This window comes from Prunus mume, linkage group LG1 (genome assembly GCF_029339155.1).
Source record: "Prunus mume cultivar Tortuosa linkage group LG1, ASM2933915v1, whole genome shotgun sequence".
Lineage (NCBI taxonomy): Eukaryota > Viridiplantae > Streptophyta > Magnoliopsida > Rosales > Rosaceae > Prunus > Prunus mume.
Window position 1 is genome coordinate 11,187,064 of NC_142698.1, and position 142,129 is coordinate 11,329,192.

The 142,129-nt window shown below is 36.9% G+C and overlaps 15 protein-coding genes, 1 long non-coding RNA gene, 1 other non-coding gene and 2 pseudogenes across 22 annotated transcripts; 6 read left to right on the forward strand and 13 right to left on the reverse strand.

Annotated features, from left to right (window-relative positions):
• The first annotated feature begins 17,113 nt into the window (after nt 1–17,113).
• Nucleotides 17,114–18,631, forward strand: LOC103336362 (putative pectinesterase 29). The gene is made up of 5 exons (XM_008239402.3): nt 17,114–17,323; nt 17,415–17,574; nt 17,665–17,883; nt 18,026–18,264; nt 18,383–18,631. Exons 1-5 carry the CDS (start codon nt 17,172–17,174, stop codon nt 18,543–18,545), a joined length of 933 nt encoding a protein of 310 aa, XP_008237624.3. The 5' UTR covers nt 17,114–17,171; the 3' UTR covers nt 18,546–18,631.
• A 3,412-nt stretch (nt 18,632–22,043) lies between these two features.
• On the reverse strand, nt 22,044–23,716 carry LOC103336370 (putative pectinesterase 29). The gene is made up of 5 exons (XM_008239408.2): nt 23,411–23,716; nt 23,147–23,306; nt 22,842–23,060; nt 22,461–22,699; nt 22,044–22,339 (listed from the first exon to the last, which is right to left on the reverse strand). The coding sequence occupies exons 1-5, from the start codon at nt 23,635–23,637 to the stop codon at nt 22,177–22,179; spliced, it is 1,008 nt and encodes a 335-aa protein (XP_008237630.2). The 5' UTR covers nt 23,638–23,716; the 3' UTR covers nt 22,044–22,176.
• A 3,084-nt stretch (nt 23,717–26,800) lies between these two features.
• On the reverse strand, nt 26,801–29,191 carry LOC103336155 (Tetratricopeptide repeat (TPR)-like superfamily protein). Its single transcript, XM_008239187.3, has one exon. The coding sequence runs from the start codon at nt 29,071–29,073 to the stop codon at nt 27,154–27,156; it is 1,920 nt and encodes a 639-aa protein (XP_008237409.2). The 5' UTR covers nt 29,074–29,191; the 3' UTR covers nt 26,801–27,153.
• A 1,494-nt stretch (nt 29,192–30,685) lies between these two features.
• On the forward strand, nt 30,686–33,290 carry LOC103336164 (Tetratricopeptide repeat (TPR)-like superfamily protein). Of its 2 annotated transcripts, XM_089055053.1 has the most exons (2): nt 30,686–31,461; nt 31,549–33,290. In XM_089055053.1, the coding sequence occupies exons 1-2, from the start codon at nt 30,836–30,838 to the stop codon at nt 33,038–33,040; spliced, it is 2,118 nt and encodes a 705-aa protein (XP_088911179.1). In that variant the 5' UTR covers nt 30,686–30,835; the 3' UTR covers nt 33,041–33,290. The 2 variants fall into 2 exon arrangements, with proteins under 2 accessions (XP_088911179.1, XP_008237416.2); XM_008239194.3 differs by having other exon boundaries at nt 30,686–33,290.
• LOC103336172 (squalene epoxidase 3-like) lies at nt 33,237–37,006 on the reverse strand. The gene is made up of 8 exons (XM_008239204.3): nt 36,380–37,006; nt 35,766–35,877; nt 35,435–35,609; nt 35,093–35,261; nt 34,641–34,859; nt 34,154–34,429; nt 33,794–34,072; nt 33,237–33,596 (listed from the first exon to the last, which is right to left on the reverse strand). The coding sequence occupies exons 1-8, from the start codon at nt 36,941–36,943 to the stop codon at nt 33,492–33,494; spliced, it is 1,899 nt and encodes a 632-aa protein (XP_008237426.2). The 5' UTR covers nt 36,944–37,006; the 3' UTR covers nt 33,237–33,491.
• Nucleotides 37,007–39,629: 2,623 nt separating this feature from the next.
• On the reverse strand, nt 39,630–45,786 carry LOC103336184 (P-loop containing nucleoside triphosphate hydrolases superfamily protein). Its single transcript, XM_008239215.2, has 15 exons — nt 45,420–45,786; nt 45,128–45,283; nt 44,935–45,024; nt 44,691–44,819; nt 44,236–44,336; nt 43,926–44,040; nt 43,010–43,141; nt 42,434–42,499; nt 42,114–42,290; nt 41,762–41,857; nt 41,187–41,324; nt 40,831–40,913; nt 40,502–40,539; nt 40,188–40,402; nt 39,630–40,031 (listed from the first exon to the last, which is right to left on the reverse strand). Exons 1-15 carry the CDS (start codon nt 45,582–45,584, stop codon nt 39,945–39,947), a joined length of 1,788 nt encoding a protein of 595 aa, XP_008237437.1. The 5' UTR covers nt 45,585–45,786; the 3' UTR covers nt 39,630–39,944.
• A 2,620-nt stretch (nt 45,787–48,406) lies between these two features.
• On the reverse strand, nt 48,407–50,122 carry LOC103336192 (receptor-like protein 44). The gene has a single exon (XM_008239222.3). It carries the CDS (start codon nt 49,650–49,652, stop codon nt 48,825–48,827), a length of 828 nt encoding a protein of 275 aa, XP_008237444.2. The 5' UTR covers nt 49,653–50,122; the 3' UTR covers nt 48,407–48,824.
• Nucleotides 50,123–59,096: 8,974 nt separating this feature from the next.
• ANT (Integrase-type DNA-binding superfamily protein) lies at nt 59,097–62,908 on the reverse strand. Of its 2 annotated transcripts, none has more exons than XM_008239232.2 (9): nt 62,277–62,908; nt 61,435–62,164; nt 61,129–61,211; nt 60,939–60,947; nt 60,761–60,849; nt 60,594–60,667; nt 60,464–60,514; nt 60,281–60,357; nt 59,097–59,925 (listed from the first exon to the last, which is right to left on the reverse strand). In XM_008239232.2, the coding sequence occupies exons 1-9, from the start codon at nt 62,635–62,637 to the stop codon at nt 59,333–59,335; spliced, it is 2,067 nt and encodes a 688-aa protein (XP_008237454.2). In that variant the 5' UTR covers nt 62,638–62,908; the 3' UTR covers nt 59,097–59,332. The 2 variants fall into 2 exon arrangements, with proteins under 2 accessions (XP_008237454.2, XP_088902366.1); XM_089046240.1 differs by having other exon boundaries at nt 60,281–60,360.
• A 3,236-nt stretch (nt 62,909–66,144) lies between these two features.
• Nucleotides 66,145–66,990, reverse strand: LOC103328841 (short-chain dehydrogenase ptmH-like). The gene has a single exon (XM_008231244.2). It carries the CDS (start codon nt 66,988–66,990, stop codon nt 66,145–66,147), a length of 846 nt encoding a protein of 281 aa, XP_008229466.2.
• Nucleotides 66,991–69,309: 2,319 nt separating this feature from the next.
• Nucleotides 69,310–71,647, reverse strand: LOC103336390 (heterogeneous nuclear ribonucleoprotein 1-like). The gene is made up of 2 exons (XM_008239431.2): nt 70,854–71,647; nt 69,310–70,052 (listed from the first exon to the last, which is right to left on the reverse strand). The coding sequence occupies exons 1-2, from the start codon at nt 71,076–71,078 to the stop codon at nt 69,459–69,461; spliced, it is 819 nt and encodes a 272-aa protein (XP_008237653.1). The 5' UTR covers nt 71,079–71,647; the 3' UTR covers nt 69,310–69,458.
• A 121-nt stretch (nt 71,648–71,768) lies between these two features.
• Nucleotides 71,769–76,021, reverse strand: LOC103336212 (Thioredoxin superfamily protein). Of its 2 annotated transcripts, XR_016124211.1 has the most exons (8): nt 75,576–76,021; nt 75,128–75,174; nt 74,920–75,034; nt 72,987–73,031; nt 72,797–72,856; nt 72,610–72,705; nt 72,310–72,484; nt 71,769–72,035 (listed from the first exon to the last, which is right to left on the reverse strand). XR_016124211.1 is itself a non-coding variant. In XM_008239244.2 (7 exons), exons 1-7 carry the CDS (start codon nt 75,888–75,890, stop codon nt 72,365–72,367), a joined length of 798 nt encoding a protein of 265 aa, XP_008237466.2. In that variant the 5' UTR covers nt 75,891–76,021; the 3' UTR covers nt 72,118–72,364. The 2 variants fall into 2 exon arrangements, 1 of the variants encoding a protein (XP_008237466.2); XM_008239244.2 differs by lacking the exon at nt 71,769–72,035 and having other exon boundaries at nt 72,118–72,484.
• A 1,002-nt stretch (nt 76,022–77,023) lies between these two features.
• Nucleotides 77,024–80,284, reverse strand: LOC107880441 (cytochrome P450 81E8 pseudogene; annotated as a pseudogene).
• A 5,940-nt stretch (nt 80,285–86,224) lies between these two features.
• GRF1 (growth-regulating factor 1) lies at nt 86,225–89,694 on the forward strand. 2 transcript variants are annotated; one of them, XM_089054835.1, is made up of 4 exons: nt 86,225–86,938; nt 87,401–87,622; nt 87,956–88,313; nt 88,633–89,694. In XM_089054835.1, the coding sequence occupies exons 1-4, from the start codon at nt 86,491–86,493 to the stop codon at nt 89,441–89,443; spliced, it is 1,839 nt and encodes a 612-aa protein (XP_088910961.1). In that variant the 5' UTR covers nt 86,225–86,490; the 3' UTR covers nt 89,444–89,694. The 2 variants fall into 2 exon arrangements, with proteins under 2 accessions (XP_088910961.1, XP_088910969.1); XM_089054843.1 differs by having other exon boundaries at nt 86,332–86,938; nt 87,959–88,313.
• Nucleotides 89,695–91,261: 1,567 nt separating this feature from the next.
• On the reverse strand, nt 91,262–91,364 carry LOC148921017 (small nucleolar RNA snoR8a). Its single transcript, XR_016123458.1, has one exon. It is a non-coding gene; the product is annotated as a small nucleolar RNA snoR8a (small nucleolar RNA).
• A 2,930-nt stretch (nt 91,365–94,294) lies between these two features.
• Nucleotides 94,295–95,406, forward strand: LOC148921018 (uncharacterized). The gene has a single exon (XM_089048028.1). It carries the CDS (start codon nt 94,642–94,644, stop codon nt 95,149–95,151), a length of 510 nt encoding a protein of 169 aa, XP_088904154.1. The 5' UTR covers nt 94,295–94,641; the 3' UTR covers nt 95,152–95,406.
• Nucleotides 95,407–108,747: 13,341 nt separating this feature from the next.
• LOC103336224 (uncharacterized) lies at nt 108,748–109,804 on the reverse strand. Its single transcript, XM_008239270.2, has one exon. It carries the CDS (start codon nt 109,732–109,734, stop codon nt 109,090–109,092), a length of 645 nt encoding a protein of 214 aa, XP_008237492.1. The 5' UTR covers nt 109,735–109,804; the 3' UTR covers nt 108,748–109,089.
• Nucleotides 109,805–118,437: 8,633 nt separating this feature from the next.
• LOC103336236 (phytosulfokines 3-like) lies at nt 118,438–119,164 on the forward strand. The gene is made up of 2 exons (XM_008239280.3): nt 118,438–118,674; nt 118,782–119,164. The coding sequence occupies exons 1-2, from the start codon at nt 118,558–118,560 to the stop codon at nt 118,896–118,898; spliced, it is 234 nt and encodes a 77-aa protein (XP_008237502.1). The 5' UTR covers nt 118,438–118,557; the 3' UTR covers nt 118,899–119,164.
• Nucleotides 119,165–134,776: 15,612 nt separating this feature from the next.
• LOC148921019 (uncharacterized) lies at nt 134,777–137,794 on the forward strand. The gene is made up of 2 exons (XR_016127421.1): nt 134,777–135,067; nt 137,388–137,794. It is a non-coding gene; the product is annotated as an uncharacterized LOC148921019 (long non-coding RNA).
• Nucleotides 137,795–138,307: 513 nt separating this feature from the next.
• On the reverse strand, nt 138,308–140,846 carry LOC103336246 (protein PHLOEM PROTEIN 2-LIKE A10 pseudogene; annotated as a pseudogene). The gene is made up of 2 exons (XR_016127417.1): nt 140,691–140,846; nt 138,308–140,544 (listed from the first exon to the last, which is right to left on the reverse strand). The product of XR_016127417.1 is annotated as a protein PHLOEM PROTEIN 2-LIKE A10 pseudogene (transcript).
• Nucleotides 140,847–142,129: the final 1,283 nt, after the last annotated feature.

Below are 142,129 nucleotides of genomic sequence, written 5' to 3' on the forward strand. Positions count from 1 at the left end.
ATACTAACAAGAGGCGGCAATTGATGGTTTTTGATTGGCGGAAAGTAGGTTTGGTGATATACTTCACTTCCTAAGTTATCCAACTTTCTCTTAATGCCAACAGCTCATGCTTTATACAAAAGCTTAGTCATCTAGGTAGAAAGCTTAGTCATCTAGGTATACACTTGTGAAGAAACTAAAGTAGTGGTAAATATGTTTGTACGTGGCATCAACTTATATCAAACAATAGGTATTTTTATAATAGTATTATCATAAAGGTAACAACTATGTGGTCAAACAATTATATATAATTAACTATAACCCATATAAATATATAATCAATTCAAACATATAACTAAATAGCCAACAATATATATATATATATATATATATAAAAAACGGGATTTCACAATCTACCCTCCTTAAAAGAAATTTCGTCCTCAAAATTTAAAACTTACTAGAATTAGAGAACAATTTTGGGCACTTCTTACGTATTTCAGTTTCTAATTCCCACGTAGCTTCTTCCGTATTTCCATGTAACCAAAGAACTTTGACCAATGGTATTGTTTTTGTACGTAAAATTTGTTCCTTGTGATCCAAAATTTGTATTGGTCTTTCTTCAAATGACAGTTCTTCATCTAAATTGAGCTCTCCCCAATCTAGAACATGGGTTGGATCAGGCTCATACTTCCGAAGCATAGAAACATGGAAAACATTATGTATATTCGAAAGTTGAGGTGGTAATGCTAGCTTATAAGCTACTTCACCAATCCTTTCTAAGATTTCAAAGGGTCCAATAAACCTTGGTGCTAATTTTCCAGTCTTTCCAAACCTTTTTACTCCTCTTCGCAGTGAGACTTTAAGAAATACATAATCCCCCACATTAAAACTCAATGGTTTCCTTCTTCGGTCAGCATAGTTCTTTTGTCGACTTTGAGCAGTTAAAAGATGTTCCTTGATAAGTATAACTTTTTCAGTTGTCTCCTGTACCAAATCAGGTCCTAGTAACACAGGTTCTCCTACTTCAGTCCAACATACAGGTGACCGACAAGGTCTTCCATATAAAGCTTCATAAGGTGCCATTTGAATACTAGATTGATAACTGTTGTTGTAGGCGAATTCTGCCAACATCAAATGATCTTCCCAACTTCCCCCAAAATCTAGAATACAGGCTCTCAACATGTCCTCTAAAATTTGAATGGTTCTCTCTAACTGTCCATCGGTTTGGGGATGAAAAGCAGTACTAAAATTTAGTTGCGTACCCAATGCTTTCTGTAAACTTCCCCAAAATTTGGAAGTAAACTTGGAATCTCTATCTGAAACAATCGAAACAGGAATCCCATGTAATCTTACTATCTCTCGAACGTAAAGCTTTCCAAGGTTTTCAGTGGACTCTGTTGTTTTGATTGGTAAAAAATGTGCCAATTTGGTCAAACGATCCACTATAACCCATATTGCATCTCGTCCCTTTGGAGACCTAGGTAAACCTGTAACAAAATCCATGGTTATATGATCCCATTTCCACTCTGCTACTGGTAATGGCTGTAATGAACTTGACAGTTTCTGATGTTCAGCTTTCACCTGCTGACATGTGAGACACTTTGCTACAAATTTTTCTATATCTCTTTTCATACCATTCCACCAAAAGTTACGTTTCAGGTCAAGATACATCTTTGTTCCTCTAGGATGAATTGTATAGAATGAATGATGTCCTTCTTTCAAAACTTCTTTTCTCATATCAGAAATTTTTGGTACATACAATCTATCCAAATATCTTAATCCACCGTCTGCGTGGACATTCCATCCATCTGGTGTCTCTCCAGTTGTAATCTTAGTTCGAATGTCTTGAGACATAGAATCAGATTCTTGTGCCTCAATTATTTTTCCAATCAAAGTGGAATGACTTACTAAATTACATAGATATGCGTGATTCTGGTGCATACCTACATACAAGTCAAAATCATAGAGAGATTCTACCATCTTCCATCTTTGATCATATAAACTGGCTATGACTTTTTGGGGATTTCGACTTAAAGCATCTGCGACCACATTAGCTTTTCCTGGATAATAATGTAAATCAAAGTCATAGTCTTCTAGATATTCCATCCAACGCCTTTGTCTTAAATTCAACTCCTTCTGAGTGCATAAGTACTTCAAACTCTTATGATCTGAGTAGAGTTCAAAACGTTCTCCATATAGATAATGTCTCCACACTTTCAATGCATGAACAATAGCTGCCAGTTCTAGATAGTGTGTCGGGTAATTTTTAACATGTGATTTCAATTGACGAGAAGCATAAGCAACAACTCTGTCAGATTGCATCAAAACACATCCTAAACCATGCAATGATGCATCAGTATACACTATATAACTTACACCTCTTTCTGGTATAATTAACACAGGAGCTGATGTTAATCGAGTTTTTAACTCTTGAAATGCTTCCTCACATTTATCATCCCAAATAAACTTAACTCCTTTTTGTGTCAATTTGGTCATTGGATTAGCTATCTGAGAAAAATCCTTGATAAATTTCCTATAATAGCCAGCTAAACCAAGAAAACTTCGAATCTCGTGAACATTTTTCGGCTGTCTCCAATTTAACACTACTTCTACTTTTGTAGGATCCACAGCAATGCCTTCTTTTGAAATAACATGTCCTAAAAATTTCACTTCTGTCAACCAAAATTCACACTTACTTAGCTTGGTAAATAACTTGTGTTCTCTCAATGTCTGTAGAACAATTGACAAGTGTTGTTCATGCTCTTCTTGAGATGATGAATAAATGAGAATATCATCAATGAACACAATCACAAATTGATCCAGAATAAGGTCGAAAAACTCGATTCATTAAATCCATGAAAACTGCTAGAGCATTTGTCAACCCAAAAGGCATTACTAGGAATTCATAATGTCCATATCGCGTTCGAAATGCAGTTTTCGATACATCTTCTGCTTTTACTCGTAATTGGTGATAACCAGAGCGAAGATCAATCTTTGAGAAGTATCGGGAACCTTGCAGTTGATCAAACAGGTCATCAATCCTAGGTAAAGGGTACGTATTCTTTATGGTGATTCTATTCAGTTGACGATAGTCAATACACATTCTCAGACTTTGATCACTTTTCTTCACAAAAAGTGCAGGAAAACCCCATGGTGATGTACTAGGACAAATGAAACCTTTTCTTTCAAGTTCTTGAAGTTGTATTTTGAGTTCTTTCAACTCTGCTGGTGCCATTCGATGTGGAGGTATAGAGATAGGTGATGTGTCCAGGATAGATATCTATAGAAAACTCCACTTCACGTTCTGGGGGTAATTCAGATAAATCTTCTGGGAAAATATCACTGAAATTCTTCACTATAGGAATAAGCTCAAGTTTCGGATCACCCAGATCCTTATTGGCCATGTGAGCAATCAATCTCAAATAATTGCAATTTCTATTATCCAAGATTGATTCAGGCTTGCAACTATTCCTATTTCCATAAAAACTGAATGTTTCCCCTTCACTGACAGTCATAGTCACCATCTTTCTACCGCAATCAAGAATAGCTTTAAATTGGGTAAGTAAGTCAATTCCCAATGTTACATCATACACCATGAATTCCAATATCATCAGGTCAACAACAAGTTTATGATATGATATCTCTATTGGGCAGGATTTACACAACTTATTAACTTCAACACATTTACCCAATGGAGATCCTCAACGAAGATGTCATAAATTCATATTCTATTCCAATAATAGATGCAAATGATATGGATATGAACGAATTTGTAGCACCGGGGTCAAACAATATTCTAGCCCACGAGTTAAAAACTAGAAATGTACCTTCCACCACAGCAGGTTCATTCGGCTCTATCACTTGTTCAACAACATATACTCGTCTTTGAGTGAGTTGTTCTAACCTCCTTGCTGTTCCTAGTGCCCTAGGCCTTTGTTGTGTAGGTTGTCCCCCTGGACGTTGTGTCTGTTGATTAACAGGACCTCTAAACTGATTCAGTGAATCTTGAAATGGGGCTTGACGGAGCACGGTACTTGTGTTTGTGGAGCTTGAAATTGTTGTTGTGGTGCACGAAACTGTGGTTGTGGTTGTGGAGCAACAGGTATCTGATATGATTGTAGCTGGGGACAATCCCTCCGGTAATGTCCTATCTGTCGACAATGATAACAAAATCCTGAGTTTTGAGTTGCCTCAAATGATCTTGGATTTTGATATCGAGAACGAGAGGGAAAAAATCTTTGGCGTTTGTTACTTTGTCCCCCATTAGGATTCTTAGTTTCAAAAACTCTTTTAGAACTAGGTATCCTTTGTTCGGCCATTAAGGCACGATCAACAACTTCAGTATACTTTTTCAATTTAAAAAGTTCCACTTTCTCATTGACCTCTAGTCTCAATCCTTCTTCAAATTTCTTTGCTTTTGCAGACTCATCAGGAATTATGTAAGGAGCAACATGCATGAGTTCTTCAAACTTAGCTTAATATTGTCCCACAGTCATATCACCTTGATACAGATTAGTGAACTCACGTACCTTCATGGTTTTCATAGTTTCAGGAAAATATTTCTCCAGAAACATTGTCTCAAAGGCAACCCAAGTTGCAACCTCAACATCAGGCATAGCCAAGACAGATTCCCACCAATGATAAGCTTGTCCTTCCAAATAGGTAGAAGCAATGGTCACTTTCAAGTTTCCAGGAACTCTTTGTTCATTCATCTTTCTCTTTATTTGTCTTAACCATTCTTCTGCTGCCATAGGGTTTGGATCACCCTTGAACACAGGTGGTCGTGTCTTACGAAATTCTCTTTGAATCCTCATTATTTGATCATCTTGAGTTTCCTGATGGGGTTCGTGGTTCTGTTGATTTGTCTCACGAATAGCAGATGCCATATCTTGAATGGCTAACATTATTCTCATACTATCACTCACATCATTCTCATTTTGTCCTTCTACTCCAGCCATCTTAATAATTAAACCTTGATACCAAATAATTCCACAAGATTAAAAAATATATATATATATATTATGAAAAATGAAATTGACAATTAATTAATTCATAGCAACTTTTTATGCAATTAATCATGTCAATAGAAATCAGAAAGAAAAACATACCTATATATATAACATTGATAAATTATATGAAAAAAAAAATGAAAAAAAAAAGAAACATTACAGAAAATCCAACATGCTTATAAAACATTTATAAGTTATTACAAACCTATTTTAACAAAATAGTCACAAACCTATATTACAAGGAACTTTCTATTTAAAAACCTTCATAAGGCTGCTTACCAAAAACTATACATACCAAAATCAGCTTGTTAGACTTACACTATCTTATTAGTCAAACTTCTGAGAGAATCTATTCATCATCAGAACTAAATATCTATAACTTCAACATTAGGGATAATGGGCTCGGGATATTCATTTTCATCATCAGAACTTATATTGATGATAGTTGGACTAGGATTTTGTTGTTCAATGATAACTACTGAAGCAGATGACGCAACAGATTCAGCAGATAAAGCATCAAGGTCCAGAAGTTCCAAATAGGCTTCATCTCCTGGGTTTGGCACAGGGGGTAAGTTTAAGTCATGTGCTATTCCTGGTGGTGGCCACATATCAGCAGCAATAATTGCAGCATCTTCTAATACCTGGTTGTAAGAGTGTGCTTCAATATTCAACTGATATTGACTCCTTATGTTATTGGCCTGCAATCGATGTCTAACAACAAGTCTTTGCATTTCTGGTGTATAAAACATCCTTCTATACCCTGTCTCTACAACTTCATTAACAACGTCCACATAGGCTTGGTTACGTAGGCGACTATGGTATACTTCTTCGTCTATTGGGATAAGGCCTTCGGGTCCCATTTGGAACCCTCCCCATGTATCATTACTCTGATCAGGTTGCATCCTAAACAATATTTTAACAGGTCAATGAGTAACAAAACAATTTAATGAAATCGTAAAACAAAGCTCTGATACCAACTTGTCACACCCCAACCCTCGGATTTACAAAACCTTGGGTTACGACGTGATTCACACCTTAATCATAGAATTTAATAAAAACTATAACTAAAATGTGAAGAAGACATTTAAATAAATAAAATAGATATTTCACATAAAATATTCAGCAGAAACGCGGAAACGATAACGTTTGAAATCATAAAAATTTTACATTATTTTACAAGTTAGAACTACTCGAGAGTTCACTTAAAGAGTAGCTCATTATTCAACCACAAGCTATGTTACATTCTATAGACATGCCAAAAATCATCACAAGCTCTAGATTTCAGGTTCGGTACCTGCAAAATCTATTAGGGGGTGAGCGAAACCACAGCTCAGTAGGGACATAAATCTTTTTAATATAAATTGATATAATTAAATTAAGTGACAAATAATCAAGCAGCCAAATTTCACATTATTAGTAACAATGCATGAATGCTCTTCATCTAATCCCGTTAATTCGTATAACTGGACAAGCAGACCTGCACGTCCCATACCATGCTTATACCACTTGGTCCCGAATGCCCATTTATATGAACTAACACCCATTTTAATCATCCATAATTCCCTCTTTTGTTAGTCATCTTGTCTAACTCCCTTTCGCCAGTTCCGAATCACCCAATAAAAACCATGTGCACTGTGGGATCCCTGAGACCAGTACCTGCCAAGAGTTAGACTCAACTACACAAAAACCATTCCCATTACCCTCTTTTTCCACCATTATTTTCTCAACCCAAGAACTCCAAATAATTTTCATGACATTATATAATTCACATATCTCATAAAAATAATGTAATCATTTAAATATCACCAATGTACATATAATCATGCCCACATTGTTCAAACAGTTAAGAGTACGTAAATCAAACAGTACTATGTATAATATAATGCTCACAAAATTTAATTAAATCAATCTCTGAAAAAGGCCCCCCAAGAAACCCCTACCTCGTTTCCAAAGCTAACTCCAAGTTAAGAAAACACAAGCTCCAACCTCTAACTCCTCCAAGAATATTATCACCTCTCTCTCTCTCTCTCTCTCTCTCTCTCTCTCTCTCTCTCTCTCTCTCTCTCTCACGTTGCATGCACTACTATGCAAGTTGTTTAAACAAGTTAAAGGAATGGTTTCTATAAGAGAATGGTTTCTATTTATACTAACAAGAGGCGGCAATTGATGGTTTTTGATTGGCGGAAAGTAGGTTTGAACACACGAATCTGGCTGGATACCATCACCACCACGATGCCACAACCGTCAGACCATTACCATCAAACCCATAACCAGCCCCAATCGAACCATTATTAAAAATAAATAAATTTAATTTAATTTAAAAAAAAAACAGGGAAGGAAGAAGGAAAGAGGAAGGAAAAAAAGGGGGGGAGGGCTAGGGAAGAAAAGGAAGAAGAAAACTCGAAGCAGAGAATAGGAAGGAAGAAATAAAAATAAAAAAAGAAAGAGATAAGTTAGTTTTAGTCTTTAAAAAATATTAGAATTTAATTTATTTTTAGGTCAAAATCCTTAATTAAAATTAACTATTAAAATAATTATTTTTTAGTTTGACACCACCAAAAATAGGTCTTCGCTATTTTTACAATCCAACTTCTTAGTCTGATGCAACACCAAACGTAGGTCAATACTTAATTCAGCTTAGTCCAATCCAAGCTAATCCGAGACAGTCTCAAAATTTAGTCTAGTCCATGACAGTCCGTTGTATCAAATGACCCCTTATTATGATTGTCATCGCCATCTTCCAATCAAAGGCATCGACACCTAAATTTGTTTTCTATACAGCCGATCAATATTTTTATCGCATGATGAGCCGTGTAACTGAAAAAGACAAATATATATATATATGAGTGTTGTTAAACGAACCCTAAAATTAACTGAGTGCACCATATGATCTAAGTGCATCCTAATATTTAATTCAACATATAAAATTAACAACCCTATTTAACTACCAAAAATACCCTTGATACACCCTAATATCACACAACACCAAACCCATTCATTAATTTAAATATTATGTTGTTGATGACACCAATGAATACTAATGAACACTCGGCAAGGTTGGTGAACAATCGATAATTTTTTGAAATTTTATACTGCGAACTTATGAACTATATATATATATATATATATATATAGAAAAGTGAAAAATACAAATTGCCCAATAGCTTAAAAGGTTCTCTGAGCAGTAGGGGCGAATACCATTGTGCGATTTTCTCCTTCTGATTGTAAGATTTGAAATTTTTGAGAGCTTATCTACTTGCATGATTTTCTTTTACTACTCTGTGGGAATTGCCTACATTTGTTGATGAACTATGTATGTGCTGGCCATATATGACGATAGAAGAATCAGGATGCCTGTTGTATTGTGTTTTTGCTTCTTCTTTTTTTCATTACGAAATTGCCTGAAATAACTTTCATTTGGGATAGATTTTTGAATAAGGTAGGGTATACTTATTAACATTACATTTCAGGGCATGTTTACATATCAGTAATGAAAAAAGTAAGGAATTAGAGAATTTAGGAATCAGAAAACTACTAAATCGGTATGAGAAGAATCATTCACATTAAGTTGTTTACTAAACATATGGAATTAGCAAAGGAATGGGATTGATTCTCATTATTACTGTTTACTAATTTGCATGAATCAGAATCCAAATTAATTTTAGAATTATGGTAAAGTGGTAAGGGTATTTTTGGAAGTTATTAAGAGAAAACATGAATGGGAATCGTATCAACTACTCCCCCCTAGTTGATCTAATACCTAGTTTTGAGGGAATGTGATTACGGATTTTGAAGTGGGGCCCACTTATTTTTTCATTCCTGATTGCAAGTAAATGTAGGGGAAGTCAGGAATGGAAATCATTCACTTTCCTCCCGTACCCAGTACTGATACGTAAACATGCTTCATTCACAATTCAATATATCTTTTTTGTCATTTTATAATAGGATAAATTAGTAATTCAATAAATAGTTTGATAGTATGGTATACTCAGTTAATTTTAGGGTTCGTTTAGCAGCACTCATACATATTACTCAATCTTCTCTTCCCATCATTATTAAAATTAAAAAAGAACCGGAAAATTCATGTTTTCTCAAATGTATTCATTGGACAATGTCAATGACCCATGTTATAAATACAAGGTTAATTTCTTTTCTTCTTTTTTTCTTTTTCTTTTTTTTGGTCGAAGTTAATTTCTTTATAGACACCAAGATTAACTCTTTTGTCATTCACTAGGGAGGGGAGGGGGAATAATATATTGGGTTGTCTCAAGATTGTCTCATACATGAATCAAACTCGGGTGCACTTTTAGGGGTGAGGGGTGAGAGGAGAGTTTGGCCCCCCAAAATTAACTCCAAACCTGTGTTTTGGGGAGAGAAAAAATCTCATGGTGACGTGGATGTTCAAGATTCTCTCTTAAATAGGGGTAAATGCACATATGATATTTGAATGAGTACATACATTGAATCATTTAAAATATGCATATGGAAGGCTTTCTTTCCAAACAAGGACAAACTTGGATGCATTTGGGAGAGTTTGGCCCACCAAGATTAACTCCAAACCTGTGTTTTGGGGAGAGAAAAAATCTCATGAGAATGTGGATGTCCAAGATTCTCTAATAAATGTGGATAAATGCAAAGACTCGAGATCCGTAACATATGAGGTTTGAATGAATACATACATTGAATCATTTAAAATATGCATATAGCCTTCTTTCCAAACAAGGAGAAACTTGGATACCTTTTTAGGTTAATACCCAAGAATTGAACCATAAAAATGAATTACATTTCTAGGTTTGAAATCTCACGTTCCAAAAGATTTCCCTTTTTTTGGACATTCCTTATCCTACATTATTATTTTATTCCTTCAGAATTCTTGATGAAAAAAAGCCCTTAGCAATATCAACCCATATAAAAAATAAAATAAAAACCAACCGCTATATATACCTTACCTAGCAACATCAATCGACCCTCAAACTAAAAAAATTCAACCAAATCAATAACTCAGTCACGTACGATGCGTCTTCAATGGGTTATTGCAGTCCTTGTTCTGGTCGTTCCACTTGTGACTGCTGCTGCCCCAGATGTAGTTCTTGAGACTTGGGATCCCGTACAGAACACCAGCGAACCATATTGGATAAATACCGCAGAGTTCGCTGTCTCTTCGTATAACAAGCACGAGAAGAAGAATTTGGTGTTTGAAAGCGTGGTCAAGGGCAAGACACGCTACGAGGTAACAGGCCTCTATATTGTCCTTGTCATTAAGGTCAAAGATGGGTCATTGCCCAGCGCAAATTATGATGTTGCAGTACGTGATAAGTATGCTGGTCCTAATCCTTTGGATTTGATATACTTCCGCAGAAGACCTAAATTTTGGTGATCTCAAATTTTATTTGGATAATGTTCAATGATATGTTGCTGTAATTGTGACATCTTCGTTTACAACTAAAGAATAAAAAGTTGATAAGTTGGTCTCCAAACTAAGTATTCTAAATCCTTTTTAATTGTATACGTTTGAATTTTTGTCCTTCTTTTTTGTTGGGATTTTATTTTGTTTTTTGAGGGAGGAGAGGAAAGAGAGTCATTGACAATAATTTCGTGACTGCGAGATCTAGACAGAAGGAAGAAAGATGAAGAGAGGCTGCGGGCAGAATGAGAAGAAAGAGAAGAGGGAGGTGGGCGAGTAGACAGAAGAAAGAGAAGAATGAGGCAGAGGTCACTACTATATTTTACAATTTGCACGACGAAGAGAATTTCGTCACGACAGGTACATTTTAGTCGCACAAATTTTAGCGCGACAGAAACTTCGTCGCACAAAGATCGTGAAGAAAGACTTTGCGCGACGAAAAAATATTGGTCGCTCAAAGTTTTGTGCGACAAAAAACATTGGTTGTGCAAAACTTTGTGCGACAAAAAAAATTGGTCGCGCAAAGGTTTGTGCGACGAAAAATATTGGTAGCGCAAAAGTTTGCGCAACGAAAAATATTTGAGCGACTAAAAACATTAGTCACACAAAGTCTTAAAAAATAAAAATAAAAATTTCCGCGTCTCATTTTTGGTACCCACCCAAATTTTTAGAATTTTGCGCAATGAATGTTAATTTTTTTCTTATTATTTCTTTAATATTAATTTAATATATATATTTTTTATTATAAATTTAATTTAATTGTATGATTTTTTTAATTACTTTAATTTAAATTGATATTAATTTAATTATATTAACTTTTTCAAATTTTTTACTTTTTAAATTTAATTTAATTGCATTATTTTTTTTAATTACTTTAATTTAAATTGACATATTCAAAATATAATTACATATGAAAAATAGTGATCAAATTATCCAATAAATATATATATAATATTCAAAATGTACACATAAATTAACAAAGTACAATAATAAAATCCTAATACAAGCCTATTGTGGTGGTAGTGCCGGATGATATGTTTTGATAGCTTCCTAATCCTCAACTTTAGCCGTCAAAGTCTCGATGATTCCCTACCCAAAAAAAAATATATATGGTCAAATAACAAAAAAATTTAAATAAATAAAAAAATTGGCATAATCTCCCCTAAAATTGTTATACCATAAATCCAACCCAAACTCCAATCCTTACCGTATACTCAACCCCAAACCCCACACAAACTCAAAACTAATTCCAAAAACACATATTAATGAAAAAAAATTAAAATTTGGAGGGCATATACATTTTGGCAAGATTGAGAGAGTGAGAATGAGAGGGAGAAGTGAGTGTGAGAGAATTAGAGAAGATAGTGAGAGAGAGATGAGAGAATGAGTGAGAGTGAGAGATAGAGAAAGGGTGAGATTTGGGGAGAGGGAAAGAGAGAGGAGAGGTAAGAGTAGAGAAAGACATTGAGAAAACGGTGGAGGAGTTATTTTGGTTTTAAAAACCATATCACTTTGAGCGACAAAAAATATTGTTGGTCGCTCAAAATTTTGTGTGAGGAAAAATATTGGAATATTGGTCGCGCAAAGTTTTGAGCGACGAAAAATATTGGTCGCAGAGTCTAAAAATTATTTTTAAAAAAAATTTCGCGTCTCATTTTGGTACCTAATATTTTAAATTTTGCGCGACGAAAAATACATATTGGTCGCGCAAAGTCTAAACAAATTCTCGCGTCCCATTTTTGGTACCCGTCCAAATTTTTGCTCGACGAAAAATATATATTAGTCGCACAAAGTCTAAAATATTTTTCTTTTTTTTTTTAAATCTCGCATCCCATTTTTGGTACCCGCCCAAATTTTTAGAGTTTTGCGCAATGAAAATAATTTTATTTACGATTTAAAATATAAATAAGGTTAAAGCTACTTAATAAATATATATACTATTCAATTTCTTAAGTGTTATACTTACAAAATAAATAAATTTAAAGCTAATCAGTAAATAAATATATATATATATATATACACACGCACCATTCAACGATCCAACCGTCTGACTTGTTTGTATATACTTCAAGATTGTATAACCCCAAAATCGCAAAAAACAAACATTCAGAGATCTAGTAACGGGACAAAACTTTTCGATGGTTATAAATGAAAAATCACGATTTAACAGTTATTTTAACTCCGATTTTGATGATTTTTTACAGCTGCACTCCTTGACCCTATATGAATACAATGACTGAATTTGATCCCAATTAAAATATTTACACTAAATCTTATGTTATATTTAACGAAAGTACAAATAAATTTTTAATTGTTATTGAATATATTGTTTTGATGGCATACGCATTCTACAAAACTAGTTTCAACTATCCAACCGTCAAACTTGTTTGTTCATACTTCGAGATCATATACACCAAAAATCGAAAAAAATAAACATTCAGATTTCAAGTAATTGACAAAACTTTTCGACGGTTATAAATGAAAAATCACGATTAAACGGTTATGTTAACTTCAATTTTGATGATTTTTTACAACTACACTCCTTGACCCTATATGAATACAATGAACTAATTCGATCATCAATTTAAAATATATATTTTCTAACAAAAGCCTAATATGAACTACAATAATATATTTTTCTAACAAAAATCCTATGCAAACTAAAATAATAAATTTAAAACTACTTAATGCATACAAAATAAAAAACAAAAACAAAAATAAATTGGTTAGGCGATGAAACATTTGGATTATGTCACACAAAGATTTTAAAAAATATTTTTTTATTTTTTTTATTTTTGTAAAAACTTTGCTCGACTCAACATTTCGTCGCTAAAGACTTTGTGCAACGAAATTTATTGTTTCGTCACGCAAAGTCACTTTGAGCGACGATGTATTGTCGTCGCGCAAAGTCACTTTGTGTGACATTGTTTTTCATCGCTCAAAGTTTGGTCGCCCAAGACTTTGAGCGACGGAGTATTGTCGTCACGCAAAAGTTTGTCGCACAAAGTGACTTTGAGTGACAAATTGTTCTTCGTCACGCAGTACTTTGAGCGATGAAGTATTGTCATCGCGCAAAAGTTTGTCGCGCAAAGTTTGGTCGCGCAAGACCTTGAGCTACAAATTTTTTAGTTTCGTCGCGCAAAGTGACATTGAGCGACAAATAGTTTTTGGTCGCTCAAGGGTTTTTTTTTAGTAGTGGGCAGAAAGAGGAAGGATGAGGTTAGGGTTAAGGCAAAACTGAAAATTGAAAATTGAAAGGGATAAGGAAAATGAAAAATGAAACTTAAAAATTGAAAACTAGAAACTAAAAACTGAAATGGTTATCAAACGTGCCCTTAGTTAGAAATATAAGTAAGTTTGTTTTGGTTTGGTTAAATTGCAAGCCTGAAAATCCTTAAATGTTTGGATTACACCATTCCCTAAGGATCCGTTTGATAACCATTTCGATACCAATGTTGCTGGTTGCAAACAACAACAAATTAACCCTAAACCCCTGACAAATTAACAAAAATCAGAAGAACTTACCATTGACATATTTGGGGCTTCGTCGATTTGGGGCTGATTGAGAGAGAGATATATATATATCTTCTTTTTTTCTTTAACCATGCGTTGATTTGGGGTTGAGATGAGAAGGGTTTTGTTTGGGGATTGAATTGATTGAATGATCGATTGGGGTTTGGGTTTTGGAATTATCGAATGGAGTGAGAGAGTGAGATAGAGAGAGATCGAGAAATAGAGAGATTTTTTTTTTCTTTAACTAAGGGCTCAGTCGATATCAAATATCTAGTGCCGCTTTCGTGCCATACAAGGTTGATACATTCGGTATCATACCAGATGCAACCAAAAACCAAATGAAACGGCACAAGTTCGATGCGGTACGGTTCTAAACATGTTCGATTTCGGTTCTTCGGCTTCAGATGCCCAGCCCTAAATTACACATAATAGGATCTCTTGATCAGTACTAAATTTCGACCAAAAAATAAAGATCAACACTAAATCAATCCACATATGTTTATTTATTTATTTGAGTAAATTTTAATTAACAATTTGATGAACCATGGGTTTTTTTATTTTATGTTCCTTGTTGAGTTATTTGTTTGATAATTTTTTATATTATTAAGAAAAATAGATATTGATGATTAGTTTTAAATTTACTATTAATATATATGGTCCAATTATTCTATAATATATATATATTAAAAATAATTTGCCAACATATATGTATGGACACTCCTTATCCTAATTATTATTTTATTCATTGACCACAAAAAAAAAAATTATTATTTTATTCCTTAATCAGAATTCTTGATGAAAAAAAAGCCCTTAGCAATAGCAACCCATATGACATTAATATGCAAGCTTTTTATTTTTAACATGAATCGTCTTTCGGGAGAAACTGCTCCCCAACTTCCGTTTTCTCCTTCTCTTCGTCGCATCACATCCTCTTTTCTGACCCGATCTTCCCCTCCCCGTCGCTTTCCCTATCCAACCCTCTCTCTCTCTCTCTCTCTCTCTCTCTCATTGTCCACTAACTTCCTCTCTGTATGTTTTGCGTTTTTCAAGATTTCATCTATTTTAACCACCACCATTTCTATTGAAAACCAGAAGAGGAGAGGGCCTAAGATCATTGAAAACCGCCTTACATCGAGCCTTCCAAATTTCCTAGGAGCAAAACATGAAAAGGGAGATTCCCCAATCCCTTTGATCACCATCAACAAAGGTGCTACTCAGAAAACCAGGGAACCAAGAGTCCCGGGTGGAAATGGAGGCCAAGTCCGGAGAGTACCCAAAAGGACAGCCGAACCAAACCGCCCTCGTCCAAGGACAAAGCAGTAGCATGTGCTCCACCGTCTCAGGAAACAAACCACATAAGCTACAAATAGGAGGATAGTTTCCTCTTAAAGAGATTTGCACTCGTGGGAATGGAGTTCGATAATGCACGCCACATAAAGTTCCTGATTTTAGGAGTGGTGCAAGCCCTCCATATAACTTTCCAAACATCAATATTCACTGCATGGGAAGCAGAAGTTCTATCTCTAGAGACGGGAGGGAAGTCATTGATGACATGATAATAACCAGTTTTAACAGAGTAGTCTCCAGTTTTTACCGCAGGCCACACCAAACGGTCACAAGTAGAAGGGGTGCCAATGGGAGTAGTACGGATTTTAGTAGCCTCGCATGGAGGAATGAAAGGCTCAATGTGAGAGATATTCCAGGTCTTGTTGTCCACATCGATGAGATCAGAAACCAGTAGGGGGTGAAGCGGTTATTGGAGGGGAGGGGGGAGATTTTTCCTGAGCCACAGCCCATTAACCAGCGATCCTTCCACACATCCACCGAACGACCGTTACCGATTTGTCAGCGAGCACCATTCTCAATAATTTCACGACCAACTAAGAGGCTACTCCGGGCCCAAGACGCACGCAATACTCTCAAATAACTCTTTGTGGACTCGTATCCTTTTAACCATGGTCTCTACATGTAAGTAGCACAAACTTCTTCAAGTTTATTTTTATAAAAATCGAAACTCTAAATATATATATATATATATGACATTTTCATATGTAGGGAAAAAGTTGTGATTCCTCAAGACAAACCATATATTATTCTTGAAGGCGACCCTAGACATGTTACTGCAATTGAATATGGAGATTTTGGCAATGTTAGTGACAGTCCTACATTTAAGTTGTTTGCAGATAATTTTGTGGCACAAAATAGAATATTCAAGGTTAAAATTCACGTAGATCGTATTTGTTTGTTTGTTTTGAACTAGATAATTAATTACTGTATCAATTACCTATGCACGCCTGTAGATTGGGGTCAGTGACAATTTAGTTCATTTCTTTTAAAAATTAACAAAAACATCCTTAAACTTATGAATTCTTACATTGGTTCCTTCCCATGTTTAACTGTTAATTTAATTTTTTTTTGAAATTTTTTTGACAAATAGACAACAAATAAAAAAATTACACACGTGGAATTGATCTCGCGTACCCATTATGTAAGCAAAAAATATGTCAACTTAAGTGTTCCGTAAAAAAATGTTGGTTAACATGATAGTTTGGGTGAGGAAGGGGCCCCAATTGTAAGTTTAAAGTTGTTTTTTTCCAATTTTTGAAAGATAGAGACTAATACTTACCGCAAACCCGTCCAAGTAAGAATATAAATTTATGTGGCAAGAAATGGCATGGTTAGAAGCTACTCATTTTTATTTTTTTTATTTATTTTTATTTAAGCAATGGTCTAAATAAACTACAAGGAGGAGGGACTTTCTCACGCTACTGGTGTCATACCTGAGACCACTAATCTACAAGTCAAGGCCCTTTTCTCTTAGGCTAGACCTGTTGGCAAAAGCTACTTATTTATTATCATGTAAGATGCCACATTAATGTATATCCACATAAAAATAAGAGATATCTCAAAAGGTAATTATTATTGGCTAATTTGAAGTGCTAATAATAACTCCCTATTAAGTGGTTGCCTATTTTTCGTGTGAACATATATATTTTTTCTAGAGTCGGCGACTTAGAGTAGATTCATTGTGCTTAATTAATCTGAGTTGTCAGTCAAAAGGATTTTGTGCACAGCATTCAGACACTTTTTATCTCTCTATATATGAGATGAAGAATTTCCATCTTCCTAAGCCAAATTAGGTTCTCATTGTTCTAAATTTGCTAAACTAGCTTCTCTTGCAGTATTGGGATATGGATTCTCTTATACCAACCATATTTTTCCTCTTCTTTTTCTTGGGTACAATTTCGGGTGCACCCTATAATGAAATGAAATATGATTTTCAAAACTATGTTTCAAACACCATCATGGTCGACAAGAGTGGTCGAGGAAATTTTACCACAGTGCAAGAAGCCATCGATTCTATACCGTCAAATAACTCTTTGTGGACTCGTATCCTTATTAACCATGGTCTCTACATGTAAGTAGCACAAACTTCTTCAAGTTTAAATTATTTTTTTCTAATCTATATAATAAAAATCGAAACTCTAAATATATGACATTTTCATTAGGGAAAAAGTTGTGATTCCTCAAAACAAACCATATATTATTCTTGAAGGCGACCCTAGACATGATACCGCAATCGAATATGGAGATTTTGGCAGTGTTATTGACAGTCCTACATTCAAGTTGTTTGCAGATAATTTTGTGGCACGGAATATAATATTCAAGGTTAAAATTCATGTAGATAGTGTTTGTTTGTTTGTTTTGAAGCTACTATCATTTATTTATCGTTTAAAGTCTTAATTATGGTGGTTACAGAATTCATACGACCGTCTTATCACACCGGGTCCAAATGGAAGGAAAACTACTTGGGCACCTGCAGCTTCAATTTCTGGAGATAAAGCAAGTTTTTATCATTGTGCTTTCATTAGTTTGCAAGACACATTGAGTGATGACGTTGGTCGTCACTATTATTATGACTGCTTTGTTGAAGGGGCTATAGACTTCATTTGGGGCAATGGCCAATCAATTTATGAGGTAAATTTCTTTATTTTCTCTCGTACCCTATTTGGTGGCCGTGACGGGACATAATTGGGACTAAATTCATTTGAATCTTATTAAATTTCACTATTTTAGATAGGACTTATAAAACATAATATGTTGAAATATTTTCTTGCAGAAATGCCAGTTAAGATCAGTAACAGACAAAATAGGTGTACCTGGTTTTATCACAGCGCAGGGTCGTAAGGACCTAAAGGAAACTAGTGGTTATGTATTCAAAGATTGCTATGTAAATGGAACAGGCCCTATATTTTTAGGAAGACCATACAGAAATTATTCAAGAGTATTGTTTGCCTCCACATATATGGAAAATATTATAACCCCAGAGGGTTGGTCCACATGGGAAAAGAGATCACTGTAAGTTTTCTTTTTTCTTTTTTAGTTTATATATCTTTGTCTGTGTGAAGAGAATATTAAAATTATGCCAGATATTAAACTTTAATTCTCTTGTTTTTTCCTTGACATTATCAAACAGGAATTTAATCACATTCTCAGAGGTGAATTGCAAAGGTCCTGGAGCAGATATGTCCCATCGTGTCCCATGGGAGAAGAAGTTATCAGATCAGGAAGTGGCATATTTAACAAATCCAGCTTCTTTCATAGACCAAGAAGGATGGTTGGGAAAACAACCCAATTAAGCCCTTGATATCAATAATAATTAGTCCCTTTTTTGGGTCTTCCATCAATAACCCGTTGTTAAGGCAACAAAGAAGGATGGTGCAAAATGTCTTCGTCAATGGACTAAGTATACATCTTTGTAATGTTAAGAGGTCTTGATTGAAAAATTGAATCAGCTTCGATAACATATGAGGTTTTTGTGTACTGGGATGTGTTGTTTGTTTGCTTGGTGTTGGTTTGTGGTTTGTGTGAAAGAGGTTGAAGTGGATGTTTGGTTGGAGGGAAAGTGAGAGATTGTTAATACCCCGCACTTCTCTTTGTTCACTCTCACTACTTAAATCATTAAGCTATAAGTTTTATTATTGTGTAAAAAGACAAAAAAGGTCATCTAACTTAATAATTAACCCTAGTACATCTATACACACACTCCACCACTCTTCATATTAAGGTTTAGAAGCCTCCTTCCAACTTCCTGTTAACAAACTCTCTCTCTCTCTCTCTCTCTCTCTCTCTCTCAACAATACCAAAGTGTTAGTATTCCAGTTACAATTCTTGGAGAGAGATAAAGTTGTTCCCTTTCTCTAGAAAGTATTAAATTTCGGATTTGAGGTTTTATTTGTTTGTGTTTTTTTTTTTTTTTTGGCTGGGAACAAAGAAAATTGTGGGGTTTATATAGAAAATCTCTTTTAATTCCAATTTTTTCAGTTTGGGGAGTATTTAAGGGTTGTTTGGAAAGATAGTGGGGTTTTCTTACAAATTGTGAAAATTTAAATTAAAGTTGGAGTGAACTTTAGAACATGGGGTGAACTAAGAGACACTAGTAAAAAAAAAACCCTTGCACTACGAAAAACTAATGGTGGCTCAATGTCACTTTGCGCGACGAAACTAAAAAATTTGTCGCTCAAAGTCTTGCGCGACGAAAAAAATTAGTCGCGTCGCGCAAAGTGACTTTGCGCGACAAACTTTTGCACGACGACAATACTTCGTCGCCCAAAGTCTTGGGCAACCAAACTTTGCGCGACGAAAAACAATTCGTCGCACAAAGTGACTTTGAGCGACAACAATACATCGTCGCTCAAAGTAATTTTGCATGAAACAATAAACTTCGTTGCACAAAGTCTTTAGCGACAAAGTGTGTTTCGACGCGCAAAGTTTTTACAAAAATAAAAAAATTATTTTTTTAAATCTTTGCATGACATAATCCAAATATTTCATCACCTAATCCATTTTTATTTTATTTTTTATTTTGTATGCATTAAGTGGCTTTAAATTTATTATTTTAGTTCGCATGGGATTTTTGTTAGAAAAATATATTATTGTAGTTCATATTGGGCTTTTGTTAGAAAATATATATTTTAAATTGATGACCGAATTAATTCATTATATTCATATAGGGTCATGGAGTGTAACTGTAAAAAAATCATCAAAATCTGAGTTAACATAACCATTAAATCGTGATTTTTCATATATAACCGTCGAAACGTTTTGTCCAATTACTTGATTTCTGAATGTTTATTTTTTCGATTTTTGGCATATATGATCTCGAAGTATAAAAAAAACAAGTTTGACGGTTGGATAGTTTAAACTAGTTTCGTAGAATGTGTATGCCATCAAAACAATATACTCACTAACAATTAAGAGTTTATTTATACTTTCGTTAAATATAACATAAGAGTTTGTGGTATCCACTAGTGTAAATATTTTAAATTAAAGATCAAATTCAGCCATTGTATTCATATAGGGTCAAGGAGTGTAGCTGTAAAAATAATCAAAATCGGAGTTAAAATAACCGTTAAATCGTGATTTTTCATTTGTAACCGTCGAAAAGTTTTGTTTCATTACTTGATCTCTGAATTTTATTTTTTTTGGCGTATATGATCTCGAAGTATAAACAAACAAGTTTGACAGTTGGATAGTTGAAACTAGTTTAGTAGAATGCGTATGCCATCAACACAATATATTTACTAACAATTAAGAGTTTATCTATATTTTCGTTAAATATAACATAAGATTTTGCGGTATCCACTAGTGTAAATATTTTAAATTGAAGATCAAATTCATTCATTGTATTCATATAGGGTCAAGGAGTGTAGCTATAAAAAAATCATCAAAATTCGGAGTTAAAATCACCGTTAAATCGTGATTTTTCATTTATAACCATCGAAAAGTTTTGTCCCGTTACTAGATCTCTGAATGTTTGTTAAAGTAATTTAAAAAAATCACGCAATTAAATTAAATTTAAAAAGTAAAAATTTGAATAAATTAATATAATTAAATTAATATCAATTTAAATTAAAGTAATTTAAAAAATCATACAATTAAATTAATTTTAAAAAATAAAAATTTTAAAAAATTAATATTCATCTCGTAAAACTCTAAAAATTTGGGCGGGTACCAAAAAAGGGAGAGGGAATTTTTTATTTTTTTATTTTTTTTAAGACTTTGCCCGACCAATGTTTTTCGTGGTGCAAAACTTTGCGCGACCAATATTTTTTCATCACGCAAAGTCTTTCTTTACGATCTTTGCGCGACGGATTTTGCGCGACAAAGTTTCTGTCGCGCTAAAATTTTTGCGACTAAACCTTGCGCGATGCAATTCTCTTCGTTGCGCAAATTGTAAAATGTAGTAGTGAGAAGTGTAGGGTTTAAATAGAAAATCTCTTTTTAAATATCAGACATTCATTCTTGTCTCTCATACTTGGGTTTTGGATAGTATTAGTTGTTTCAGTGCTATCTTTGTACACTCTTATGGTGCATATTATTTTTTAATAAAGCATCTATTCCAACCAAAAATAATAATAGCAACCCATATAAAATATAAAAATTAAAAGATTAAAAGATTTTTTAAAAAAAAAAACCAATCGCTATATGTACCTTACCTAGCAACATCAATATCTACCTAGCAACATCAATAATTTACCTACATATCTGTAGTTTTAATTAAAAATAATTTACCTACATATCTAATACAAGATAGGTAAATAGATAGATACATACTTATATAATAATAATAAAAAAATAGGTACATTATCTATAAGCAAAATATAGGCACATTATTCTTAAGAAAAATTAGGTACATTATTACGTTATCCTATTATTTCATGATAGGTTGCATAGAAAGAAAAAAAAAAAAAAAGACGGTAGTTAGATGATAAATAAATAACTGGGTTAACGACAAAACACCATTTGGATGTTTGGGGTCATTCTCAATATGGGCTACTGAGTTTTAATTTCATCAATTTATACCCTATGATTTTCAAATTTGACCAATTTAAGTCTTCTATTAAGTTGACCATTTGGTTTGATTGAGAACATTAGCAATGTTAGATATGGTGGTACGAGAATGTTGAGTTGAAGAGGCAAATAACACCATCTCTCACTTTCCCTCCAACCAAACATCCTCTTCAACCTCTTTCACACAAACCACAAACTCACACCAAGCAAACAAACAGCACATCCTATCCTAGTACACAAAAACCTCATATGTTATCGAAGAAGCTTATTCAATTTTTCAATCAAGACCACATAACATTACAAAGATGTGTACTTAGTCCATTCACAAAGACATTTTGCATCCTTCTTTGTTGCCTTAACGACCGGTTATTGATGGAAGACCCAAAAAAGGAACTAATTATTATTGATATCAAGGGCTTAATTGGGTTGTTTTCCCAACCATCCTTCTTGGTCTATGAAAGAAGCTGGATTTGTTAAATATGCCACTTCCTGATCTGATAACTTCTTCTCCCATGGGACACGATGGGACATATCTGCTCCAGGACCTTTGCAATTCACCTCTGAGAATGTGATTAAATTCCTGTTCGATATAATGTCAAGAAAAAAAACAAGAGAATTAGAGTTTAATATCTGGCATAATTTTAATATTCTCTTCACATAGACAATGATATATAAAATATAAAATAAAAAAGAAAACTTACAGTGATCTCTTTTCCCATGTGGACCAACCCTCTGGGGTTATAATATTTTCCATATATGTGGAGGCAAACAATACTCTTGAATAATTTCTGTATGGTCTGCCTAAAAATATAGGGCCTGTTCCATTTACATAGCAATCTTTGAATACATAACCGCTAGTTTCCTTTAGGCCCTTACGACCCTGCGCTGTGATAAAACCAGGTACACCTATTTTGTCTGTTACTGATCTTAACTGGCATTTCTGCAAGGAAATATTTCAATATATTATGTCTTATAAGTCCTATCTAAAATAGTGAAATTTAATAAGACTCGAATTAATTTAGTCCCAATTATGTCCCGTCACGGCCACCAAATAGGGTACGAGAGAAAATAAAGAAATTTACCTCATAAATTGATTGGCCATTGCCCCAAATGAAGTCTATAGCCCCTTCAACAAAGCAGTCATAATAATAGTGACGACCAACGTCATCACTCAATGTGTCTTGCAAACTAATGAAAGCACAATTATAAAAACTTGCTTTATCTCCAGAAATTGAAGCTGCAGGTGCCCAAGTAGTTTTCCTTCCATTTGGATCCGATGTGATAAGACAGTCGTATGAATTCTGTAACCACCATAATTAAGACTTTAAACGATGAATAAATGATAGTAACTTCAAAACAAACAAACACTATCTACATGAATTTTAACCTTGAATATTATATTTCGTGCCACAAAATTATCTGCAAACAACTTGAACGTAGGACTGTCAATAACACTGCCAAAATCTCCATATTCAATTGCGGTAACATGTCTAGGGTCGCCTTCAAGAATAATATATGGTTTGTCTCGAGGAATCACAACTTTTTCCCTACATATGCAAATGTCATATATATTTTGAGTTTTGATTTTTATTTTATAATTAGAAATTTGAAAAGAAAAAAAATTACACTTGAAGAAGTTTGTGCTACTTACATGTAGAGACCATGGTTAATAAGGATACGAGTCCACAAAGAGTTATTTGACGGTATAGAATCGATGGCTTCTTGCACTGTGGGAAAATTTCCTCGACCACTCTTATCGACCATGATGGTGTTTGAAACATAGTCTTGAAAATCATATTTCATCTCATTATAGGGCACACCCGAAATTGTACCCAAGAAAAAGAAGAGGAAAAATAGTGTTGATATAAGAGACCCCATATAGAAAAACTGCAAGATAAGCTTAGCTATAGCTTAGCAAATCTAAAACAATGAGAACCTAACACACTTTTCGTGAGATAAGAAGATGGAATTCTTTATCTCATATAGAAAGATAAAGGAGTGTGAATGCTGTGTACAAAAGCATTTTGACTGACAGCTCAGATTATAATTGAGCACATTTAATCTACTCTAAGTCGATGGTGCTTGGACGCAAGCGCACATGAGGGGTGGAGCAGGATGGGTGGCTTGAGACAGTAATGGCTGGATGGAAATGGGAGGGGGTGTGAGGGGTTTTTCGTGCCAGTCGGCTCTGGCCGCTGAAGCAGAAGCAGTGCGAGAGGAGGTGGCACCGGGTTTGGAGGCGCGGGTTACTAGGATAATGGTGGAGACAGACTGTAAACAGCTTGTTGCGATGCTAACTGGTAACATGAATACGGATACGGATACTGCTATTGACGGCATTATTCATGATATTAAGTTACTGGCCTCTCAAGTGGGTTAGGTATCTTTTACTTTTGTGAATTGTAGGTGCAATGCAGCTGCTCATCTGGTAGCAGCGCATGTATCTCGTGTGGGTGGGAAGTTTAAATGGGATAAATAAAAAAATTCTTCCATCGTTTGACAAAAGAAAAAAAAAATGGATAAATACAGCAGAGTTCGCTGTCTCTTCGTATAACAAGCATGAGAAGAATTTGGTGATTGAAAGCGTGGTCAAGGGCAAGACACGCTACGAGGTAACAGGCCTCCAGATTGTCCTTGTCATTAAGGTCAAAGATGGGTCATTGCCCGGCGCAAATTATGATGTTGCAGTACGTGATAAGTATGCTGGTCCTAATCCTTTGGATTTGATATACTTCCGGGGAAGACCTAAATTTTGGTGATCTCAAATTTTATTTGGATAATGTTCAATATGTTGCTGTAATTGTGACATCTTCGTGTTGGCGTGACTTGTGGATATTGAATTACTTTCCTTACACACTAAGAATTCTTATTATAATTGTAATTGATTTACTTTAATTCTTGATGTCCTGCTGTAAATAGATTTAGAAATTTATTATTTACTTACCTATTCAGATTTCGTTGTATTATAAATATGACCTCCTACAATGAGAAAAATACACAGAAAATTCCTACAAACAAATATTCTCTCATAGTTTTCATATTTTAGCATGGTATCAGAGCCGACCTCCTCTCTAACTCAACAGTACCAACAGATCAATCTCCTGAGAATACCCTTAAGGTAACTACTCCTACTAGACTTGTGCATTTAGAGGATAAAACTACTGGATATCAATTACCTTTCAAGCAAAATCGTGGGAAGCCACCAAACCGTTATTCACATGATATTGGCAAGACATCCAAGTATCCAATCACAAATCATGTATCCACTGAGAAGCTGTCTGAATCACTCAAGGCTTTTGTGCATCAGTTGTCTGCTATCCATATTCCAACCAAGGTCTCTGAAGCATTGAAAAATCCTAAGTGGGTCCAAGTTATAAAAGAAGAGATGAAAGCTCTTGAGAAAAATCAGACTTGGACATTGGAGACTATACCACGAGGAAAAAAGACTATCGGATGTAGATGGGTGTTTACTATAAAACACAATGCAAATGGATCTATCGAGCAATACAAGGCAAGACTTATGGTAAAATGGTACACACAGACATATGGTATAGACTATGAAGAAATTTTTGCTCCAGTTGCAAAGTTAAACACCGTCAAAGTCTTATTGTCTCTTGCAGCTAATTTGGATTGGTCACTACACCAGTTTGATGTAAAGAATACTTTTCTACATGACGAACTCACGGAGGAGGTGTACATGGACATTCCTCCTAGATATAATACTACTCAGACTGGAACAGTTTGCAGGTTACGAAAAGCATTGTATGGATTGAAACAGTTACCACGTGCATGGTTTGGATGGTTCACCATGGCAATGAAGAACAATGGTTTCAAACAGTGCAACTCAGATCATACTCTGTTCTTGAAACATCGGAAAGGGAAGGTAACAGCATTAATAATCTATGTTGATGATATGATTATTACTGGGAATGATAAACAAGAAATATCACAGCTACAAGACTATCTGGCTACAGAGTTTGAGATAAAGGATCCAGGTGGACTCAAGTATTTCTTGGGAATTGAGGTGGCTCGATCACAGCAAGGCATATTTTTCTCTCAAATGAAATATGTCTTGGACTTGTTGACAGACACAGGAATGCTAGATTGCAAACCTGCGAACACTCTTATTGTTCAGAATCATCATCTTAGAGAATATCCGGATCAAGTTCCAACTAACAAAGAAAGATACCAAAGGTTAGTAGGAAGATTGATCTATTTGTCACATACTCGACCAGACATTACTTATGCGGTGAGCGTTGTCAATCAATTTATGCACTCTCCAAGTGAAGACCACATGAATGCAGTTCTTCGGATACTTAGATATTTGAAGTCTGCACCTGGAAAAGGACTTATGTTCTCAAAGCATGGTCATCTAAATATTGATGGTTATTCAGATGCAGATTGGCAGGTAATATAACATATAGAAAATCCACATCGGGTTACTTCACATTCGTGGGAGGTAATTTAGTGACATGAAGGAGCAAGAAACAGAATGTAGTAGCTTTATCCAGCAGAAGCCGAGTTCAGATGTATGACTAAAGGGATTTGTGAACTTCTTTGGTTAAGAAAGTTGCTTACTGAACTTGGGTATGAACCTACATCCACAATGAATCTCTTTTGTGACAACAAGGCTGCTATAGCCATTGCACAGAATCCGGTTCAGCATGATCGTACTAAACATGTTGAGGTGGATCGACACTTCATCAAACAAAAGCTTGAGGCTAAAGTGTTTCAATTTCTTTTTGTGAAATTGGCGGATATTTTGACAAAGGCGATTTCCAGTAAAGCATTCCACAATTCACTAGATCAATTGGGCATTGGCGACATCTATGCACCAACGTGAGAGGGAGTGTTGGCATGACTTGTGGATATTGACTTACTTTCCTTACACACCAAGAATTCCTATTATAATTGTAATTGATTTACTTTAATTCTTGATTTCCTGCTATAAATAGATTTATGAATTTATTATTTACTTGTCCATTCAGGTTTCGTTGTATTATAAATATGACCTCCTACAAGAAGAAGAATACACAGAAAATTTCCACAAACAAATATTCTCTCATAGTTTTCATATTTTAGCACTTCGTTTACAACTAAAGAATAAAAATTAATAAAGTATTCTAAATCCTTTTTAATCTTATATGTTTGAATTTTTGTTCTTCTTTTTTGTCGGGATTTTATTTTGTTTGTTGACGGAGGAGAGGAAAGAGAGAGTCATTGGCAATAATTTCGTGGCTGCGAGATCTAGACAGAAGGAAGAAAGAGATGAAGAGAGGCTGCGATAATGCTTAGGATAAAACAGGTCAAATGATGCCCCTATTGCGAGAAGTGCATACCAGATTCATCTCTCTCTGTGACTTGGATACACAACCTTCAGTTTTCTCATTCAAACTATAAAGCTTTAGCTTTACTAGGCCAACGCCTTCTGCGAGCCCTCCGTTTCCTCCCATCTTTTTTCTCCTTGTCTTTTTCCTTCAAGTCCCTCTCACCTCGTCGTTTATACATCTTGAAAGTGATCTGCCTATCTGCAGCCATCTTCCTCACCTTCTCGGTGATCTCAGCTGCAATCTGTCTGTTATAAAGTTTCCTTAAACCACGCATGAGCTTCGCAAAGGTATCCGGCTGTGGCATCACATCTGCCTCCATCATGTCCAAGCAGTATGAACAAGCCTCCTTCACATGCCCCTTTGAAAACAGTGCATGAATCCAAATTGTCCATGCAGAGACATTGAGCTCACATCCTTTAGTCACAATGCAACTCCAAACATCCTTTGCTATTTCTAGCTTCTCATCTCTCAACAAAGCATTCATCAACTCCTTCAAGGTACCATATTGTGGGCCAGATAGAAGACCTCTCCCAACCATTTCTTTAAAATAATCACAAGCATCAATCAAAAAACCTTGCCCAAGAAACCCATGAATCATAATGACAAAGGTATCAAGCCCTGGAGAAAACCCAGCAACTTCCATTTCGTTCCAAAGTCGAACACCTTCCTTCACCTCCCCCAATTTGCATGCCAATCGAATCAAGGTGTTGTAAATACCAAGATCAGGAATGCAACCAATCTTTCTCATCTCCTCCATTAATTCCACACATTCCTCCAGCTCTTCCTTCTTCTCATGAGCCAGCATAATGTGCATGTAAGTCATCTGATTCGGCATAAAACCTTTCTGTATCATACCATCCAAAATCTCATAACTCCTCTCAATCTTCCCCCACTTACAAAACCCACTAATCAAAGTAGTGTAAGTCACAACATCAGCCTCACAACCACTCCTCTGCATCTCAACAAACACCCTCATTGCCTCCTCCATCTTTTCTCGACCACAAAGTGCCTGAATCACAGTCGTATATGAAGCAGCATTGGGCTCACAACCCTTCCTTCTCATCTCCTTTAAAAGCTCATACGCATCAACCATCTTCCCAGCTTGAGCATACCCACTTAACAAATTGTTAAAAACCACAATGTCAGGCTCTAACCCAGCTTCCTTCATTTGCACCAACACGAATTTGGCCTCCATAAGCTTTCCTTCTCTACACCAACCATACAACAAAGACGTAAAATGCTTAACACTCGGTGTAAACCTCACACGCATATCCTCAAACAGCGAAGCTGCTTCTTTAACACTACCATTTTTACACAAAGCATCCAACAAACAACCAAACACATACTCATCGGGTTCACACCCGTACTTAGGCATTTCGTCGAGCACCTCAACTGCTTTCTTCACCATTCTCGCGGACGCAAACCGTCTCATCAAAACGACAAAAACTTCTTGGGTAATCAGATGCGGGTTCTCTTTCCTCATTTCTTCAAGCAGAGCCCAAACGGCAGCGAATTGACGCATTTTGCTCAAGCTTTTGATCATGGCTTTGTACACTTCGTAACTGGGTCTGTAATTAGGCTGCTGCGAAGCCCACACGAAGAACCTGTACCCTAAATTCCCAGCATCCCCGCACCGGTTAAGCACTCGCTCGGCCAAGCCCAACCTCAAAACGACGCCGGATTGTTCCAGAGCCAGCTCGAGTTTAGGGACCCTCGAGTGGAATTTCCTTAATATTCTGTAAATCTTCTCCACGTCGGCGGCGAATTCGCAGTGGTTTGGGTCGTCCGGTGATGGTTCTGGGTCGGTTTCGAGGCGGACCAACCCGAACCCGGATCTTCTTTCGCTGAAGACATGGGGGTTGTTTGTTTGCTTGGTGGGTTTGTGGTTTGTGTGAAAGAAGTTGAAGGGGCTGTTTGGTTTGGAGGAAAGTGAGAGATGGTCTTTGGTGCAGAGAGACGTGGTTTGTTGACATAACCTCCGCATGTTGTCTACCTCTGCAACTCAACTCAGCTCAACATTCTCGTACCGCCATGTCTAATTTGCTGAAGCATTTCTTGACACAAACTAAACGGTGCGTTTTGGTATTAGGTCATCTACGCAAAGTTAGAGCATCCACAATGAAAGGGTGTATATAGGAGTGTATGTTAAATATACACCCCCGAGTCACCGGAATGGTCTCCAATTGAGAGATGTAAATGGATGTAAATATACATCACCACCATGGGGATGTAAAATAAAATGTATATTTACATCTATTTTTACATCTTTTGCAGGCAGGACCCACCAGAGAAAAGAGAAGAAAAATGAAGAAAGGTTAGCATAAAAGGTTAGGACCCACAGCTACACTCCCGAATTTACACCCTTCACTGGAGCAAAACATATTTACATCCCGAGGTGTAAAGGGATGTAAAAGTGGCTTTACACCCAATTTACACCCCCAAAGTGGAACAAACTGTGTAGACGAAAATTGAAGGGAAGAAGAAAGTAGTCACATAGTTGTGTTGTGTTTTGGATTGAGCTTTTATTTTGTTTGGTTGAATCTTGCTTTTATTTTTCTGATTTTTGTGTTGGGTATGTAACTCTTCTTTTTTATGGTAATGACATGTTCATTTCTTTGGGAAATAAAAAATAAAAAATTTGTGTTGTGTGCTTGTTGGTTATGTATAAAGTTTACAACTTATAATTATGATTAATGTCACAAAGTCATATGTTTTTGTGTGAAAATATTCTTAGTAGAGTGTTACATCATTTCCTAATTAGAAGAGATCTTAAGTTTGAATTTGTCCATCCATTGATCAAATAAGAAAAATATATCTCTTGGTCATATATATTCATTGTAATCAAGTATCTGTTTAGCATTGAAAGCGTGGCGAGATGAAAATTAATAAAACTTGTTATTACATGTTACCAATGTTATTGTGAAAAGTAATACACTAATGCATATAAAGTCCAAGTATAGCCTTAAATAAAACACAATTTTGCTAAGTAACACAAATAAAAATGAAGTTCTCGCCACGCCTTGTGTCTTCTTCTTTTTTCTTAACACAAGCGATATTGGGAGAGGGGGGATTCAAATGCAGAACCTCGAGTACTCGAGTTACAACTTTCAAGCCTCTTACAAAAAAGAACACGTACATAGATCGGACCAAGGAAATTACAAATTACAATCAATAGTCATAGTAAAACATCCCCTACTCTTAGAATGATTTGGTATACAACTAACAAAGGAACAACTATACCAAAATATTTTGTCAATAGAATTTAGGGACATTTTGGAAAAAGCAAAAGGAGAGAGAAAAATTTTAAAAGAAGCAAAAATGGACAAAAATGCCCTTATTTATTTTTAGATTTCCTAAGGAATCCAATACATTTGCATGCCTTTGATTTGAAGGTTGAGTGGTTTTTTTGTCTTTTTTGAAAAGCTTTGGCTTTTTCCAAAAGTGAAAAAAAATTTATGTCTAAAACCTAAAAAACCTAGTAGGGGGTAGTGACTTGGAGGGTTAGAGATTGGACAGGAGTGGAATTTCACCATTCACTGCTAAAATCCAGAAAAAGGAAAGAACTAATAACTCCGTCGTTTATGCGTACGCCCAATGGCGGGAGCCAACGGTTTAAGGTTTAAAGTTTAAAGTCGAGTCTCAGAGACTCGGAGCTTCTTCTTCAACCAAGGCCTGCACAAACCATAACATTATACCAAACGCCATGACTGGAAAGTTCAGAAAATAAAAAGAAAATCAAATGAGCTATGAAGTTTCACTTCTACAAAGAAACCACAAAGACCATAGCTGAAGTCGCCGGTGAGCAGATCCTCAAACTGAACCAAAGTCTCGCAAAGCTCACTCGCTCCCATTGTTACTCAGAGGCCCTCCAACTTTTCACCCAAATCCTGTCCTCGCAATCCGTAAGACCAGACCACTACACGCTCTCTGCAGCCGTCACGGCCTGTGCTAACTCCCGCGACGTCGTTTTCGGAACCCAACTCCACGCCCACGCCATCCGAACTGGCCTTAAAGCCTACCCTCACGTCGCCAACACGCTGCTCTCACTCTATGCGAAAGCCGAAATTTTGAATTCTGTGAAATGGGTTTTCGATGAGATTGAAAACCCCGATGTTTATTCCTGGACGACGCTGTTGTCGGCATGTACTAAACTGGGGCATGTGGATTATGCATCTAAGCTGTTTGATACAATGCCTGAAAAGCGTAATGTGGCGATTTGGAATGCGATGATTACCGGGTGCGCAGAGAATGGCTGTGAGGAGGTGGCTATTGGGTTGTTTGGAGAAATGCGTAGGATGGGTGTTATGCATGACAATTATAGTTTTGCTAGTGTTTTGAGTTCTTGTGCTTTGGAGGGTTTAGGTTTTGGGAGGCAGGTGCATACGTTAGTGATTAAAACTGGGTTTTTGGGTAGATCTTCTGTTGTTAATGCTCTGCTAACTATGTATTTTAACTGCAGAAGTGTTTTGGAGGCATTTGAGGTTTTTGAAGAAGCAGAAGATGCGGTATATGATCAGATTACATTTAATGTGATGATAGATGGTTTGGTGAATGTGGGAAGAGATGAAGAGGCTTTGAAGATGTTCAAATTGATGCAAGAGGTATGTCTTAGACCAACTGAACTGACTTTTGTAAGTGTTATGAGCTCATGTTCAGCTGTAAGAGTTGCCAACCACATACATGCCCAAGCTATAAAGTTGGGTTTCGAAGCTTTTACTTCTGTGAGCAATGCAGCAATAACCATGTATTCTGGTTGTGGGGATTTGCATGCAGCTTACCTGGTTTTTCAGGTATTGGAAGAGAAGGATCTTATATCATGGAACACCATGATCTCGACTTATTCTCAGGGAAATAGCAGTAACTTGGCCATCTTGATCTACCTACAAATGCAGAGGGCAGCGGTAAAACCAGATGAGTTTACTTTTGGAAGTTTGTTAGCAAGCTCTGAGTTCACTGAGACTGTGCAAGCGGTTCAAGCCCTTGCACAGAAAGATGGGCTTATCCTTAACATTCAAGTTTCAAATGCCTTAGTTTCTGCATATGCTAAGCAGGGTCACATGAATCTGGCCTACCAAGTATTTAAAGATATCAATCACATAAATTTGATCTCATGGAATGCTATTATTTCTGGGTTTCTGTTAAATGGATTGGTAAAAGAAGGGTTAGTGCAATTTTCGAAACTGCTAATGTCAGAACACAGGCCAGATGTGTGTACATTAACTAGTATTTTGAGCATTTGTGCAAGCATATCAGCCTTGAGAGATGGAAAACAAGTTCATGGCTACATTCTCAAATTTGGGTTTTTCCCCCAGATGTGCTTACATAACGCCCTCATTACGATGTATGCTAAATGCGGGGTTATAGATTGGTCAGTAAGAGTGTTCAATGCGATGCCTCAAAAGGATACAGTCTCCTGGAATTCCCTGATATCAGCTTATGCACAGCATGGGCAAGGAAATGAAGCTGTGCGCTGCTTTGAGGCAATGCAAGACTCTGCTGCAATCAAACCAGATCAGGCCACCTTCACGGCAGTCCTTTCTGCTTGCAGCCACGCTGGTTTAGTCGTTGATGGTACCCGAATTTTCAATTCCATGATTAATGATTATGGCTTTATGCCTCAAGTAGATCACTTTTCTTGTATAGTTGACCTTCTAGGTCGTGCTGGGTATATTGATGAGGCGGAAACGGTAATAAACAGCAAGCATATTAAAGCACATCCAAATATTTGGTGGCCACTAATCAGTTCTTGTGCAGCGCATGGTAATTTAAGGCTAGGAAGAACAGTTGCTGGATTTCTCCTTGAAACTGAACAAAATAATCCAACTGTTTATGTGCTTTTGGCAAGTATTTATGCAGCTGCTGGGCAATGGGAAGAAGCAGCTAATGTGAGAGAATTGATGAACAGAACGGGGGTGGCGAAGACACGGGGATGCAGTTGGATTGAGTCATGAAAACATGTAGGAGTGAATATTTTACATAGGCTGGACATGGAAGTTGAGAAAGAGGGATCACAATCTTCTTTTTTCTTTTTCTTCTTTTTCTTTCTGTTCTCTATGGGTCAAAGATTTTGATTAAAATCTGCATAGATATCCACTCTTGATCCAGTGTAATATCTTATCAATAGGCCAATAAAAAATGCAACGAATGTAATACAAATATCTAACATATAGTCGACATAAGATACACATATTTTGAGTTTCACATCACTTCTTGTTCATACATTGAGAGTGGTCCTAAACCAATAAATAATGATACAATTGGTTAAAAAAAATACAAATGGAATTTCCTCTTAATCTATCATTAACAAGAAAGAAGTTGCAGGTATATGCTGGTTTGTCTTGACTTTTGAAAGGCAACAAATCTGAAGCACACCTTGCTCTCTCTCATATCATTTTCTGTAGCTCACTCAACAGGAGGAGCTCCATGATAAGCTGGAATAGTAGCCGGAAAGAACATCTGTCTCACTCCTTCTGCCTTGATGATGGGAAATATTATACCCGATGCACTCTGGCAAAAAGAAGAAGCTCTTCATTAAGAATTATAAAAATTAATTTAATTCATGTATACCGTATATACAATGGAGGCAAAAGGCCCTGCTCAGTTGGAAAACAAGGTATCTAACTCTTTTTGAAAGGCGTAGACGCTAACCATGATTCAACATTCTATAACCATCAAGGAAAATTAAGGTGAAAAGAGAAACCCACCAAAATTAATCTGACTCCAATCCAAATGCGTTTTGGTGAAGGAAATGGTAGTAGCAAACGGCCAACACCGTATACCGCCACACCAAAAAAATGAAGAACCAAACTCAATGGATGGGGATTTAGACCAGAGAGCAAAGCCACTGGTCCAGTTGAACAGGTACCTCCGAGGCTTAGATAGTCAAAACATGCTTGGCGCATCACCTTCCTTGCTTCATCAGGGGAGGCAGAGAACACCTTGTATAGGGCACCTGCCAAGGTATTTATTGTAGATGCAACCGGCTGCAAAGACAACACCAAATATCAGTTGAATATGTAATGTGATAATAGCATCTCTAGTACAAGCATCGCAACACAGCTTACCTTGCGCAAGGTATAAAAGGATTCTAGGTATTTACACAATGAAGCTGGATCGTGTAGGTTACGCAGTGGCTTAAGAAGATCCCTGAGTACCACAATATCAGACAGTGCCACAGTCATTCCTCCACCAGTTAAAGGATGTCGCATATTGAAAGCATCACCCATCAAAAGAGCTCCTGGAGTTGGCTGTGGGTTGGCTGGCATGCTTCTATTTGGCATTGTTCTGATATTTCCTTTATCAACTGCAGAAATGAATGCATCATGAAGTTCAGGTGGAACCTGAAACAGACAATTTCTTCATTAATTTAAACGAGAAGAAAGAAGCAGGTTCAGGCCAAAAAGGAACAAAGAATTAACTGCAAGGCAGGTCATAGATGTTCTTTCTGAAACCAAAGTTTCAAAACAAGACAAGTACTGTCAATAAATTAGGACCCAGCAAAATGTTTCAATATCTGAAATGAAGAACTGTAAATTCAAAAATGACAGGTACCTGTGGAGCCACCACGGTCTTCAAATAGTTGGCCATTTCACCATTGGCAATGGGAGGTAATTTTTGGCCAGGTACATCAACCAGACAGCGGACTTCTGTACTACTGATTGGATAGAACAGGATTGGAGAGGGATCTCCAAGAATTACATGCCCATGATTTGCAAATGGGAGTTCGCAATTTTCCAAGATTAATCCCACAAAACAGGATGGCACTTCTACCTGTTAAAAAGTAGATTGATACCATATTTGTCAATCTAAATGGTATGGAATAAAAAATTGGAGACAATTCAAGACAATGGATGTAGTTCAAATAGAAATCTCTGAAGCTAGGAGATGAAAAACCAAACGAGCCAACTGTTTTACCAGAAGCTTTCTTCAAGTGTATCGCTCTATCCCTCTCCTAATCAGACTAAGTAATAGTGCTATTACAGATTTAAAGAAGGCAACTTTACCTGAGGCTTGCAAAGAGAGCGGCGCAGATTTGAGAAACAACCATCACAAACAATTGTAAGAGGAGCATATGCTTTAAGTTCTTGACCATCCTTGGTTTTGTATTGAACCCCCTTAATTGTCCCATTTTCTTCAAGCAGGGAAGTTACCGTACCTTGCTCCAGCTGTACACTGAAAAGAAACAATGAACACAAGATAATGTGCGGGAATCAGTAATCTTTTAGCATAAACAACACTTAGAAAAGCAGAACCTTCATCGAAAAAGTAAAGATAACATAAAACCACACATCATGGAAGGAAGCAAGACAGAATAAGCATCCAAATGAGGAGGCAAGAAACATTACTTCGTTAGTTTAGAAGCTTTTTCTCTCATCCTCTGTATGAATCGCCCATTGTGGAAACTTCTTCCTGCCACATCCGAGTGAAACTGTTCCAGAGGATAGGTCAGCCTAGTATTCTTCCCATCCTTAAAAAGAGCATATCCATGCACTCGCTGAGCATCAATTTCCTCCACACAATCTGAAACCAATGGTCATATATGTTATTGTTGGATTTCGCAACCGAAACCAATACTAAGAGAAGCAGGATATTCAGCACTCAAAGCCACCATCATTGGCATTTCTAGTTCAAATAACATCTAGAGCACAAAACTCAAAAAATAGTAACTTTCATTACCTTCAAGACCCAACTCAATCAATTTCAAGTATCCCCCTGGCTGGAGAAGTTCACCAACAATTCGATCTGGCTCTGTCAAGTCTCTTTCAATCACATGAACATGTCTTCCCTCCTGCAATTAGCAGCAGATAAAGTAAGACTCTACATTTCTACACAAATACCGTTACAGGAGCTGAATGGTTGTTGATGGGTAAAAAAGCATGTAAATCATTTTCAAAACTTCGTGGAAAACAGAACCATCCCTCCCAATTTTTAGCAAGCCAGTGATTTCATTGCAAGTTATCAACCATACTTAACTAGACCCCTTATCAATCTCCCGTACAAACATTGAACTTTTAAATTCCATTTAATTAATCAATAAAATAACAACTTTATTAACTAAACAATTGCGTCATCAACTTTCTATCTAGAATATAATAAAACCTGGCATGCCTAATTCAATCAGCTATGCACAACACAAAAAGAAAACATAATAAGCAACCATTTCTTGTAAAACGAAAACAAGTTTTCTGAAGGCAACGCGCTACGCATGAAGAAGTTTTCTTCAAACAAACATAAACCATAAAAAGCTATAAAATTTGACCCCAAAAAAGGGATTTTTTTTTTTCTCTTACCTTGGCAAGGGTATGGGCGAGAGCAGCGCCAGCAACACCGGCGCCGACAATGATGACGTCGGTGCCGGAGAGGTACACCGGCCGGAATTCTCCTTCGTCGGAGCTCTTGACACATTGTTCTGAAACAAGGCTCTTATTCGTGTTGTTCTTGTTCTTCTGTACCTTGCCCCTGTCTTTGGCCATGCCATTACCGTAATTACGGCGACGGAGAACAGAGAGAGTAACGAAACCCAAGAGGGAGGCAAAGAAGGTCCAGAGAACGTAGGGATCTACCGCCACCATTGCCACCATCTTGGTCCGAATCAAAGAAAAAGACCCAGATGATGAAGAAGAAATGCAGGAGTTACTGGTACTAGAGCTTTTGCTTAATTTTTCTGTTGCTGTTGTTGTAGTGGGTTTGTGATTATGGAAGCTTGTAGAAAGGTGAGGTTGGTTATTGTTATGGTTATGGAGGAGAAAGGTGACAATGTTGCTGCTTTTGAATCTGAATGTTGTGGGTGAGGATGGTATGGATGTGGGCATGGGGCCTTTTGTAGGAGCATTTTTGGGGAAGTGAAGGCTCATTGTATTGTTATTGATTTTTGTATCTGGTGCTGTCCCTTGGCTTAATTGTCATAGTTAATGTCCAAATATGCGTGTACCTTCACAAGAGTAAATAGGGGTGCAATCTAGACTTCTTTCTTTACCTTCTGGCTAAAAAATTTAAAAAAAAACCGTGAGGAGCTTGTAGTTCAAGGAATTAATTAGAGTGTTTTATTCGTACACTCGAGATCCTAAAATTCAATTCCTTCTTTTCCCGACATCGCTAATATCCACACACACACAAAAAAGTCTTGTTTAATTATTATTTTTTCTAAGAAAAAGAATTAAGGCTAAAGTTAATAGAATAGTCCAGAAATTTCCTCAATGGGAAAAGAATAGAGAAAAACAATTGTTCCTTTGAAGTGGGACAAAAGAAACTGCCCCACTTGATTATGTAATGGACCACATAGTAGCATTGAAAGCATGCACCAAAGTTAGTTAGGCAATCCAAGGGAAAGGATTACCATTCATTCAGGACTCAAACCAAGAAAGTAGGTCGCTTTTATTATCAAATTGTTCCCATCAGTGGTAAACAAATTAGGGATTTCAGTAATTTACAATTTGTCTATTCAAGTGAAATAAAAGATAACTATATTCAATTATTGAGTATGCATGTCAGTATGCATGCGACATGACATTGCGTCGACAATATTACATGACATGACACGCAATTGCCATCTATATCATAAACCTAGAGAGGTAAGTTTGCCATCAAATGGTCCTGCCGTCCCGGTAAGAGAAAGAACCACCACCCAAGTACAAAAATAATCACAAGCATTGTCTATTTTGCTGAAGCATTTCTTGACATAAACTAACGGTGCGTTTTGGTATTAGGTCATTTACGCAAAAGTAATCACATAATATGAAGGCATGGGTATGATACTCTCATTACAGAATTGTTGTGTTTTGAATTGGGCTTTCATTTTGTTTGGTTGAACATTTGACGGCAAGTTCAAAACATTTGTACAACATTCAAAATGCCAGAAAATGTTATTGATTAATACAAGTATTAAGAATTGAATTATAATAAAAATAATATGATAAATTCACACTTTATATATATATATAATTAAAATTAAAAATAAAATCAGATAATAAATTATATTTTTCATGGCACACAATTACATATACATTTTTTTTTAATTTTAAAACAAATTAAAAACCAATTAGCACACGCGAATGGGAGAGATCATAAGTGGGAGATTCAATTTTATTTGGAGGGGAACAAGCAAATCATAAAGAACAATCACAATCTACAACTGCCATGCCCCAGGACACGTGGCTCTCTAATCAACACTTGTATTGCAAGTGAGGGTTGTAAATGCATACAAGGTATAACTACCACAAAGAAAAAGCTAGTCCCTCTATCCACATCATTGTCGACACAGATAGGGGGGTAACCACTCCATGGCCCATGCCTTTTTCTTCGTTTTGTTTCCAAGCATGCCCCTTGCATGTTGACGTTTCTTTTTTGGCGCAATCGGATATTGGACGAGGGGATTCCAGCACAAGGTCTTCGATTACAGCGATAACTGTGGGAGCAGATATTTTCGTCTCCAATCACAGCACGCCACGTAAAAAAGAAGATTATTTCTTTTAATTAATTAATTGAACCAGTTTATCTGGCCAATTAATTAATTAGGATAAATATCTTAATTAAATGATATTATCTTTATTTAATAAGATAATATCATTAATTAAGATATTATCCTAATAAAGAGAAGATAATGTCATTATCTCATATATTATCTTCATAAAAAGAGATAATATCATTTAATTCAGATATTATCTCCATAAAAAGAGATAATATCATTAAATCAGATATTATCTCAGTCCGACTCGATCCCTACGAATTTGGGTAGAGAATAAACTCAGATATTCTCTACGAAACTCTAGAGGCTCCTATAAATAGATGACTTCATTCATCATTCAAGGTACATCTAAACCTACTCCTTATACCCGAGAAAAATACCCGAAGCCCTTTCTCCCTCTCCACTCTCCATATTTTCTCCACACGGCTCCAGCCACCACACACGGCTCCGGCCGCTTCACACCCTACATAAACACTACTCCGTACCCTTTGCTTAGCTATTGTTTTTCTACAAACACTCAAACTAACTTAGGCATCGGAGGGCCTTTGGCCAACACCCCCCGGGTGTGGTCTATTTACTCCAATCTGTTTTACAGGAATCGAGGAAGAGAGAGAAGGAAGATCGAAGGTTGAAGGATCTAGAAGCGAATATTCTCCCGTGAGATTATTTGCACAAACAATAACTGCTCTCAAGCTTTTGGACTTTTCAATCTCAGGTGCTTTACCTGCAGATACTTTAAGGCTTAAGGCTTTGTGATTAAATTCATTACAAAGTTCATAAAGAAAGTCACCAAATTTCAAACCAAAATATTATGACAATGTCGAGCTTCACCGGGAGAAAAATTATGACAACGAAATCAAATTTCTTTTCATTTTTTCGTCACTGAAAGGAGATTTGAACTGAGGAGAATACTCCTAAATACTACTAATACTATTAGATCACCAGCTAGTCGATGACAATAAAATCAAACTTCAAAACATATGACAGTTAATTGGCCCATCATTCAAGTGTGGATGTAAACAGCTAGCAAAGGACGAACAAAGCATCTCAAATGACATGCATGAAAAATAGAGAACTTAAAAAAGCTGAAAATAAGTATCGTGCAACTTCCAAATTTGCGAGTCTTGTCCACGCAGAGATCAGCCTGATATGAACACTTCTGCGTCCCTCGTCTTTGTACCAAACAATTTTGCCTTAAATATCAAAATTACATTTACACAACAAAAGTTGAACCAGATGTTCTCCCAAGAGTAGAAAGTTGAACCGCATGTCAAATTGACGAATAGATGTATGAAAGAAAGAGGTATTATCACTATAACTTGATACAAAATTGTGGGAGTTGCTTGCTAGCCGCTGTATATGCGTATACAGTAATTAACTTAAATGGTATATCAGGTCTTTCTCTTTTTTTGCCTATGGTTGCCATTGCCATCTTTTCCTTCTTGCTTCATCCCGCCTCTACGAGCTTTCTTATGTCCCTGTTATCAGATTATTACAAGATTCATCAGCAACTAATTCCAGTCTCTCTGCGCATTGGCACTCGGAGCAACAAGAGATTAGTTGCATGTGTATCAAGCGAAATTGACATAACTTGAAATAATGAAGAGGTTAGGTACAAGAAAAATGCAAAGTACCTCAGCAGTGAAAGTCTTGAGGGGGTCCTTATTCTTTTTGGATTTTCTCTTAAATCCATGGCGGCGAGCAGGGTTGGTGTTTCCCATTGCAGCTCTAGCAAGCTTAACAGTCTTGCTGGCTTCTTTAGTTGTTGCATCCAATAGATAATCAGGCACATCGCGTAGGTGAGGAGCAGGAGGCTTCTTGCTTAGAGCCTTGTCATGTTTCAACAGATCTGCTCAAAATTATAAATTAGTAATGTCTAAATCTTGTAACTTCAAAGGTACAGTAAGCAAGTATAACAGAAGACCCAGTACATTCAACTAAACAATACCTAGGTCTCTTGGATTAACTTCAAAATGAGCCTTCAACCTACACGGATAAAAACAGATTGTTATTAGAAACCAAAAGCTGCAAGTTGTAGGAGAGGTTAGTGCAGAGAAAACATAGGTTGAGAAGCAAAAAACTAAAAAGAACACAAGTAGCTGCGCTCAATCAAATTAACTTTGACTACTGTGTATCTGTGATCCAATCAGCATAGTAGGCGCTAAAAAAGATTTAGCGATATTGATTATTTTCCACAAGCCATGTACCTAATTTTGCAAGAGTGTTGGTGCAAAGGACCTCATGCAGATAAAGAAAGCGACAATAGTATATACTCACTTTTCAGAATTGAGAATTTCATTTCTCAAATCTTGAGCTCGCGATTCTCTGACAGCAATTTTTGTCACACTCTTTGCAACATCCTGTAGAAGTCAGTGCTTATGATCAGGTGATCTGGGGGGCCTTTAACCGTACAATAAACTTCCACCCAATGGCATATCAGGAATCAGAATGATGCAATTCAACAAGGTGATCAAAAAAAGCAAAACAAATCACCAAACAGGAGACCCAAATTCATGGTTAGCTTGACCATAATGGGTCCACTCAGGCGAAAAATAGTGAAGTGATCCATGAAGCCTTTGAAATGAAAAGACAGAGAACCAAATCATGAACGATAAAAGAGTCAGAAGAATCACCTCAGCTCTATATCTTAAAGACTCCACTGCGTTCTTGGTCAGCAAAGGAAATGGAGGAATTAAGTTTGAGTCGTCTTTTTCATCGTCCCCCAAAAAGGATTTTATTTCTTCAAAAATTGCCATCTCATCTGGAGAAACCTGTTAGAAGAAATTTAAAAAAAAAATTAGAACGTTAAAATGTTTCACAAGATAAGATCATCATCATAAACATACAGAGGTCTTATGCAAGACAAAACATTCAGGGATGAACACAAACTTAAAAGCAAAGAATCAAATTTAGAAAATCTACAAACGAACATTTGCAGTTCATATATTATTGCATCACAAATGCACTACCAATAAAGTAACAGCAGAAGCATTTTGGGTTCACTGGAACAGCCTGGTTGTGGTTATATGTTATGGCATCCCAAAGAGCTTGAATACTTCAGAGGGGATGCATGGGGTTATACGTTATAACAGGGTAGATATTAAATTCAGATTATGGGTCTTCTATTTGAAATTATGCTGAAAAGGGAGATCGTGGGCCGGGCCACGGGCGTGTTAATGCTGTAATGATCATTGATTAACAAACTCACAAGGGAGATAGAAGCACCAGTACTATATGCTCTTCCAGTACGTCCAATCCGATGAACATATCCTTCAGCACTTTGAGGCATATCCAAATTTACAACCTGCAAAAAATAATCAAAAGCAGACATGGTTAAATGGTATGCTAGCTGAACATGGTATCTCACAAAGTAATATCAGGAAACAGAGAAATTACAATAAGTGAATTTAGTTCTACCTACGCAAAGCGTCATTTAAATGCATTGAGTTCCAACAAAGCATCTCGGATACATACATGATATCCAAGAACTACCCAGTCAAAATTGAATGTAAAGAATGATAGCTTGAAAAAACATACCACCGAGTATAGTAATGACATACCGTGTGCACATTTTTGAAGTCAATTCCCCGCACCACTCCAAATTCAGAGTCGGCTTTATGCTTAGCATGCTTTCTAGACTTTTTTGGTTCAATACTACTCTCCCCATTGTCTTCATTCTCTTTTGATTTGCTGGTGTCAGTTGCAATCAAATAATCAAAAAGCCCAGCATTGAATTCCTGTTGGCAAACCAAGGGGGTTAGGATTTCGTGAAATATCATTCTCAAAATGGTAGACTGGGAACTAACTCTTAACTCTAATCGATACCAAATTAAGAAATATGACCACATTGCCATAGCATTAGATTAGAATATTGACGAACCTCAAGAATGTGGAGACGAGAATTCTGTGGCAACTCAGAATTTAAAACAGCAGATCTAATTCCAAACTGCAAAAATAGACAATGAAAAAGTAAAAAAGCAGAGAGAGATTAAGTTACGACTATTAAGTATAAATCAATGCCCTCCTTCACACACCAATTAGACCAAAAAATAAAGGGAACAATACACTGTTAAAGGCCCTTAAACACTGTGGGCAATTAAATATAAAGGCATACATCAACTTTCCTTCCCTCCCTTAACAATTAGACCCAGAGAGAGAGAGAGAGAGAGAGAGAGAGAGAGAGAGAGAGAGTTAAAGGCAATTAAATTTTGTAGGCATGTAACTGTAAAGCCAAAAATCAACTTTCCCTCCCTCCCCCTCACCAATTAGGCCAAAAAAAGAAAGAAAAAGAGAACAAGAAACTGCTAAAGGCACTGAGACTTTGTAACATGTAAACTATAAAAGCATAAATCAACTCTCCCTCCATCTAAAGGATTTTGTCTTTGTGGAAAAAAAAAAAAAAAAAAAAAAATTAAGTTCGCCTATGCGGATACATCTGAAAAAAAAATCGATATACCTTTTCCAGAAATAGTTTTAATCTGAATCCCATGTCAATTGTATTAGTAAATATCAGAACTTTTTTCTGAACCAGCTCCAATTTCAAGAGGGAAAGGATGTACAGTAACTTGTCGCGTGCACTGCATGATATCTAAGAAACAATAAAATGAAAAACATAAGTTAATAGACATATGATAGTCTCGTTTCCATGAGAAGTGAATAGGCACATATGAAACCAGATCAATGAAGCACTGAAAAACACACAAAAATACAAAAATATCATTGGTACTTAAAGAGATATAAATAAAAAATACACAGAGGAGGAGAGAATAAAGAACAGAAGATAACAAATAAACATCAAAATGAAGTCAGACATGATTTAACAATATATATTTTTTAGCAAGACATTATTTATACCAGGAAAGCTAAGTTAAAGGAAAAGAAATAATAGGCACAAGTTGCAAAGAAAAACATAAGTTGATAGCCATATGATAATCTCATTTCAATCAGAAGTGAATACACAGAAGTATAACCCGATAACACGAAGCATTAAAGAACACACAAAAACCCATAAAGATCGCTATTACATAAAGAGAGACAAATCATAAATCGAGAGTGGGGGAGAGAATATAGAACAGAAAAGAAAGAATAAGCATTAAAATGAAGTCAGACATGCCTTAGAAAAATATAGGCTTTTAGCAATACATTTGATAGTATTTTATACCAGGAAAAGCTAAATTCCCATAGCATTCTTCAAAGACAAGCAGTAATTTATGCTATTAAAGAAAAGCAACTGATCGGTCATGGCTAACTGACGGGTTCCTTCTAATTCATGTGGACTGTGTTATAAATTGTACAACACTTTCGGAAAAGATGTTGAAACATCTGAATGTTGTGGATAATTGATTTCCTGTTAAAGGCTTCAAAATTCTTACCCAAAACTGCTGAACATTTTTTGGGATGACCTCGTCCTTGATATCTCCCACTTCCGGTAAAGTCAAAATGTAAGAATTATGTAGAATCAGCTTCTTCAGTTTCTCAACATCATCACTGCCAAGTATTATAAAATGCTAGGTGTCAATAGCATATTACAAAGTGAAACCATAGAGTGGAAAAATGAAGGGAAAAAATCAACTCTTGAGCCATAAACAGATACACAATTTCACAAAACACATCAATCATTAACGTCATTACTCCTAATCTGCAGAAAGTAAAAATGGTGCATATATTGTGTAAATAACAAACCTTGAGGTGGCAGACATAAGAAGACATTGACAACGTTTAGGGATGTGAGGTGTTAATGCTTTTATATCTCCCTCATATCCATATGACAACAGAAGATCTGCCTGAAAGAAAATATAGTTCAATGATCTGCCAATGGGATAATTCCAACAATTATTCTTCAAATTTTGACAATGGGAAAAAAGAAAATATCCTAAAAGAATACATTGCTTAACATCTATTTTAGTTTCGTAATAAGGGCTAACAACCATATATTAGTCTTAAATTCAAAGCATCTATGATTTCAAAAACCACGTGAAAAATGTAATGTATGAATAACAATATTAGTTGAGGAGCAAATAGTCTTTTAAGGTGAACAAAATTAATAGGAATGCAAGCGATGAATACACATTCCATCAGACTTGACCAAAACTGACAAATATGTTTGTGCGTCTGTTTGTAACTAAATGTTCTCTCACCTCATCAAGAACAAGAATTTCTAGTGACTCATCAATGGATGTTGGCTGAAGAACACCATCTGACAAACATTTCTTTACGCAAGCTGGAGTGGTAACCAGAATCTCAGGTAGCGCCGCCAAAGCTGTGCGCTGCAAGCAATATTGTGGATAAGAAAGAGTCAGCAAAAATATAAAATCTCCACTTGCATGTGCGTGCTTGTCCACATTTACATTTCATATAATTGGAAAAGGGAGCTGAACAAACCCAATGAGGTGCAGGCATGCTGCTTGTCAACTGCACAACTTTCAATGGAACTCTACACAATTCAATCAATGAAGAGACCTCTGTATAAACCTGCATATGTACCACAACCATTCACATTCAATAACCAAACTTAGCAAGAAATCTAAAACGGCAAAGAGAATTCGAACCGGGAACAGTTACAAAATGTACAAACCTGCTGAGAAAGTTCTCGAGTAGGGACGAGAACAATCGCACTCGGAGCAAGTTTCTTCTTTGGTTCTAAAGTAAACAACTTCTGAAGCAACGGCAGGAGATAAGCAAAGGTCTTTCCAGACCCAGTCTTTGCCCTGGCCACCACATCCTTACCTTGCTGAAACGCATTCCCAAATGCAAGAAAACAATCAATTAACACAGTTTTCAACATTAAATTTTCTTTTAATTTCCTGCATTTTCTGGGAAGCCAAACAGGTAATAAAAGTAGATTAATTTCGGAAAAGAAAACTAACAAGGATGAGAGGTATGGCGACTTGCTGAATGGGGGTGGGCTTGTCAATTTTCTTCTTGTTTAGGGCACGAATAAGACGACCGTCTAATCCGAGGCTTTCGAACGTCTGCTCTTCTTCGTCTTCGCTTTCAATATCCTTGGGTGGCTTCTCCGTAGTTTCAGCCATGGGAGAGTCCGTAGCTTCCGAACTTGGAGCTCAATGCTATAAAGGGTTTAGGGTTTTGATTTTTGGTGCGAACCCAAAAATGGGAACGGTTTTGTTTTCTGCTTTTAAAGTTGAGTTGATATTGAGAGTTGGGCCTGGGAGAATATAGGTCGACTGGACCAATTTCTAAGGACGAAAATTGAGCATTCAGAATCAGAACTTTGAAGTCCTATTGTTTTTGGCCCATTTTATTATTAGGGTTTTAACTTGTACATCACCACAACGAATTGCTCTTCACACCCAGGCCCACATTTTGAAGATTAAACTAACCGGTCAAAGCATGATTCTACAAGGAAAATCTATTCATACCATACGATTTGCTCACTATAATAACATTACAATTTGCTTTAGTGGAGTATGGAGATGTGATGTAACTCATTGATACTAGATGTTATTCATTAATATTAAAACCGATTGATGGGTTATATCACGTAATCGTACTCCAATATCATACAATAATTTCTCTTACAAAATATGTCGAAAGCTCCACGTATTGCTTAGATGTTACATTAAATTAGACAAATTATTATGTTATACTGAAACACGACCACGTACTATAACATTCAAATCATGTTTTATTTATCAATACTATATATATATCCTAAACTATAAAATCCGTTGTTCTCTGTTAAAATCCATACAAACAATAAATGCCTAGTGCACTAGTGCGTTGAAGTATTGAAGTTACACTGCCAAATCATATTTTGTATAATTTGCATGTACTACACATAATTAACATCCCTTTTCAGTTAATTCATATAAATTGTGGTCCAAGGCAAGCCACCAGTCCTGCTTGTTACCAAAGCACAGAGCTTGAAGTTGCAGCAATAATATTTGATTATTGAAGGGAAAAAAGCACAGCTCTTGTGAGTCACTGGACCAACTGCGGAGGACTGAGCCACTCAGCAGTTTTATAAGTAACGACAATTTATCAAGTTGGGTTCAGAAAATTACTCAATTACACAGCATGAATTGGGAGGGAGGTGAGGGGGAAGGGGGCGCATGGGCCCCAATCCCATGATGAAATGCATGCCATTCTCGGAGGGACCCCATTCATGAGAGGAATGAAAGCTCATTTGACCATCTTTGCTTTCGGTGTGAGTTGAAATTGAAAATAAAGGGAAAATTGAAATTTGATATCACAGCCGTTGGATCAGGTATAGTGTTGATTAGACACAGACAAGTCTAGGGCCTAGTGTTGATGAATATGACATACATTTTGCTGATCCTTGGTGACAAAATTCCATCATTTGTGTCTCGGATCTTTGTCTAATTCGGTTGAGCTAATCAAGTTTTATACGTTGTTTTTTTCTATTTCCCGTGTTATTGGAACAGGGTTTAATTTGAAAAATATTTCTCATTTCCTGCCATTCACAATTTCATACGTCTAAATTGGTCAAAAGAAATAGCTCTTTTCAATATTGTATTGCTTTAACTTTATGTACATTTCCCTTTCTTAATTCTTGTAATTGGACCAGAAACATAGTCTTCTTGTAGGTATTGGTTATTGTTTTTGCTTTTTTTGTCAAAGTTAGAAAGAGATGGGGTTTTCTCACACACGCTATCAAAGTGTTATGACTCTATAAGTAAATACTATTTTCCCGTTAACCCTCTTGTAGGAATTTTGATAAATGATAACTGATGCATAATGCAGGCTACAATTGGACGTGGAGTTTGTTTCGCTCTTCTTATTTTTTTTCCTTTCAAATTGTATCATATTTATTGCTTAAGATTAGGTTCACGTTACCACTAACTAACCCATGAAAAAAAATTCATGGTTTGTAAAGAATCTAGGGGCTTTGCACACAGACACATGCAAAGCACCGATTAAAAACAAATCTAAGAGTATCTTAATGTCACTAACTAGAAGTTTAAACCAAGGAAAGCAAAGTTAAATCCTAGAGGGTTTAAAAAACCAAGCTAGGAAGGAGCCTTGGCCCACGTTTACCAAAACAAATAAAAATATACACAGAAAGATAAAAAAATAAAAATTGACAGGGTAGGGACGAAAAGGGCTAGAGCTTACATCATATAACCCATAAACCACAATAATGGGAACCACACATATTACATGTTATCTAATCATCAATACAATACAAGGTGGGAAAAATATTGCTAAAAGCTTGGCATGGCACAGTGAATTATTGTTAAAATTTCTGGCCAAGTCTTTTATTATTATTATTTTATATAAGCGATTTGAGAGAGGGGGGAATCGAATTGAAGCCTTTAAATGCATGAGTAAATACTCTTAACTACTTAAGTTACAAGTTTATTGTTTCGCCAGTTTTTTATTTGTTTAATCCTTAATTAAACTCCCAAATATTTTTTTTTATGCTTTTGTAAACTTGTACAGTAATGGCAGAGTAGCAGAGAAAGCAAACATAAAACTCAAACCCCAAGTAGAATAAGGAGCAAGGGTTGCACAGAATGTTGGGCTAGGCAGAGCAAATCCTCACCATATTTAAAGCCTTGAGAGGCGCAGAGGTCGACAATTTCCATACCATGTGGTTCTGTTGGTCTCCTTCCAGCTCACAATAGCCAAGCACAAGAAGCTCCAAGAGCAAGTGAAAATCCATTAGATTTATTTATAAAAGCTCTCTCACCAGATGATGATTTAGTATATTTTAGCTCACTGCCAGACAAAATTGCACGGTGCAGCTCTTGACCCAACACACAATTCCAATTTCTCAACCTGCCCTACTTACTGCCCCACACACCCAGAGAGAGAGAGAGAGAGAGAGAGAGAGAGAGAGAGAGAGAGATTGGGGATTGCAAGCAACACAGATAAAAGAAAAATGCATTATATATCAGTTACAATTATACATCATTGAGACTTGAAAGGGAAGAAAAATAATAGAGGCTGCTGCTGCACTATTTGATTGACTGAAACTGAAACATGGTGTTTTAGTTGAATTGGGTTTTTATACATTGTTGGATTGATGAGAAAGTTATAGAGAGAATCAAAAGCATAAAAAAGAAAGAAAAGACCCCCAAAATGGTTAAGAGAAAAACCAAATTAAACCCAAAAAAGAAAATAAGAAACAAAAATTCCCTCATCAGTAAAAGACAGCCAAAAATTCCAAAAGCACAATACTGCCCACCCTGGACTGAAATCCCAAGCTCTCAATAATAAAAATTCCAAAAATACCTGAAATTTTAGCTCAAGCTTATAATTGGGGGATTAGATTAGGCTCTTGTCTCTCAATAATCAGGCATGAGGTGGCTGACCTTGCCTTCTTCAAGAGCCATCTTGCGCTCTGTAATTTTCAACCATATGCACACACCAGTGAAACTAAGCACCAAACTCGCAAACCCACTTCCCAATCCGATCCCAACAATGGCCAAAACCGAAAGCCCTTTGCTTTTCAGAGGGGCCAAAGGGTACCCATAAAGCTCCTTGTTGCCATCGAACGACGTGGCATTAAACCTCGGCAAATTCCCACTCCGATTTCCCAAAGAAACCGGTATCGGCCCCGAAAGCTTGTTGTTTGAGACGTCGAAAGCCGAAAGCCGGACAAGAAGGCCCAATTGCTGAGGGATCGTTCCGGTGAGTGAGTTGTCGTGGAGATCGATGACGTTGAGGTAGGCGCACAATGTGAGCTGCGGCGGGATTGGGCCCTCCAACCGATTGGAGGATAGGTTCAGGACGGCGAGGTTGACCAAGTACTGGAGGTCCGATGGGATTGGGCCGGTAAGGAAGTTGGAGGAGAGGTCGAGGGCTTGGAGGTTGGTGCAGTTGGCCAAAAACGGCGAGATTGAGCCGCGCAGAGCGAGGTTCGTGAGGGAGAGCTTGTAGATTCTGCCATTGTTGCAGGTGGCGCCTTGGAGGTAGGAGGTGAAGCCGCTACATGGGTTTGCGAAGGTGGATTTGGTCCAGTTCTGGAGGGACTTTGTTGCGTCTTGTATGGATTGGCTTAGGTGGGTCAGGCAAGCCTCGTCGCTTGGATCTGATGAGGTGGGCCGGAAAACGGAGACGTTTAGCACGGTTATGAATATCAGAGCACAAACAGTCTTAGCAGCAGCACCCATCTAGAGCAGAAAATTAGTAAAAATTACAAGAATAGTTTGTACCCCTTCGTTAATTTTGAAGTTTGGGATTTTGGGTTGTGGAAAAAATGGAAACTTTGTTTGCCCTTTTGTTGATTTTGGATGAAGAAGGTTTGGGATTTTGGGTTTTGGAGACTATGGAGAGGAAAGATGGACACAGAGAGAGGAAGAGAGATTGGTACCAAATGGTACCTTGTGGGTGTGATTATTTTTGGGTTTTATTTTCTTATGTTATAAAAGGGTACAGTTTAGGAACAAAATATAAGAAAGAAAAAGAGGGAGATGTTGGTGTTATTGAATCCTGTTATATTCTGTTATGGAAGCGCAGATTAGAAATGTATACAAAAAAAATGATATAAAAAATAGAGAGAGAAAGCTGAGGAACTGTTTTTCAATTCTGTGTTTGTGTTGGAGGAGAGAAGGAGGGAGGGGGAGAGAGAGTGAGACTGGGAGGCACTAAGTTGGACTGATGGCAATTGGTGAAAATTAATAAGTGTTTGACACGAGGGAGGACTGGGGATGGTGGGCCACTGGCCTGGGGCTGTGGGGGCGGTGAACCCTGCACATATGAGGGCGTTAAGACAGTGACAATACGCAGGGGTTTTTTGGTCATTTCGAGAGTTTGAATTCCAGGGAAGCAGCAGGGGCATTTTGGTGGTGCCGTTGTGTATGGCATTGGCAATTTGGCAACGATTGATGGTTGACACGGTCGATGAAAGAAAATGATTGATGAGATTTTGAACGAGGAAAAAGACAGTTTTTTCTCTTCTTTTTTTTTTTTTTTTGGGGAGGCGGTGGGGGTGGGGGTGGGGATGGTGCAGAAATTCAATGTTCTCATTCATTGTTATAGGTTTTTCTGACCGTAGGATCTTGTATATTATGTTATCAATCATCATCATTGACCCTGCATCATATATGGAGCTAGGACAGTTGCATTATATGAGAGCTAGGACTGTCCCTCAGCCACTTAATATGCCTATATGCTTCATCTGCCACACCATAGGTCTTGCAAAGTCTAGTACAAATCTTACCTATTGATTGAAAAAGACAAAAATAATGGCAAGAATTATTAATTAGCATTACAATAGGAAATAGTTATTTCCACTTCAACGTTAGTTTATCGTACTCTTTAGCGCATTCAAAATTTCTAAGAGTGCGCATTTGTGTCAACAAAATTGAATATCGATCACAATGAATTGATAATGTAATTCGGCATGAAGATGAGAATCTAATCCAACTAGACTCCCTCCTAAATGACGTGACTAAATCCACTGTGAATTTCATTTCTTTTTAACAAGTAACTTATTGATATAAGAGTTTTTCTACTGTATATTGTTGTATGAGATACATCACATATCCAACAGTGACTACTATTTTATAGGAAGGGTGTACCAGTCACATCCAACAGTTGAAAGTTTGGTTGTATGCAATACAATGTATGGTAGAATTTTTCATTTACACAAATACTAACACATCACTTCATGAACGAATTTGGTGAGCAAATGTTGAAATTTGAATTTCAAGAATGTTCTTTAAATTGAAATTTAAGAAGGGTTTAAATGAGAGAGAGAGAGAGAGAGAGAGAGAGAGTTTTTGTCTTTTATTTGGGCTAAGGATAAGGGAATTTTCATTGATAACCATGTTCAATTACATAGAATTGAAATCCATAAAACATCCCCTAAACATGGAGGGATCCAAGTCCAACCAAATCTATGAAACTCAACCATAAACACTAAGGCCATAAACAGTGAGCCGAAAAATACAATTAACATCTCACTATAAGCCATAAAGAGAAAGAAAATTCAACGTGTAAAATTAGTGCGATATCAGAACTCAACAAAAGCCAAACAACGTCACTATTTTGAAAAGAAGAAAGCGCTCCAAAGAGAGAGTTGAGGAGTGAAATTGCTATTTTCTTTTTCTTCCTTAAGAGAAGACCTTTGCTTGTAAGTTGTACCTAAGAAAGGCGCACTAGAAAGTAATCTCAAATCCAAGTTCTCTTGTCATGCTTGGTCTTAATTATTAATCATTATTATTTGTGGTTGTGACTTGTGAGGCACCTACACTACTTATACTCAAAACGTTTCCCTTTTGGGTGTGCCATCAAAATCGCATTTTCTGGGCAATAAGGCTAAAAGTCACTTTTGATCTTTGTAATTTATCTCTTTTTCATTTTTCGTTCATTTAACGACGTGAATAAAATTGACGGAATTCCTTGATTGTCCTTAAATTGCTACAATCAAAAAACTACAATAATAAAAGTGACCAAATTAAAATTACATGGACCAAATGTAAAAAAGAAGAAAACTATAGGAACCATAAGTAACTTTTTACTTTTAAAATAAAATGTGCTTGGATAAGTCTTTGACGGCATCCCCTGATTAATCTGCATGTGAGATTACATGTGTAATTATTTTTTTTTACTTTTGAAATGGAAGTGTTGGAAATTTAAAATTTGAAAAGTAGATAAATAAATTAAAGAAAACACAATGGTAGTGCGGTTTGTCCTAATCAGTACTGATTGCTTTTCCTACTTTTTAAGATATGGTCAAACTTAGAGACTCCATGCTTGACACAAAAGCAACGCAAAATCTTCATGTTTAGGCGATGTTTGAAGAACTGGATGGTATTCACCAAGTAGTTTTTTTGCGTACAATACTGGGACTTCTCATCAATATAAAATATTTATATTATTCGAATGGGTGGAATCTCACATGGGTTTTAAAACTTACAATATTTCCTTTGATGATTCATAATTACATGTTTTTAGGTTTTTATTTGCCACAATTAATTTTGAGCATAACCACAATATCACAGAAAATATAAGTTTTATTTCTTGGTACTAATCTAAAACATACAACATAAAAACTTTGTAGTTCAAATGGTTAAGAGCAGTGTCTTTTGTTTGAATTCCCCTTTCTGATATCGCTTGTAAAAAAAATAAAAATAAAAACTAATCTAACAAATACAAGTGCTCATAACCTAGAATCCAACCAAATTGCTTTTGTACACACTCTCTCTCTCTCTCTCTCTCAAATTTCCATGAAGTATTGCTTCTTTTCAATTCATGCTCTCCCTACTCTCAGTTATAATCTTAATTATTGGTTGATTTTTCTTCACTATTATAATATATCCAGTAACAAATTAAAGGGCCGTCCTTATTATTTAATGTAATAATTAAATCTATTTTGAAGGATGGATATGTCATCAAGAAATATGTGAGCTAACCAACGTAATTATCCACCTCACAGTGAGGATGATAAAGCTTTGGTTTTTCTTCCTTCATGAGGTGGAGACAATGATTCAGTGAACCATTTAATCTTAACACGACTACAGCCTATACCTACCCCACACACGCTAAAAACAAATTAAACTACTATTTTGGCCTTGGAGAGACTACCAATAGCATTTCTTTTTTTGCAATATTTATACACGTGCATTTGTTTGTGGCAAACTGAACACTGGTGTAGATAATTTCGTCTTATTACTCTTCATAAATTACGTCATTATTCTATGTTTGAGAAACTTGTAAATAGTTTTATTTATTTATTTATTTATTTATTTATATTTAGAGTCATTTCTTTCTGTCAAGAATTGTATGATGGTTAGAAATTGGATTTTCTTCCACAAGATCATGGGTTTTCTTCTGAGTCATAATTTTATGTAGAAATTGCTTCCCTTCTTATCTGGAAAGAGGCATTCCTACTTCATGCAAATCAAAGTTTGATATGTATGTAAAAATAATTCATCAATAATAAAAAAATTAGTAGTTCTTACTTTCAAGAAAGGAGGCAAGTATTTTCCATTTTATATTCTATAATTACTATTACTAATGGAGAAAAGAAAACTCAATAATATTTTAGTTAAAGAAGAAGTTTGTAGTAATTCACTTTCTCATCATGTATACTTATTACATTTAGATGAAGGAATTGCAAATTTCTTAAGATGTTGATACCCAAATTTGTTTAAGCAAAACCAAGTTCATTGAAAGCCTAATATAAAAAATGGTCGGAATATAAACACTTTAGCAGTCAAACCATTTTAAGCCATTACGATAGCATATAAGGCATCTTAAGAGCCAACTAAGCAATCTAAGAGCCACATGAGTCTAAACAAAGTGTTCACTAGGACTTACCTATTCCTCGAGGCACTTTGAGCCTAGTTCTACTTACTTATAAAATGTACCGTGACACTTTGAATCATTATACCCAGGACTCTAATAACAAAACACATAACAAATTAATGTGCCAATTCCATTGTTTGGAGATCATTTATATGAAATTTTGAAACTAACCCATACATATTATATTAAAATGAAGTTGTGGAGTAACACAAATGAACTACATACAAGTTCTTCTTCTAAGTAAACAATAACATTGCCTAATAAACATATTTGCACCAAATCAAGTTTTTACATGTATTAAAGAAAAGGCATAATAGCAATTTAAATCACTTTAAAACAATTATTCCAACTTATGGTTATTTTTATTATTTATTATTTATTTAAAAAAAAAAGAGTGCCAAGTGCTATCATAATGGAAAACATGTTCTATATCCACTTGTAATAAAGATCACTAGCATGATATTTTTTTATTACTCAATTCAATTGGGAGTGTCTTCAACATGAGAGTATTTCTGTCATTTTCTGTCAACCAGGCATATGCATTCATCTGTTCCTCTTCACTAAGATCCGTATTGCATGTACGTCAGCATATACCCAAGTAATGTTGGATCAAGGTTCTTTGATACACAAGGTTCAAATGATAAAACCATTAGCAATTGAATCTGCGCAAGATCCTTACACTTTTATTTATTTATAAGTTTTATGAGGAATATCCAAAAGAAATTGTTGGTGCACGACTAGTTTTCTTTTGACCACTTGTTGAGTTAGATGAAATATCGTAAAAAATGTGGATATCATCTAAATCTTGTGTATCATCATCCAAATCAACACCTTCATTAACAAAAATTTTAACTACACCCAATCACTCGCAACTTACATGTATCGGATACAAATGAAATGTTTCCACCGAAGGAGGCTAAACAAAAGGAAATTAGCAATTTTGGGTGATCTTACTATATTAGGGTTAGCTGTTTGTGCAGTTGGGCTTCAACCCAGCGAAAGATCCTATCTCTTAAGTTCCTTGGGTGCTGTTGTTTGAATGAAGTAACAGAAGCGGCAAGATGGGTGCCTACAAACCAACATGCTGCTGGGGTGTGATTGAACCATTAGAGGGGCCATGTAGACCAAGTCTACCCAAAGAAAAAGTGAACGGTTTACCAGCAATGGAGTTGAGGGGCCCAATGAACTTTGTGTGGCTCATGAGCCTTGGACCAAAACCTTCCAGGCCCTTTCTTTGTTCTTATCTTGCTATTTTTCTTCCTCAACTTATGAATCTGAGTTGCTTTCTGGGGCATCTTGGTGTCCAATCCAAACTCATGTCACTTCCATTCCACACGAGGGCTTTGGTGGCATGTTCTAGAAAGTAAGAAACCAGGGTAAGCATCAATCCAGCCGAACCGACTAAACAGGCCGATTCCAAAATCTACAATTTGATTTGAAAGCCATAATCTCTCGATGGCCCTACGGCCAACAATTAGGTACCTTTTTGTACATGCCATATAGCATGGTGGGACGAACTAAGATTGAAAATCTGATCGTGTATAAATGAATTGGACCTTGGTGGGATTATGCTCCGACAAGCCCTTTATCTTGGGTCTGTCTAGATGTTGATTTCCAGATGAAGCTCAGACACAAACAACTACTTTTGTGAATAAAGAAAGAATGAGAGAATGCCAAAAATCTTTGGCAAGGTAAGCAACCAACTAACCAACCAAAAGCTTGTTTACTTTGAAAGAAAAATAAAAATTAGTTGCCTTTTTTTTCAATTCAAAAAAGCAGAAATTGGAAAATTTTATGCTAGCAAAAAAGCAGAAGTTGGGCCTGGAACAGGCGGAAGGAAAAGACCTAAAATAAAATAACCTATTTGGGCGAGCACATAACCTAGGCCTAACACTGATTATAACCAGCTGTGCACATGAAAAGAGTACGTGCACTGAAGAGAAGTTGGGCCTGGTACACGTGGAAGGAAAAGGCCTAAAATAAACTAATCTACATGATGGTCTATTAGGCCTAGCAAATAACCTAACAAAACCCAAGGGAAATATGTCCAAATTGGATCAAGAACATAATAAGAAGAAGATCAAGCAGTGGAGAAAAACGCCAACGCCAATGGGGTCTTAGCTTTCTATAGGGATGTTGGGATGCAGACTAGTGGTATGTAGTTTGATTCATTATGATATCGGATGTGTGTGTGAGAATATCCATTCTTTTAATTATGACGAATAAAAAAAGTAGTGGGAAAAAAAATAGATTTTTTTATTATTAAAAAAAAGATTGTGGTTCTTCTATTTATTAATGTAAATGTAAATAGATTTATCAAAAGCATTTTATTATTATTTAAATTATCTTAAATAATAGGATAAATAAGACTTTCAAATTGAGTCTATAATCAGCTTTAAAATTGTAAAGTCTCACAGCCGTCCAAGAAATCTTTCCACCGACTGTGTCAAGACCAAAACTCTTTTCCCTTTTCATCGACATGCACCGAATTTCTCTTCCAAGTTTTCAAACAAACATCCAAACTTCCAAACTTCATACTCGGTGATTCAACGATCACATCAATAGCATAGTGACACAGTGGATAATCGATTTGCATTTCTTTTTCTTTTTTAAAATTCCCTTTAACATCACACATAACCCCAAATTGTGTTTTATAGTGAATGACTCAAATTAAAATCATTAGATAATTTAAAGACTATATTATCCTATTTTCCAAGATCCTAATATTTTCAGCTATGGTTTCGGGACTACTCGAAAGGTTCGAGTATCACTCGAGGGGGGTTCGAGTTCGAGTGGTTGCATTTCTAAATTATGAGGGTATGCAGTCTTTTTTGAATTTTTCAATGCAAGAAGAAAAAAATTTCAGTTTTCTATACATTTTGAAGAGCAAAAAAGAATAATTCTTTTTGCCTAGTAATTTTCATTTGGACTGATTTCATCGTAAAACACCACAATATTCCAAGAGCCTCCTCTATAGAAACCGTACACCTTTTTGTAAATAAGGACAATAAATTTCACTTCACTTTTTTTATTTGGTCGTAAATTTCTGTCTACTTTAATTTGCCAACTTTTCCACGTCCAGTTGTAATATTCCTTTTGACCTCTCACACCATGCATGCGATACTTTCTTTATGTTCTTTTCTCTTTGTTTTCTTTTGGACTTAACTATCTGCTTATTTTCTTCTCATGCATGCCTCCTCCTACCTTGTTTCTTTGTCTTATATATTGATATCAATTTGGGGCTACTTTATTTGAGCACTGCCTGCCCTTTTACCCTTAGATTTGGACAAGGTGCTCCCCCTTAATCAAAAGCCATAGATCTAATCCAAGATCATCATTAATTTCCAGGGCATTTAGCTTTTCTTCAGGACAAAGCATTTTCAATCTCGCATACATAGTTGGGTAATGTGGATGCGCTCCCCATTTTGCATCCAAGTCCGAATCTCCTTTCCTGTAATTTAGATTAGATCATAATAAAATATCGTTTGTATAAAATAAAAAAGTATTTTCAATCTCAAATAAGCGTACCCGTATATATGGTCTCCTATGAGTTGCTAACAAGTTCGTGTAAAAACTATCTTTTGAGCAATTTCGGCTAGCATTTCTTTTGTTAGGAATTAAGATCTTACCTTTTAAAGTTTAGATCCGACCTGTAGAGCAACTCACCGACTTGAAATTCACATGCACCAACCAATTGCTGTGGCCATGAATGAATATAAAAAAGCAAGTAGTGCTTAAACAGCAGATAATTAATTATCAGCTCTAACTACAATTTCCCTTTCAAGCAAAAGCGTTTAATCTCATATCAGCATAATGCAGATTTTAATGATTACTAACAAGAACAATAATAGTAATCATAATTACAATCTATTATGTCATTCAGGTGCTGACCATCCCTAACTAAGGAAATGGCGGTAATGGATTGAATTTATTCAGTGCAATAATTTGGTGGAGGCACTTTGCCAAATCTCATTTTCCCGCCATGTTTGCTACTCTGATTAACTGGAACATTAAAGAATTTTTTGTGGTCAATTATCAGCTGAGCTGGTGAACACCAAAGAGATTTGCATAGTAAATAATTTTAGAATAAAAAGGTGAGATGAAACATTTACTTAGTTACCTTTTTTTTTTTTCGTAGGTTTCGTAAATACTTTGTACCACTCGAGCTACAAGTTTAGATTTTTATTTGCAAATTGCTAAGATCAATTATTGCACTGCTATCAGGTCTAATTCCCAGGTCTAATTCCACTCCACTGTACAGAGTCCTGTATTATGGAAGGAAGACCACATGGGACGGCTGCCTATGTTTGAAGGCCAGAACCTTTGCCTATCAATGAGGGTACTCAATATAAGCAATAATTTTGTAGCAGTGATCTTCTTATAATGTTTTCATTACTTATGTTTCAATTAGTTTGAAATACATAGCACTAAAATTGGCCAGGCCTATCTTTTAGTTTCAGGTATGTTTCCTAAGTCTAATATCAAAAATAGAAGTTCCTATACTGTGTGAGTTCCCATTTAATGCAAACACGATTCAGTAATATTGATCCATATATTAGTAGAGAAGAGTGAATCGGTCGATCTAACGGCTAAAAATATGTTCACATTTGCATTGTAGAAAAATCCCAAAAATAGAGCACAAGCTGCTAGTTATTTAATCTTCTCTCCAAGCAATAAGATAATTTAATTTAATTTTAAGCATGCAACAACCCAAAAGAATAAGGCTCATAATTAGTATTATGTTTTTCCTATTGCTGCACGTGTGAAGATGAGCACTAATTCAAAGCTTAATTCGATATTGATTGATCGAAGTAGCCCACAATAGGACATGAGATTGCTTTCATGTAGACATCATTAGTTTTACACAGCAAGTGTAAGTGGGCTTAGAAAGAAACAACTTTAAGGTTTTCCAACAAGGAGGTAGCTTTCAATTCAAAATAAGGAGACAAATTCCCAGTACTGATGGGCCACTATAATCATTAACAAAATAAAAAAGTTTTGATCTGGGAATCCATATTTCCACATCTCAAACTCCTTTTTTCTTTGAATTATGGGGAAGGAATATCTGTGTTACCTTTAGAGAAAGGCAGCTTAGGTAAAAAGGAGATTAGTAATGATGTTAGTGTAATGCACATACAGAAACTGAAGAGAAAAAAAAAAAAAAAAAGGTGATGAGATAACAGATCAGATCCTGGTCAAAGCCCAAAAGCAAAAGACTAAATGATATTTGTATGTCTTTGCATCATTGGGACACAAAACTGAGCTGGTCCTGTACTAACTGGAGCAATAAAGCTGTTTGGAAATTATGAAAACCATTAGCATATCATTTCATAAAGCCCCTCAATTTGTTTCAACATTTTGATAGGATAGGCTTAAAACATGAGTGAAGTTTTCTTTTACTTTGTTCACAAAAGGGCCCCACCAAGGCCATCATTAACCACAATTTCCCCTCCAGTAAGATAAAACTACATGAACTATTGTTTGCATGTAATTGAAGCAAAAACTTTCCACAGATGAGCAAAAACACAAAGGCCTAGGGCTATGCATCTGTCCAGGCAGCAAAAATTGGCATGTGAGGCATGAGTCCTGGCCTGGATTGGACTGTTGGGATCCAAGAACTCACTGTGTCACTTGAACTTGTGAAGAACTTGGAAGCAGCTGGAGGCATTCCAAAGAAACTTGGCAGGCAAGACTTATCAGGGCTGCCCTCTCTTGAGCTGCTTAAGCTTGTCACCAAGGAAGAGGCATTGGACACGTGAGCAGCCCCCATTTTGGCAGAGTCCTCCGCCTCGGCTTGAATCGCATTGTGAGGTTCAGTGCTTGGTTGCTTCTGATCAAGCTGCTGGGATGACTGGTAAAGTGCCATTTTCCAATCTTCACCTTCATTAATGTTCTTCAGTGAGACAATGGCTTCGCCATTGCTGGTTTGGGCAACATGGTTTTGATTAGTAGCAGCCTCATTAACTGGTATGGTCTCCTTGTTTCGCTTAGCTAGTTCTCCAGCAAGAAGGGTATTGCTTGCCATAATTCGATCCACATCATATCTTGTTATGTCAAAGTTGGTAACAGCATTTAGTCCTCGGAATTTTATGGCTGCTATGTCATAAGCCTCAGCAGCTTCCTCTTGGGTGCCTAGGTTTACAGATAAAAGATAACAAAAATTAGTATTGGAAGGACACTCAGAAAAGCGTGAGCATCAAATTTAAAGCTGGGGCAAGCATGGGTCTCTGAAGGAACAGCCTTAGAAAAAGCATAGTGGGCAAGTCAAGCTGACAATCAGAACCAGAATCAGACAGTGGTATATCTCTATAAGTGGCTGAAAAGACAACAGTTCAAAGAGCTGAGAGTGCTTCAAAGATTGGCTTTTTAAAGTCATAAATCATACCCTTGAATCTCTTGCCTACAATCTAATAATAATGACAATGGTTGAAACATATCTTTAAATATGGATATTTGCCTTGTAAAGTCAAGCTTGGAAATCACTCACTGAATGTCCCAAGATAAAGATCTTTATTTCCAGCAACCCTTCCAATCCGTGCTTGCCATCTTCCATGTTGATGATGTCTGCTATACAGAGAAAAACATAAACACAGATTTCAGAGATTTTTTATTTTTTATTTTTTTCTGAGACACATTTTATCTAAAATATTATATGAGCAGCTAATAAGACCTTGTCACTCCTCTGTACATTGAAGCCCCTCTTGAGAATCCACTGCTTTTCCTGGCAAAGAACAAATTTATTTTATGAGTTAAACAAAAAATATTCTTCATTAGGAGCATGAACAATTGCAAAGATCTACCTTCTTAAGTGGGCAACATATTCTTGTCTGGTCATGTTCTTCATGTCCTCCAGTTCTTTTTGATAGTTTTCCAACTGTTAAATCAGCATCATGGTTTCATTTTTAGTAACCAAAATGAATATGGGTGTAGATTGAAAAAAGAAATGCAAAGAGGACAAAATGATTACTGGGAAATTAATATGAGTGGATGGTCCCCAATACTTGAGTGCTGCTAGATCATAAGCTCTTGCAGCTTTTTCCTCCATATCATACCCTCCTAAAATAAAAAATCTTGGTATGATTAGATAAAGAACATTGGTGGACAGTTTAAAATGCTTTAGCCAGATTATAAATCAAAATGCTTACCCAAATAAACTGAGATTCATGGTTTGATTGTGATTCCCAGCCAAGCAAGGAAAACCAAACAGAAAAAGACAATCAGCATTGTACGGAAAATGGTCAGAACAAGAGCAGAATGTGACTTCAGAAAGGGCACATCCATTTAAATGAAAACATCATTGTGCTTATTAAATTTGCATGTGTTTTCTTCACCAACCTTGCCTTCCCTTCCTGCTCTGACCTTCTTTCTTGCAACTGTTGTCCCATAGATGAGCTTCATATCGACCAGTCCATCTATGCCTGATCAACAGAAGTGCATCAAGAAGTCAGAAAGTTGAAGAAGAAAAAATAAAAGTAAAAACAGAAGTTGAAAGAAGGAAAAAGGAGAATATAAGCAAATTCAATATAAAAGAATAAACAGAAAAAACCCAGTTAGCAATTTAAGAAAATTTTACTTACAAATTGTTTATAAAAAATGAAGAAACCAAAATAATACAGAAAAAAGAGAGAGGAAAGAAATGACCTTGTGACTCCTCTGTACTGAGAGGTTCTCTGGCCAAATGTATCCAAGGACTTCCTATGAACAATTTGCTTTTGATCCACCTTTTCAGGCCCTCTTTTCTTGGTATCCATGGTCACACTATCAGCCACAGTAGGTGAGATTTGCTGTGAACCAGTAACACAGCTTGATTGGGAGCCAGGGCTCATGGACAAGCTCAAAGACTGTAAATCCCCATATGGCATTGCCCCAATAGACCCAGATTCAGCCCCATTATCACCCATGCAGCCAATCATATTATGCTCCATTGCATGGTTAGCTGCATAATTTCTTGAAATCCAGCACTTCATCTCAGAAATGCTCTGATCAAGCCCCATTCTTGGCTGCTGGAGATTGTAATTATCTGCTGCAAGATGGGTTTCCTTGTGCCCCTCCTCCAACATCATCTCGTGGCCTCTGAGGCCAGAGTAGTATGAATATTGTTGTTGTTGGGCCTGAACCTGAACCTGATGCACTGATTGTTCTTGGTGCCTGGGGTTCTGCTGCTGTTGCTGTTGCTGTTGCTGCTGCTGCTGAAGATGGTTGATCAAGTTTTGGTTGTTGGGCTCATGATGGTTGTTTTGTTGGTAAAACATGCTGTCTAAGCTGAGAGCCATAGCTTCTCTGTCATTGTTTTCATAATGGGTCCCCATGGTTGCACCACCAAAGAAGTCCTCTAGTTTTGGAGTTGAAGTAGTAGTTGTTGTTACCATTCCTTCAGATAAATAAAGATAAGTCAAAAGACAGAAGAGTCCACCACAAGTTTTTAAGTACAAAATTTTTTACCAAACCACAAGAAATAATAAGAGCTTAGAGAAGAAATTAACCTTGAGGCTGCTGTGACCTGTTGAGAGCTTCCATTATACAGAGAGAGCCATCAGACTTGAGTGGCATCATGGACAAAGGAGAGTACAAGCCAGCACTGGTATCTCCTTCAACTCCATAGTATATTCCATAGTTGAAGTGAGGTGGGGAGTGGAAGAAACTAGTTGGAACAGAGGAGGCAATAGCAGCAACTGAAGAAGAAGAAGACTCTGAAATTTGGTGATGGTGATGATGATGATGAGGCTCAGATGGGGCTTCCATTTTCATATTAGGAGAGAGAGAAAAATCCAACCAGTTATTATTGTTATTATTACTGTTGTTGTTGTCGTTGTTGTTGCTACCATCATTACTCATGGATTTCATGGTCTCTCTCACTCTCAAGGTTTGAGCTTTTCTCTTCTTCCTCCCTATTCTGATCAGAGATTGTTGGTAAGTTTCTCTTGTGGCAAGGCAACTCAATCATTGGGTAGAATATAAACTAATCATACTAACAATTTTTTTTTTCTCTCTGCTTTGCTTGGCCTGGCCTGGCCTTGCCTCTGTTTTTTCAAAACTGGGTCTTTTGTTGGGTAGCTGCAGAGCTGATTGGACCAAATCTAACACTCATCTAAAATAAATCCCAACTCCTGCAACTGAATCTATCGATACTGCTAACCCTCTCTCTCTCTCTCTCTCTCTCTCTCTCTGTGGAAACTGAAAAGATATGTAATATGTAAAAAGAAAACAAAACAAGGTCCTTTAAACTAAACAAAAAGAATGAATTCCAGCGAGCAATGTTGGGTATCCTTCCCTCATTCCATAGGCATCTCTGTATGTGAGAAAGACCTTTTCTTTTGCTTTTCTTTAGTCTCACTCTGCCCTCTTTCTCTCTCCTTGCCTTTCTTTTAAAATTTGCTTTTTTATTTAAGAAGATCCCTTAAAACTCACATTAAAGATCATTCTCCAAAAAAAGATTTAAACAAAGACCCAAAATTTTAAAAAAAAAGTGTACGAACGAGACCTCATAATCTCATGTGGGTAAAACACTGCTAAATTCAACAGTTGCCATTGAAACCCAGCAGTCCAAATGTCACACCCAAAGTCGCTCTCTTTCTCTCTCTCAAAAATGTATTGACTAATTATAGTCGGTTTAGTGGGTGCACCATATTAATGAACTGGTTTTGCTTTAGCTTTAATGGGTTTCTCAGGCTTTGATCAGATTTCACGGGCACAAGACAAACTGTCCCTCCAGTCACTTCAAAACAGCAGGCACAGCTTCTTCTGTAAACTGGACCTACTTTGCTATAGCTGCTTGCTACTGCTACTATCGACCATTTCGACTATGTGTGTGAAGACAAGACAAGTAGCCCCTAACGACGCCGTCTTCAGAAACTGCTTAGCGTGGAGGACAGGCATTGCTTTGACTGGCTTGGCCTGGCCTGTCCTGGCCTTCACGTACTGTGATTTTATCTTTATCTTTGTCCATTTATTTGGATTCTTTTAATGTTTTTACTAGACATTTCATGGAGATGATTGGATTTGGGCTGCTTTTTTGTGTGTTTTGGAACTGGATGGTCCAACTGAATTCTTACCCTAGCCAATTCCCTTATATAAAAAGAAAAACAAGAGAGAGTAAATAACATTGGATTCTGATCATTTCAACCCTTTTTTTTTTTTTTGTCTTTCTAGACTTTTAAACCTACCATTTGAAATGAGATTAAGACATACGACTCAAGTAACCATTCTATTGTTTTTATGGGAAATATGCCTTGTGTAATCCAATCATCCATATGAAAAATTCTTACTTATAATCTATACAAATTTAAGAATCTTAACAAAGACATATAAACATGAATAATCGTTAACAATTAATCATATAAATCTCACAAATAAGGCATGTACAACTTTAAAATGATTATTAGAACCAACTCGCCTAGTTTGGTGTATGAGACAAATGTCTCACACTTGGTATATTAAGTGAGTGTCACATGGACCTAGTGTAAATGGGTGTAATTGAGTTTATTTTTCCACAAGAAGAGGGGCCATATGTATGAAACAATGTTGATCCATTGTGAGAATGGACCAAAATATCTATAATTTCACCGAAATATCGCCGAAATTATCCTTTTTTTAGAGCAACGGTATTTTAGCACATATTCATTCAGTTATCGTCAATTTTTCGAGACCCTTGATATTTGAGACTTTGGTTGTGAGCATATACAAGGTGCTAAAGTGCTGTTTTGACATGGAAATGACTAGATGTACTGTAACTACTGTATGACTTGCCATCAAACCCCGGAGACAAAAGAACAAAATCTAGAATTATTGATGAGCAAGACACAGTGCAAAATATTTTATACTTGCTTTATCTAGAGCCTTGTTCACTTGTTGTGGTCAACACATCTAGATCAAAAGCGAGAGGGGTGGGTCACTGTAATTAATTAACCTCTAGTGGGAGCTAATTAGCGGTCATCTCATCCTAATGCCACACTGAGGAGAGCTAATAACTTATTAACTTTAATTTTGTTGAATAATTAATTTCATGAATCGGATTAAACTCATATTAACGGATCGATACATGTACTTGTAAAAGAACGTACAGTTCCAAGGAGAGCTTTGCTCAAAGTTGATATTCCTAGAATGATGAACCAAGGTCCCTTTGGGAACATTCTTTTTGTGGGAAATGCATTTTATATCCCACTAATCATTATAGGCTTATAAAACTCAGAGTACAAATGCTACGCCAACTTCGGTTATTTTATAACTTTTTATAGTCCAAGGAGGAGCTGTGGGATTGCTTCCCTTGGTTTATTAATATATTTGTGATGTCTTATTTCTGTTTAATTTTTTTAAGAGAAAACTGTTGGAACGGTAAACATCAACCTTATATTTTCATTTTTCCAAAACCAAACTTGAACAAGTAGGCCACGAAAGAGAAAAAATGGCCAATCAATCAAATAGGGGTTGCTCTTTTTATCATTTGATTTTGCATGGAAATTTGCATGGCCGAGTTCATGGAGACAGATTTTCAAGAAGGCATGATTTGGTTTTCAAAAAGAGAGGGGAGTTTGGAGGTGAAATATGACCAAAGGACAGAAGGTGAATGGAGCAGAGAGAGAGAGAGAGAGAGAGAGGAGCCCCTCTTTTTGATTGTAGTAATGATGAGCAAATCCATTATCCCAACACACCATGACACTAGAGGCCAATTGCTGCAAATGGTGCATGGCCAAACAAAAGAGCTTTGTGTTTTAATTTGCTTCTTTTTTTCTTTCTTTTATTGGGAAAGGGTTTGGTAGTGCCTCTTTTTATCTATGCACTGCACGCTTTTGTAGGGCCTGTTGCTAACCCTTAATTAGCAAATGCTGGTTAGCTTTAGCTATGTCTTAAGGCACTCTTAAACCTAAATATGCCCTTGAATTGCAACATCAGGCAACTCTACTCTATGGGTATCATTGCCCAAATTAAAGCTACATCAATGAAAGTGAAACTCTTACGAAATACATAAACAAAATTTGTTATTAGGATGAAGGAGTTATGGATTTCAAATGATTAAGAGTACATTTGCACATGAGGTCTTGTGTTTGAATTTCCAACTCCCAATATCATTTGTATATATGAATTTTTTTTTGGTTCTTCGACTTTAACTTAATAAGTCGACTAGACTCAATTCATTAACCAATCAATCATTGAGGATCGACTCCTAAAAGTTGGGTTAGGGGCTAGCTTGTTTCATTGGGTTCAGCTGGTGAATCTTTCTATGCCGCAATAAAAATATTACTAAATTTGATGTTGAGCCAACTGATTTGGGCCACATTAAGCCTTAAAAGCCATTGTTACATATCTCATGTGACCAAATTTATACCCAAAAACAATAAAGAAAATAAATAAACATCATAGCTTCTTATTTAGTTTGAAACGAGTAGAAAAGAACAAATCTCTCACCCAAAGAGGAGAGCAAGAAAGCACAGCAAACAGGCCAGTCATGTGACCAAAACTAATAAGCTTTGGTGGCTTAGGCCCCAAGACCTTATTTGCCACATGCCTAGCAAACACACGAGCATCCGTTGCTTTACTTCCTTGAGAAGCCCTTGCTCTCTCTGCAATGGCATCCTTGAAGTCCTTATAGAGCTTCCAATCATGACCACCCAATCTCTCCACAGTAGCACTCCCAAAATTTGATCTAACGGCCCCAGGCACAACCAGCACAACATCAATACCAAAAGGCTTCAACTCAACCCTCAATGTGTTTGACATGGCATGCACCGCAGCCTTGCTTGCACAATAAGACCCTGCCCATGGGGTTGGCACTTTGCCCACAACGCTTCCGATATTTACAATACTTCCACTGCGCCGCGATGCCATGTAAGGCACCACTTGTTGTACCACCCTTAGTTGCCCTAGTGTGTTAATTTCCCAAGCCCTTCTAATGGTCTCTAGTGGAAGCTCGGCTAGAGGGCCGGTGCTTCCTATCCCAGCATTGTTAACAAGAACATCAATACGACCATACTTGGACATGACCGTCTTTACAGCAAGCGCTACACTTTCGTCGGAGGACACATCGAGCTCTAGTGCCTCGATGTTGTCCGAGGAATTTAAGTCTATGTCGTGCATGCGTTGGGAGATGTCTGTGGCAAAGACGCGGCAGTTTTGTTCCGCAAAGGCCTTGCAGTACTCATAACCAATGCCACCTTTGGCACAACCTGTAACTAGAACAACCTTAGAGTCACCAGTACTCATGTTGTTTCTTAATATTTCCTTGTCATAAGGCAATGAGTATATAGAGGCATATATATGCATGCACTATGTTGGTTCCGCCAAGGTGTTTCTTGTTCATTGGTTTATTAGATAATCTACGCTATAAGAATATGCTTCAGGGCATATCCTATTTCAATCAAGATCGGCCGGCTATGCTGGGGTTTATTTGAAATGGAATTTGCATATGGTTGCACACATAGCTCCAATTGGATAATGCTATACTCCCAATTCTTTTTTTACTCAACCAGCATGACATTATTTCATTGGATTCAACATTATTATAATACTGTAGTGTGCATATCAGGTGCCACATTGGTCGGAAAACAAAATTGAAAGAAAAAGTTAGACTCTCTAAGTATCTTCCTCTCCAATTTTATAGCCATATTCATCAATTTTTTTGTTTCTCTTTTGGAATGCACAAAACTTCTTTAATCTGAACCAACAATCGTAAACTTTTTTTTGTTCCTTGTTGGTAAGAGCAATGGAAGTGATATGCACTTAACTGAGGAAAGGGTGGTTGTGGTATTTCACTTGGAAATGTGAAACACAAACAAAATCTAAACAAGATTGCAGAAATTGCCAAGAGGCAAGGTTAAAAATAAAAAAAGTATAATATGGATAGCAACCGAAGTGAGAGCGACTAGAGAGCTCTGTTGGCGCTGCACTGTACCAATGCATGGGGACTAAAAGGCCTCTGCGCCTTTTCCTTTTTGAGAGCAAGACAATGCCCTTCTCACCATTAAAAGTGTCCCCTCTTCCATTAACCAATGCCATTTCTCTGCAAACTCCAAACACCATTTACTCTCTTTCAATTGGCTCTCTCTCTCTCTCTCTGAGAGAAAACTTTGTCATGTCGCATTCCAAAATTAAGATTCTCTCTCTACAGCTACTTCTATAACTGCAACATCTATAGCTGCTGCTGCTATGAATTTCTTTCATATTGTCATAAAATATGTTTTCCAATTTTATCTGCCTATAGATTTATTCTTCTGCTAGATGTGGGAGGGAAAAAGGCTGAGACTACTCTACAAGACTATATCTATCGATCTTATAGCCCTGATTAAGACTTTAGGAGGTGACCCGCTGACCCAATTAGATTTTTTTTCATTTACCAATAAGAGAGTAAAAACCCTAGATTTTAGAAGGAAAGTGAGCAATGGGGCAAACCCATCTTTCCATTAACTTATTTAAAAGCCATTTACAATTGAATCACCAGAATTCTCACATTCCTGGGACCCCTATATTGTCTGAAAAAGGGTACAAACAGAGAAAGCTCTGTTGGAAATGTATGAATTTAAATTTATTGGGATGGTTGGTGGGGTTTTTCTCTAAAGAAAAATCCAAAACTAGATCACTTTGGGCACTAGAGACTAGAGGTTCCTTTCATGTCTGCTACAAACAAGGCCCTTTGAAGAATGTGGGTTAATCTTAGTTCCCACATTTGCTTTTTGTTCATGGCAAGACGAGGAATGAATGAAGGACACTAGAGGAGGGTGTTGGTGTTATGGTGTATCGGCAATTTTGTTGGGATGCAAAAAGAGGTATTTGACTTAGATCGAATGTAAATGTATTGAGAAAGAAGGGCAACTATTGAAGACGAGGGAGATTGATGCAACAGCCCTATTGCAACTACCACGTGAGGAGAAAAATAGATGCAAATGGGTATACACCCGGTTTCAACTAAGTCTCGTTTTTCACGTATATATACAAGAAAAGATGTCTTTTTACAAGGAAATATAATACCAAAATGAAAAGAAATATATATTTCAAAAGTATAAAGAACAATTTCAATTGGTGTACATGTTTGCTAGGCATCACCTTATTTTTTGACGTTGGCCTTTTGGTTTGTTGACATGGCTTGAGGTGATCAAATGAGTTAAACATGAGGTTCTAAGTTCAATTTCCCGACCAAAAAAAAGAAAAAAAAGTTTTTCCCGTCAATTGTGTTTAAGTTGGAGATCTATGACACATTTATTTGGGTTGGAGGTCTCTGATCCGTTTAATACTTTGCAAGACCCATTAGCAACCCCCGCGAGGACAACCCAACAACTAAAGTTATAACCTAGGTGGGCCGTTCAATCCGCGATGAGAAAAAGTAAAAGGAAAGGAATTTGGGCCATTTCAATTGGAGCAACCAATTTATGTCTTACGCCACACCGTTTTTGGCCCCAAATGATACTAATGGAGATGGACCCATTAGTCCCAGTCGTGCCGCCCTCCAAGCAGAGAAACTTATCAGGAGGAGGCTACCTCATGAGCAGCCTTGTTGCAGCTCCAAGGAGCATGCTACCAGACCTTCCATCTCAGCTAAACCAGAACTTTTTGAATAAAAAACACAACATCATATATATATATAAAAAACATAATCAGAGTACCATAATATTTCGATGTCACCAATCAATGTGAATTTATTTGAAAATACAACAAGGAATCCATGTGACGTACTAAAATTAGACTGAATTCTCATACGGGCATGCATGAGTCTGCATTGTCTTCTCCATTCCAAAGTTCGTAGGAACTTTCTTTGGCTGCCATGTGATATAACCAGCTGTGCTTTGACCATAATACAAACACCCTTCGTGGTGCCCAAATCCATAAGGAAGTAAGCAACTAAAGCAATGAGCGCCATAAAGCATAAAATTGCTATAATAATCACACTGTGACCCTCCAAAATTAAACCCTACTTCAGTGCAGTCAAACGTGTGGATCATGTTGTCATTCTTGTGCTTAGGCCAAGCCCTCTTCACCTCCACAAATTTATCATTCAGTTCATGATAGGTTTCCTTGGTGACTTCATCCACAGCCTCCTCTGAATCAAAAGTGACAAAGCCGAAGCCCCTGGACTTGCCGCTTTCCTTGACATATATTATGACCCCATTTATGATTGTACCAAACTTCTCAAAGTAGCTCTTGAATTCTTCTTGTGTCAGATTCTGTGGTAATCCTCCCACAAAAATCTTCTTGGTCTTGAAGTATGCTTTAGCTTGCTCGTCCTCTTGGTTCTGGACTTTCTCTCTCTTTGGTAAAGCAGGTTTCACATCTAACTGCATAATCACAATTTAGAATCCCATACCCAAATTAAAACTAAGTAAAATAATTTTAAAATAATAATAAATTAAAAGCAAAACAATCTCTCCCCATACTCTCCTTCCTTTCAGGCCCCCAAGCACGACTGCCCCCTCCCACACGGATCCAACCAACCCAGCCACTCCAGTCACCCAAACCACCACCCAGCCACTCTAGGCACGTGATGGGGTACATTAACGTTTTGCAAAACAACGAGGTGTTCACGTTTGGGAAGAGAATCGCGGCGCCGTACGATCTTATGAAGCAGACGAAGCAGCTTGGGAGGCTTCCGGTGGTGCATTTCGCCGCCGGTGGCGTGGCGACGCCTGCGAACGCGGCGTTGATGATGCAGTTGTCTTTTCGGGTTGGGATTAATCTGAATGGCTAGGCCATGGGGTTGTTAATTAATCTGAATGACTTTTGAAGTTGGGTTCCAAATTTGGGGCAGATAGGGGTGGATTTTCATCTAAAGAGAGACAGAGACAGACAAAGAGAGAGAGGGGGCTGGGTTCAACGGAGGAGGAGTTGAGGGCTGGGGTGAGGATCGGGAATTGAAATTGTTCTTTTTGTTTTGTTTTTCGTTTTCTTTTTTAATGTTATTTTAATTTTAATTAGCAACTCTATGACGAGTCAAAATTAATGAAAATTTTGTAATAAGTTTAGTGTAAATTTTTCTAGTGTTGTTAAAGACTCAAAAAAAAATTCAAAAGAACACCTATCATATACAAATTAAATACCCGAAAAAATAGAGAAAGAAGAGGAAGGAATTTGGAACCAACCTTTCTACCGAAGATGTAGTGCTCTACTTCCAATGCTTTCTTAGCCACGAATGGGTCAATGAAGGTAACAAAGGCAAACCCTTTTGGCCTCCGAGTAACTTTGTCCACAACAATCACACAGTCCTTTACTTCACCATATTTGTTGAAGTGTTCTTTTATGCTGGTTTCATTCATCGTCTTTGGTAGTCTAGCCACGAACAACTTTCCCGGCTCAGGTAAGTCCATGGTGATCAAAACCTACAACCCTCACAAAGTTCTCAAAAGAAAAAGAAAAAACAAAGTGAAGTAGGACTTGATAGAGTTATGTTCGCTCAAACAAAAATAACTCGGCAAAATAATAAGACTGAAGTGATAGTTGTATTTAGAGTGCTCACTTCTCTGTGGAGGAAAGTAGAATTTATAGTGTAATCAAACTAATAGGTAGGAGGAATTCCTACTTTGAGGATGTTTCCCAATAGAAAAGGGAGATTCAGTAACATTAGGATTCTTGCAGTTTAGGTAATTTTAGGACTACAAATTTATAAATAAACCCAATTCTAGACATGTATTTATAAAAAAACCCAAACACTATTTAAACATAGAAACACACTCAAAATCAACCCCAAAGTCAACTTTTTGGGTGTGTTTATAAATGGGTTTTGAGTGTGTAATGATGGGTTTTGGGTGTGTTTATATGTTTAAATAGTGCTTGGGTTTTTTTATAATTTCAGACCCTATTTTGGGTGTTTTAGTGAAACTCCCTTTGGACCCACTTTACTCTGTACATCAGATTTTTTTTTTTTAATTAATTTTTTTTCCGGTTTCAACAAACTGTTAATTATTTATTTTTTTTCGGTTCCTTGTTATTAAAGGGAATTCCTACCTTGAGGATGTTTCGACATACATACGACGCATATGGTTTTGACTCCCTAAACCTAAACCAATATGGTGTTGAACTACTCGAAAAAACGAATTTGTCCAAGGGAGCCGTAATTCTCGTGATTTACACACTCATTTTCCAAGACAAACTGAATACAAACAAATCTGGGCCTGACTGTGAATCAAGCCCACCTCAAAAATTAAACCATCAGCAACAGCCTCCTCACCAGTAAGCAATCCATCAGCCACCGAGTTATTTTCCCTCTAGTTTCATCCATAAAGCCATCTTTGCCTTCTTTCATCAATAATTTAAAAACAATTCACCTAATACCAAAGAAATTTTCCTGTCAAAGTTAAATCTGTGTTCTTTCTATAAATTTCTTCAAATTTGTTCAATCAATCATCGTGTTTAGAAGTATGATGAGCATATGTAGGTAAAGAGTAAACTGGAACGAGGAAAAGGTTCACAAAACATCATGTTACCATTATATACAACAATACATTGATTTTTTTTTTCTTTTCTTTCTGGTGTATGCTAATCTGTTTATACAATGACATATGAAATATGAAACGAGAGCATTTCGTATGCACACTCAACTGGGTAAAATTTGAATACATGCTCCGTAACTGAAAAACCTAAGCGTGACAAAGCTTTAGGAGACAGGAACTTTGCAGCAAACATCCAAGACATCATCTAATGGGGCATGATCACCCGTCCCTTCATCTTTCCGAGCATACAACAATTGCTTACCTTTAAAGACAAGCATCCCTCCCTGGTTTATAATAAAAACAGGAAGAGTAAAAGATTCAGAAAAATAAGTGGGGACTAAATGCACGACCAAGTTGTATACTTTAATACAACTCCTACGATACTGGAGAGAAAGATCAATGTTCAAACCTGTTGTAACACACTACTTCTGTCATCTGGAGTGGCTTCAATGGTATAGTTTTTTACAGCTTTCTGCAGAGCCTCAAATCTTGAAAACACCTTTGCCTGTCGTATCATAGTTTTCCAAAAATACATGCAAATCATAAAAAATATTCTCCTTGAAAGATAATAAGCAGAAAAAGGGAAGGGAACATACACTAGCTGGATTGAAGAAAGTTCGACCAAGTCCAAAGTATAAGCCCAACACATCGTATGCCTATTACAGAAGAGGAAGTCAGAGTTATAATCACCAGAATAAGAGATTCGCCAATTAAAGACATCTAATGTAGAGCATTTATTACCTTGTGATCAGGCCAAAAAAATATATATATATAAAAATTTATTACCTTGCGATCAGGATCAGCATAAAGGCTATCCATTGGAAATGGTAACTGAACATAGGACAGCACAGGGAAAAGCATCAGCTCCAGATACAAATATATAATAAAGAAATTGCAATGACAGATCTGAACATTTAAGGAGAATTACAGGACTTTATGTTGTATAAGCTTATTCAAATGTCATCATGTCTTTAACTCAATTGAAAAAAAGAAGATGATCACACATTCAGCTATAACTTGAGCAGCCAATTTTCTCAGCAAATAATGTCATAGGAACTTCATTACAGCAATACATGACCTATTACTTATGCCAAACTCCAGTATTCTCAACATGGGGATTCTAGTACTTGTTACTTAAATAGCCAAGGACACAAGCAATCTAGTAATGACACAATTTGGTCCAAGTAGCTGGAAATAGCTTTCTCCAATTCGAAAGCATACAAACAAGTATGATCAACCACTATCATGTCACATGGCATGCTTATTTAAAAGTAGGACGTTGTAAGATTGTATGATTGAAAGAGAGACTTCACCAAATGATGTTTATTTCTTTTTGTCCAATGGTTCCATACATTTGGAACCTTCAAACATATAAAGAAAATCAAGTGATCAAATCATTCAATCATGTTAATATATCATCAACTGATCTGTGTCTTAAATAAACAAGTCACATGACATGATAGTAGCTGGCCATATGTGATTGCATGCTTTAGACCAAGAGAGTCAAGAAACCAATGTATGGCTCATTACAATTTTACTGGCATATTAGATTGTGTCATACAAGTCTCAACTCTCCAAGGCTTAATACAGCTTAAGAGTCATTGAAGGCTCATACACTCCCAATTGACTGTTTATTAGATAACGGCATAGCTGCATTTACAAAGATTCAATTTTCTGAACCAGTATTAATTGACATAACTAGAAGGGTTTGGTTCAACGGACACAAATGAAACTACATATTTTGACACACATCTTCAACCTTTAAAATATGAAATTTACTCATCCAAGAGTTGAGAATGCATCCAACACCAAAAAAGAAAGAAAAATAAAAGACAATTATCATTTTATTGGGAACATTAACTGCACATTGCACGAATATTGTTTCCTGTCATCTCTCTCAACATTCACTCTCCCTCTCTAGGCAAAAAAACTTACCTATAACGGGGATATCACTGTTTTGCTATCCCCAACCAATAATACAATGACACGTGGAAAAGTTATCCTACATGTCATTGGGTATTGGCCGGGGATAGCAAAAAGTGGTGTGCTATCCCCATTGCATGAGAGTTTCTCTCCTCTCCAAGAGGAGGTTGAATGGTCAACATTTGATTTGGAGAATATAGTGGGAGGGAGAGGAAGAGAGTTTGAAACAGTTAGAAGTATAAAGAGACAACACAAGAATCTTTTACAGTGCAAACATTGTTCCCAAAAAAATATTATATAAAGGAATTTTTTGTCAGGCACACTTCCAACCTTTAGATAAAAATATGATGGTTGAAAATATGTGTCAAAACGTTTGGCTTTATTTGTGGCCCATAAACGAGACCCTGCATGAGTTGTTACTGTCAAATGGCTTTCGATTTGATGGTGAGAGAACTAACATACTTAACATAACACATATGTTCACCACTTATTTTGAGATGTTCATGTATCAGCCAAAAGGATTGGAACTGTTAGCTAAAAATATTATTATCTCATTCCTTAATCCAACATGTCTACTGGACGTATGCCCACTAGCATGTTCCTGAGACATATCCTATAAAACCGTATTCCATTTAACACATCCCCATTTTCTTGTCATGCGATATCTGATTTTGATACTTGCTATACAAGCATTCAAAGTATAAATATGACCCTAAAAGATGAAAGCATGGAATACAACTCTATGTACTGCAGCTTGAGAAACATTGTGGTGGCAAAAATGGGAAAAATAAGATACCCGTTCTGCAAGTATACGAGCTTTATCAGGACTACCAACACCAACTGCAATTAGTTTCACACCAGCTGAATCAAATCTAGCTTTAGATTCTTTTAGAGCCGAAGCAAGTTCCCAACTGAAAAGAAGAAGCAGAAGAAGTAACACATCATAAGAACATCCAGCAATTCAGATAAAACCCATTCTAGAAACTGGTTTGGAGGCTAGTTACCAGCAAGGGCATCCAAAGTGCCTCAATAGTGCAACAACAGCCACCCCCTGGAACAAATTGTATAAGAAGCAACTTAGAAACTAATACACCACATCAGATCAAGCAAATATACGACTCCATAATAATTATTACACATATGTACATGTACCTCTACAATTGCATTGCTACCTAGTGGTTTGAGAAGTGTCATTACACTACCTGAGGTTTGCTTTGTTCCATTTTAACTTCTAAATGCATCCTTTTTGTATGAAAATTAAAAGCAAAATCCAACCACAGAAATCTCACAGGCGCAATACAACAGTGCATCTTTCCAATCCAAATAAATAAAATTCGCAAAAGGGTCACTCCGAAAGGAATTAAAATCACAAGCAAGAAAAAAAATCATTGCCAAAAAATGGAAATTGATAAAAGTTTACTCAGTGAGAGAGGGCAAAAGTAGAAAAGCTACCTCGTTCAGATCCCAGAGGTCTTTGAACTGGACGGAATCACCAGCAGCGGTGAAAATGCTAACGTCACCGAGGACCTCACAGATGCTGGGGCTGAAATCCAAAGCAGACGTGTTGGTGGAGGCTCGGGAAACGACAAGTCGTCTGGAGCTATACTGTGTTGTTGATTTTGGGGAGCAGAAGAGCGAGGGAGAGTGTGGAGTGTTAAGAGGTGAGAAAGAGGGAGATTGGGAAGGGGCGATGAGAGATGAATGAGAAGGAAGAGAGGGGGTTGAAGGGGATTTAAGGGTTAGGATTTGCGCGGAGATTAGGGCCATGGCTATCTCTGAGGAATCCTAGGGAGCTGAGCTGATTCTCTAATGGTAGTGTGGTATTCGGTGGGTTGAGAGAAACTAGTGGTGGGAGCTGGGAGGGAGGCAATTGACTAGTACCGACTACCAAGACAAACGTGCTTCTCTTTCTTTTCTATTTGTGTGGCGGGAATAGTTCTTGCAAAACCATGTTACGTGCTAATACCGTCACTCCAGCCCATTTAGGTTCGGGCCGGCCGAAGCTCCAGTGTGGGAGTTGTTATTAGCTTTTCAAAACAGTCGTCACAGAAAAAAGCTGCACGTAAATGGGTGCGGAAATATATTTTAAAGTGCCAAAAGAGCTAAATTAAGAAAATGTAAAAACCGAGTATTGGAATATTTCCTACAAAAGAAGAAACGAAATTTTGATTACACAAGAACCATAACAATCAAGGGTTTAGGACCAACATCCAGGCTACAAAGGAGCTATTATCATCAATACAACTTCTCACTCTCACCACTAGGAGAGTCTTGGTGACAAACATGTCGCATTCAACCAAATAACTCAAAAACAAGTAAATAGAAAAATTCTCATAAGAACTTAAAATAAGAAAAACACAAACAACATTATTTACCAAGCAACCTGGGAGACAAAACCATAAGCCTTTCTCGGATGTTCTTGCCATATTATTTGAATTCCTAGATTTTATTTTTCTTGTCTAGCATTTATCCATAGATTAAGAGTATTTCTACCACAGATCCCAATTTAGGCAAAAGGCCCCCTAGGTTGAAGAAACCCACTTCATCGCACAAATTCAGTCCGAGCAGATGGTGGGCTCCAGGAAGACTGGGTTGGCCCAAAGGCAAGAACAGCCTGAGTTGTTGCCTAAGGGCTTTGACATCAGTACTGAAGCATGCGAAGAAATTTTTTAATAAAAAAATTCTGCAAAATTACCAAAAAAATTCAGAATCTTTTCTTATACATACCTAGCAATTATTATTATTATTAATCTCATACATAAAAATAAAATTAATCTCATTTGAATAGTAATTACCATTAAGTTGTCACGACAATGGATGAAAAAGCAAAAAAAATATTGCTAGAGCTGGCACTATTCACGTTCGTGAATAATACATGCCCTTACTTACCTTTTGCCATGTCACGGGTGGAAGCCTTCAATCATATGAACTTCATTTTCATCAACTCTCTTCCACTCTAAGCATTGAATCAGCGACCCCAAAGCCAAACCCATCACACGATGGGCCTGCCCCAGCCCCAGGACAAGCCCTTCTTCCTATCCCGAATGTCATTAAGCTTATACGACATGTTCTGGTTGCTCTCAAGCCTTTCTGGCTTGAAACTTTTTGCATCTTCCCACAGCTTAGGTCCCTATGTATGGCCCATACCTTGACTATAAGATTGTGTCACGTGCTATATCGAATCCACCGATGGTGTAGTCCCCGGATGAAAAATGTGGTGCTAGTGATGGGCCCGGTGGATACAATTGGAGAGTCTCAGAGATGATACTTCGGAGATATGGTAGTTTGGAAATGTCTGATTCATCCATTAAGCGTTGTTCTCGGCCATGGCCAAGTAGATTATTCATTACAAATTTAGCCTTGTTTAAGATGTCTGGATGGTTAAGTACATTAAACTTTGCCCATTCTAGTGTGATTGATGATGTGTCGGTTCAACCCATTAGCAAGATCTGAAAAGTATTCATGAAAATTCCTAAGTTAGTAACATGTTTAAGAATAAAAAAGAAAAGATATGGTCCATGCAAGATAGTACATACCACATATATGTACCATAGACAAACAAAATGAATAATAAAGGGAAGAGTGATAGTTACTCACGATACAAATCTACAATATTTGGTGCATTGCATAAATATAGAATGCCTATATATTAAAAAATTCAGATATTCTCATATTATTATTCTTCTCCAATATGGAGGTATTTATACAAGTATAAAGATGTGTTAATCCTAAATAAAATAGGAAATATATCTAAATTACAATAGAAAATAAATATAAATTATAATAGGAAATAAATCTAAATTATAATATGACTAGATAAATGGTAAGTAACTAAAATCCTAACATAGTAAGGAACCAAAATCCTAACTAAGTAAGGACTCGCAACACTCTCCCTCAAGTTGGGCAAAGATATTTCGCATGCCCAACTTGACAAGCGAGTCACTGAACACCATACTTGAGAAGCACCAATTGTAGATAAGGTCTTTTAGTCAACCACGAGTGAAACAAGTGACAAACTTAAGCAAAGTTTGCAGTAGAAACACAAGAGCAAACCCTAAAATATAGGGCACATAGCAGAATACAGAAACCCTGTGAGTACGGCAATAGGTAAGGCAGAACACAAAAACCACCGTAAGCACAGTAGTAAATAAGGCGAACACGAAACCACCGTGAGCACGGCAGCATATAAGGCGAACACAAAAATCATGTGAGCACGACAGTAGATAAGGCGAACATAGAAGCCTAGTAAGCATGACAGAGATAAGGCAGAACACAAAAGCCCTGTGAGCACGATGAAATTGGCGAACACGAAACCCTATGAGCACGGCAGACGTAAAGCGAACACAAAATTCATGTGAGCATGGTAGTAGATAAGGCATAACACGGAGAGCCCTGTAAGCACGACAGTAGATAAGGCGAACATAGACACGACGGTAGCAAGGTATGCGGCAACACGGTAGCAAGATAGATAGCTGCGGCAGGCTAGGATTATAGGCTAGGTGTATGGTGCAACAGAAATAGGTAGTGTCTAAGGTTAAGGTAGAGACGAATCAGAACACAGCAACATCAACGGTGACAGTAGTGGCAACCGCAACAATAAATTTTCCATATAAACTTGAGTTAATTAACGTAGACACAACTTCTCTTCACTCCTCCTCACCCCCTGAAGAGAAGGGGTCGTCGGAGTCAACAAATAAGTAACATCTTTGAGGGTATACATCAAAGTAATGGGGATACATTAATAAACATATCTCTTTCACTCCCCCTCTGAAGAGGAGGGGAGGAAAGCACTTAAATTTCAAGAAGAACGCAAGCACAGGTCACAAAAGAACCTGACTCTGATACCAAGTCAAACAAAGTAGGGGAAAAAATTCAGATATTCTCATATTATTATTCTTCTCCAATATGGAGTTATTTATACAAGTACAAAGATGTGTTAACCCTAAATAAAATAGGAAATATATCTAAATTACAATAGAAAATAAATATAAATTATAAAAGGAAATAAATCTCAATTATAATATGACTAGATAAATGGTAAGTAACTAAAATCTTAACATAGTAAGGACCCAAAATCCTAACTAAGTAAGGACTCGCCAACATATGATGGGTATTGCTCAATTTCAATAAACTATGGCCAAAATAATGTGAATGTAACATTTGGTATCCGGTAAGAGCCATTAATATATTGATCTTACAAAAGTACATATAAATATTTATAATAATAAAAAAAGAATTAAATACACTAACCAGTGTAAGTCATTTGATGATTTGGTCAGTGTAATACTCAGGTTGTGACTTTCGCAAGCAAAGCATATGATTAAATCAATTATAGTACTATTTCGAATTCCACCCTCCAAATTGCTTCGATGTTCATCAACTAAACCTTGCAAATACCTATCTACCCTCTCAGCAATCCTCACCAACTTCTTCTCATACCCCTCCTTACTAAACCAATTCAAAATAGGCAAGAAGTTTTCAAGGTGTGTTGCTCCATTATGAGCAAATGCAAAACCCTCATTTATGATCTCTATAAACTTCTTGGCCTCTTCGTTGTCCGAAGTTTCGCCTCCATATGGTATATATTTCCTGCCACCATTCTCAGTATGATGCTAAAATTGAGCTCATATAGCACAGACTTGAGCTTTACCTTTACGAGCATGAGTTTTGCGAAAGTTTGAAGAGTAGTCGTTTGACATCATCATTTTGGACATCGAATGAGGCTTTGATTTTGGTGGAGGAGTGGATGTGGGTGGCACCAATATGGCGGAGGTTGAGCCAGTGATCGCCATATGGGGAGGCCAATAGGGTGGTGTAGTTGTAGTGAAGGTTCTTTTCGGGCAGCAAACGAAGGCGGTTAGCTAAGACGGTGTCATTTCTGGTGAAGCACTCTTAGGCTATGGATGAGGAGGAGAATATAAGGACGTGGTGTGACCCAAAATAGAGAGAGAAAACGGCATCGTATTTTTGTGCGAGGTGGTGGAAGGTTCTATGGAATGGAGGAGATGGAGATGGCCAAGGAGTAGAAGAAGAGAAGGTGGGGTTGGTAGGAGGTTTTTGTGATTGGGACGATCTCGTTATGTTCTTCGAAGGAAGAAGTTGAAGGTGAAGAGGATGAAGATGAGGGAGAGGAATGTGTAGAACAAGATGCCTTCCATGGTTTGGTTGAGTAGGGCTAATATGGGATATGCACAAGCTAGGATATGAACTTATATATATAGAGCTTGTTTCTTGAGTACGAGCACGTATTACGTGTGTTAGTTCAATCTTATATATAGGGCTTGTCAGCTGTGATTGAAGAGATGTTGTATTTATAATGAATTGACATAGTAGTTCTAACACAAAGTTTCTTTGTTTGGTTATGTTCCTTGTTTTCGTCGGTTTTTGTCTGCACATTTTTTTCGGCTGTGGCTTTTCGCAGTTCTTTTCAAAGTTTTAAGGTCTTCCATGTGTTGAACCTTATAGGTTTTTATATTTTCCATTTGGGATTTCAAGATTCATTTTTCATTCATTTTGGTGTGACTCTTCTAAAATATTGATAATATTGAGGATATTATCGTTTTTTCGGGTCACGAATATTTCGAAACGTATCCATACATATATCGTATAAATATTGATAATATCGAAAAATATCGACATCAATAATTTCGCTCACACTTCAGCAATATTTTGCAAAATATCGTTATATAATATCGAAAATATCGATGTAATAGAAAAAAGGAAAGAAAAAAAATAAAGCACACACGCAAAGGGAATTTGAACCCCTGCCATTTTACTCCTCCAACGCTTTAACCTCTGCGTTGCTTATGTTTTTGTGATAATATTAATGTGCAAACGGGAAGTCTATGTGGTACTAAGTCACTCATATATCTTACCATGCAATGTATAAAGTGTAAAAAATTATAGTAAATCATTATATATAAATGATTATGGTGTGTTTAATCTTCTTTCATTAATTACTACATATTTTCTACACTCACAGTGTTTGTCAGCTCGCTATATAATCAACTTAAATCAGTTAAACCCATCATGCAATGCATTTCCTTCCAAATTTTTGTGATAAACTAATAGATAATTGACTAAATAAACATCATCCAAAATTTCAATAAAAATTTGCAAGTTTTTCTTACAATTTTCATGGTTTTTATTCAATTTTTATCGATTTAGATAATATCTTGATATTTCCATCGAAATTTTCTTATTTTTGGACTACCGATATTTTCGATATCATCGATATTTTAGATATTAGGTGTGACTCATCACTTTGAGACCTACACACGTCAATGCCAACATCTTCGAGTAATTTTTCAATTTGATCATCACATTGTCACCTTATGTTACAAATTTATTCATGTTAGAACATATGTATTTATTTATTATTATATCTTAAATCCATAGTGACATATCAATTGCGTTGTTCATCCTTGTTATACAACGTGAATTAATAATAATACAACCTAATGTGAATGTTGTTGAAGATTATGAATCCATATCGGAAACTTGACAAAATCAAATACACAATATAATGAATAGTTTCACTACTAATAGCATCAAGGCGTTTTGTATAAAGAGATTTTTATACATATACATTGTACCATAAATATTCTAAAGATACTCAGATTAATCCAATCTGAAAGAAATAAAACCCAAAATCAACCACGTGTCATGCATTTATTAATATTTTATACATGAAATTTCCTTATTGTCCTTGTGTCATGAAATTTAGAGAAAGAAGTCCACATCTCGCTAGCTGAGTTAAATTTAGAGAAAAAAACCTACCAGCTGGGTTAGATTTAGAAGAAAAAGCCCACTAGTTATCTTAATTGGGTTATATTGGGGGGTTAAAAAAATAAAAAATAAAACGTGGGCTGGGCTTTATCGTGGGTTTTTTTGTGAAAAGTTGGTGGTAATGTTGTAATTTTATGGGTATTTGGAGTGTTCTTTTGTTTTTTAGAATGGATTTGGGTTTTTTCAATAGATTTTTTTTAGGGACATTTTGAAAAAAACAAAAGGAGAGAGAAAAATTTTAAAAGAAGCAAAATTGGACAAAAATGCCCTTACTTATTTTTAGATTTCCTAAGGAATCCAATACATTTGCATGTCTTTGATTTGAAAGTTGAGTGGTTTTTTTGTCTTTTTTGAAAAAGCTTTAGCTTTTTCCAAAAGTGAAATTTTTTTTATGTCTAAAACCTAAAAAACCTTTTTATTTATTTATTTATTTATAAGGTTGGGTTTTCTACTCTTTCAGGTCCTTATGTTGGGCATGAATCTAAAGCTCCCTTGTATAAAACCTCATACGCGTATATGCTGATGATTAAGGTGCGAATAATATCGATGTTATTATTAATAGGTTGTGAGTCCGTTCCTCTGAAATTCTAACATTGTATGAGAGTAGACTGATTGATTGTGCTTGAGTTACTGAGTCTTTATCCTTACCCTTTACCCAATATGTGATGTTCACATATAACCCATTATGTTGTGGTTCCACGCTTTTCAAGATAAAAGCCCCATATTTACTTGGCTATCTAAGATGTTAAGTTAATGACAAATTGACAATATCAGTATTGCTAATTAATAGTGTGTCACTAAAAAATTTCTCGAACATCTTTTGTGTCTTCTCTGTGTGTACACCATTGGTCAATGCTTTTAATTAGGAGCTACTGTTTGTTTGAGATATTTATAACATTGTGTCGACGAGTCACTTCCATCGTAAAAAGACATATTAATGCATAGCTAATATAGAGTAGAATATATAGAATTATAGGACCAAAGGTCGGAAAAAACATTACGTAGGCCACATGGTTGAAATTATGATCCCATCAGCACCTAAAGTATCCGTATAACAGCTTTAAGACAAACTAGACAAAAACCATCGACTTGGAAAAGAGATAGCGTATCTCTTTCGTCTTCGCCGTGACTTTTCGGTTTCTCACCCTATTCTATTCTATTCTGCGCTGAGCAGAGCCTCCTAAAATTACCACGCACACATGCTCCTCGTGAGTCATGAGAGTCTTTTAACAAGGAACAGGGCCACAGGTATAAATACTGTTTTGTTATTTTCAAATAATTACGTTTTGTCATGCGTGATAAGAATTTTATATGATAGAACGTTATTGAACGGGGATAACAAAATAATAATATTCTCGTGACATACAAATTTTTCTTCTTGAAAAGGGCATTCATGCCACCGCTTAATACGTTTTTAATTGCTGTCTTCTAGTTAGGGTTTTGGAAATCGATGGACCCACTTTGGTTTGTTTGTATCTAATCTGGGTTGATTTAATTAATTGCATTTAAGACTTGACCAAAAATTAATCGCATTTAAGTTTGCAACGTTTTTGTTGCATGGGCACCAGCTGTCCAACAAAATGCAGGGTTCCTGTTGGTTTTGGGATGCAGTTAAGAAGATTTGTCTTTGGTGATCCCGAGTTAATACATGGCTAATACTTGTCAAAACCAGAGCAGAGACATTCATGGCTAAATACATGTCAAAACTAGGGCATGCATTGGCTCAGTTTTTGTGACTTCTGTGGCTTTGTCTTCAACGAGAATGCACAACACACGTTTGGGTTTCAGAATTGAGGTGGAAGCATCCACCACATTTGCATTTATCCATGTAGCAAAAAAGTTCTCTTTTTGCATTTGCATCCTAACTTGAAAAAGGATAAATATTGGATTTGGATTCTAGTTAGTAAAGGATAAGATCAAATAGATCACATATGTTCATACTCTAGGGCTAGTCCTTTCAGTTTTGTTTTTGGCCGGGTTGAAAGAGTGTGCATCGACTATTATACATAGTGTACGATGATTGTTGGTAATTTAATAAAGGATTCAAAGTTATTCATAATAATTATTAGCAATTTGATCAACGATTTATAGTTGTTTACGAGAGTTTCAAATAAGTGTGATTAGTATTTAACAGACAAAGCAAATTGGGTATAGAGGCCATGCGTGGATAATCTCGGATGCTTATAGAAGAGAAGAGAAGAGAAGGTGGCAAAAAGGAGGTTAGTGAAGAAGGCATCTTGGGGGTCACGTGGCAAACATGTTTTTTTACATGCAACCATACGCCATCGGCCACAGATAGGACGGACCCAAACATAAAACCCGCTAGCGGGCTCTTGGTGCTGTAGCACAAAACGACAAAGCCTTGATAAAATCCAAGGGATAACTCTAACACAACTTTCTCAGCAAAAAAATAAAAATATCTAATACATATATTTTTTAAACATCAATCTTTGAAGTGACATCAATGCCCTCCTAGACTTGCTTTATGCATACTCCCACTTGCATAGGTTTTTCCACACGAGACTTTGACTTACTAGAAATGGTTTTACTTTTTCATTTCACTTTTAACCCACAAGTTAGTTTAATCCCACTTAGTGTGACATGAGTTGGAGAGAGAGAGAGAGAGAGAGAGAGAGAGAGTCCAATTATTTATTTATAAAGATTTTGTAATAAAAGTAATAGATTTGGATAGAGAGAGAGAGAGAGAGAGAGAGTCTTCTTTTGGAAGGAAAAGAAGTTGCTTTAATTACCGAAGGTTAATTTTCTTATCACAGTGCTTTCAGATTTTTATTTTTAAGCATACTTATCTTCTTTACTTTTATTTTAAATTATCTATATAATCATGAAAAACGTTGTCCCATATTTTTCCTCTTAAACTTTCTTTCAAAGCTCTTTTTTCTTGTCTCTTTGGAATACACCCAAAAAAAAAAAAAAAAAACTGAGAGAAGAAAACTTTTTATTTGAAATTTACAAATATGAGACTCACACGTGATGACGTGGAATTTCATTCGAGGCATAGTAGTCTTATCTAATTCTTTAATTGGAGATAGCTCTTTATGGTATACCAAGCTGTTTAACAAGTGTATTTATTTGTCGTAACGTGATATAATGCGTTGACAACCTCAATTTGATAATGAAATTCACATGACGCTAATAAAATAATAATGAAACTACACAATAAAATTTTCGGAGTCAAGACCAAGCCTTTTCTTTTTTTAAGCCCTCATACGATGAAAAAAATAATGGGAAATGATTTGAATGAAACTTGTATATACAACCATACCAATGCTGTCAAACTCCACAACTATAAACATTTTCCATCATATATACAAAGCAGTTTCGATTGCTAACACGCATAGAAGATTTGTCTGGGAAGAGACGTATCAATCAACTTTTATTACAAAAATGAAGTACGAGGGCCGATTCTTGTCTTATATATACACGTTTTCTGCATCTTTTATTTTGCACCCCATCAATCTTCTTCACAACTTTATTTTTAGCTAGTACTAGTATAAATGTTTCAATGCAGTATCAGATCCATTGACGACAAACTTAACACATCCACAAAACCAACAAAGGACTAAACAGTATGTGATGATTTTTCCAGGGAAAAAAAGAAGAAAAAACAATTGAGGATATCATGTCAACAACACGTACCCAAGTTCAAGTTGATTTTGAAATTTAAGAGTTTTAACTAATAATGCACAAATTAAGGAAATTTTAAAATAGGTTTTAAGGCAAAAACAAAACTACGAGGAGAATCGCTTTGGGATTCCCAGAGTGCTAACATAAAAAAGAACTTTAGAAGCTACGGAAAAAGGTAAATTAGAAAACCAAATATGACAAGAGTTGAAATTATGTACGAGCTTAGCAACAACATCCGCAATGAAATTTGCCTCTCAAAAAATACACCGAAAATTAATAACTCGAACTTGAGACTCAGATATTGTATGCATATAAAATTGTATGAGAATCACGGTAATAATTTAGGGAGAGGCATAGTGGTAGGAAGTCAGACAAACCAAATCCTAATTAAATTGTAGTTGGCATGGCACTCAAGTTCATCTGCACGTAGTGCTTTCCAGAATGAGGTTTAGGGAGATTTTAGTAAATTTATTCCCAGTATCCATTTAAGGAAAAGTTTATAATAAATGCAAAATCTACAACTCTAAACAGTGTAAACACAGATACAGCTCCCAACAAGTGTAGTAAAATTAATTTTATTTGCATTTATTTAAAAATAATAATAATAATAAGAAAAAAAAATTACAAATATTTCCACTTTAAATAGTCATGGATAAACTTGTGCTAGCATGTCTCAGAAGTGGAGAGTGTTTGGTACTAGCTACGCTTGGTGTGCTCCCCTGTTTCATCTCTCTCTCTCTCTGTCTCTCTCTCCAATTATTATTATTTTTTACTTCTCAAAGACCACTCCTTTTTAAAAATCAGCTCTCTCTCAGCAGTAGAAAAACCCACCCTCAAGATGCGCCTCTCTTTCTCTCTCATCCAACTCTTTGAAGCTTCGTTTTGGTCTTCCTGCTCATGAACTCAATATCTGGAGATTGGTGGAGTGTCCAGAATGGATTTTGGGGTGATGGGTTTGGAGGGTTTGGTGGGCCCTGAAGGTGGAGCAACAGGAGCAGCTCATTCTATGGCCTCAGACCCTGAGACCAAACCAAAGGGTCATGCTCCAAATGTTCCTCATGGATCTGGCTCTGTCAAGCAGCAGAGATCTTGGCCTGCTGAAGATGACTGGAGGACCTCAAAAATGCCCAAAAATGATAACTTGCCTGCTCCCAAGACAATGCCATTACAATATCAGGGCACTCCTCTGCTGAGATCTAATTCTCTGCTTCCTGCTGATACTCACAGACAGGAGCAGATGCTCAGCTTTTCTAACAACAAATCAGAAGTCACTTTTCTCAGCAAAGATGGAATGTTGGAGAGAAACATCCAAGGCCCAGACTTTGCCTACTACCAGCGCACTCCAGCTCTCACTCCCTCTGCTTATACTAGGAATGCAGCAGGTACTAATTTCATTTATGTGTCCTTTTTAATTTTTAATTTTTTATATTTGGGTGGTGGGTTGGTTGGTCAATGCTGGTCATGGATTTTATGAGATGGGGTTTGGGGAAATGTGAATGTAGAGCAGAAATTTTAGGCACATTTTGGTGCAAAGATGGGTTTTTGCTAATATTGTTGGTCAGTCTTTTCATAGGGCATTTAGTAGAAATTTTCGGTTTTGAGGTCTTGTCAAGAAAGAAAGGTGGAATTTTCTCCCTCATAGAAACTGCCATTTTTGCTTTGGTTTTTGGTAACATCTTCAACAGTTCAAAGATTGATAGAAACAAATGGGGAAAGGTTGTGAAGGAAAAAGGAAAATATTGGGACTAGGAGATAAGACTTGTTTGGTTCAGTTTTTTTTTTTTTTTTTTGGCCTTTAAATGTAACTATGCTTCAGACAAGTCATTGTGTTTCTCATGTTTCAGCTTATGGTTCTGGAACCATAAATCCGAGCATGCATGGGCCTTTTGCTGGGGTTAGAGGACCATTTACTCCGTCTCAGTGGATTGAGCTAGAGCACCAGGCCTTGATCTACAAGTACATGACTTCAAATGTGCCTGTGCCATCTAATTTACTGATACCTCTCAAGAAATCCCTCTATCCTTATGGCTTGTCGGGTTCTACAGGAAATTTAGCTCCCAACTCATGTAAGCTTCTTTTATAAATGCTCAATAATCTCAGTTAGAAATACATCTGTGTTGAAATTTAATTTTTTGTACATTTGATGAGGCAGTTGCTGTTTTTTAATTTCTTAAAATACTATTTGTTTGTACAGTTTACTGTTCAGAGATGGAATTTCCAATTTTATGTTGTTATGCTGAACAGATTATCTTTGTTAGAAAGTTCCGTCCACGATAGTGTTTGCAATTATAAAGTAATGCTGGGTTTGATTCAGAAGTCATGTTCTTCTTGTTTTACCCTTTTGTCTGATTTGTCTTTTCTTCAATGTATATATATGTTGGGATTTTATTTTGATACAGTAGCGTGGGGCTCTTACCATCTGGGATTTTCTGGCAACACTGATCCTGAACCTGGGAGGTGTCGTCGAACGGATGGGAAGAAATGGCGGTGCTCAAGAGATGCTGTTGCAGACCAGAAGTATTGTGAAAGGCACATAAACAGGGGCCGCCATCGTTCAAGAAAGCCTGTGGAAGGCCAGCCTGGCCAGGCCGCCTCTGGGACCGGTAATTCAAAGGGGGTGCCCATGACTTCGTCAACGTCAACGCCGGTGATGCCAAGCAGCGGCACATCCAATAATGTCGCAACCATGCAGAACCAGTTCAAAAGTTTGCAGCCTGCTGGTGCTGCCAATCCTTCAGCAGATGCCTTTGTCAACAGGTGAAAATTAGATGCACTAGAGCTTCCTTATCTGTTTTAGTTCTCATTAGACCTTCCAGGCTTTATAATATGATTTTGATTTCAAACGGTTATGCACACTACCTTTTTCCTTTACTTTATTGTAGACCCCATCATTCCATCTTTACTTTGGTGATGGTGACTAGTCTTACTAGTTTGGATTATTGAATTAAGACCTTTATTGTTGAAACTGTATGTAATTATGTGCATATTTCTTAGTGGGTATGCCTAGTTTATTCATCTACTTTTACTTTATGCACTTTCTTAAACATTTTCTAATCAACGAGAAGGTGTGTTGCAGGATGCAAGATCCTCGGGACCTCTCTGTGATGTCTGCTTCTACCATCAAGCCGAAAGCCAGTGATTCAAGGTTTAACATGCCGAAACAAGAAATCCCACTGGAAGAATCTTCTCAATCAGAGTTTGGACTTGTTTCTACTGATTCACTTCTCAACCCTTCACATAGGAACTCTTACATTTCTAAAGACTTTGGTGGTTCTTTCCTAGATTTCAGTGATCAGGAAGCCCAAGACCAACATCCGCTTCGGCAGTTCATTGATGATTGGCCTAAGGACCAGTCCAGTCACTCGGTCAGTACTTGGCCTGATGAAATAAAATCAGACTGGACTCAGCTCTCAATGTCAATCCCTATGACATCCTCGGAGTTCTCATCGTCCTCTTCCTCACCCACGCAAGAGAAACGTGCACTCTCACCATTGAGGCTATCCAGAGAGTTTGAGCCAGCCCAAATGAATTTGGGAGGGAGCAATGAGCATAGTGAATCAAGCCAGAAGACAAATTGGATACCTATCCCTTGGGGAAATTCAATGGGGGGTCCTTTAGGAGAGGTCCTGACCAACACCACTAGCAGTGGCAAGATGTGCAATAACTCAGTATCGCCGCTTAACCTCTTAAATGAAGGGTGGGATGGCAGCCCTCAGTTGGGATCCTCCCCAACCGGTGTCTTGCAGAAGTCAACTTTCTGTTCGCTTTCAAACAGTAGCTCAGGGAGCAGCCCAAGAGGTGAGAACAAGAAGAATCTTGATGGTGCAAGCATATATGATGATGTGCTAGGTTCAACCTTTGCAAGTTCCTCGGTTCCATCCCTGTAAAATTGGCAAAGCTCCAAACTGGAGGAGAGACTAGACATGAACTTGGCATAACCATTTGTGATCTTTTTTAATTTCTCTCTTCTTGTTTCCTTATCCTTTGGTCATTTTCTTCTTCTTCTTCCTGGGTTTACAAACTAGAGACATGGTGATCCTAATTTGCATAGGTGTTGGCCACTTTGGCTAGTGTGGATTTGTGGGTATCCATAGTTCTTTCTTTATGAAGTTTATAAGTAATCTATGCTTTGTTAATATGACACCTTATCGCCTAACATTTATTTATGGGTTCCATATGTGTAACTGATCATTCAAAACTATAAAAAAAAGTTGCATTATTGGTAGGGTGAGAGGGGAGCATATCTTTTGCAGGATTGTGAGATGTACATTTTCAAGTGAGGAGGATCTGTCTAGCCCCTGAAAACAGTGGGGACAAAGCAGGTCAATGATGGTAGTGAAACTTCTACCATCATAATATAAGAGATACCTTCCAAAACACATATTGATCATTGAAGTGTATTGACCGTCTCTTTATAGGGCCCCCTCCTCTTGACAGAATCACAGAGCCTCTTCCAACCTCCTCTCGAGCTGGTGGATTTTGCACTTACAGCAGCAAATATGCATGATTGTGATCAGAAATAGTAAATTAGGTTTGGAAGCTCCCTGGCCCTGAGACAAGAGGCACTCTTGCGGGCTGTCAACCCAACATCCAACACTCTAGTGTGTTTGGTTTGTGTAGAGTTAAAACCAATTGGCCATGGGCCAGGGTTTAGGGTGGCCCTACCACCTCTGAGCCTGACCCGGATTTGCACATGTTTGGCCCTAGCCTAGTCCGGCTTTCTGGACAGGCTAGTCTTAAAACCATGGATGCATGAAGTCAAGGATTCATAAAAAATAATGTTGTGATGGGATGGGATGGGACCAAGGCAAACAATGGCCCACCCTTTGGGTTTATAGCTAGATACAAGTTGAAATTGATTTATCAAAGTGGGTGTTTCAGATGGCGATTTTGGTCACTTGTCAACCTGACATTGAAGTAGCGTCTTTACTGGTGTTATCCACAGACTAATTACGAATGAAATTTTTTTAACATGACTCAAAATTAACATAAAATTTACCGGATTTGAGTAAGTATAGAAGGATTTTAGTCAAATTTGGATCGACTAACATAACCTAAAAATGACGTTTCAATCCGTTACAACTCAACACGTCAAACTTGTACAGGTAAATTGATTTAAATTTCGATAATATCACAGTTAACTATTTACCATTAAATTAATATCACAGTTAACTTTTTACCATTAAATTATTTTTTGGTTTGCACAAATACACATGTAGTTACAGTGGAGAGCAGTTTTACAATGATTTCTCATAATGTTGTCTGGAAATTCATTCTCATTCACCATGATTGGGAATTACCACCCACTTGGTGCTATTCTACTTCCCAATATCTTCCTTTTAAGAATTTCAGGTTTCAGATACACTTTCGTTTGTTGGACTAGTGCACTTTGCCCAATTGGTATATCATCACAGTGACAACTGCCATTCTTTACTGGCATGAACGCATCCAAAACAGTACGAGACAACAACTTGTGCTTCTGTTTTATACACAATGCCCTTGCTAGTACTGGCGGCCGCCTTCAATCTGGGCCAATCGACAAAACTGCCTGATCGGAATTTAATTTTGACAGAGAAAAAATAATACTTATAGATTTGGGTTAACAAGGTTGAAAAAATACAAAATAAAGCCTTAAACTGGGTTTACGCCCAAAATCCACAAACCAAATCGAGGCAAACAGTAGAATTTAAGCAACTGGAGAATTGGGGGCTCATATTCTATGGGTGTATAGGAGTCTGTCATACTAGCACCCAATTGCAAAATTACAACTAAGCATTCAGACTTACTTTATAATCATAGCCAAACCCAGTTCACCTTTTAATTCCAAAAAAAAAAACCCAAATTAAAAACAAAAGGAGGAAAATAAATAGATTGAAAAAAAAAAAAAGAGAAGGCTCAGACACGCACAAACACTGTCATCAAGTAGCAAAGCATCCGTACATAATACGAATACTATGCCAATGGTTGGTCCATGTATATATAAATATATACTCAGAATCGAGAAACGTTTTCATCTTCATCGCCTTCTTCAATTTGCAAAACCCAAAAAATAAAATAAAATAAATAAAGTCGTGGAAATTTGTAAAAATCAATGGCCGGGGAAAGAGAAAGCCGCAAACCATCGGAACGACACCGTTCTACAGGGCGACGGGAGTAGATATAGAGAGGCGGCGGGGCTGTGGCTCTGGTGGTATGAGCGAAGTGAAGCCCTAGTGTTGGGAACTTGGGAGAGAGAATTGGCTTGTTAATATAGACATTTCAAAATGACGTTACTATCCCTCGCTTTTACCACCAACTGGGCCCAAATTAAAACTGACGCTTGTTCCTTTTGTCTTGGGCTTAAATTTAGATGGGCACAGCACAGCATGCTTTGATTTCTTATTTTGTATTTGTTTTGTAGTATTATATTATTTGTTAATTTCACAGATAAACCCAAAAATTATTGCTGTTTTTTAAAATCAATATATAGACTATTGATGATTTAAAACTCATATACAAAATCGTATAAATATATTGATATGAAAAATACTGCCCTTTCTCATGTAAGTAGGAGCTTCCTACATTCCTATTAATAATGTGATATGTGCATAAGTTTTTCTTTTTGTGTTTTTTATGAATTTTTTTTTCTTCATATGTATCAGACTGTGATTAGCAGGAATGGAAGGAGCCAAGCAATATCCTGCCCTTAAACTCTACATATATGATTTTTTTTTTCCACATTGAATTTACGTAGGATACTGCACAATGAATGAATATTATGGTACCCGATTTAACTATATAATTTCCACAAGAGGACCAAGGGCAGATTACACGATTAGGTTGATCCGTCATACCGATAGGAATTCGGCGAATCACGTCAGCTGTTTCCACATCCATAAAATAAACACATCATCGAGTCTCCAGGTGCGGTTGCTTATATCCATACTATCTTTGAACATATACCGGAGCAAATGGAGCGATAAGAGCAGTAGTGTTGATATACACCCACCCAATGTGGGGATGGGGCAACCAAGCATCCTCCCATATCTTGCTAGATTCACCATTCATGATCTGAATCCGCATTTTACATTCTAATTGGGCCAAAACCACGACTTTAAAATGGTCTGCATGATCTGTGTTCCTGGGCTTACATTGCCAACAGCCCGTGAGTTCTTATTTTCGTATTCCTTTATTGATCTTTTTTTATATTAAAAAAATAGTTATTTGAAGTTTTCTGTATAAAATTTTCCTTCCAGATGATCCGCACGATGATTGGGGTGGAGTTGCTAAGGTTGGTTTGTGTTTAGTTGGTTGAGCGTGTAACTGAAAATAGCAAGAATTCTCTTCCCATCGTGTTTTCTCAAATGTCTTCATTAGACAATGACCATAATGTCACGTAACAGTGATTAAATACCAACATTAATTTCTCATTGGCTGAAGTCTCTTCCAATTCCTTACACTTGACTCCAAAAGAATTAATGTCATTGTCGTAACCATTCCTCTATTAGGTTATTAGTCGTGGTCTTCCCTCCAACCCTGAATTCTGCATGTAAGAAAATTCTACTCAAGTATAATTCGTAAGTAGGGTAGTTCTTGGAAAGTTCATAATGATCGCTTTCATGGTTGATAATGAAGGATTTGATATCAAAGCCAGCATACTTTTCTTGGTCTATCAGCTAGCTAAGCCTACCCACCTTATACAAAGACTAGTAAAACTTATCAAACACGTTCCTATTTTTTTCCTATCAAATGATAGGAATATCATTGATACAAGTTAGAAGACTCAATTACAATAACCACACAGGTAACCAATCACTTGAAACTCATATTTAGACTCAAAAAAGACCTAATACAAATTTTAATGGGAACACAAAAGATAATATACGGCTACGATACACCATTATCAATAATGGTAAAAGATAATCACGATTATGGTACTCCTCCAATGGAATACAAAAGAATATCCAACACGTTCATGCTCTAGTTTCGTACTGATTTTGAAGTGATGATTATTAAAAGGGAATTAGAACTTGCTTACTTATCTATTTACTGTGCATGTGTCTATTTGACTCTGTTTTGGCTTTCGATTTCGACTAGGACTGGGTGGAAACTATAACTTTTTAACCGCCTCTAAATATGCTGGTGCGTTAGCTTTCGGTTAGCAAAGTCTAAGTTAAAAATTGACTGTGTAAAGAAAAGTCACACTGTGCTAGGTGTACCATACATCAGGATTGAGGCAAAATTTGTCCAATGGATCAACAACTTTCCTAATGTTGTGCTAGTTTTAGATTTGGCAACTTCCCAATTCTTTTTTTATCTTTTTCGGACACTTTTACAACAGACTAAAATGTTAACAACAAGTTACATTATTATAATTAAGTTAGTCACAACCAGATATCGAACTGTGAAGATAATTTGAGACATTTTCCAACCAAGTGAAGACAATTATCATTATACCAAAAACTTTTTGCTCCAAATTCTCCTTGATACATCATTGATTGTGTTGTTCTTACCTGATTCTAGCCGCTCACTTCGTTTGCTCGAAATTAACTTTTCTTTCTTTTCCCTGTTCAAGATTCAATGAAAATACAGCGAGTTAAATCTCAGGTTTTCTTAAAATTTAACTGTCCGATATCCAGAGTCTAACTAACCGTATCCTATAAGGATTTGGATCTCCTGTTTGGATTGAGAAATATATGATCTTACAGCCTGCAGCTTTTAATAGTTTTAGGATTGTATCTACATAGCAATCTTTCCGAAAACTGCTACACAAGTTATTAATGAATACCTCATCCCACTCTACCAACCCAATAATTGCCCATTGAATTCGTCAACGCAAACCCCATTATTTTTCGTACCACACGCTCACACTCTTCAACTCCCCACAACAAACTGGTTTTCTTTCCTTTCCATAATAATCATAATCTCATCTTGCATTCGTTTTAAAAATCGAATCATCTTCCTCTTCACGTTATTCTTGCTTGCCTTTTAGGTGTCTCTGCAGTTAAACATCGCCAAATACATGAAAAGATCCCCTTAACCCTCCCCCCAAATCCAAATTCTCAAAACAAAACAAGCCCCCAAAGAAGAAAACAGAGCACCAAAGATGAGCCACAGGAAAGTTCATTCACAAGGGAGCGTACCTTTTTCATGGGAGGCCATGCCCGGCGTCTCCAAGGTCACAAATCAAGACTGCCCTACAGATTTTGGGGTTGGTGCCCTTAACTGCCTCTCTGCAGAAGAAGACTCTGGAGATAGCCCCAAAAAGTTGGTGAACAATCCTGAGATAAAGATTCCTCTGCCTCCATGCCCATTATTGAAGGCTCCGAGTAGAAGTAGTTCGACGAAGGGGTTTAGATGGCATGTAGAAGCAGACCCTTTTCTTATGGCTTACAAAGAGTGCACCAAAAGTACAAGCACTTTGAATAATAATTCAGGTAAGCTGCCTGGCAGTGAGAATAATAAGAAAGGTTCCGATGCAATTGGGTGTAAAGTCAGGAAGAGCAGGTTCAATATGTTTTCTTGCAAGAATTCATGTGATGTGAGAGAGGATAATTTTGTAAAGCTGTCTCAGCTTCCTGCTCTTCCGAGAGACAGAAGTCGCTCAACCAGATGAAAATTGATGATGGGTGTTTCTTTGTTTCCACACAAAATGTAGTTACAATTAAATTAGGAGTTTTTTTTCTGTCGATTTTCCTAGAGATTATCAGCTGCCAATATGTCTTATGTTCTTAACTTTTGTAATATATACGGTTAATTAGCGATGCTAATGTCATGGGTTACAAATTTGATTTCTTCTTTTCTTTAAATGGCCTTAGGTTTGCTACATGATCTGAAGATAATGGATTGAATTGCTTGCTTCTTTGTTCAATCTTTTGTTCTGATTGCTAGGTTACGCTAATTGTAGCGACATGTTAGTGTTCATAGATCAAGTCTTTTATGGATATTGTCAAACATTATGTTTGAGTTTATGTTTTCTTCTTTCAGACCACATGTTCTTTGGTCTTTGCAAAGCCTATCAGCAAAGGCTGATCGTACATTTATTAAAGTTGTTGAGGATTCTTGCATTCTGTCTGGTCATGGAGGTTATTTTCCAACAACCTCTCATACATTTTTCTTCCCTTAGGCCATAAATCGCCTTTGCTAATTATTAACATTACTATAATGTTGATTCGATTTTATCACTATCTTGTGATTATTGGGATTTGATCAATCTCCAAGATTATATCACTTTCTTCATCCTTACTTCTCTTTATTTGGCTATTTGATTCATAATTTAGTTAGATTTGTAATCTCTGAATCTTTATTCAAGGGTCTAAAATCACACACCTATCATAAATATGAAAATCTAACCTAATTTCAGTGGTAGATTTAGGTAGTCATGTGACTAATCACGAAAAGGGGATGATAAGAATATAATTGTATGCGATCGATTTACACTTGAAATTTTCTCGTCAAACACTCGGGCTTTAGTAACAAACTCTACATCAAATCCTATGGCTCAACCCTGGAAAGGCGGCGGAAACTACCAAGCTGGAATGTGGTAGGGGCGAGGGAATCAACACGACCTTTTGGGTGTGGGAGGTACCTCCTTCCTCCCTCTGGTTTGTGGAGATCTTCGCCCGTTTTCTCCCTTCTTGTGGGTGTTTATGCTCTCCCTTTTTGTGGGTGTTATGCTCTCCCTTTATGCGGGTGTGTTGTTCTCCCCTTTGTGGGTGTTTTGCTCAAGCTCTACTTGAACTTTTGAGGCTTTATGCCTTTGGTTTCCTTTATTTACCCGGATCCCCCCTTATTTCTCATCCCTTGTATTTAGTTGTCCTCTCCTCCATCCATTTCCTCTTATCTCCCTCACACACTCCATTCAAATCCCTTATTTATGGTCTTGGTCCTTCCTACCAAAATTTTCTCATCCTTTTTTATCTGGCTTCATCTTGTGGCTGCTTCGGCTAGTTGAAAACGTGGTTTCTTGTGCACAACTCTAAAGATGTGTAGAGTTCGAGCTTTTGCTCTTTCTTGAGTGCTTGCACCACCTCATTCTACTATGTTTATGTTTGTTTGGTTTTTGTGTTTGTTCTGGTGCTTTGTCATGTTTGATTTGGGAGGTGATGATCTTCTTGTGTTTGGCTTCTTTTTTCTTGTCTCTGTCTTTGTAATATGTGGGATTTTAAGGTATTTGGGTGGATCTTGTGGGTCGTGTGATTTTTTCGTTTTGTGCCCCTTGGGTGTGGCAGCTCTTCCCCTCAACTTGTCTCGGTGATGTCATCTCAGGTGGTGGCTGCAACAGCTCTGTTGAATTTTGGTTAAGGTTTGTTAGCTTTCTTGGCCTTAGTTTGGTCTTGTGTGGGCTTAATACATTCTGGGTTTTAAACTTATTATTGGTTCTTTTGAATTTTATTTGGGCTTCTGGCATTTTCGTTTTGTTATTGAGCTCAGTTGGTTGTGTCTCACTTTTTGGTGTATTATTATGCCATTTTGTGGGTTTTTAATGAAATCCAATTCCGACCAAAATAAATAAATAATTCCACAGTTAGCAAGCCAAATATATGCCATAATACTCCTCTCTAATACACGTGTCACGTTGAGCTACGGCCTCGTCCTCTAAATCCGAAGACTAGATTTACTATGGGCTTGTCCTTGATTGAAAAATATGGGCTTACAGAAACAAAATTGAGAGAAGACAGATATATTGGGCTACGGCTATATTGCTAGCAAAAAGCATATTCATGAATTTAATCTACCAACAGAAATTGATTGATCCAAACCTAAAACTATGGCTGTGTTTTGTAGGCCAAATCGCAGAGTGGAATTGGGCATCTCAACTTCACGCGATAATAGTTTACTTTAGTGATATACAATCACTTGAAGCATAATTTAGAGATATCGAATGTCATCAATAAAACTTAATTATTAAGTAACGAGGGAGGGAAACGTATAAGGAGACATTCTGACACTCATGTTAGCAAGTGTTAGAAAATGAATGACTAAACTACCTTCAATTTGGTTGAAATTTTTTTTGTAAAGATGATCTTTAAATGGTGATTTAGAAACGGTTACGATTATGACATGTTTATGATGGATATTCGTTAATCACGACAAGTGGAGAAAGAGGTGCAGCTAAATATTATCCTCACGAAAATACATTATGGTAAGCCTCACAATGGGGCCCCAAGCCCATAACTGAAAAAACTATGGCTATGGGCACATAAACTTTAGACAGATCTGTTAATAGAAGATGTCCAATGGACTGCTGTGAGATGCTTAAGGAGTATGGAAAGGCTATAATAAGGGCTTAAAGTGAGGAGGTTATTTGAGGAGGTCAAATCTCACCATCAACAAATGCAAAGAAATCATGGGACTTAAATATTTTAAATGTTTTGACGGTGGGATAGGTATCCTCAAATAACCTCCTCACTTTAACTCATCATTATAGAAGCTCCCTAAGGAGTAAAGCACAATTTTAGCCAGGCTTGTAAGCCCATTTTTTCTAGTTTTCCATTCTCTATTTTTTGTTATATTTTAAAGCTTTTTTGGTCATAAAGGGTTTAGCTGAAAATTTGTTCCTTTTCCTCACCATGGCTATGCACATAATGGCCATTCCAACCAGGGGCAAGGTGGAGGGAAACGACAGGTGGGAAAAGAGAGGAATGTTTTGTCAAATTCATTAAAAAAGTCGAATTGAGAAGAGTAAAATTGGTGCTATAAATATAAAAGGAGGATTTCATAGATAAACCTATTTTAACATGATATAATATATAAAAGTCCTTATAGAGTCTTATTGGAGTGAAAACCCCAGAATTAGCCACTTGTTATTTTCTAATTGATTCTTATAAAAATTTTAACACATTAAGAACCAATTAAAAAATGACAAGTGGTTGATTTTGGGTTTTTCTCTCCACATAGGCTCTCTATGAGTTTCTGTATAATATGTCATGTTAAAATAGATTTTTAAATAAATATCTCATGTAAAAGATGTCTTTGAAAGCATAACCTCAATTAGAAAACTTTAAACAGAAAAGGGAAATTCATTTTAGAGGCTGCATTGTGCTTTAAAAAAATCATGCCTAATTGCCTATAGGAGTATTAATAATTTTTAATTGTTTTGGTAATCTACTAGTACTAAGACTATTAATATTTTTTAATTAAGAATTAGGACTATTGTCACTCTGCATATGCGTGAATAGATGGTTTAAATTCAGATATTGATTTAAAAATGCGTTGTCTATCCCCTAAATTCTTTCCAACATATTATTTATTTATATATATAGCAATAGGTTAATCAACGATGACTGGAATTGAAGTGATTATAGCAACCACTACATGCAAGTTGCTTATTAAAATTTGATTTAATTTTTGTGTTAAAGTCTACACAATACTCTCATCCAATGTCAAGTCAAAGAAATCAAAGAATATAGGAAGGGTATGATATTCCATTTATACTTTTAAAAGAGTTCGTAGCTATTAAACTAATCTCCAAACGACATTTATATTTATATAACATGGTCGCCAAGTACAAGTATGGAGCCGAGAATGTATTCTTTTTTCCTATGAATGTATTGAGTTTTAAATTTAAATAAGAAAAGAAGGGGACACATATATTCATCCTAAAAAAAAGTCTTAAACCGCTAACATGGTCTAACCTAGTGAAAAAGGGCCTGGACTTGTAAATAAGAGGTCTCATATTCGAACCCCCATGACATCATTTGTGTGTGCATGTGTGAGAAATCATCATCTCCTCTAATTTAGACTATCGCTTGTACTCCAAAAAAAAATGTCTTAGACCATTTCTACTCAAGATGTCAAAGTGTCAGCTGGAATCCAACGGTAGAAAAAAGGCAGCGAAACTTTCTCCAAGCGGACATTCACTTCATGTGTGAATGCCACTGTCATTTTTTGTTTTGTTTTGAGTTTGATGAGTCCAAAATAAATGTTGGAGGAGCTACATAGGTGAGTTCTAAGAATTTGAGTAGCTGTTATAGATTTGAGAAGGTTTTGGGTGAGGCGGTCTAACCATATTATTCGAACGACCACTCTTACAAGAAAGAATGACTCCCTGCATTAGGTCCCATGAACCCCATATTAGTCTCATCCTTATTCAAGGGCGAAACTAGGAATTTTTCAAACGGGTGAGCAAGCTAAAGTCTTTAGGGTAAAATCTAATGAACTTTTTTTTGTACTTACAGTTTTTATAGCGTTTATAGAAATAAAAGTATTTATTAAATCATATAAACTATACTAATTCATAGCTCCATTAACTAATTTTCAATAAATTTTAACATGAAACAAATACATATTAAATGTAACAAGAAAACTAATATTATCAAAATGAAAATGTGTTTAACAACGAAATTGTAAGTATATTTTACTATGTATTTTAATTACTTTCATGCAACTAAATTTTAAGAGAATTAGTTTATTTGTTTGTTTGTTTTTTTGGACTTTAATAGATTAATAAAACAAGTGAAATATACAGGTATGATTTTTCTTTTTTCCACCCAAAAGTATCCCTAGGCTATACCTAGGTATAACAAGTTAGCCTTTACTTTTGTTTTGCCCCTTCCAAAAAGTCAATGCCGGAATTGTAGCCCGGTTAGGTTTCGAAATCGTTCTCCTACACGTGACAACTAATGGGCTAGAGCTCGAGAAATAGGTGAGAAACCAACGAGCAAAAATCCCCTAAAATGCAGGAAAAACAAGCTCCCAAGAGCGTTTTAGAAAATCTAATGAGATTTTAAATAGAACACTCGTGGATCACTTCACTAACACCCAAATAAGCATGAGGATTTCATTAATGGCTTAGCTCTGAGGAGCATGTGGCATGGGTGAGCTAAGCTTTCACAAGTTTAGCAATTTGAGAGAGAGAAAACATGGGTTTCTTACCTGAGGTGGCTTAGGAAATATCAAGCTCTGAGTCTATCCTAAGAAAAGAAAGATGAACAGAAAAGAGGTTTGGGTGGCTTGAGAAAATTCTAGTGTGACAGATTTGCTTGACAAAGCTTGGTCAAGGTCATGGATCGTTGAGTTGTGGATGATTTTTCTCTTTCAGGTCAACCATAAACTCTAGCCAAAAATATTTAAAAGTACTCCTTTTATAGGCAATAGAGCTCCAATTGAATATATAATTCATCCTGGTTTGTCTTCTTCCTTTTCCTTGGCAGCTCCTACCTAGCTCTATTTTGATGAATTTCCAATAATAACCACCCAAATAACATAAAATAAGAGCATGGATGAAAATAAGGAACCCTTTATGGTTCCAACGGTTTGAAAATTCATAAGTAATCATGTGTGTGGATGTAATGCTTTCCCTATAGGCGTAATATCGATCCACACCGATATCCATTATGTTTTCTCAAGGCCGCAGCTTACAGGAGGAAAAAGGGCCGAGAGATGGAGCCCTTTTGTCCGATGGACACATTCCCTCACCCCATGGTTTCCTCTGGGAAAAATCTAACTGTCTCAAGGCTCTTATGGGTTTGAAAACCATTGCTATTTACACAAACTTTCAATAAATTGGGAATTAGCATAAATGACTATGACCAAAATCTGATTAAATTTCTTCCTTTTCAACTCCTGAATAAGTCAATCTTTGGTTTGCTCTCTGGCTTCATTCCAATATTAAATTTATACTCTGAAAACACAATGAATTATATGAACACATATGGTATTAATGAAATACTCATCTTGCTCCTCTTCTCGACTATGTGTGTATATACAATAACGTTAACATGTATAACATGTTTTTATATGAAAACGTCAACAAATTTTTCAAAACTTTGGACTCAAGCAAATTTCCAAGCAATTGTAATTCTCAAAATAAGAATGCACATGTAGTGTTGTGGCTAAAAGTATTTTGTGGGTTCTTTGGTGTCTTCCTAGAGCATGGGTCAATTTTTCTCCTCTCTCTCATGCTAACTATATGCTCCATTTTATGATCCATCAAATACTATACAATCCTGGCTAGAAACATACTTGAGTTAAAGCCCCAACGGTGGCTTTGAAACCTTCGGGGTTCCTTTAAGATCCCTCCTATGGGCCGTGAGGACTAGGAGATCATTGGACTGACTGTCCCCACCTTCATACCACAACCTTCCGGCAGACTCCTATCCTAGGTATTTTGGAGCCACTTTTGCTCGTGGCGTAAAATGGCTAGGTATTAGAATCGCATGAAATTTCTATGCTCGTGGTGAGAAACCATTGGGGTTTTGAAATTATGCCATGATAGGCTTACGAAGTCGGGGCCAAGTAGCACCGAATGAGCATGTGAGCGTGATTTAGTAATATCGGTATGTCCTTGACTATTTTGGCATGATTCCGTTCGAGTCCACTATGTAACTTGTGTTGGCGGACCTAATAAAAAATTCTAGGGGCATTTTAGTCTTTTCCTCCAATAAATTAATCCTTTTATTACAACAACGAAATTGAAAGTATATTTTACTATGTATTTTGCATCCAATTACTTTCATGCAACTAAATTGAGGCTTTAATAGATTAATAAAACAAGTGAAATATATAGGTATGATTTTTCTTTTTTCCACCCAAAAGTATCCCTAGGCTATGGATCTTTAACTAGGGCCTCCAATGCGGTGGGTTTGATTCTTTTGAGAAGGTGAATTCTAAGAATTATGAGTGACTGTTAGATTTGAGAAAGTCTTGAGTGAGGCGGTCTAACCACATTATCCGTACAACCACTCTTACAATAAAGGATTACTTCCTGCATTAGGTCTCATGAGCCCCACATTAGTCTCATCCTCAATCAAGGGTGGAACTATGAATTTTTCAATGGGTGGACTAGCTAAAGTCTTTAGGGTAAAATCTAATGAACTTTTTTTTTTTTTTGGGTACTTACAATTTTTATAGCCTTTCTATAAATAAAAGTAATCATATAAACCACACTAATTCATAGCTACATTGACTAATTTCCAATAAAATTTAACATAGAACAAATACATATTAAATACAACAAGAAAACTGATATTATCAAAATGAAAATGTGTTTAACAACGAAATTGAAAGTATACCTATTTTACAATGTATTTTTATTACTTTCATGCAACTAAATTTTAAGAGAATTGGTCTTTTATGGACTTTAATAAATTAATACCTATTGGGCCATATTTAAAACATGTGAGATATATAGGTATGATTTGTTTTCCACCCAAAAGTATCCCTAGGCTATAGCTCAAGTTAGCCTTTAACTTGGTTCTCCCCTTTCCTCAATGTAGGGGGTCCCCATTTCTTTTGAGAATGTGAGTTCTAAGAATTTGAGCGGCTGTTAGATTTGAGAAAGTCTTGAGTAAGGCGGCCTAACCACATTATCCGTACAACCACTCTTACAAGAAAAGATGATTCCCTGTAATATTAGGTCACATGAGCTCGACATTAGTCCCATTATCAATGCACGCGGGCGGGCGGGGGAGGAGGAGGTCCCCTTTTCTATTCGAGAGTGGTCTCATGGATGACTACAAGGTTTGCAATTTTTCTACCAAGGCCTCTTCTAATTGTTATCCAACCTCTGTGGATACTTGATACAGGCCGTTGATCATATGACTATTAACCTACCTTTCTTTATTTTATGCGTTGTCTGATAAAAATCATAGCCCTAAAGTCACAAATGTCAATGTATAGTTGACTTATTTGATTGTGATTAAGAGTTAATTACTTTTCTCCTAGCCCATTCAATGTATCTTATATATTTGTCTCAATTTTTTTATTTTTTCCCAAATACAATTATTTGTGAGAGTCCACAACTAATAAGTCTAACATCATTTGATGGGGCTGAATTGAACATCATTTGACGTGCAAGAATGAAATGATTGGTTTTTTTGGTCCAGATGAAAATAATGTTTTCCACCGCCCATATCATCATTGATGATATGAATTGATAATTCATAGTAGTAAAATTGTGAACCGCAGAACTTGTCTCCAAAACTTAAGAGAAACTTAGGTGTCTTCCAGGACCACAAAACTAATGTTCTTATCTATATTTTGAACTAAGTTAGCCTCTCCACTTGCTTGCTTTGGCTGAGTGTGTGCTGGCTTAGGTTTTTTTTTTTTTTTTTCTGTTCGTGGCCTTTGCCTCTTAATGAAGTTCCTTTCCGTCAAAAAAAAAAGAAGAAAAAAAAAAGAAGAGAAGATGTTGGCTGTCCTGAAAATGAACGAATGAATATGCCGAGAAAAGTTACCATCTTCTGTTGATTTAAAAAATTAAAGTGAGCAAAGTTATGACTTAGGAGGTAACTAGCTACATCTATCTACGCTACTTAAGAAAAAGTAAAACCTTGAACAAAACAGCAGTCAAAAAACATGATTGTACTTTCAGTTAAAAAAATTAAAATTGAATAGAAACAGTACATTAATTTACTCAAAAAAAACAAAAAACAAAAAACAAAAAAGGGTTTTGACCAGGATGCTAACAAAACCATCGTTCTCATCTTGCAGAAGATGCACATCCTCCTCCTTCAATTTTATATTTCGAGTAGTTTGAGGTGTCATAAAGTAGAGGTGTAATTATTTCCTAAACTCATTCTAATTCCTTAGATTCTTGGTAAGTACATTTGAGTTACGCACATGATTCTGATTGAAAACTAGGTCATTGGCGGTACAAAGACTTTTTATAATCTACAATATTAGGTTGTAATGTAGACTTGTAGGTATCTATCGTATTCATCTTTTAAATACTAGTTTGTCAAGCACATCTATTTTTATTTCTGAGTGGAAATGGTACAAGGAATGCCCAACCATAGCTTGAACAGGGCACTCAAAGTATTATATATATATACATAATTAATATTATTCTAGTGTTTATACGGGTGACGTCGCATTTTAAATGTTCTAAAATATATATCATCTCTTGCAATGTAATAAAATAATGAACATGTCTTAAGTTTGTATTTTTTAAAATTATCACATTAGCTTAAAATTTAACTTCTTTAGAAAAAAAATATATATAAATGTCATCATTGACTTTGAATGTAAGGGGTTATCCATATATTTGGATGTGGATGCATTGTGGTTTGGTCCGGTTTTGGCCTCAAAATGTACACAATTAAACCCCACAGTTCTCTTAGTTCACCCCATGTTCTAAGTTCACCCCAATTTTTAGTTTAAATTTTTACAATTTCTAAGAAAACCCCACTATCTTCCCAAACTACCCTTAAATACACCCCAAACTGAAAAAATAAGAACTAAAAGATATTTTCTATTCAAACCCCACAATTTTCTTTGTTCCCAACAAAAAAAAACACAAACAAATGAAACCCCAAATCTGAAATTTAATACTTTCTAGAGAAAGAGAACAGTTTTACCTCTCTCCAAGAATTGTAACTGGAATTCTAACACTTGGGTATTGTTGAGTTGAGAACTTGAGAGAGAGAGAGAGAGAGAGAGAGAGAGAGAGTTTGTAAATAGGAAGTTGGAAGGAGGTTTCTAAAACTTAATATGAATAGTGGTGGGGTCTGTAGGATGTGTGTATAGATGTACTAGGGTTAATTATTAAGTTGGATGACCTTTTCTGTCTTTTTACATAATAATAAAACTTACAGCTTAATGATTTAAGTATTAGGGTGAACAAAGAGAAGTGCGGGGTTTAAATACAGTTTGGTTTGAACCCCAAATTAATTGCATATGTGAACTAAACCACTCAATTTAGTGACCTGTTTTGATTTGATCGGTTTCCATTCATAAGAAATTAGGTAAATATTCTATATTTTCTAATGTATATAATATTGGACTGCATATTGCAAATTAAACAATAGTTGAACAAAATCTACGTTGAGATTTAGATGTCGATGAATTTGAATGGGTTTAGTACTTTAGTTTTTAGTATTGATAGTGCTAATTAAAATTTGAAGGGTCATTGTTGAAGTCCAAAAATGGATTCAATTTAGAGGTGAACGTGCCTTAGGTTGGGGGTGTCCTACTATGGTAGGTGTGGAATAGATATGAAAAAGGAGAGAGCAAAGGTGAAGACTTAGACACCGGCCGATAGCTTTACGATGCTTAATTTAGCACAAGTATCGTGTCTGAAGGTAAATTGATAGAGTAACAATGCAAGTGCCAATTTACTATTACCTGGTGAATTGGGGCTAGTAACCTATTTATAGAGGAAAATTGGAAGGAACTTTGGGCTATTATTTCGATGTGGGACTGTTGACGTCGCTTGAGAGGCTACTACATGTCCTAACGCTTGAGCGATACGTCAAGCGCCTTTGTTGATCCAGTTCGGCAAGGGAGGCTCGCCGATGACTAGCATATTTCCCAATGCTTGGTTTAGGTCAAAGAGGCCTTCGACTAAGTGCCATTCCCCTGTGATGTCCTTGTCGAAGAGGGTTAATCAGATACAGTATGAACAATAATATTTTTGTTAACTTGATACATATGCATATTTACATGTGATATGAACAATAATGTGTTTGTTAACTTGATATATGTGCATATTTACAAGTGACATGTAAAAGTATTGTGTTAATTTATATACATTGCTGACTCATTTCTTAATTGTTTAAGAAAGTTATATTATTTTTAAAAATAACAAAATTATCTTCAAAATAAAAAATAAAAAAATAAAAAAAATCCCATACCGATCATATTGGGATAGATCTATACTTTCTTTGATATCTAAAATATTTCCCATACCTAATAACGATCATATTGGGATAAACCTAATCTTTCTTGGTATGCAAAGTATTCCAATACCTTCCACCCAAAAAAAAAAAAAAGGAAAAAAGTATTCCAATACCCACAACTTTCTCAGGTATAAAAGTGTCGTTGAGAACTACAAAAGCCAAGTTCCTAGAACAGGGGAGGACCCAAAATGATTTTATACAAATTGTTTAACACTACTCTTTCGGTATATACTTTGCCTAATTGAATCATTAATTGGAGTTGTTAGTTGTTACCTGCCAAACAAAACGTCCATCTTCCAACATTTTCCAAAACCTGAAAAGAGGACATTCTTAGGCCACGTCATAATCAACAGAGAAATCAATTTACGAGTTCTGGTCAAGTGGACTTAATCAATGATTATTGTTAATCCCAAAGACAAAGTGGAATGCCCAACTTTGGAGCTATTTATTTATTTAGTAATTTACCTCAGCAACCAAAATCAAACTTCCACTTGGACTGTCTGTGAGATATAGGTGGAGCAGGCCCCACCATGCATGGGTTATTGGGGCCCACTTAAGCAAATTGCCGTGGAGCGTCCATGGCAATAATTTTAAAATCGAAGAGGATCTAGAAACATCGAACCATACATATTCATGTTGTATAAACTGTGTGGGCAGAGAGTGACAGGCTCATATAATATGGGCATCAACGACTGCAGGAGCTCCACGTGTCCATTTTCTTTACGATGGAAGATGATATATTTGGGGTTTAAAACTTAGAAGTGAAGAAAGAAAGGGACAGGGACGGACAGGGAGACACCTTCAGTATTGGTCTAAAGAACAAAACATAAGCATTGATCATGCTTTCTGAAGATGATTTCTTTCTTCTTTTGATGGGATCCAATACATACCTAACACCACTAATGTAAACCGAACATGCCCTAGGCCTTTTGGTCTTGCAGCCAAGGCTTTTTTCTTACTATTCTTGCGGCTAGGGCTGCTCTTTTGAAGTGTAAGATATAATACTTATCTAATTCTTTTGAAGTCTCCCACATGGCCATGCAACTTCAGCACATCTCAGAAGTGGCCTGCTAGTTTTTCACTTGACTTGCACGAATTTCACCGAGCCCCAACGGTTACCAACTTCACATGTATATATAGTGAGGTGTCCTATCAATAGCACATGTAGAAAAACACAGACAAAATTATAGAAGAGCTAGAGGGTTATCTACTGTGCTTGTTTTAATTAAATAAATTATATACTTTTTACTGATCAATGAAAGGTAATTAAAATATTGAGGTGACGATGGCTCCCTTTTTTGTTATACACTGATTGGATTACATCATTGATCACAACATCTGGCCTCTTTCTCATAAAATATTTGCTAAAGAAAAACTTGTGGCCCCCTTTTTCCTCTAAATATGACATTAATTAGTCATTAATCACTTTATTTTTATACACCAAACTCTCATCTTCTTTGCACTTAATCCAAAGCCAATCAATTCTAGTAGAGGAAAAGAGAGCGAAGGCGTGTACTTGCTTGAATTTAAATCTGAATTTAGAAATGAGACAAAATCCCTACACTACATGTGGTGACTCCTGTCCGTGAATTTTATTTATTTTGGTGCAAGCCATTTGCAAATGTTTTAACTTTATCTATCTATTCTCTACACAATAATGATGATTTTAAATTTATTTTGATATTGTATTGGCGTATTTTACTCGAGAGGTTTTTTAATAATAAATTATTTATTAATTAGTGGGTGAAATAAACAATTTTATAAGTGCAAATAGAAGCTTCCCTTTGTACTTATTGACTAGTATATATATATAAGAAATAGTAAATTTACATTAGTATGATGTTATTACTCTTAAAAATCTTATATCCTAACCACTACATATCTCTTCAGATTCTTGCATGAACACAGTTAGCTAGGTCATTGGTTGTGCTTTCACTATACCCATATGTTTAACAATAAAAGTCTTTGTGCTGTATTTAAAAGATCAAATATATTTTTAATCATAGGTTTTACATAAGTGAGATCTACCTACATGAGTGGATCTCATTTGTATGAAATTAATAATGTGATGAACTTTGTGTGTGTGGAGTCCTCTGTATTTGGATTAAATTTTTGTGTATTGATTCTTGTGATCGACGGTCTTTGTGCCCGAATTATAAATGCAATTAATCAATTGTTTTTATCTATTAAAAAGAAAGAAAGTGAAAGCCTCTAAAAGTAGATAAGACCATTGCTCGAATATTGATTTTGGCATCTCCATTCAGCATGCAATAAAGGAATTGGTCTATAAGATTGAAAGACAACCAAGATTGGTTTGCATATGTCATTGTCATACATGTATAATGAGTATGGGAGGGGGCATTTTGATATTTTCCTCTTGGTCCATTTTCAGGTTCAGTGCTCTCGTGCATATCCATCAACGATCCAAAAGAGGTTGTATAATTTAAGTTGGGAATGCCAATTAGCTGGATATAAAATGGGAAACAATATTGGCGCAAGTTCCAGCGTTTTGCAGAGAATATTTGTGCGACCGACAATAATATATACGAAAGTGGAGTGGAGTGGTAGAAACGTAGTCGCAGTGGAGGAGATTGAAATATAAAACCATCATCAACATATATAACATACTGCAAAATGCTTCCATAAACAAAACATTGGCTAATTTTTTTACAAAATATATAATTATAAAATAACCCCAAGGTTTTCCACACGAAAACCATCATTTTCCAAACCCCACTTTTCTTTTTCCCAAAAAACACCATGAGAACCACCCCACCATTTACTTTAGCAGCTTTTATATATAATTTACAGAGACACAGACTGAGACAGAGACTGAGACGGAGAGAGAAGTGCATGGCTAGCTAGCTCTTTGTTCTTGTTTTCCGAAATTAATGAGGTTATTTTTCTCTTAATAATATTCTTATTCTAATAAATTACGCAATTAATGATGGGGTTTGTTCCGGAATAACGGTGTTGCATGGCCATGCAGAAGACATGTGCTGTAGTTGCCGGTAAACCAAAATTTGACGTATGTCCGACAGTTTCTGTCGGAGCAGGACGTGTTCGGATTGGAGCCTATCGTTGTCGGTCCGAACCCGCTGAAAATGGTACAAAACGTAACTCAACCGGTTCTTCAGTTCCCTGTTCTCAACCCTAAGCCGGTTCACCTGGTTCCTTAGGTTTTCTAAGTGCTTTTGTTTTCGCATCCGAGACCGCCTCGCCGACTCCCGGTTCGATATCATCCGCCTCCTCTTCCTCTCGTCCACCACAGAAACCGCCCGGTTCGAGACACCATTTGGGCATGACTTCGCATTGGCATGGGTTCGGTTCATCCGGTCCGGTTGAACCGACCGATTTGGGTCGTCATCTGAACCGGAACTCGAAATGACCGTTTTTGTAGACTGGACCGGACCAGAACTTGGGGTTGAGATTGTGGGTTTTGGGGATTGAATTGCTGGAAGAAGTTCCGAGCAATCCCACGGCGTGAAGCCGCCGCCGCCGGGGGTAAAGCCCCCGTCGAAAGCCGGGAAATGGAGAAGGGAGTCGGAGGGAAGCATGGCTGGAACAGTAGACAACATGGTTGCTACAAAAACTCTCTAAACTTGTAATTTAGATAGGGAGGGAGGGGGGAGGAGGAAACGGAAGGAACGAAGCGTTGGGGCCTCATATTTATTGGCCAAGCGGAGTGGCCAACTGAGGAATTTTGTTCGGTGATCGAGGGTATTTTCGTCCGAAAACTGTATATGCTAGCTCAGCTTTTGAGTCAGGTTGCACTATAGTGTGGGCCGTGGGTTATATCATATGTTTTACTTTTACAAGCTTAGCTTTTTCAAGAGACACTGGGGGAGGTGACATAGCCCTGGTGGGTCCCAGAAAAAGACCGGTTTTTAAAGCTTACTCGCGAAGAAACAAAGAGACTAGCTGGGATCCACTAAGGACACGTGCCAAGAACCGGTATGAAAAACCCGTGGAGAGCCAATGGCCACGAGGGTTGATGGCGTGGGGCCGAGTGTGTAGCTCGGCTCGAGCTAGCCAAAGCTGAGATTCTTGATTTGATAAAAAAAAAATATATTTTGTAATGATTACTGTGGAAGTAGAACCAACCAGTGACGAACACTACGAAGTGACGTCGCATTTGCCTTTTCTCTGTGGGTTTAAAATAATGGAAATGGTTTCTTTTGTTGAGGGGGTAAACTGTAAAGAGGGGCCACAATCACAATGGTTTAAACTTTAAAGGGGGTGAACACTGTAAAAAGATAGCGACAGGGCCATTGTCATAATTTGATTATGGGCCACCCAGAAAAATACAAGATGAATTGGGTTGCTGTCGAATTACTGTGGAAGATGTAGAATCGTGTTTAGGCACTTATATTTTTCCGTTGAAGGAATGCTGGTAATTATTGTTGTATCAATCAAGAAGAAAAGAAATTCATGATATCAATCCAAATAACTTATCACATTACTTTTGTTGGTTGTTCAAAAAGTTCCGGTTGTAAGGGAGATGTAGCTAGAGAGCTTTTCAGCTTTGAATTCACATCGTGGGTTGTTTTAAATCCGAGTGTTGGGAAGTAGTAGGCCTCATCTGCACCAACGATCCCCTTTAAAAAGAAGATGTTCTTGGCAATTTTGTTATTGAATGATACAAAGCAAAAGAAAAAGAACTTGTTTGGTAGAATCTGTCAAAGAGTAATTACCAGAATTGGTATTGTTATGGCGGTGCATGGGCTCCCAAGCTGGGGCCTCATATTTATTTGCCACAAGAAAGAAGAAAAGTCGAGAGCAATCCATGTGGGAGTTGGAGGGGGAGATGAAAAAGTAGTCAAGTACCAAAAACAAATCAAAAGAAATATATTGTTGGTGGTGAAGAAAAAGGAGGTTTGAAGGGTTTGCTTTTGCTTTTGTATAGAGGGAGCCCTGATGGCCTGCGGCAGAGCTGGGCTCTTGACCATGTCGACCGCACGGATAAGTATCCATGGAATCTTGTGGCCATCTATGAGACTTTGCAAGTTGACGTACGTACATGCATAAATCTCAAACCTAGTTAATTACAAGATTGAGGACCACATACATACACTACTATAGGCATAGGACCATGCCGGCTGTGGAATATTGATCGGCTCAAGTTTTAGCTGGGTTGGGACCTCAAAGGGAAAGATGTGCATGGAAATAATGGAGACTTAAGCGTCGTGTTCAGACTATCTTTTCAATGATCTTTTGCTTTATTTTTTCTTTTTATGTATATCTGTACTTTGCGCCCTTATCAGCTGTCATCGGATAAGATGGTTGCCTTCCCTCACCTTGAAATGTGTTCAAACCCACTTAATTTGGAAATATTTGGTTGGTAATCCTATTTGGAATAAATGAATTGAAAATTACATAGGATTTTTAAATGACAGAATTTAGATGTTTAAATTTATTGGAATTAATCATTTTAATGTTTGGATTTATGTATGTCGAATTTTATAAATGACAGAAATTATAGTGAAAAACGAATTTATGCTAAATAGAAATTGCGAAATGACGCATCTTTGGGCTGAAATTAAACTCATGAATCTTGATCTCCAGTTTCTACTTTTTTTCCGTGCCTAATTTAATAAATTCATTGTTTAAGTTGCCAAACATGAAAATATCAATTTCTCCATTTAAATTCCCGACTTTTAGCTAAATTCTGAGTTATTTTCCTCCATTCAAACAAAGAGTAAAGAATTATGCTAATTTCAATTTATAAGGGTACAACCCAAAAGAATCACCTGTATTGTTAGTTTAATATATAAGCCTAACTATCTGTTTCACAAGAACCTTCAAATGTTGCTTGCTAAAGCAATTTTAGCTATACTTTTATTCTTAAATTAATTGGTGGGCAAAGTATAGCTTCCAAACCAAAAGTGCCAAAATCCTCAATTAGCTCCAAGATAAAGCCATTCTTTTCCTGATTCTCTTTTTGTGATTTGATTTCCCCTTGTGCTGCCAGTACACTGCCCTCTATAATGAGTTTTTCATAAAAGCATTAGTAAGATTTTGAAATCACTGAGAAAATGGTACTATATATGTGGCTATATATGCTCAACATGAAGTTTTATGCACCTAATAACGAGCCCTGTTACAACAATTAAGATGGTTCAAACTTTGGGTACGTACCCATCATTCACACAGTGTTGGGCTGATTCAAAAAGACAATTCAATTACAAAACTTTCTCTTTGATTTCTGGCACAAACTATAATCTATATATTTGTAATATATAGCAAAATACAGAGAATAAAGAACATTCAAAATACTAGAAAATATTCTTAGTTAATGTAAATATTAAAAATTAAAATTATCAATTAGATGAGGATAATATGGTTTATTTATATTTTTCCTATTAACAAAATTAAAAATAAAAACAAAATCAGATAATGGGTCTTATTTTTATAGAACATAACTACCCCTTTTTTATATTTTTTAATTCTAAAATAAATAATTAAAAACAAAAACAAAAAACAAAACCAATTGGCACAACCGTGAAGGGGCTAGTTATAATTATAAGAAAATATATATTAATTAATCAAACGCCATTTACATAATCTTTTATTTTATGATACGGCTACGTGAACCAGAAATAACAATTTGTACAGTGCATGAGGCAAGGCACGTGCATTACACAAGCACATTTGCCCCTAGTAATCACACACTGTAATTACATATTTATGTCATGCATCTCTTCCCGAATTAATAGTTTTCAGAAACCACAGTTGCTATTGAGATTTGAATGCCACCATCCTCCTTCTCCTCCTCCTCCTGGCTCCTATTAAGAGGGATGTAGGAAAGATCATCAGGGTCATCTTTTGTGTCGATGTGAATGCAAGAGCAGCGTTGAAGAGATGCAAAGAAAGCTTCTGCCACGGAGTGGAAAAGCCAGGCTGCCAATCCGTCGAGCTTTTTGCAGACGGGAGGAACTCCACAGCTTGTGTTTGGTGATGCTGTCATTTCTTTGGGCTCGGCGTCCGCATTGGCGTCTGCACAGCCTCTGAAATAGCACAAGTTGGTGCAGCCTTTTGGATTGCTTATTGAATCCATTGATCGGTAATGAAGAGGATGGTGGCTAGCCATACCTGCCGAAAGTGGTGAGAGAGAATTTAATAATATGGTTTTTATGGCAGTTTGAATAAAGAAGAAGTTTCTTCATTCTTTGTATGGACTTTGTACGGACAATTAAAAAAGTTGCGTTGAACTGAAAGCTCAATATTACAATGGTAACAGCATGTGGAGTAACTTGAAATGGAGAATAAAATGGCAAAGGAGAATCAGGAAAAGGATGGCTTCATCTTGGAGTAACTTGGAGAATTTACACTGGAATCTGAGCACCATTAGTTTTAGCACTTGTGGGTTTAGAAGCCATACTTTGCCTACAAATTAGTTTAAGGATCAAAGCAGCAGTGAAATCGGGACTGTAGGTACAAATTATAAATGAGGAAATTTTGAATCAGACAAGTGATGATTAAGGAGAGAAGGAATAGATAAAGGATCAACGACTCTCTTTTAATAAATCTAGTTCGTAGTTGATTTTAACGTGGAATCCACGTACTTTTTAATTCTTAAACATGTCAGATATGAATCTTGTTCAATGAAGTTCACTGGTATAGGCCATATGGTATGGAAAAGTTTTATACCGCACTGCTTATTGGACCACCTTTAATAGACCACGTTGGGCTTGTAGCTGGTCTAATTATCTCTACTCATCTTTATTCGACGAGCCCAACTCAATCAAACTTACGACAAACACACAAATTCATGATTTGACATAGGGTTGGAATGGTAAAACTCCTATTTCCAGTTTGGAATAATACTCTCAGCACACCCTTCACTCGCATATGAGATTTATCAAGCTAACACATGAACAACACATATATTATTGTTAGGTCTGACACGTAGATAATATGCTATAGTAGAACGTGGACATTCAACTCAAATTAGGTCTGACACGTAGATAATATGCTATAGTAGAACGTGGACATTCAACTCAAAATTAACCGATAATAAATATAGAGATTCAAAATCATTTAAACTAGTAAAACAAGACTTCAATCGTTCGATGTGATATAATATCAAGTCAACATAACCCACCTAACTCACTCAACCTGCAACGCTAGGAGGTGCGCATAAAAAGGATTTCTTTCAAGTTTTTGTTGGCTAATGAAAAGCTTCAAAACGTACATGCCAAGAATGACGTTTTCCTTAAGATATTTAATATTTACCCCCACCAGGGCCTTGTACGCACACAAATCTGTCTCCACAATAAAATGAAGCCCAATACCCACTTCTCTGGCTCTTTAAAACGCCATCCATCATACACGAAAATAATTAACCCAATAGTTCCTTATCCATTTCCAATTGCTTGCTTGCATTGAGAGTCATCCTTGACGTAATTCCACTAGACGTGAACTATCCGTTACAGAGATTGTTTGCACCTCTATGTCGGTCTAAACTCTCTTTTTAGTCCAACCCCTGGTCTGGTTTTACATGGAAAAAAGAGGGCATGAGTAAATGACACTCCATTTTCCAGTTCCTCCCAAACGAAGAAGAAATCAAAACTGAAAATAGACAAGACCACACTAAAAAAAAGTTTTCATTGTTTAATTGTATATGTTGTTAGTCTAAGTGGTGCTGGTAAATTTATCTTTATGAAATTCCTATAGCATGCATCGCATTCCTTTGATTTGAGGTCAATTGATTAATGCAATGTGAGTGTGGGGCACAACAACTGATAGGGCCTCTTTTCTTTTGTCATAATAAATCCCTTTCCCCATAATTATCCTCTGCACTTTATATTAAAGATGTGTAGCATAAGTTGAGAATCATATTTTTCTTTTGTTTGATTTGATGTTCTGTTCACACTAAAAAACAAGCACCAATTTCTACTCTTTGACTCTCTTTTGCATATAAGTGGTAATCAGTCGTTGATCAGTCTTCCATCCAAGCCCCAATTATTCAAGAAAAATTTATGTCATGACAGTAACATTGTATGATATTACGAATTTACTCAAATTATAATATCTAATATGTGAATAGTATAGTTAATTTTCGTATTCACGATAATTGTTTTTCATATATATGTAATAGTTTTGCAATCATTTTCAAATTTCCCCTTCTAAATTATTACATGCTGATTGCACTACACAGTTTCCTCACAGCACTTTCACTATGCACCTCTTTTTTGTTGCGAACGATGGAACGTATGTATGGTCAAGTCCAAAAACTTTAGGTGCAGCTCTATGTCATAATGCGCTGATGAGACAAAATTGAGGCTTGCTAATTTCCACCGACAATGGCAAGCTTGAAAGGCATGTCCATGAAGGTGAAAGACAATTATAATAAAACCATGCATGCTTGAAAATCAGTTAAGGCAAGCAATGAAAAAAGGGCAACTGGGAAAAGGACACGAATTCACATTTTTTCCTCTTGCATATGGCAAGATCTCAGCTTGTAATGCAGACCAAGAGCCAAGTTTTGCATGTGTTTTTATGCTGTGGTCAAAACTTGTTTTGGTTTCATATGTGCGAGTTCAGCAGAGGTGGGGAAGCTCTTATGATGGTTTCTGTCATGGAGCCCACGGCGTCGGCGAATACAATCATGCAAAGTTGTGGAAAAACAATTTTGTTTCTGTTAAGTCGTGACTGATTACATATGTATCAGTGCCAGAGACGATCACTATTCATCTTAGGATAAGGATTGATTGGAAGGCGACCTAATAATTGAAGACAGAAGCAAAGATTTCACATGTGTATTTCTAGGTAATTTAAATTTGATTCTTCGTTAAAATTAACTAGGATATCTTGGATTGGTCTCATCATGAACTGTATATAGTCTGTTGCTTCATTAATTATCAACCTCATATCCATTGCAACAATTGAGTGAATCAACTATTAAATTGTACTGTTTTGTCTACTTGAGAAATTAATCTATATATGTAAATAAAGAACGAGAGTTTGGTGAAATATTCAAAATTCTAACTCTTAATAAGTTTGGAAAATTTTACTGTTATGTATACTTCTGACTCAATATATTTATCAAATTTGTGACTTAAATAAAACCATCCATGAAATCAAAACCTTTGACCTAAAACTACAAAATTGCTCTTTTAAAGATTAAACGTTGTATTTATGTCAAAACTATAACCATCTGCAGTATTTCACACATCATACAGGTATGTGATATTTTTATAGTTAAACCATTAAGTTTTCTATTCACATTCCTCTAGTACTCACCAAGATTCATGCACTTCAAAATTTTCCAAACCATATATTCTCAGTCAATATTTCCAACGAAGTATATGGAGTTTGTCTAACCAAATGCTCACTTTACCAACCGAAAGAACTTCAACTAGAAACTCTTTTGACTCGTTCAAACACTGGCTTTCGGCCGCACAAAACCACTAGCATATATAGGCATGCCTTAACCCCTACTCTATTATCCAAATATTCTTTCTCTTACCATCTGCAATAATTAATATGCTTTATTAATAGTCACTGTTTTAATTTGGTCCAATTTCAGTAAACAAAAGGTGTAGATTTTCTGCTCTCTTGCTTAACCACACGGCTACAGAATTGTCTTCTCCCTCGGATGCCGACCTTATTTTTATGACTACGTATAGCAAAACAACGAATTAGGTGATTTCTTTTTTGCAGGCCGCCAAAACAACGTTCGTATACACAATGTTATATATATAGTTTCATTTCATATTTTTATCCTTTTTCTAGAAGGTATGTCGTTACGAGGCCATAACATATACATACATACATACGTACGTATTAATTAATAAGAATATCGGTTAATAATCGGTATAAAAACAAAAAAACCTTATACTTTCATTAACCTTGATTGTTTCCTCTGTCAAAGTAGTACGGCACGTGTCACGCATCGGATTATGTCATGGATGATGGGTTCACAGTTTAATTGATGGTTGTTAGACTACAAGTGTGGATGGAAGGAAAACTTTTGATTCCTATATATAGCATATATAGGATTGAATCAATCTTACTCTATCTTCCGTGATGGAATAAATTTAATATTATTTTAAGCTTAGAACTTTCCAATGGGGGATAATGGAAATATATGCCACTCAAGAAGCAAAGAATTCTTAATTGGGGTCATGAACTTGAAATGGGCTCGGATATTACGATGAGATCATCGTACATATTTTCACTATTTTTCCTTCTGACTTTGAGCAGTTTGTAGCTAAGGGCCACCCTTGAAGAGATCACAAAACAATTGAGTCAACATCTATCATTACAGATAATAAATCTGAGCTATTTGAGGGTTCTGACGTCGGTCGGTTATTTTGCCACTCTAATTTTTTTTTTCCATGCTAAAAGTCTTCATACTTGGTCCTGAACGAACAAAAAAAGAGAGAGAAAAAAAAACACCATACCCATGTCATGGTGACTCAAAACATGGTTCAGCAAAAGCCGAAAAACGAAGGAATATGAATGCTAGGGCGTTCTAGAATACACGGCTGTCAATTGGATTTGAATACTCAACCAAATTAAAAAGGTTCAAGAACATTCTGAGTACCATATTAACTTCTCTGGTCCATACGAAAAGTTGATCGCCGAAAAGAAAAGAGGATTTATGCGAATTGGTTGTCTGTGTGACTTTTTTTTAAAAAAAAATTATCAGGAGGTGGAATGGTTGTATGAAGATGTGAAGTGAAGAGTCCTAGATCGGAATGTTAAGAGACTTTACATGTTGCATGAACTTATAAAATGTTTGGCGACTTTTCTATTGTGAATCGTTTTGGGATGGATCCTCAACTTCATTCATGATATCAAATTTGTTCGCATTTGAAGCTTAATGACCAAACATGCTCCGCATCACCCAATAAGTGCCTCTAGGAATTGAGTACTGTAATTGTAAAATCATACCAAAACAAAACTTAAGTACGTCGCTGGGAGTCTGACATCATTAGCTGGTGATATCCCCCCTTCTTCATTTTTAATTTAGTTTATTGTTTGGCCAACGCGGAATCAGTTTTGGATTCTATGTCTCTGTTTTTTAAGTGGACCGAAAAAATCCTCTTCATGCTGTTGAAATATAAGTCTTAAGCCAGGCTACAAACAACATGCAAAGCAAATCAAATCCCCGGCGACATCAACGACGCCAATTTATTAATTTGGTCATAGGGTAGAACAATACAAAAATTAAAATAAAAAAATTGGAAAAAACAAAAAACAAAAAAACAAGTCCCTTTTATTAATTGTCATATTAAATACAAACATTTTGGTCCAACAGACTCGGCTACAGAAAGTCTGCCTCTTCCCTTCCCCAGTTCACACGGCCATAAATAAAGGTCATCTCTTATCTCTTTTCTATAAATTCATTCAATCTCACCCTTGTATGATACAAATTAAAACAAACAGGAGAAATGGCCCGAGTTAAAGCCCTCATCTTCCTAGCCGTCCTCCTCTGCTCTACTTTAGTCTATGCAGCCAGACCAGAACCAGATTTTTCTGCAGCCACTTCTGCAAAAACCCAAATTGAGGTTTGTGGAATTTTCATGTTTTTAAAGTTTATTTGTACATTTCCATTATAGGGTTATGAGTTTGATGTGTGGGGTTTATTTATTTATTTTTTTTGGGTGTTGAGTAGGGTGTTGAAACAGAGGTTGATGAGAGCTGTGAAGGAGCTGGGGAGGAGGAGTGCTTAATGAGAAGGACTCTGGCAGCTCATGTGGATTACATCTATACACAGAAGCATAATCCTTGAACTTGGTTTGTTTTGTTAACAATATCTATTTGTGATTATATAATACTTGTAAGCAATATCAAGTTTCCCCTGTTTTTTTTTTTTTTTTTCACTTTTTTCTTCAGATTGTCTAGCAATGTGAGACTGTGAATTTGAACCATTAATCAACTTTAATGTATGGTCCAAATTTACAGTTTGACAAAGTATTTATCTTATCAAGACAAAGCATAATATGAGAGTAAGAGAGTGGAGCTCAAGAACACAGCTTATATAACTGTCATTATTAATCTCTCTTTACTACTGCATTTATAATTCATTCCTACAGAAGAACTGCATGGTAGTAAAGAACGATGATCAAACGGGAGAGACATATATACACAGTTTTCTTGGTTCATAATGTTGAATTCTTGATTTAATTATAAATAAAGCAAAATACCACAGTTCATGAAACCCTGCTCTTTTTCTTATACTAAATATCCTGTAATCTAGAAAGTTGGGACGTCACGTCCTAAGGTCATTTTTTCAGTTTGTTTTCTGGTCTGTATGTCAAAGAAAAATAATGGAAGAAAATCATACCAAATTTTTTTTTTTTTTTTTTTTGAGAGAAATGCGATGGATTGCATTCATAATTTAAGTTTCAAGGCTGTCAATCACAAAAACTGATACAAATAACCACAAAAGGGTTTTTACAAATACAAAGCACAATAACCACAAGTGGTTTTTACAAATACCATGCAACGTGCATACCTCTACTCATTGCCACACATGGCCCAGGAAATTACGGCAAAAAACCTGCAGGCCTAGAAAAACCAGACATATACATCACCTCAACGCACCAAACTACAATTGCAACTACAACCTTTTAACTCTCACAAGTAGCAAATACAAATAGAGACTAGAAACACGTAACAAGTAAATAAAAGCCGATTTGACACTACATCATCACCAAGATAGCCAACCAGCCACCAAAACATCCAAGCAACCACAAAATGTAGCCAAGATGAGGAAAGGACTAGAGGGGATGAGCGAGGAGTAGAGGTGGAGAGGGGAGGGGAGGTGTGGGAGGGTAAGGAGGGGAGGGAAGGGGAGGAGGAGAAGGATGGAAGCCACCAACCCTCATGGGGAATGGCGGATGAAACTATTCTCTTTTAAGATCATACCAAATTTAAAACACCATGTAATACTTTTACCATGGCAGAACAATATTGCAGATTATATTGTTCCAGCTTACATAAGCTTAACATTTTAGAAAATGCTAGGGAGACCAACTTTAGATACCAACTTGTGTACAATTTCTCTAATTAGAGTCAATTTAAACCCGTAGATATTAAATGTGACTTTCCATCTGTTGATTTCTCAGAAGTTAGCCGCTGCTTTCAACTGCCACCTTTTCTTTATTGAATTTAATTAAGAGTTACTTAGGAAGTAAATAAATGGAGTGACAATGAGTGCGAACAACTTGTAAATTGAATGCTGGCTTATCTGCCTTCTCTCCACCTGTAAGATATTGAATGTGAACATAAACTTTTTTTTATAAAGAGCCATAGTATTTTATTGATAAGAGGACTTAAGTAAATACAAAGTGATTAAAATCCCGAATGAAGCAACTAGAAACATGCCTACTCATACTTTCAATATAAATTTGTCGTACGACAATAGATACGTATTGAAAGTCGAAAGCTAAAAAGAAATAGTCTGCTAAAGTAAAAATAAAGTCTCCCAAACCAAAAGTAATTTCGGTTGGAGTTCTTGCTTTTTAGTTTCCCCTTTCAAAAGATGAAAATTAAAGCAATAAAAGCCACAAGTAATTGCTCTCACCTAAAACGAAAAAGCCACAAAGTTGCTGAAGATGGTTAATGGGTGAGTAACAAAAGCTTAAGTAAATGTAATAAGTATAGCGTGAATAAGTGATAGGAAAATATCCAACTCAAAAGTTTCAAGCTTTTAGTTAAAAGTACTTATCTCATAAATGCATACACGAGATCCTACTCTTGTCTTGACAATTTTGGTTTACTAATATAAGTTTAAGGATGATATTTTTTTAATTGTACAATTAGATTTTAAACAAGATTAAACAATTTAGATCAGTAACTAAGGATTTTCAAGACAAAGAAATAATCCAAACAAAGTGTATGTTAATTAAGATTTTTTTTTTCTCCCTTGAAATCCCCCAAATAAACATCTACTTAGTCTACAAATGATATATGATAATTGTTGGAATTTTTTTAAACAATTTTAAGATGGGGTAGTAGGCAACTAGGCATGAAAATAAGCAAGAAACAAGTGGAGCAAGATGCCTTGAGAAAGTTGCGAAGCGTGCATGGTTGGGGGAAGATTAAGATTCGAAAAAATCTAAGTAGTTGGTATGCACTTCCGCTTTTGCAGTTTGCCTTTTTCAGTGAAGCTATATAACTAGAAAACCAGAGGAGAATGAAGTTCTTCTTGGGAGTTGTAGTGGTCCTGCTCTCCCACTTACCACTTACGCATGCAGGGCCACTCTAACTTTTGACTTATGACCATTCACACTTCAGCATATATGCTCACATTCTATGGTCCTTGCATTGCATCAGTTGAACTCTATTGGTAACTCGCATGGCTGCTAATGAAATAAATTAGCATGCAAAGTATGTATAATTGCGATCAACAACAAATTATGGAAAATTTGTATCTCACACCACGTGACCCGAACATCCTCACAAAAGTTTTTTAACATCACTGAGCCATAAAACATTAAAATAAAATTAGAAAAGGTAGATATGTCGTGCCGTCATTAAAAATTGCATTGAATAATATTGTTGTTTTATAGGTTGGGTACAGCCTAAATTAGAATGTGAAAAGCTCATTAACCCTTTACCAACGCTTCTTCTAGTCAACTACTGATCTCTCAAGATAGTAATGGAATTGCAAGTTGCCAATGCGCGTGAGCCCAACTGGTATACAAGTTTGGTACCGGGGGTACACTCCAACCAAAGTTCTCTCCCACTGAATATACTCTACCTTTTACTGTGGGTAGAGGTACTGTTGCTGCTGCTGCCATAAGTATAACCAAAATACCCACTTTCATCCTTGTTTTTGAACCCTGTGTTGAAAAATTACTAACCATGAATTAAGTTTCCAGCTTCATTTCCACAACAATTTATATAGAGAGAACTTTCTGCATGAGAGAACAAGCTGTGCAGTTCTTGACATCATTCCAACCCTGCTATGGAATCATGCATTATTATTATTTTACCTTGATTACAATTTGTTTTAGATTAATTTAGCATTTTAGGGGTTTTCAAAGGCTATTCAAATATGTCTATATATAATGACAGTTGTTATTTTTTTCCTCTTTGGCATAAAGACAGAAGCCTGGAGGAGAAGCAAGGGGATTGGAACTTAATATTCATGCCTTTTGTTATATTTCAGAAAATCATTCAAAATTATGTTGCCTCCTCGCTAGCATCTAAAGCTGATCATACGGTATTGTGAATTTAAAATATTTTTTTTACTTTAACAAATATGGGAAAATATTGAAAAAAACAATATTGTTGGTCCCTCCCCAAGTAATAAATATATATCGTTGGCCTGCTCAGAGCAAGGCAGATCTACAACTCCAGCCCAATCCTGATTTTTGAATATAGGCTTAGAGGTGCAACCCAACTTAGGTAATTCAGAAATCAGCCCATCCCTGTTAGTAGCCATCTTGCTTTACCCTCCCACACATCAAGGAATTTTTACTTGGGTCGTTTCCTTGAACATGTCAATGGCTCCAGCTTGAATAAAGTGCATCTTAGCCGAATCAGGTTTTGATACTAATTGTTTTACCAACAGGTCCAATAAGAATTCACTATCTATACAAACCATGCACCGATATTGTCCCATGCATTTTCTCTACTCCACACACATACATCGTTTTTTTGTTTTTTTGTTTCAATTATAATATAAACAATATCTATTAAGAAGAAATCCAAGAAAATAGAGGGCGGTCCACTAAGCCCAAACAACCCAGCGAAAAACACAAAACAAAACAATTGCTTCCAACCAAGCAACAAGCCAAACAGACAAAAACAAAAAAGCCTAAGCCTAAAAGCACGAGAGACTTTAGAAAATTTCATAGGTCCGTTATGGGGTAAGAGCATTACAATAAGCTCCCTAATTATATTTTTAAACAAATTTTAAAGAGGAATTGGAAAAATAGAACTTCAACCATGGTCCTTACCTCTTCCTAAAATAAGGAGACCTCCATATATACTAAATATCATGTAATCTAGAAAGTTGGCCATGACCTCTTAAGGTCATTTCTTAGAGCATCTCCAAGGAAGATGTTAAATCCAACGTAACATTTTTAGTATGTAGAAAATATAGTTGAGACTCACTTCAACAAAAATGTTAAATCCTAAGTAGAATAACATTTATTTCTTTTGCAGTTATTTTTGGTTGTTTGACTTTATGATGCTATTTCATTATTTCTTTTCAAATAATATGCCTAAAAAGTAATAAAATAATATTTTAATTTAACATGTCAGGTGGAATGTAAAACTATATTATATATCAAATTGTCACTTAAGCCATCAAATTTAAATGTTTAATATTTAACATCTCCCTTACAGAGAGAGTGGGGGACTATTGAACCAATTGCAAAGCACAACCTCCGTTTAGCAAGCTTTGCCGCGGCATCAACAACACAATTTGCTTCACAACAAATCTAGTTCCATGAGAATTGATTGAAAAGAGAGCCAAGTCGTCATCCAAAAAAATATATAACTTCCAATTACACCTCTCATAATTGCCATTAAGGCTAAAAAAATATCATGACAATCAGTCTCAAAGATCACATTGGGAAGGTTGAGAGATGGAGCAAGGGAAATACCCAAAATAGCTGTGGATGCTTCCACTTCCACAGCTAAAGATAACACACAATCTTGAGCGTCAGCAACAATGAAATCACCCATATGGTCATGAATAATAGCACCCATACCAGCGGAAGAGGGGGTAGAGGCAGATGCACCGTCAATGTTGATACAGGGGAGGAAACACTAACAAATCCCTCAGCAAGACTTGATGCACTTCTAATAAGATGAACCGGAGTAGGGACAATGTCCCTATGAACTACATTGCAGCGAAACTTCCAAATTTTCCAACAGTGGAAGCAAATATGAGATAAGTACCACCCCTTATGGGAAGTGTCCTAGAATTTACCACTTAGGAACTTCATGAGCCAGTTATCAAGGGTGGGTGGTAATAGGATGTAAGTCCAGGAAATAATTAAGGGGACCACCAAACCACACACCTCGAGTCCTCGAGCAAAGCAAGAGAAAATGTTCTAGAGTCTTAGGTTGATCACCAAACACCTTACATATGGGAGAAGCCGAGATTTACCTTCTAAACAGATTGACACCAGTGGGGTTTTCTCACACGCACCTTAACAGTGTGTGTGAGAAAATCACCCTCTTCCAATATCATTTGTATAAAAATAAAAAATAAAACAATTTAACTAGAAGCATTTTTATTAGAAGCATGTTCAAGCACTTGCAAGTGTTTTCATAACCAAGGAACACTTTTACAATTTTTTGTCAAACGATGTGAGAAGTGCTTATGGTAATTGTAAACCGTGTATCCTTCTCGTGTAGATAATCTGGGCCTTTATCAGGGGGCTTGGGCCTGTTTTAATGTGAATAATCTCCGTTGGCAGATTTGCACACTTGGAACAAAATCAGAATAAGGGTGGAGTGGGGTTGATCCCAATTCAGACCCATTCGATGGTAAAGTCAGAAACTTACTTGAACTGGAGAGAGATGGATATAGGGTTTTCACAGTGAGGATATTTATTACCTTTGTCTAAAGATTGGTGAGGGGTATTTATAGGAGGGAGGAGGTGAGGTCAAGATATTTTTGGAAGAGATCTTTTCCCGACTCTGAGTTACATTTAATGTTCTACTTTAGATCACCATATTGTCTGACATGAGTTAAGCAGTGAGATGACAGTCAAACATGGATGGCAGGTATATTAAATGATCCCTTTTCATCACCAGCCTGTTCACTTGGAGATGAAATGGTAAGGTGACACATGATCAAGGATAGGACGCGCATTTAATTGACCCTCATTGCCTGTCAAGTCTATTCACCACAAGGGCGGAGTTTTGTGATAGGACCCACTCCGGAATCCCCCTGAATCAGGGACGAATCATGTCTTTTTGCCCAACTCCAATGTATATTGCTTGGAATCATCACACATGTCGTTGGTAGTGCCAGTGTATGATGGTATGGTCTGCGCGCGTAGGACTTGGTTATGAGTATGTGAGCTACACGTGCCATTGGCAGTGTTCGCGTGTGAGCTATGAAGTTTCGTCCCCCGGTTGGACCGCTCATCTCTAGCCGCAGGATAGCACTTAGAAATTCTGCTAGCTAGCCAAACAATTCCCCGGTTGGATTGTTTAACATATTTATATATATGTATGTAGTGGGTTGGTAAGAGCAGGACATTTTTGAGATTGGAGTTGTGATTTAAGAGTTCGGGGTTTAATGGATTTTTGAGATTAATGTTTTTGGGCTTTGGTTTATGAATTGTGAACTTGCATGACTTGAGCATTATTTTTACATGGTGGGGTTACTATGTTGTTTTAAATGCAAACTTTGTTTTTGTCCACTCACATATTTTCTGTTTTGCGCCCCCCATACAGTAGTTGCTTTAGGAAGCTTGCAAGCGTGTTTGAGGCGAACCGTTTACTTCCTTAGTTAAGATCTGTGTAATTTCCTTCTACTCAACTGTTGTTGTAAACTAATTCTGTTATATGCTCTGTTATTGCCTATGTTAGGTTTTTACTTGAGGCCGAAGGCCATTTACTTTCTTCTGTTGTATGTTGAAAGCTCTGCTGGCAGTTGGGATTCATATTATGTAAATTATACAAGTTGAATTTTGTTGAGTTTGTGCATAATTACAGGGGAGACTCTGCCAAATTTTTGGCAGAAAGTCTCAATTTTTAGTAAGTGGGCCCGACATTGGGTGATGTCGGTAACAAAGAAGGGATTCGCTCAGTTTTGGGAATTAAGGGCAGGTCATGTCAGCTTGGTATCAGAGCATTAGGTGCATTTTCTTTCCACTTTTGCACTTTTGTTGCATTGTTGATCTAATGATTTTATGGTTTCTTTGTGTAGAACCATGTCAGCTCGCAGAGCAAGAACTAGAGGTCGTGGTCAGAGATGGGCCCCAAATCCGCCTCTTCCATCTCCCTCACCACCTCCAATGCCTTCGCCTCCACCATCTCAACCTGCCAGAGATAATGTTTCGGATTTGAGGCATGTACTTAGCTAGTTCACATGCACCATAACCACAGCTTTGTGGGGGAAGGCGTAGTATTGAAAGCTCTGAAATTGAAAGAGTCAAGGAACTTAGAGCATGGAAGTTCATGGGTAGCACCGACCCAGCGGAAGCCGAGTCTTGAATTTCAGATGCGGAAAGAATATTTGAGGTGTTAGAGTGTCCAGATGGTGATAGGGCCCGTTTGGCCACTTTTCTGCTAAAAGGAAATGCCTACCATGGGTGGAAAGCTGTAAAAATGGGCTATGAGAATACGGCTGCTATAACTTGGGAAGAATTTCAAAGGGTCTTCTCCGAACAATTCTATCCACCTTCCTACTGGTATACCAAAAAGTCAGAATTCTTGTATTTGAAGTAGGGATCTATGTCAGTGGTGGAGTATGAACACAAGTTCAACGAGTTGTCGAGATTTGCACTAGAATTGGTGGCTACTGAAGAGGATAGGTGCAGACGCTTTGAGGGAGGTTTATGGTGGGAGATTCAGACAGTGGTGAGTGCCAACACTTATCCCAACATGAGGGTCTTGGCTCAGGCTGCTGAAAGGGTGTCAATGAGATGTGCTATGGGTGCTTGCAGGCACCGTAGAGATGTACCAAGATTTGGTGGGCCGAGTCAGGGTCCATCAAAGAGAGGAGGATCTAGTTCCAGATTCTACCAGGGCGGATGGTCGAGGAGGATGTGGATCTATCTATGGCGATGGGAGATCCGGTTCTCGACATGGACTCGATATCTGAGCGTGCTGTCACTAGCACAACTAGAACTCCTTTACGGCAGATTGGGTTGACATGCTTTAGCTGTGGACAGGTGAGACACTTTGCGAATGATTGCCCTACTTCCATTCAAAAGGGTAAACAAGGTCGAGCAGCGATCCAACATGTTACTTTTGTGCGCAAGTGGGGCATACTAAGAGGAGTTACCCAATGATATACCCGGTGATACAACGATGCAGAAACCGGAGCCAGCAGGCGAGTAATATGGGTCGATGCTAGAGTCGAGTGGTGCTACTTCCTCTGCAGCAGGATCATCCGATGGCGGAACCATCATCTTCTAGGGGCGGGATGGCGAATTCAAAGGGTCAACCTAGGCGTTTTACCACTCAAGCCAGGGTGTTCTCCATGATCCAGCAGGAGGCACACACCACTCTAGACGTGAGTCTCAACTATTATCCAAATTCCATCATGTCCCTTAGAAATACGTGGAAGCTTGAAAACAAAATCCATAATGATATGTTCCCACTTCTATTCAGGAATCAGAAGTGGCTGCATAAGTCCCAATAGTTTATGTCGCTCCGCCTTCATTTGTTGACAAATCAAGCATCTGCTCATATACTTGGCAATATCTCCCTTCATATGCAGCCAGGAATAATACACCCGTAGGGTTCGATACATCTTTGTACTTCCTGAATGCATAGTGTAAGTAGAACAGTGAGCTTCCTCCATGATTTCTCTTTTCAATTCATCATTCTTAGGTACACAGAGATTAGTTCCTGTTACCAACGCTTCATCTCCCCTTATGGCATAATCCTTCCATGTACCATTCTTCACTTCTCCCCTTATTCTACAAAGTGTCGGATCCCCCAACTGGGCTGCAATTACCCGATCCACCAAAATGGGTCTTACATGCAAGCTAGCAAGGATTCCACCATTTTGAGTCATTCTCAACTCTACTCCATTCTTCCGTAGTTCCACCAACAACGTAAGATAGGTTGTTCTGAGGTGAGTTACATTCTCAGTAGTCTTCCTACTCAATGCATCTGCAACCATATTAGCTCGGCCTGGATGATACTCAATCGTGCAGTCATAATCCTTCATCAATTTCAGCCATCGTCGTTGTCTCATATTCAACTCCTTCTGAGTAAAAAATTACTTTAGGCTCTTGTGATCAGTGAAAATTTGACACGTCTCACTATAAAGTAATGCCGCCAAATCTTGAGAGCGAACACTACTACAGCAAGTTCCAAGTCATGGACAAGATAATTCTGCTCATACTTCTCGAGTTGCCTTAAGGCATAAGCAATCACCCGATCATGTTGCATCAGAACACATTCCAAGCCTTGCAAAGATGCATAACTGTAGATCATAAAGTTCCTCGAGTTGTCTGGAATAGCCAAAATAGGTGCGGTGGCTAACCGCTTCTTCAACTTTTGAAAACTCTGTTCGCACTCCTCCGTCCACTCAAACGTAACATCTTTCCTTGTCAACCGGGTGAGAGGTGCTGCTATCAAAGAGAACCCTTCAACAAATCGACGATAGTAGTCTACTAACCCCAGAAAACTCCATATTTTTGTCACACTTGTGGGTTATACCCAATTCACAATAGCTTCAACTTTCTGCGGATCCACATAAATCCCTTCAGCTGAAATTACATGTCCAAGGAATACCACTCTGTCTAGCTAGAACTGACACTTACTGAATTTGGCATAAAGCTGTTTCCTCCCCAAAGTCTTTGAGTAAACCAGGATGTCGTCTATGAACACAATCACAAAGTGATCCAAGTATGGTCGGAACACTCTGTTCATGAGCTCCATAAACGTTGCTGGAGCATTCGTCAGTTCAAAAGGCATCACCACAAATTCATAATGTCCATACTGCATTCTAAATGCTGCCTTGAGAACATCCTCTTCTCTGATCCTCAATTGATGGTACCCTGATCTTATATCAATCTTAGAGTAATACTTAGCGCGCTTCAACAGATCGAACAAATCATCAATCCGAGGCAACAGATACCGGTTACGTACTTGTCACCTTATTCAACTACCGGTAATCAATACATAATCTTATGGTCCCATCTCTCTTTCTCACAAACAACACCAGTGCACCCCACGGAGAAACACTGGGTCGGATAAATCCCAGATCCACTAACTCCTGAATCGAGTCTTCAACTCCGGGCTCGGTGATGCCATCCTGTAAGGAGTTAGATAAGGTTGGTGCCTGGAAGAAGTTCGATAGTGAACTCGATTTCCCTTTCAGGAGGTAAACTAGGGAGATCATCTGGGAACTCACTAACAACGGGGATATCTTCCAGATTCAGGGTGATCTCTCGAGTGTCAAGAATGTGGGCTAAGTATCCCTCACACCCCTTCTTTAGTAACCTCTTGGCTGTGATAGCGGAGATAAGACAAGTAGGGAGGACTCTACGTTCTCCCCGAAAGATTACTTTGGGTTGTCCTAGACTCCGTAGTGTTACTTCATTCCGGAAACAATCCACTGAGGCATGATACTTCTCCAGCCAAGCTATCCCCAAGATAATATCAAAATCCACCAATTCTAAAGGAATCAGATCTGCTTCCAACCATGAATCGCCTACTTGGTCCGCAAACAAGACTTCTCCTGTAGGTAAGGAAATACTAAAACTTCTTGTCATAGGTGTGGGTCTAACACTGACATAAGGTACAAAGTTATGTGCTACGAAGGAATGTGTGGTCCCGGATCAACTAGAACACGCGCAACCAAAAATAGGAATCATACCAATAATCATGTCTGGAGTGGCATGTGCTTCCTTCCGAGTCATAGAGAACACTCGGGCTGAGTGGTAGAACGCCAGTGACCCTTTGAATTCCTGCCACCCCTACCAGAAGATGGCGTTGCCACATTCTTTGGATGATCTGTTGTAGAGAAGTAGCACCACTTTGACTCGTGTGACCCATATTACCATGCCCCTACTGGGCTCCAGGTTCCACCTTCTTTGTATCATCGGGGTATATCATTGGACAACTCTTCTTAGTATGCCCCATCTGCCCACAAAGTAACATGTTAGGTAGCTGCTCTGGCCTTGGTTACCTATTTGAATGGAGCAGGGCAATCCTTCGCAAAGTGTCCCACCTGCCCACAACTAAAGCATGTTAACTTGATGCAGTGAAGGAGTCCTAGTGTGCTAGTTGTAGGCTCTTGCTCAGTATCTTGAGTCCATCTTTGGGCGAGCCGGATCTCAAACTATTAGAGCTAGATCCACGTCCTTCGACCATCCGCCGTGAGGTGGAGCTAGATCTTCCTCTATTTGATGGACCTTGGCTCGGCCCACCAATCCTGACCCATCTCTGCGGCGCCGCCCGCACCCATAGCACATCTTCTAGACACCTGTCGATGCTTTGAGCCAAAGCCCTCATGTTGGGATAAGTGTTGGCAGTCACCACTGCCTGACTCTCCAACCATAAACCTTCCCAAAGCGTCTGCACCTATCATCTTGTAGCCACCAACTCTAGTGCAAATCTCGACAGTTGAACTTGTATTCATACTCTACCACCGACATAGACTCCTGTTTCATATACAAGAATTCTGACTTCTTGGCATACTGGTAGGAAGGTGGATAGAATTGTTCGGAGAAGAACCTCTGAAATTCTTCCCAAGTTATAGCATCGAATTCTCGTAGCCCCTTTTTACAGCTTTCCACCAATGATAGGCATTTCCTTTCAGCAGAAAAGTGGCCAAACGGACCCTATCACTATCTGGACACTCTAACACCTCAAAGATTCTTTCCACATCTGAAATCCAGGACTCGGCTTCTGCTGGGTCGGTGCTACCCATGAACTCCCTTGCTCCAAGTTCCTTGACTCTTTTAATTTCAGAGCTTTCAATACCACGCCTTCCCCACAAAACTGTGATCATGGTGCGTGTGAACTGACTAAGTACATGCCTCAAATCCGAAACATTATCTCCGGTAGGTGGAGATAGTGGAGGCGAAGGCACTGTGGTGATAGAGGTGGTGACGGAGATGGAGGAGGCAGATTTGGCGCCCATCTCTGACCACGACCTCTAGTTCTTGCTCTGCGAGTTGACATGGTTCTACACAAAGAAACCATAAAATCATTAGATCAACAATGCAGCAAAAGTGCAAAAGTCGAAAGAAAATGAACCTAATGCTCTGATACCAAGCTGACAGGACCCGCCCCAAAATCCGAATCCGGACGAATCCCGTCTTTTTGTCGACATCATCCCGATGTCGAGCCCACTTACTAAAAATCAAGACTTTCTTCCAAAAATTTGGCAGAGTATTCCCTGTAATTATGCACAAACCCAATAAAATTCAACATGCATAATTTACATAATATGAATCCCAACTGCCAGCATGTTTTCAACATTTCACTAAACATACTAAATGCCTCCGGCCTCAAGTAAAAACCTAACATGGGCAATCACAGAGCATCTAACAGAATTAGTTAGTTGAGTAGAAGGAAATTACACAGATCTTAACTAGGGAAGTAAACGGTTCAACCTCGAACACCGCTTGCAAGCTTCCCGACTACTGTTGGCGCAAAGCAGAAAATATGTGAGTGGACAAAAATAAAGTTTGCATTTAAAACAACATAATAACCCCACCGTGTAAAAATAATGCTCAAGTCATGCAGATTCACAATTCATAAACCAAAGCTCAAAAACATTAATCTCAAAAATCCATTAAACCCCAAACTCTCGAACCACAACTCCAATCCCAAAACTATCCTGCTCTTACCAACCCACTACATACATATATATATATATACATATATAAATATAAATATAACATATACTTTTCTCACTACTAATGTACCGGGAAAACAATCCAACCGGGGGATTGTTTGGCTAGTCAGCAGAATTTCTAAGTGCTATCATGCAGCTAGGGATGAGTGGTCCAACCGGGAGACGAAACTCCATAGCTCACACGCCGGCACTGCCAACGACAAGTGTAGCTCACATACTCAAATACCAAGTCCTACGTGCGCAGACCACACCATCACACACCGGCACTGCCAACGACTTGTGTGATGATTCCAAGCAATATACATACTCTTCCCATACGTCGGCACTACCAACGACATGTATGGAAAGTGTCACATACTGGCACTGCCAACGAGCGTGTGTAAGACCCACAATCACATGTTCTTCTCACACGTCGGCACTGCAAACGACACCTGTTGGAAACCCAGTAACCAGAGGATGGTACTAACATAGTGTAATCTTACATTTTCTCTCAATACCCCCTTCATACTCAATCTTTTCACAATCTCACATCAACGACCCAAAACTCTATATCCACATACTCACGATACTTGAATATATCCATACCCAAAATATATTACCACTGCACATAAGAATACCAAAATCATCAACCAAATATTTATTAAATCATAGATACCATTCAAAACATATCCACAAATATTTTATCAATAAAATCATGCGTATGCTTGAAAACAAAGTCCACTCACAAGCAATGCCAAGCTGCCCGGCCAGAGGGTCTGCTGTTGAGTATGATCGGGAGCACCTATTTCGAGATATGAACCCTTAATTAATATAAAAACACTTCGAAACGGAAATCACAAATTGAATACTCAAATCCCCAAGTTTCCGATGCGTGTACGTAGAATGTGATATCCTAAGGTCCGGTTACAGGTTTGGGAATCGCTTACAATTGGCCGGTTATCGCTAACCATTTTGAATTATTGAATCGGAACATCCGGGGCTCCGATTCACGATCTGCGAATTCCTATAGGATTCTAAGAATACCTAGATCAACATACTTCAATTTGGAAACGATCCAACGGTCAGAAACTATCGAACCCGGATATCACACAAAATGCGAAATCCGTTCTATAGTCAAACGACATCCAAATTGAGATCCGCGAAATCCTATGCGCTCGTGACAACCTGCGGATCTCATTAGGATGTATTGCAGCTTCACCACCCTTTCCCACGCGCCGCCACACGCGCCGGCAGCGCGTGGGTGTGTAGAGTAAATTCCGGCGACGGAAAATCTCCCCACCACCGCTCACCCTTCCTATCCTAGATACTACTCGACGAGTGGAGCATCTTATTCAACTACGGCCAAGCCTAATTCGGACGGCAGGTGGTCGGAATCGACGCCGGAAACTCACGGTTTAACCCGGAACTTCACGGCTTCAATCCGGTTGCCACCGTCACCATTGTCGTCGCAAAACCAGGAAATAGCTAGAAGGAGAGGAGGGCTACTGTTCCAAGTAGCGGTGCAGCTTGCGGTGGCAGCGTCGCCGGTGGCGTTAGCGATTTTGGCTAATTCTTCACGTCGTTGCCACCGCCGTTTCTTTGGGTTTTGATCGGAGAAAAGAAGTGGGCTGGGTAGAGGAGGAAGAAAGGAAGCTTTTGCAAGTGGCGACGGAATTGGAGGTCGGACGGCGGAGTTCTTCTTTATCAAATTCAGCGAAAACAAATGTCGGGAGGGGGTTTCATTGCAGGAGAGAGAGATATATATATATATATATATATGTGAAAAATCAGATTTTTCCTCTAATCCTTTTCGAAATAATTACGATTTCGCCACCAAACTTATTTTGATCGCCAAATCTTCGTTACAACTCCGGTTCAAGCCTACCGCATGTCTACGGATTCGTCTCAGTACCACCTACGCAACAAAATCACTCGTTGTCCCAAAGTCCCTCCAGATAAGAAAATGTCCAAAAATACCCATGCCCTAAGGGTAAATTGTAAATTCACTTAAATAAATTAAAATATGAATTAAATTTGGAGTCGGAGTGTTACATTTTGCTAGTCATCTACGCGTTTCTGGTTGAATAGAATATCCTGGAGGTCGGTAGACATAAAAACAGTTGACCACTTGCTTAGTCTATGGTGCATCGTACTAAAAGCGATCGTCGCAGGAGACGATATATCGTGGCCACGTCTCTCTTTTGATGGGCTCACTCGTGGAGGTGGTAAGAGCTATTAACAGTAATCTTATAGCTGGTAATTTTAAAGGTTGTAATTGCAGTTGTAGTTTTGCGCATTGAGGTCTTTGTCTGAGTTTTCCACGTTTGTGGCTTTTATATCGGAATTTCTTTAACCTTGTGTGGCTATGAGTAGAGGTACACCTTGTGCACTTGTTGTTGCCAGTTGAATCCATCCTCCATATTTGAATTAACCCTATGTGGTTATTCTACTTTTGGGTTTTTATTAACCCCATGTGGTTGTTTGTATTTGTATTGGCTAGCGGTTCTTTTATTTATAGCGTAAGCGATAGTCTAAACTTCATGAAAATAAGTTTCTCACACACATACTGTCTGCAAGTCAATGCCCTTTTCCATTGGGTTAGGCCACGTTGGTGGCACTTTTAAATCTAAATTATGAATGCAATATATTGCCTTTCTTTATTTTATTTTTTTAAATCGTCATTTTTGGATATATCTATATATATAAAGTAAAAGGCAGAGAATGATGAAACATTCAAAATACTAGAAAATGCCCTTGATTAATTCAAACATTAAGAATTGAAATTATTAATTAAATGAGAATAATTCATAATATTTTTTCATATTTTATAAAAAAAACAGAATCAGATAATAGGTCATATTTTTATGAAACATAACTACTAATGTTATCTATTATTAATTCTAAAAATAAAATAAAAAATAAAAAATAAAACCAGTTGACACATGCGTGAGCATGTGTCAAGGGGCTAGTGAGGATAATATGGTAAATTTATATTTTTTATATTAAACACAAAATCAGATAATAGATCATATTTTATAGAACATAACTACCCATGTTATTTTTTTCTTAATTCTAAAAATAAAATAAAAAATAAAAATATGCCAAGGGGCTAGTTTTTCATTAAACTCGGGTTTTTGATTGAATTAAAAGCGTCATTTTATTATTTGTATTAGTATTAAACTGCATTGAATATAGAGTAGAATAAATACAGCCCGCAAATGATTTAGAAGTCCTAAGTTTAAAACACATCTGGGTGGAAATCGAAAAATTGCAGAAACCGATCCAGAAAATAGGATCTTTTCATTTCTAAAACCCTCGAAGAGCAAGAAGCTGAAAAACCCTGAATTTGGGAAGGCATACAAATTGCAACAAAAACTAGAACTGTTGTATTGAAATTTGAAAATGTTTAGTCGAAGCAGATTCCTCTCGTTTCCTATGGTAATTGGAGCAGTCGTGTAAGTCCCTTTCTTTACAAATAAATTTAAGTATGATAATTATAAAATCGGGCATACCCTTTATGTTATACTGTGTTTATCGGCTGTCCTGCACTATCTGTTAGTCCAAGAACGCTTTAATTTGGTCTTTTGGTACACGTTTAATGGTTTTGTTGATAAATAAGTCAACTTTCAATTACCCATTATTAGGTTCCTTTTCTCCTATCTGATTTGCTTGACTATAAAATTAGCAGAATCATTCTCGTATTGGGTTTTGGTTAACTACTGTTTGTTTTGTTTTGGTTAAAAATTGTTTGGGTGTGACTATGTGAAGATTAAGTAATTTACTTAGGTTTCTGTATTGTATGACTGAAGTTCTGTCATTGTTAATTTTGTCATCCATTTCCAGTGAATTAGATATGTAAAATGGCAGGAAAATGGCAATGTGAAGTTTGGTATGTTCAGTTGTCTTGTCACAGATAAAGTCTATGAAAAAGGAAAATAGATCTTTATGTGGTGTTTGTATTATGAGTTAGGACATGAGACATGGCTTCTTTACGACCTTCGTAGCAGAATGTGGTTTTCAATGCTGCGCTTGTAGGACTGCTAGGCTTAGTTCATGAATCATGAGTGAATCCTTCACAGTGACAAAGATTGTTTCAAGCAATCCTTCTTTTCTTTAAGTTTTTTCCTTTGTCATTTCTTTTTCTCATTTTTCCTTTCCTTTATATATAACATTGGGAATTTGGAACCCAGGGGTTGATATAAGAATCTGCCTCTTAAAACGGTCTCAAATTGATAGCCAGGACCCTAACAGGCTAACACCATGAGTTACTTTAAACCGTACATGGAGGTTTAAGTATTCAAACTGGATCTGTCTTTTTGGTCCTATGCAAAAGTCTGGTTGTCTACTTATTGTAAATTTTCTGTCTTGCCCTTTTTTCATTCTCCTATCTGTTTACTGAATTGGTGAGTTTACTTTCTTGAAAAATAGAAGTACTTCTGTCTGCGTGTATGCTTGTGAGGGTTTGTGTATATCATTTCTGTTTTCGAAGTACTGGACGATAAATCACATAGTTTGGTGGCCTTGTTTACATTCTACCATCTGTTTACTGGATTGGTGAGATTACTGTGTGCTTGAGACAGGGATGACAAGAGGTAGTAATTGGGAAATCTTGAAGGATACTGATGTAGTGTGGTGACTTGCATACAAACGAATGAATTACTAAACACAACTTGCATCTTATTTGCAATTTTTGCCAGAAAGCATATATTGTTCTTTTTTACTACATATCTATGCAATGAGGAATCTGTATTGTGCACTGAGATTCACTGCATGCCCACGATTCGAATTATTATCCAAATTTCCTTATTGTTCTAAATGCATTACATCCCATGGCTAATCTTCTCCAATTCATTGATCTTGTTACTGTTTTTTCAGTCCTCGTGTCTAGAGAAAGTGATCTAACATCTTCATCTAGTTGGTTGTTAACGAATGAATCATTGAAAGAAACACATTTCTAAAATAAGATTGTGCCAGAAGTGGTTATGTATAATGACGCAGAACAGAAATGAAGGTAGGCTACATTACATTCCAATTGGATAAAATTTTGTCTAATTCATCCATAGGCTTCAGAAAACTTTACTGTGAAGAATTACCTTGTCAAAACAACCCCAACTTGTATGGTAACTTTATGACTTAGATTTTACCAGAAAAAGAATAAAACTTCATATAAAAAATACATGAAAAATATAGAATTTTTGAAATGTATGAAATAATTAGAATTTAGAATACAATAACGTATATCCTGCGTCAATTGTTAGTCCTGTCTGGTAATAGCTCCGGAGCACTGAATCTGCACAAAAAATTGTCTCCCGGAACTTTGTAAAGATGTGTATGTGTGGCATTTTAAGGTATAAGATACAAGTGAGAAAATCCTGAAGCATTGGTTTAATTGCTAAAACATTGTGGCCAACCTTCTGCTATGAATGTCCAGTGGAAAAAAGAGAGCCCTAGTGCATAGTGACTTATTTTGGCTGAATTTTCTGCTGAGAACGGATTAACCAAAGTTTTAGTGCTGTGTTTACCTCTTCTTTTTTTTTCTTGCGTTAATGCTAGCTTCCAAAGAGCCTTGATATTTGGTATGCTGTTAGTGTGCCTTAAGATATATTTTTTTTTTTTGGACAAAGTGCGCCTTAATATTGTCCCCTCAAACTTGCAGGCAGCTATATAAACTTGTATTCCTGATATAATCTACTTGGAATTTTGAATTCCAATGTGAGTGATGTGATTTTAAGTGACATTTATTCTACCTAAAGAATTGTATATGGGGTTTTGCAGGATTGGAGTTGTTTCAGGCAAGGCAATATTTGGACCCCCACTTGATGAGTACTGGAAAAAGAAGCAGCAGGAAGAGGCAGCTGCAAAGGAGACTGATGCAAGCTCAAGTTAACCAATATATACTGATCTTCTCAAGTTTGATGACGTCATAGAGGAGTTTTGCGCAGGGATGCGGGTCATTCATTAATTCATTTACGCACGTTTAGACACTAGGATCAAGGCAACTGCTAACAGCTAGTTTTTTGAATTCCTGGGATCCCCGATAGTTTGTTGAAACATTCGTAGTTGAAGAAGGAACTCACTACTCTGCATTTGCTGAATTGTATACCCCTACTCTATATAACAAGGCGCGCCCCCACCCCCGCGGCCTAAAAATATAATATATATAATTTTTTTCCTTTTTTTTCCATTTAGTTCAGATTAAAGGTAGACGACGGTCGAATTCTTGTCATGGATGGGGTGTGAGTGACCATTTTTTTTCTTTCTGGTCAAGTGGGTGTGACCATTTTGGTCAATGACTACAACTTTTGCAAACCTTTGATTGTTTTAGGTGTTGGATAATTTTTGGAATTCTAGCTATGCAGTATTTTCTGTTTTCAGAATGACGATGCAAAATCCTAAAAGGAAGTCCAATCTTCTACGAGGCAAAACCATCCAAAATAGATAATCTCTCGACATCATGTGTGGATTAGAATCTGGATAGAATATTGGACTTTTCTGTAGTATAACCTCTCAACGGAATGGCCGTTCCTTCCCGACATAAAAGCAAGCAAATTTCCATGCAGCAGACAACTACGGCCTATCTTTTTAGACTGATTTATGTCATCTCCACTACGAATTTTCACACGGATTGCAATGAACTTTTGAAGTACACCTAGAACCAAAGTTGCGGGAGCAAGGACCCCAAGTACACGTATATGTTATGGCCACAAAGAAAGTAAAACTTTTCACTGATGTTTGATTAACACAACAGGATATGTACCAATCTACTAGAATCAAATGTATGAATGTATTTGCAAACAATCGGAACAGATGTTTTGCTTCTTTGTAATGTATATGGATTGCAACAAATTCACTGTGAATTGCAGTGGAACTTCATCTTCTTCTCTTTGAGGCGGCTGTGCCAGTCCGGCAGAAATGAGAACCGCAAATTGAGAGGAACTGTGGGCAGGTTTCCGTAGCAGAGCTCTAAAACATCTTAATATATGAACTGCCATGTGACTCCTAAAGAATGCAAAAGATATTAAACAGTGACATGTGTGTGCTCTGTGCAGATGCGCAAACAACCATATTGACAGATGGCTGTAATCATATAATGGAAATGCTAAATATTCTAGCTTTAAGTATGCTAATCTTAACACATGACCTAAAGAACAATCAAGTTTCTTTCTTTACAAATTCTAAAACATTCGATCTCGCAAACATCATCAACCAATGAAGACCAGCATGCCATCGAGGTTGGACCAATAAAATCTCCTCCAGTCATAAGCAGCATTCTCTTATCAGTCCATCAATCCTAATGAAATTTACGGATTGGGGTGAAATATACACAAGCATCCACAATCCAAGCAGTTGCAGCGCGATTTTTTGCCTATATGCACTTGTCAAATGAGAATATACTTAACAAGCTAAGCTGGCACCAAAGCCCATGGGCTGTCCATTATGTGTAAACACAAAGATAGCCATACAGTAGCAATAACAGAGGACTTTCCAGCAGCATATCTCACTATCCCAAAACCCTTGTCCACAGTTTCCTCACGAACAGAATTAGCATATCTCACTATCCCAAAACCCTTGTCCACAGTTTCCTCACGAACAGAATTAGCATATCCTTTCATCCCATCAAATAGTTTCTCCGACGAAAACTCCAAGAATGATCTGACAGTTTCAGATGCAACCCTCCCAGTCACATCAAGAACAAACCTCCTATTGCTTGGCACTGCCAAAGTAGAGGACACTTTTCCAACCCAACCACTGTCTTTTGTCTCATCGTCCACATTTGTTGCCTTTGAATGCATCGATAATGCCTTTTCGCTGAAGCCCTTGTCTCGAGCTGGAGTTTGGCTTTCATCAATTGCCAGATAAGAACTCGAATTCAAATTTGAAGGATTGGCCTTTGAAGTTGAATTTGCCAACACTTGGTGAGATGTTCTGATAAGAGTTTCCACCGCGCCATTACATACAGATGACAACATGTCTCTCACTTTTGTTTCATGCTTGGGGTTAGTTATCCCAGAGAAGATATCATCATAGGTGTTGATATTCACAGTCTTGTCAAGATAAACAGCAACAGCTGTGCTTACAAATAACTGGATACAATCACCAATCAGGTCTCTGCACTTTTTGTCACAAACCACATCCACCCATGTTGGAACAGAATTTGTTTCCGAAACAAAATGGTCCATACTTGGGGAATTGTTTGAATTAGATCCTCCACCAGACTTCTCATCTGAATAGAAAGCTAATACCAAATTCCTAGCAAAGCTTCCAACAACAACTGAAACAAAACCAGACCCGGCGGTGGTAAAAAGCTTATCCATAACCTGGTCTGTAAAGCTTGAATTACTAGAAATTCCATTGTCCCCATCATTCCTTGCCTCCGATCGATAACCCCGCAAAACTCCCAAAGTCACAGCCTGTGTGAGCTTAACCACAGATTCTGAAAACTCATCCGACCTTGTGATTTTGGAAACTTGCTTTAAGCTATTTGGAATTTTGTCAGAATCAGATTTCAGAAAGTCCCTCAAATCCTTAGAGACAACTCCAATTGACTCAGCAGAGTCTGAAACTACTTCAGCTATAGAAACTAAAGCTCCTAAAAGCTTTAAAATTCTTTTTCTTTTTTGAGATACTGAAGGCAAGTTATAAACCCTGTACACGCCATAACCAGAGAAGCCTAAAGCAGCAGCTACAAAGAGAAATTTCTTCCTTTTCCGGGCATAATCAAAACCCTTTTTCGCCAATTGATGGTCCATCAAGAACACAAAATCTCAAGTACCCAATTTTGATTTAGATTGAAACTTTCCACCCGCTATTTGGTTGGTGATAAAAGTGTGCAAAGCTTACGTCTTACGCTGTTCAATTTGGAGAGAAAAGGAGAAGCATTTACCTTAACTAAGACCAATAGTTGAGCCAAGTTTCTTTGTTCTGCATGGTCCTAAACAAGCAAAAAAGTAAGATTATACATAACAAGCAGAAATGGGCACTTGGGTTTTTCAACAAACGATTGGCGGTCGTTTATAAACCCTAAGACTGCGTCAGAGATATATAGAGAGGGAGAGAGGGAGAGAGATAGAGTCGTACCTATGAAAGTGAGAAGGGGATGAACTAAAAGCCGTTGCAGAGAGATTCGTGCAGGAAAGGAAAAGCTATGTGTAATTGTGTATGCGTGTACTTGTTTCTCTGGTTCAGATTTCTGAATGGGTGAGAATGCCCGACGATCTTCAGCTTCATGTTTCTAATGTTTAACTACCACCATATGCTTTATTTATTGGTATTCTGTCTACATCCAACAATTATATATGTGATAATCTACTTTAAATAAATCTAAAGTGCCTGGGAATTGAACTTGAGTGTAATAAGAGGGTGGACTTGAGGATGGCAATGGTCAAATTGAGGGTGCGTAAGTTATTTCCATCCTCATCCTTGTTAAACATTTTTTTCCCATCCTCCATTCCGTAATAATCAAATTGGAGATTCCCATCCCCATCTTTGGTGGAGAACGTATTCCCCAACCCACCCCATTACGAAATCAATAAAAAAACTACTTTGTTGAACGAGAAAAAAGCACTATGAGTACAACATACGTATCAATTCAATTTTTATTAACTAAAAATGTTGACTATTTAAAGAAATTAATACATGTCAAAATTACATGTTCAAGATATGATATCATTACAGATGTAGCACCACCATCACACAACTTAATAATGGTAGAGATTTATAGAATATATATATATATATATATATATACATGGCAAGTTCAGGTCGGGGATTAGAATACCATCCCCGCCCCTCCCCAAACATCATACCCAAAAAATTCCTCTAATCCGTCCCCATATCCGTTTGTTATCCTTCATACTCGACCCATTAGAGTCGAAGCCACAAACTAAAAAACAAAACCCTAAGGTTATTGTAAAATTTAAAATATTAAAAAAAACACACACACACACACATTTATATGTATATATACAAGTTGTGAAGGAAGTTTGGTTACATTTCCATAAACCCATAAAATATTCTTAGTTGAATAAAAAATTTTAAAAAAATGCAATGCCTGCACCTAAGACTGTAGGTTTGATTTTCCCCTTCTTCAATATTAATTTTATCTATTACCACTTTATTTATTTTTGTTCTCCAATCCTGCAGTCCTAAAATTTGAGACTCTAAATTCATTAATTGTTTAAAAACAGTTTAACTTTTTTTTTTTTTTTTGAGTTGATAGTTTATTATATCATCATAATTTATTTTTAAGAACATTATATATGGTATAACAATTATTTTACCTTCAAAAATTATTTTTTTAGGTACATTTTTTGTGTTGATTTCATGTTGTGTATTCAATTTATTTCTATAAAGTCAAAACAAATCTACATAAAATTTAAAAGTTCCACCCAACCTGGACATAGAGACAAATTAATGCGTGTTGATACAATCAACGTGTTGTGAGCTCTTAAGCAACGCACATGATATCTGATCCCCGAGTCCAACATTCTTGGAACCCACCACGCGGCATTCATCCA

Bases quoted from the DNA above. Each gene is read 5' to 3' on its own strand.
- LOC103336390 (XM_008239431.2), bottom strand. From the start codon at position 71,078: ATGGACTTACCTGAGCCGGGAAAGTTGTTCGTGGCTAGACTACCAAAG. The intron at 70,053-70,853 runs GTTGGTTCCAAA...GTGATTATGCAG, and splicing joins ACTACATCTTCGGTAGAAAG to TTAGATGTGAAACCTGCTTT.
- LOC103336184 (XM_008239215.2), bottom strand. From the start codon at position 45,584: ATGGCTGAAACTACGGAGAAGCCACCCAAGGATATTGAAAGCGAAGAC. The intron at 45,025-45,127 runs GTTTGTACATTT...GTACATATGCAG, and splicing joins CTCGAGAACTTTCTCAGCAG to GTTTATACAGAGGTCTCTTC. The intron at 40,032-40,187 runs GTACTTTGCATT...ATCTGATAACAG, and splicing joins TCAAGACTTTCACTGCTGAG to GGACATAAGAAAGCTCGTAG.
- LOC103336172 (XM_008239204.3), bottom strand. From the start codon at position 36,943: ATGAGCCTTCACTTCCCCAAAAATGCTCCTACAAAAGGCCCCATGCCC. The intron at 35,262-35,434 runs GTAATGTTTCTT...GTTTCTTTTCAG, and splicing joins AAAGCTTCTAAACTAACGAA to TGTACAGCTGGAGCAAGGTA. The intron at 34,860-35,092 runs GTAAAGTTGCCT...ACTTTTTAACAG, and splicing joins GCTCTCTTTGCAAGCCTCAG to GTAGAAGTGCCATCCTGTTT.
- LOC103336362 (XM_008239402.3), top strand. From the start codon at position 17,172: ATGAAATATGATTTTCAAAACTATGTTTCAAACACCATCATGGTCGAC. The intron at 17,324-17,414 runs GTAAGTAGCACA...CATTTTCATTAG, and splicing joins ATTAACCATGGTCTCTACAT to GGAAAAAGTTGTGATTCCTC. The intron at 17,575-17,664 runs GTTAAAATTCAT...TGGTGGTTACAG, and splicing joins CACGGAATATAATATTCAAG to AATTCATACGACCGTCTTAT.
- LOC103336164 (XM_008239194.3), top strand. From the start codon at position 30,836: ATGAAGTTTCACTTCTACAAAGAAACCACAAAGACCATAGCTGAAGTC.
- LOC103336236 (XM_008239280.3), top strand. From the start codon at position 118,558: ATGGCCCGAGTTAAAGCCCTCATCTTCCTAGCCGTCCTCCTCTGCTCT. The intron at 118,675-118,781 runs GTTTGTGGAATT...GGTGTTGAGTAG, and splicing joins CTGCAAAAACCCAAATTGAG to GGTGTTGAAACAGAGGTTGA.
- LOC148921018 (XM_089048028.1), top strand. From the start codon at position 94,642: ATGAGCCACAGGAAAGTTCATTCACAAGGGAGCGTACCTTTTTCATGG.
- LOC103336224 (XM_008239270.2), bottom strand. From the start codon at position 109,734: ATGTTGTCTACTGTTCCAGCCATGCTTCCCTCCGACTCCCTTCTCCAT.
- ANT (XM_089046240.1), bottom strand. From the start codon at position 62,637: ATGAAATCCATGAGTAATGATGGTAGCAACAACAACGACAACAACAAC. The intron at 61,212-61,434 runs GTCATTTCTTTC...TCTGTTGATCAG, and splicing joins CAGTACAGAGGAGTCACAAG to GCATAGATGGACTGGTCGAT. The intron at 60,668-60,760 runs GTAATCATTTTG...CTGATTTAACAG, and splicing joins CCACTCATATTAATTTCCCA to TTGGAAAACTATCAAAAAGA.
- LOC103328841 (XM_008231244.2), bottom strand. From the start codon at position 66,990: ATGAGTACTGGTGACTCTAAGGTTGTTCTAGTTACAGGTTGTGCCAAA.
- LOC103336155 (XM_008239187.3), bottom strand. From the start codon at position 29,073: ATGCGGAGGTTATGTCAACAAACCACGTCTCTCTGCACCAAAGACCAT.
- LOC103336212 (XM_008239244.2), bottom strand. From the start codon at position 75,890: ATGGCCCTAATCTCCGCGCAAATCCTAACCCTTAAATCCCCTTCAACC. The intron at 73,032-74,919 runs GTATCTTATTTT...TCCTATGTTCAG, and splicing joins CTCGTATACTTGCAGAACGG to TTACCATTTCCAATGGATAG. The intron at 72,485-72,609 runs GTTTGAACATTG...ATTATAAACCAG, and splicing joins GAAGTAGTGTGTTACAACAG to GGAGGGATGCTTGTCTTTAA.
- LOC103336192 (XM_008239222.3), bottom strand. From the start codon at position 49,652: ATGGGTGCTGCTGCTAAGACTGTTTGTGCTCTGATATTCATAACCGTG.
- GRF1 (XM_089054835.1), top strand. From the start codon at position 86,491: ATGGATTTTGGGGTGATGGGTTTGGAGGGTTTGGTGGGCCCTGAAGGT. The intron at 87,623-87,955 runs GTAAGCTTCTTT...ATTTTGATACAG, and splicing joins AAATTTAGCTCCCAACTCAT to TAGCGTGGGGCTCTTACCAT. The intron at 88,314-88,632 runs GTGAAAATTAGA...GGTGTGTTGCAG, and splicing joins GCAGATGCCTTTGTCAACAG to GATGCAAGATCCTCGGGACC.
- LOC103336370 (XM_008239408.2), bottom strand. From the start codon at position 23,637: ATGGGGTCTCTTATATCAACACTATTTTTCCTCTTCTTTTTCTTGGGT. The intron at 23,307-23,410 runs GTAAGTAGCACA...TTGCATATGTAG, and splicing joins ATTAACCATGGTCTCTACAT to GGAAAAAGTTGTGATTCCTC. The intron at 22,340-22,460 runs GTAAGTTTTCTT...TATATCGAACAG, and splicing joins ACATGGGAAAAGAGATCACT to GAATTTAATCACATTCTCAG.